At 35.0% G+C, this 144,179-nt stretch overlaps 2 protein-coding genes across 8 annotated transcripts; one reads left to right on the top strand and one right to left on the bottom strand.

Moving 5' to 3' along the window:
• The first annotated feature begins 31,991 nt into the window (after positions 1-31,991).
• Positions 31,992-101,633, top strand: LOC149531459 (uncharacterized). Of its 4 annotated transcripts, XR_016358424.1 has the most exons (3): positions 31,992-33,030; positions 72,172-72,336; positions 72,449-73,429. XR_016358424.1 is itself a non-coding variant. In XM_089808503.1 (2 exons), the coding sequence occupies exon 1, from the start codon at positions 32,034-32,036 to the stop codon at positions 33,021-33,023; it is 990 nt and encodes a 329-aa protein (XP_089664629.1). In that variant the 5' UTR covers positions 31,992-32,033; the 3' UTR covers positions 33,024-33,030; positions 100,639-101,633. The 4 variants fall into 4 exon arrangements, 3 of the variants coding, with proteins under 3 accessions (XP_089664629.1, XP_089664627.1, XP_089664628.1); XM_089808503.1 differs by lacking the exons at positions 72,172-72,336; positions 72,449-73,429 and adding an exon at positions 100,639-101,633; XM_089808501.1 differs by lacking the exons at positions 72,172-72,336; positions 72,449-73,429 and adding an exon at positions 80,780-81,129.
• LOC149531458 (uncharacterized) lies at positions 45,967-114,118 on the bottom strand. 4 transcript variants are annotated; one of them, XM_089808506.1, is made up of 7 exons: positions 113,883-114,118; positions 105,288-105,321; positions 104,126-104,251; positions 91,974-92,072; positions 77,468-77,610; positions 61,212-61,320; positions 45,967-46,477 (listed from the first exon to the last, which is right to left on the bottom strand). In XM_089808506.1, the coding sequence occupies exons 1-7, from the start codon at positions 113,903-113,905 to the stop codon at positions 46,472-46,474; spliced, it is 540 nt and encodes a 179-aa protein (XP_089664632.1). In that variant the 5' UTR covers positions 113,906-114,118; the 3' UTR covers positions 45,967-46,471. The 4 variants fall into 4 exon arrangements, with proteins under 4 accessions (XP_089664632.1, XP_089664633.1, XP_089664631.1 ...); XM_089808507.1 differs by lacking the exon at positions 105,288-105,321 and having other exon boundaries at positions 104,126-104,271; positions 113,883-114,116; XM_089808505.1 differs by lacking the exon at positions 105,288-105,321 and having other exon boundaries at positions 113,883-114,093.
• Between the last annotated feature and the right edge of the window lie 30,061 nt (positions 114,119-144,179).

The raw sequence follows: 144,179 nt of genomic DNA, 5'->3' as shown, positions 1-144,179 counted from the left end.
AATAGTTTTGTGTTAAATCAAAAAATATATAGATTCTTTCCAGGCATCAATTGTAGTGTCCTTTGTATTACCTTATTAGGTATTTGGATTTTTATTTTCTTTTGTTACCCTTGGAAACCCATGACATTTCTGTTGGCTCATCCTCTTCATTTTCAAGGACTACATCAAGCTTAATGGATTTAGGGTTTACCCTTGCTTCTTTACTTTTTGGTTCTTCAAGCATTTGTTCCATGATGTCACTATAATTGTCTACCATTTTCCTCATCTTGTATGGATATGGGACATCTAAGTAAAAAGCCTTAACATTTGCATCTGTCATCTTCAAATCCTTCTCTACCCTTGTGATATCATCAAATTTTCTTAGCTTTTCTATAGTGTTCCCTTGAGCTACAATGGTTTTTATTAGATCTTCAATTGGGAACTCCTTGGTAATAGGTAACACATAGCCCCTAATCTCCTTTAGAATATTTCTCACAAAGTTCTCTAGATCATACTTTTTATAAGGGGTAGTGGATAGATTGTAATGTCTAAGGAAAGCATGGACTTGGTCCAAGGATTCTTTTCCAATTGAAAAGTCCCAATCCTAAAACATCTACACACAAAGGTTCCCTTATGCAATTTTGGCCCTAAATATTCTCTATCAACCATGATTAACTACCACATGATTTTAAAGATGGCAAGTCCAAGAGGGATATATTTTGGTAGTATGTGGGGTGGCTAGGGACATGCAAAAACTCTCATAAGAGAAAAGGTTTGAAACAAGAATATACCACCCCAATTGTGATCTAATCTCTTATGTTTGGATAGGAGTGATTTTCTCAATAATTTTTTTAAAATTTAGGGGCTCTAAAGAAGCTAGGTTCTAACATTCTCATTATTACTAAATGGAAATTATTGAAATAGGAAATGGAATCAGAGTAAGTTAAAATCTATCCCATACCCATATTCTTAGTTGCACTAGTAGATCTCCACTTTCATCAGATGTTAGGTATATGATATATGGACTAATGTATCCCACATTCTTGTACATGATAAGATGCATTAGCAATGAATAATGGTGGATTTTGAAATTCCCCAATTCCCCTCTTTATGTTGATTCAATTTTTCCCAGCATATTCTCAAGGATATAAGCCACGTAGTCATATTCCCCACTATGGTAGGAATCTTGTACATCCTAGACTATGATGTATATTGGCCCATACACCATATCAGAGCCATCACTTCCCACTACTTTGTGGACACCATATATAGTCTTTTGAAACTAATTTTTGAATTTTCCAAAAAGCATCATTTTATCCACTTGGTTAGGATAATCCCCCACCTTCTTGAGGTCCATAGGGATGTTCTTCAGCATAGCCTTCCTAGTGTAGGAATTTGTATTTATCTCAAACTTTCCTTGAATTTTATCTATATCTAGTGGGATGCTCATTTGACCCTCCAATCCAAAAGCTTCAATGAATGAAGCATGCTCTAATATGTACACAAAATGCTCTCTTCGTGCATGTGGAATGATTTTGTTGCCCTATTGTAAGACTTGATTAAGGCTTTTACCAAATCAATATCTACATACACTTCTGGGAATAGTAGCTTTTCCAAATTCTTCCTCCATGGGTTGTAGATAGGGATCTTATCCAACCTATTATTGTAGAAGTATCTAAACAACACATATCCATTAACAATATAGAAAATAGCATTCCTACAAAAAAAGTACATATCTTTGAAATCATGATCATTTGTACAGATGATATCTTATGAATCTAGGACTATCTTTGTCCATTCATTTGCATATTTTGTTGGCTTTCTCTATCAAATCTTTCCTCCTTTAGAGGTTGTTGTTTCTGCAACTTCCATATCTTTATCTTGAATCTTCTCTACTACTTTCATTGACATGTTGACTGCAAAATAAATCTAGTGGCCCTACAAGTAGCACTGGCTAAAATCTTCACATTGAAAACTCTACAACTTCTCAAATCCTTCGTGCTCTACAAACAATATATTGTATCAACTTAGTGAATTTATTTTATGTCCTACATACTTCATCAACCATTTTTTTGCTTTGATTTCCTACATGTACAAGCTTTAATTCTCAATTTTTCTATCACCTCAAGGAGCATCAACTTGATTTTCCATCTTAGCACCTTATTGTACCTTCTCTAATCTCATTGGTTGAATTCTCTCTATCATTTTCCAACTAAGAGAAAAATATGTTTTTTTGTGTTGTATTTAGGGCTTGCAATAATATGTTTTTAGTTTGAAATTCAAACCCTTCATAACCCCATAGATAAGAATTATGACCTTTACGATCTTATGCTCAACCCCTTATTATAGCTAAGAAGAGTCCTTTTATACTTCTTATGGCCTTTCACCTATCAGTTTATCATAAGATTAGAAGCATTATCTGCAATGTTACCTTTAGATTATGAAGTTACACCTATAACTCTATAAACATATTTGTAGTATAGGCAATGTTTATCTGAACATTTATGATCTCACGCTTCACTAATGCCTATAGATTCATGGATTTTTTCCTATTTCTTTATGGTCTCACACAAATAGCTACCTAAACTTCCATCATAACCCCAAGAGTTCTCTTCTAACTATTGTTTTAACATTCTGACCATACACCAATAGTAATCTTTTTTTATGGTAGCCAGAGAGATTCTAACATATGTTTTGTTGTAGTCTTTACAACCATACACTTAACTCTTCATCATAGCATTGGGACCCTTCTTATTTCATCCTCTGATCTTACGCTTTTCCTTGTCTCATAGCTACAAAAGTCTTTGTATCTAGCTTTTAAGATCTTACAATCTTCCATCTTCATATCCTTAGGGAACTCTACTGACATGTGTTGAATTCCTTTACGCTTATGTGCTAGACCCCACTTCATAAGATTGTAGCCCTATATAATCTTAGAAGTTTATATCCTATGATCTCCCACTTTTATTACTCTTGTATGGTTGGGGGTCCATTCAAAATACTTTATGTTTCTACACTACTCCTTCTATCATAAGATCATAACATCTGCTAGCCATCACAAGAACACTTACAATTCAATACATTTTCATTTTGAGCTTAAGATTAAGGAACGATATTTAAACATTGTATGCCTTTATGCTTGCATTAGATATCGTAACATCAAGAGGCCCATCAACTAAGACTTATGATCATGCACTAATCTATGTTTTGTATCATTAGGAGCTTGGAAACCTTAGACCTACAACTCCATGCCAAAGACTTTGATTGTAAGATCATGAAGAGACATTTAAAGCTTAAAAATCAAATGTGAGCTCCCACTAGATACAAAACGTATTGTAAAACCAACCCAATCATGAAATAAGAAAAAAAATTAATTATAAGGTATAGGACACAATTCTTTAGAACACTTGCATAATCCTAGGCTAGGGAAAAAAATTCAAAATGGGCTAGGATATATACATGCTAGGTTAGGGTTTTTATATTGAAAACAATATATGAGAAACCCTAACTACACAATATTCTTAAGGAATTTTCACAAAATATTTTAAAATTTTTTAGAACATTGAAAATATGAGCTATCAAGATGATCTTGCATATATTAAGTAATTTTAATAACAATTCCTAATAGGGTTGAGGCATCTAACAAGGTCTATTCCTCTAACAATGATCATAAAACTATACAGAAGTAACAAAATCCTAACAAGGTCAATATCTTTCACAAGATCCTTTTGATGAGGTGGTCATTTTGTGGGTACAATCCCCACTAGGGTTTTCCCTTGGCCGGGGTTTTGCTAGTTAACAAAATATGGTGTTATGGTTTTCATTAGTTTATTGTTTTGCTTATAGTTAAAATAAATCATTTTATTTTTTTATTCACATTATAAGATTGTGAATGATTTCCAATGTTTGAGAACCATTCTCATTGATTATAAGGGTTTAGCATTGTCTAAACATCAATGAAAAAAAATCCTTTTTTTGTCATCCCTCTCAGACCATCAAAACAAATCTCTTATGGTTATTTTATCCTCTTATAAAATCAAAAGTGTTGTTATGTCTTAACAGACAAAGCACCAATCCTAGATGGATTTCCTATGTTTAGATTTCAAAAGAAGTAGCATATCATTGGAAAAATATATTTCTAATTTTTTTAGGGAGTTTTCTAGTGCCTAGACTCTTTTGAAAGATATTAATTCCACCTTTCTTGTTTAGATCCCTAGAAATCTACATGTTGATTATGTGTATCAATTTAGGCTGGTAAGCCTTTTCAATTATTTCTATAAGATTATTGTTGAAGTACTTACCCATATTCCCATAGCTGATCTCTATCCAACATAATTCTTTTGTCCTTGGAAGGAATATATTAGACTCCATTTTTATGGTGCATGGGAATGTACTTTCATTGTCCAAATCATAGAAGAAAGGTTTTCTTTTGAAGCTATATCTTTCTAGGGCCTATGATAGAGTGGACCAAGACTTCCTATTGAGGTTCCTTAAGAATTTTTGTTTTAGTAGTTGTAGCATCCAATTTTTTTTCTAGTTGATCTACACCCCCTCTTTGGCATTGATTATTAATTTTTCATTGTCCAATTTCTTCCAAACCTCTAGGGGTTTGCACTATTGAGATCCTATTTCCCCAATCCTCTTTTCCATATTTGTTGACTATTTGGGAGGGTTTCTAGCTAAGCTAAGCTTTGAAGGATCTATCCATGGTTTCAAATCCATCTTCTCATCCTCACTCTTGCACCCATGAACAATTTGTAGATGATACCATCCTCATGGGGGAGCCATCAATCCATGGAGCTAACAATATGAAATATTATATAAATAATTAATTCTCTTAGATGGGTCAATTGGTTAATTGGGACAAAATTAAACTTTTTTCCTTAATACTCCTTTTTGCAATAGCAGGGGATTTCAAAAATTCTTTCCTATCCTATCATCCTCCATCAAATCATGAAGCTAAAAATATGAAATATTCTATAAGTACTTGATTCTTTAATATGGATCAATTGGTTAATTGGGACAAAATTACACTTGATTTCCTTAATACCCCTTTTTGCATTAGCAAGGGATTTCCAAAACTCTTTCCTATCCTATCTCCCATCTTCTAGGCTCTTGTTGGGGTTTCCCTCTTTACTATAAGCCCTTGGAGGCCTTTTCAAAAGGTTTGATATACAAATATAATCTCAAGCTAGTTGGTTGGAAAGGGAACCTCTTTAGTCAAGCTAGTAAGACTACCCTTCTTAATAGTTATTTATAAAACCTTCCCTCCTATTAATTAAGCCTATTTAAAATCCAGAGAGAATATTTTGAGATGATTAAACAGGTTCTAAATTTTTTTAATGGTTGGGAGTGGAAGATAGGAAGAGAATTCCTCTTCTTGTGTGGGACCAAATATGTAATCCCGAGAATAGTAGAAGATTTGATATAGGACCAATTAATAGGATAAATATGTTGGAATTATTTAGAATAACTGAGAGGGGGGATGAATCATTTATCCAAGGTCTAGATGTATAAATAAAACTTTTCACAGCTTAGTGAACCCATAAAATATTTATCAGCATGCATCCATCCATAAGATTATACAGTCACTCAAAAATTGTAGGTTACTATCAAATTAATTTGCAGAAATTTAAACATGAAACATAATAGATTTAATAACACACTTGACACAATGATTTACATGGAAACCTGATTTGGAAAAAAACACTAGCAACATGCTACTCTTTCTCCCTCTTATGAAGTGATGCCCTATGAAAGGCCAACCCTATTAAAGGTTACATTGCACATTGTTAAATGTGATCCTATTAAAGGAATTTAATCACCTTGTTAGGAGTGAGACTTGTTAGAGGACTTTAGACCATTCACTTGGAATGTCACCCAATTAAAAGGATTTTAAAATAACTATTAGTTCAACCTTAATCTAAAGGATTTACCCTAGACTAATAAAATTATTAGAGATTAACAATAAGGCTTGATCTAATAACAAATTACAGCTCTATTTGTAGATTACAAATCTTTGTTTTAGTCCTTCATTCTACTTGGCTTTCACACACTTTAGCTTTGATAGCTTGTTCATCCTTCAAGCATCCATACTATTAATCCTTATTTCTTTACTTGCCAATGCAAACTCTTCACTTAGGTCACTTAATGAAGCAATACCCTAGACTGCTTGTCTTCCTTTGGTTCTCTCACATGAAAATGTTTGCTTCTAACCAGTCATCCCTATAAATAGAGAATTAAGATATTTTATCATTTAATCTTCATCATCCAAGTTAGGGTTACAAGAGATTAGGTAGGATTCAATGAATCTATGCCTTATTTCATTTCATTCCCTTGTAGAAACTTCTCCTTCAATCCTCTTTGAATTTTCCTCAAAATGGTTTACCATGAATTTTTTGCCACTAGCTCATCAATCTTATCTTCCACACAATTCACACAATCCAAGAAAATAAACTTGTTTATATAGATCCATCAAATTCACCATCTTTCTAATAATGCTGACACTCGGCATTAACTTGCTTCTAATGCTCGACACATACTATGTTGCTTGGCATCCATTTTAAAATCACTCAGCATGAACTAAAGTTTACTAGTGCTCGACATCAACTAAACTTTACTCAGCATCAATTGATTTTCTAGTCGACTTGTGCTAACTTTTCTCAGCACCTACTCTCCACTCAATCAAGCTTGGTAGAAAAACTTTGTTTAAGAACTTGCTTAGTGAAATGAACCTTTGCAACCTTAAGTAGATTATTAATGCACTATGATATCACTATCTTAGTTGATTCGTGTACTCCTTTTCACTTCATAACCCAAGCTTTCCTCTAGCTTCTATTGTTACATTATTCAACCAAATCCTCTTCATCAATCAAATAAGTGATAGTACTTAAATCATATAAGCAATTGCCTTACCAACAAATAGCAAGTTTAACATCAGTGACAAAACAATGATTAAAACACATTTATCATACTTGTATCAATCCATTTTCAACAATCTCCCTCTTTGGCATTGATGGTAGAAAAAAATGATCAACCAAACTGACTAGGTTTAAACAGTAATACCAACAAAATACAAAAAAATAAAATTCCTTGTATTGCAATCTCTCCTTCTATCAACAACTTTTATCTTCTGAATAGGTTTAAAAAAATTGTTATTTTTTGATCAACAAACAATCAATTCATCCTTATGACTCCCGCTGAATTACTTCTTATATCTCCCTCTACATCATCTTCCTCTTACTAGGTAGATGTAATTAGCAAATAAACTTTCTCTCGTAGTAGTCAAAATTTCTTCCTCATATTATGCATTAGGAGTTTGTTTGTGTGTTGTTCAGTTATATCTCCCTCTTTGACAATAATTTCAAAGACTTTTCATCTTAGTATGCAGATATGAACTTATTCAGTTTCTCCCTTTGTCACCTTTGATTGTGACTAGTTTGTAGTTTTAGTGCTTTGATTACTTTAGGCAGCCCCTAATGTAAGATCCACTACATCAATGTGTAATATATGTAAATCAACTTGTTTGATGTAAGGCATTCCTCTTATTTCTTAAATAGCCTTTGATAAGAGTATCACCCCTAGTTTACCTCTTAGATACTCATGAGCATCTTTAGGCAATGTTTTTGTGAAGATATCAGCAATTCACTCTTTTATGTTAAAATATTCTATCTTTACCTCTTTATCTTAAACTAATTCTCTCAAGTAATGATACTTGATTGCAATGTGCTTAGTCTTTGTGTGCATCATAGGATTCTTTGATATATTTATAGCACTTGTATTATCACAATAAAGTATCGCTAGTTCAATGATCTCTTCCTTCATTCCTATAAGTAGTTGTTTGATCCATACAATGTTTGTACAATTTACTGTAGCAACAACATATTCAACTTTAGTAGTGGATTGACAAGTGCAATTTTGTTTCTTGCTAGTCCATGTAACCAGTCTCTTGCCTAAGAAAAATTCTCCTCCACTGGTGCTCTTTTTGTCATCAATATTTCTAGCCCAATCAACATCAATATAGGCTCTTAATTCAAATTTCTCATTTTTCTTGTAGTATAGACCATATTCCTCTATTCCTTTCAAATATCTCATTATTCTATTTACATTCATCAAATGATTTTCCCTAGGATTAGTAGAGAATCTTGCATCTATCCCTACAAATAATATGATATTAGGTTTGTTGTGTACTACATATTGTAACTGTCTAATCATAGACTGTATAATGTTTGATTCACCTCAGCTGAATCATCATTCTTTGACAATTTATGTCTTGTCACCATAGGTGTACTTCCTAGCTTAGAATCTTCCAATCTAAAAGTTTTCAATATCTCCTTAACATACTTTGATTAAGTAATGTATATACCAAATTTCATCTAGTGTACTTGCACACCCACAAAGAACTTGATCTCTCCAAACATAGACATCTCAAATTCTTGCTTCATTTCATTTGGAAAAGCCTTACGTAACGTATATTGACCTCTAAATATGATATCATCAACACAAATTTTAGATAACAAAGTATCTTTTCCTTTCTCTATCTTTAAATATATATTATTATTATCATCAGTCCTTTCAAATCCAATCTTCACAAGATAATTATGAAGTTTCTAATACCATGCTCTTGGTGCTTGCTTCAAACCATACAAAGCTTTGTGTAATCTACATACTATGTTTTTATTGTTAATATCAACAAATCCTTCTAGTTGTTCTATATAAAATTCTTCCTCTAATATACCATTTAGAAATATAGACATAATATCCATTTGATAAACTTTGAAACCTTTGTATGTAGAATAAGCAAGCAGAGTTCTTACTCCTTCCAATCTAGAAATATGGGCAAATGTTTCTCCATAGTTAATTCCTTCTTCTTGTGCCTATCCTTTGCAAACTAATTTCTCATTGTTCCTTGTAACTTCACCATTTTCATTTTACTTATTTCTATATACCCACTTGGTGCCAACCACAATTTTGTCTTCTGATCTAAGAACTAGAGTCTATGTCTTATTTTTCTCAATTTGTTTAATCTCTTCTTCCATGGCTTTACTATAGTCCACATCTTCTAAGGAACCTTTCACTATTTTGGATTCTTTCATGTTCAATAAACATGTATCATTTCTCAACTTGTTCATAGTCATTGTTCTATCATCTTTATCTCCAATTATTTGTGCAACAGGATGATGTCTCTTAACATATTTAGACAATCTTAATTCAACTTTGGCTTCTACATTTGGTCTCTCAACTTTTGAATCACTATATACCTCTCTATCAGGTAATTTAGCATCTCTCTCATGTACACTAATATCAGAATCAGAATGTGTGTCAACTTCATTCTATAACTTGGCACCAGTATGTAGCTTAGTTCCTGAATGCAACTCAACATTCATAGTATGTGACTTGGTAGTCATTGAAACTTGTTGTTGGTTAATAACTAGATTTGCAATATCTTCTTTAGTTGGCATACCTTCATAAAAGTATACAAATGATTTGTATTATTTTGGTTCCTTCATAGGTTTAGCTTCATATACTTTTGTATATTCATCAAATTTCACATTTTCACTTTCCACAACTTTGTTAGTGTTAGTATTTAAAAACATACAATCTTTCCTTCTTGTGGAATATACCTTCTTTTCTTTTTTCATCTAGTTTACCATTCCTGATATCTTTGAGAATATAGCATTTTCTTCCAAATATGTTAAAATATTTTACATTGGGTGAGTATCCATACCATAGTTCAAAAGGTGTTGAATGAGTACCTTTCTTGACTTGTACATGGTTCAAGGTATAGATAATTGTACATATAGCTTCTCTCTATTATTTCAAAGCAACATTTTTCTCCATCATGAGTGTCCTAGCATAGTCCATTACAAACATGTTCCTCCTTTCAAAAATTGCATTTTGTGGGGGAGTTCTAGGAGTAGATAGCTGTCCTTTCATTCCTTTTTAATTGAAAAATGTCTCAAGTTCATTTGATGTAAATTATCTTCCTGTGTCAAATCTCAAACATTTCAGACTTTTACCTATTTCCTTCTCAACTCTTGCTAAGTACCACTCAAACATTTGGAAAGCATCAAATTTCTCTTTCAAAAACATAATTGTCATCATTCTAGAATAATCATCAACAAGCAACATAATGTACTTATCTCCTTTGTAGCTTTGCACTTCAATTGGTCCACACAAGTTAGTATGAACAATCTCTAGTATTTCTTTACAAGTATGAGTTTTACTCTCAAAACTTGACTTTGTCATTTTGTGTAACTGACATTGTTTGCACATTATATTGTCATTGCAACATACACCACTTCATCATCATGTTCATCAAATTCATCTCTTGATTTTTCTTTAGCAATGTAGAAAAACTTCTTGCCTTGGTCTTTGTAATCTTTGTTGTCTTCATCTCTTCTACTTTTTTACTTGTTACCCCTCCGTAGTTCTTCTTCTCTAGACATCTAGTAGAAAAATGACCAACCTCATTGCAATTGAAACAAATCATAGGTAGTTTACCTTTAAAATTTTATTTACCTCTACGAAATCTCTTTGCCAGTAGTGCTTCAAGTTGATCTACATCCTCCTCATTGGTCTCACTATCACTAGACACATATTTTGTCCTTTTCATCTTCACATTAGGTTCTTTCAATGATAGCTAACTTTGAAGTCAGATTCAATATTTTCATGTTTGTAATAATCAAATTAGATAGCTCAAAGGTAGTGTGCCTACCTACTAGACCTTCAAGACTTAAAGTATTCCTTAGTATATATCCAGTTCTTGTATTATAGAAACTCTAATAGCATATATAGGCAATAGTGTTCTTAATACTTTGCTTAGTATTGTATCATCATCTATTGTACCACTAGCTCCTCTTATTGCATTAACAACATCTTTTATCCTTGAGTAATATTGAGAAATATTTTTACCTTCTTACATTCTCATATCATCAAACTTACCTATGAGACTCTTAGATTTGGCTCTTAGAACATTCTTTTCACCTCCATAGATAGTGTGTAGAGCATCCCACATTTTCTTTGCATTGTCAATACTTTTGATATCATCAAACTCAACATAGCTTAGGGTAGAGGCAATCTCCAACATTGCCCAGTTGTGTTCTTTCTTCTTTTCTAGATCCTTAGTACTTAGGACTCTAGTAGGATCAACGTGCTCAATAGTAATGGTAGATTGTGCATGATCTCCAAGTCCTCTTAGGTGTAGCTTCATTAGACTTTTTCATGTGGGAAAGTTATCTCTATTAAGCTTTGGTACCTCTCTTTTTGACATCTTGATCTTTGTGCTTCTAGTACCTTCAAACTACCTCTTAATTAGATGGCTCTGATACCAATTGTTGGAATTCTTTAGGATAACTAAGAGGGGGGTGAATCAATTATCCAAGGTCCAAATGTAAAAATAAAACTTTTCACAGTTTAGTGAATCAATAAAATATTTATCATCATCCATACATCCATAATATTATGCAATCACTTAAAACTTGTAGGTTACTATCAAATCAATTTGTAAAAATGTAAACATGCAACATTATAGATTCAATAACACACTTGACACAATGATTTATGTGGAAACTTAATTTGGAAAAAATCAAGAGTAACATGCTACTATTTCTTACTCTTTTGAAGTGATGTCGTGTGAAAGGACAACCGTATTAAAAATTACAATGCACACTATTAAATGTGACCTTGTTAAAGGATTTCAATCAACCTGTTAGGAGTGAGGCTTGTTAGAGGACTTTAGATCATTCACTTGGAATGTCACCCAGTTAAAGGATTTACAAATGACTGTTGGTTCAACCTTAATCCAAAGGATTTATCCTAGACTAGTACAATTATTAGAGAGTAACAGTAAGGCTTGGTCTGATAACAAATTACAACTCCATTTATAGATTACAGATCTTTGTTTCAGTCCTCTATTCTGCTTGGCTTTCACACACTTTAGCTCTGATAGCTTGTTTCGCCTTCAAGCATCCATAGCATTAAGCCTTCTTGCTTAACTTGCCAATGTAGACTCTTCACTTAGGTCACTTAATGAAGGACTACACTAGGCTCCTTGTCTTCCTTAGGTTCTTGCACATGACAACCTTTTCTTCTGACCAACCATCCCTATAAATAGAGAATTAAGACATTTTTCCATTTATTCTTCATCATCCAAGTAAGGGTTACAAGAAATTAAATAGGATTCAATGAATCTACCCCTTATTTCATTTCATTCCCTTCTAGAAACTTTTCCTTCAATCTCCTTCTAGAAACTTATTTTCTACTCAACTTGCGCTGACTTTGCTCAGCACCTATCCATTCAATCAAGCTTGGCAAAAAAAATTTGTTTAACTTGTTTTTGTAAACTTTCTTAGTGTAACCAACCTTTTCAACCTTAAGTATATTATTAGTGTGCTATGATATCATTGTCTTAGCTGATTCTTGTACTCCTTTTCACATGATAACTCAACCTTTCCTCTAGGTGACATTGTTACATCATTTGATCAAATCCTCTTCATCAATCAAATAAGTAATAGTACTTAAATCATATAATCAGTTATCTTACCAACAAAAGCTGGTTTGACATCAATGACAAAATAATGATTAAAACACATTTATTATACTTGTATCAATCTATTTTCAACAAAATAAGGCTCTTTTGTGAAACCAGATATGGAGAATGTATTGCTAGGAAAGGGAGTAGAATAAAACTTTGAAGATGAAATAGATTTTTCCCTATCCATACATAGAGGAAATTTTGTGAGATCTTAAGGTCAAAGGTGGATTATACATTTGGATATCTATTAAGGATGATAAAAATGATGCAAACAAGGGAATAAGATGGATGTTGGGAGATGGTAAAAAAATCTAATTTTGGGAGGATAAATGGATATTGGATGGCACCTTGAATGATAAGATTGAATATTTGGAAATCATAGATCAATGTAAAAGTATATATTGCAGTATGGTTTCTAATTACTAGGTGCATGGTGACTGGGTAAATCTTATGTTGAGTAATCCCAACTTATAGTAAAATCAATTAAACCTCAATACCTAGAAAGTCTCTGGTGATATTCTTGACTTCTTGATTTGGGTTTTCCAACCAAGTGGTAAGTACTTTGTACCTATTGAAGTTACAAGTGGGAAGATAGTAAACTGTTGAGAGTGGTGGGGTGGGTGGGGGGGAGTGTGAATCAAGAGTTTAAACTTGGCCCCATAAAACTTTCACCATTCATTCATCACATGCATTAATATATTGATATAACATGTAAAACATTTGCATCTAAATCATGCAAACATGTAATCAATCACACACATAACACTTGATATGATTAAACTGGGGTGGGGATGACACCCACAAATCTTCACTACTATAGTAATAAAGTTTATCTAATGAAGATTACAATGATTTAGCCATGAATCATGGTCTACCCTATGAAAGGCCCACCCTATTAAAGACTTACAAAGACTACTAAGTCCCACCTTGTTAGAGCATTTCAACACCCTGTTAGAAGTGTGCCTGGTTAGATGACTTCAACTTACAATTAAGTAAGCAACTTGTCAAAGGATTTGCATATAGCCTATTAGGACTAATCTATTAAGAGATTTAATTAAAATCACCTATTAAAATGTCTCAACATAGATCTTGTGGTTGGCACTTTCTTAACTAATAATAAATCATTTTTGCACAATCTCTAATTGATCCTTCATGATCTGATGTATCAATGTTGTATCCTTCTATATCCTCTATTCTTCACTAACTAATTCTGCAATTCACTCTTACTTCTAGGTATGATCTGAACCATCTTGTTCTCTCTTCTCATTTGAAAATTCACCCCTTGTTCACTTGTAAAAATTTTAGGGCTTCATCCTCCTTAAGAAGACTCTGGTCACTTAGGGATAGGTATGAATCTACAGTTGAGATTCATCCATTTTTCTGCTTAAACCTTCCCATTTTCTAATTGGCTTCATGTAATGACATAGGGAATCCAAATATAGATTCATCCTTATCTCCAAAAGATTGAAATCTATCCATAAGTTAGCTTAGAAATGGTTTACATAGTTGTTTGTGCCATTTCAAGAAAATATGTTAAAATTGTGTCACTCGACATATGAAGTCACTAGTGCTCAACATGCACTATATTTCTACTTCTGACTCAACACCTACATTACTTGGCATCCATTTTTTACTTAGCATTTAAATCACATGGAATGGTCTATCTGCTTGGCACTTGAGTGACTCGACACATGAGTGACTCAGCACTCATTACAACTTAGCATGGTCTAATATTTACATGTTGTACTCAGCATGTATTACTAGTTAGGCATGAACTAAGTATATAGATTAAGTGTGTTGACACTCACTTGTCAGAACCAACCTGAGATCAATAATCTCCCCTTTGACATGAGTGTTAAAAATACTTAAATATACATAATCAATCTTAATCTTCTTGAGCATAACATATCCATGACTCAGCTTATATAAAAAACTTTGAGATTTCAAAATTTTGCAATAACCTATATACCTCAAAATTGATAACTCCACCTGAGTTAATGTATTTGATTTGTATCTAAAAATCTATGCTCCTTTCTTACTCCAATGTGTTGTATTTGATACTCTTTCATCTGATATGCTCTGTCTTGGCTAATATCTATTTGTATTTCTTTCTATTTTCCTTTCCAAAAATGAATATCCCCATTATTTGTCTTCCTCTACTTCTATCTCCTCTTTATTGTCTCCCATTTATTGTTATATCTCCATGTTTATTTTATTCTTCCCCTGTATTGTATCTCCCCCATGGTATATTTCTACCCTTTCTTTATTCTCCCCCTTTTTGACACTTATTTCAAATCGGCTATACACTTATAGTCTGTTTGTCCAAAAAGGATTTATGGACTTCCATTATGATCTTGAGAGCTACATCCCAATTGTCACATGTAAGATCTAGTGACTTTATCTAGATTGCAAGCTTGGTAGCAAGGTGCACTAGGCCGTCTAAGGTAGAAAGGTTGGGGTCTTTCCTTAGTAGAGTCTTGGCATAACCTAGTTCCTTGTGTAGTATCTCCATCTGTGGGGTAAGGGATGTCTATAGACATGTCAATTTAGCTCTTATACTAGCCTCATCTATTATTAGTATAGCTAATTAACTTTGTATTTGGAGCAATGTTCCAAAGTGCTTCTCACTTTGAGCTAGGTTCTAAGGTAGCTTAGTACCTGATATGTTAAGATTTCTCTCCAGACTCAAAATATGGCTTGTGGTCTCTTGAGTGAAGAGTTTATGATCACATAACTTTGTGTACAATGAGAATATATTCTCAAGTACCTTCTTTACATCTTCAACCTTTGTTGCCAATGCAACTTGAGTCAGTGTTATCTCACTAGATATCTTTTCATTCACTTTTCCTTGAAACTTTTTCTCAGACCATTCTAAAAGTTTTGCAGTAGTATCAAGGTCTTCATTGTTGACCTGTTTGACTATATCTACTAGCTACTCTATTACTAGGTTGGTCTCTTCAGGAGTTGGTAGGCTAAATGCATCTAAAAAGATGTCTTTAATATCTTGAAGAGTTTGTTTCTGCCTATGTTCTCTCCTAAGCATTTCTTGATGATTTTTCTTCTCTAAGGCTTGTTGCAAAATGCCAATTTGTTCCAATGTCATTGTGTCATAGTCAAACTTTGGAATCACTATTTCTTCATCAAGGATAATGTCTCCATAGTGAATTACCTTGTCAACCATTGATGAGCTAGGTCTTGACACTAAGATTTGCAATGGTATGGCTTTCGTGCTTGGCTTCTAAAGAACTTGTGTAGGACTGTTAGATGTTAATAGAATTACCAATGCTTGGATGGCTTCTTGTTCCTTCACCTTGGGTTTTTTCTCATGTTCTTTAGGCTTGCCCTGATCTAACACAATGACTTGAATAACACCTCTTTTCTATGCTTTAGGTATAGATGAGTCTATTTGTCCTATTTTCTGCTTTGGTCATGTGTATCAACCTTAGTAGATGTTTCTATTGATGTTTGAATTGAAGGTTGTACACTAGTAATTGAAGGGATGATAGAAGGTGGTTCTTGTGTGTTCACCTTTTCCCTTATGACCTTAGTTACTACCTTTTGCAATTCTTCTACATTGACCAAAACTGGATTTTCAAACAGTTTTTCTTGGACTGTAGATTGATCTAGAATCGTTTTCAAATCTTTTGTAGTAAGTGGATTGATGTTATGAACTGAAGCATCAAAAACATCCTTTACAATAATGGTCTCAGTAGTTGTACTTATGACATGTGGGGGACTGACACTCAACACTTGTGTGTCTTGCACATTCTATTCATTTTGTTGTTGCTTAGTTGTTGCCTTGTCATTAGTTTTCTTTTCAATTTCCTCCCCAACTGTATCATCTTTCTTATCATCATTCTCCTTGTCATCATCATTGTCATCATCTTTCTCATGAAGTTTACCTTTAGAGGGATCAGCTTCTCCTTGTTTGATAGTGGTCAACCCATAGAACAGTTTCTATATTTGGGTTGTTTTCTTGACCACATCTTCAATATTATTTTGAAGAATATTGAAGGCTCTATATTTAAGTGTAAAATTAATAGCATATCTCTTGATAGCCTTAGCAATCTATCCTTTTGTTAGCTCTAGCATCACTTGAGCTAATTTTGTTACTCTAATCTACTTTTCCAAATTTAAACAGTAATGTCACTTTTGCTCAACAATATTGTATAAAACTTTTGGTATTGTGTTGGAAAATTCTAGTGGGTTATTCTTGAACTTAGACATCATAGCATATAATGCCTCTTCCACTTGATTCTTCTCTTCTTTTCCTAATTTATCAAAATCAATATGTTTTAAACCAAATAAATCCACATTACTTTTGATATTTTCGCACAAATTCTCAAGATTAGACAGGGGATTATGACTTACCACTTTAAATTGGTTATTCTCATCTGATTTTGTTCTTTTCTCATCTAAATCAGGTTGTTCAACATATTTTCTTCTTTGTTTCTTTTGCACTTGGCTAGCTTGCTCTATTTGCTTAGACTTATCCTTGGCCTTCTGTTTTGTTTCTCATGTTTTGGCTCTGGTGGTAGGTGTTGTAGGCTTGGTTGGGTTTGGTTTCACAATTATTTTTGTCTTTTCTACTGGTTGTGCCTTAGCCTTCCTCTTCTTTGTCTTAGCATGAGTAGGTGTTTCATTGGCTTCTTATCCCTTAGCACCTTCTTGTGCTTATTCTTCCTCTTCATCCTTTTCTTCTTCTTCATCTTCTTCCTTTGCACCTTCTCCAAAATTGGCCTTTAGCTTCTTGACCAACTTATCTTTCTTCTTCAGTGTAGAGGCAGTTTTCAACTCCACTGTAATCTTTGATTTTACCATTTCATAATTGGCAAATATCTTCGCACTTTTATCAATTTCTTTTGCTAGAAGCACTGTGATGGTTGTTGAAGCTTCATCAACATTGATTTCTGTCATGTCCCCTTTTCAAATAATTAAAAATAATAATATTTTCTAAGGCAGGCAAGCCCAAAAAGGTGAAGTTTCAGAAAAAGGGGATAATTTTTGGAAGCTAATGGAATAATAAATGAAAATTATTATTAAAATATGTTTTATTAACCCCTCTTGTACGTGAGTTAGGGTTATGCCCTCTTTCAAGGGGTTTGGAGGCATTTTGGGCTCATTCCAAAACTTGATTTTTGCTCATTTCTTTGTTGTTCTTCAGAGGCTGCCAAACCTGTGGAGAAGGAGACCCAAGAATGGGAGTTTTTAGGTTTCTAGGAAGGCTAAGGATGGGAGTTTGAATCCATTCCATGTGCATGCTCATACAGAGTTTGCCTTTGTGCTGAACAGTGCAGATTTGTGGGTTTTCGGGTGTGTTTTTTGTAAGAGTTTGGTTTTTTCGGTTGAGTATTTCATATCAGTTTGGGTTGCTGCTGTATATCAGACATTTAGATGTTAAAATAGAGCTGAATATATGTATTTGGTCATGATTATACTTCTATGATAGATTATCAGTACTTTTGTGGTGTTTTCGGCTATTTTGTGTTATTTTCGGGAGCTCGATAAGCATTGTTTTTGCCCTCCATTTGGGAGCCGTTATGTAAATGTCATACAGATTTGGAAATGTCATACAGATCTGGAAATGTCATATTTTAGGTTGTTATGCTGCTGAAATTTCTATAAAAAATGTCCACTTTCAAATTTATTAATAATATGTGAAGCTGTGAAGTTTTTGGCACTATTTTCGGCATACCCGATTTGGGGCTTATTGATAAATTGGTAGATCTTTGAAATATTGGTTGTTTGATCTTAAAGATCTAATTAGAGGTTTGAAATATCATATAAAATCAGTAAAGGGACATTTCAATGGTATCAGAGCTATGATCTTGCCAGCCTGAGGGTTTGTAGAAGTTTGCGTGTTAGTTTTGACAACTACCCAAATCTTGCATGTCATAATTTATGGTTGCATGCTACTTCTAATCATTTGCATGTTAGTTCTTGGTGAATTTGGTGGTTGCATGTTGCTTCTGATCAGCTGCATGTCAAAATCTATGGTTGCATGCTACTTCTAATCATTTGCATGTTAGTTCTTGGTGAATTTGGTGGTTGCATGTTGCTTCTAATCAACTGCATGTCAAAATCTATGGTTGCATGCTACTTCTAATCATTTACATGTTAATTCTTGGCATTTGAAGAAGTTATAACCTATTGGGGTTACACTCTAATTTATCCAGAATGGACAGGTATAGTACAGAGTCTCAGAGGACACGATCTTGGACAATTGATATCCAGAGTCAAAACAGTAGAAAGGATGGTTATTTAGACATTCGAGATAAACTTAGGAAAATAAGCCATGACATGTCTAAATAGTTGGTTGAGCACCACCGTATGATGAATGACATGTTGTCCGACCCAGCTAAGGTGGATAAGTTGACTGGATTTCTATTTGGCAAATTTTCTCACAGGATAGATGACACAATTACCAAGAACTTGCATGAGGAGTTTGAGAAACTAGCTTATAGCCAGGCAGAGGTCTCAGATTCTACTCTGCCACAGGAGGTAGTGGGTTTAGATGATGATTATGAGGATGTTGTTGTGCATGATGGTGAGATACCTAGTAGAGATGAGCAGACATTGAGCATTCATGACTTTGCTGAGAAAGAGTACCAGGCATAGTTAGATGCTTCATCACATGAGGTTGAGGTAGGTAGTACTTCACATGATTTGTCCAGCCAGTTGAAGGTGAACAAAGATAGTATTGTGACTTCATTATCTCATCATGACAAGATGCGGGATATGATAGAGGATCACATTCGAATGATTCAGTTACAAGGTAGACATAAGGGAGTTCAGGCAAAGTCTTCTTGTGCTGACTTGCAAGTGATTAGGGAAGGAATGGGAACGATGAAGTTGAGTTATTTACATCTTTTATCAGATTGTGACCATCTTCTTAGCCTTGTTGGAGACTATTCAGATGCCTTGAGGAGGAAGGAGGAGGAAGTTGACAGGCTTTCTCACGAGCTGGAGGACACTCGAGCTTCTTTGGTCCATTGGCATTACAAGACTGGGAGAGACATGGGGATAAGCATAGCATGGAATTGAGTTTAGTTTCATCTTGCACTCCTAATACTTAGCTTTCTACGAATGGTAGATCATATGTGGTCATTGATAATGTTGCGAGTTCATCTTGCATTCACATCCAGGATATAGGGACAATATCAGATAGGTATGTGGAATTAGTTGGTATTGGTCATATTACTTAGGTGAGGAGTTTGCTTGAGTTACCAGCTAATTATAGTTTACGGATATGGACTCGAGATTGTTATATTGGCATTTGGGATTTAGTTGACTGGAAATCTTTAACACTTTTTGGTAGCAGTGATTGTTTGGGTGCTATCATGGATTTGATTAGCAGATTGCAACGTGTTGTCTTTTCTTGTGCCAGGAGCTTATCCGATGTTGGTATTAGTTTTTATACATCGGTGTTGGGCTTTGTTCATATATCCAGTTGACCATTTTTGCTAGAATATGTTGATGATCTTTCATATTTGGCAGTGTGTATAGATAAGTCTCAGGATCATATTGGCATTGATGACATCCAGGAGGATGCAATGGGTAGTTTTGAAGACTTAGTTTCCTTGGTGGTTTCTTTTGGTACAGAGGAGTTGGATAGCAATGCTACAATTTTTGATACTCCGTATGTTGATATGAGCATTAGAGTTGATTCGCATGATATGGATGGTAATACTCTAGAGACCAGTAACCTTGAGGATGCTCCTTTAGATAGTGCGTCAAAGGAGGTTTGTAGGATACAGTCTAGCCAGTGCCATCACGTGTCTAGTCAGTTGAGAGTTAGTGAGTGAGACATTGGTATTGCTTGCCAACATTTTGATGTTGTTCATCAATTGTTAGCAGTTTATGGATGGGGTTCTCCTACTAGTGATGAGCAGGGAGGTAGTTATCTTTCCTTGACAGAGTTCCACTCTTTATGGGAGGCTTTCCAAATTCTGAGACAAGATTATATGCAGTTGGTAGCCGATAGAGATTATCTTATGGAGTGGGGCAGTATAGCATATGATGCATTGTTGACCAAGGAAGATGAGGTGAGTGAGCTTACTCAGCAGCTTGAGATGACTCCTGAGATTCTTGAGAGTACACAGTTGGCTTTCAAGGAGTCACAGTTTCATTTGGCTAAGGTGACCATGGAGTTAGAGTAACTACAGTCTTTACCAGATTCTGTACAGTCACAAGCTGTGTGTCTGGTGATCTGAGGATGTCCATGGTTGAGATTTTCAAAGACAATGGAGATGAGGATGCATCCATCCTTGATACTAACATTGGCATATCGGGTTCATCCCCACTAAAGTCAAGTTCAGTTGAGTTGGGTGCTGTAGCAGATTATTATGGTATGCTTGACATGGTGGTGACCTCTAGTACTAATCGCACGAAAATTAGAGATGTATCAAAGACCATGTGTGATGTTGGTGAGCCGACAGTTGGCATGGTTCCTGCTAGTAATACTACTCCCTTGGTGATGTCTTCAGAGGTAGTAGTTAGTCCCAACTTGGTTAGTGATCGATTGCAATTAGTTACATCTGGATTGCAGTCTAAGCCACTGATTGAGATTGGCGCATTCTATCAACATTACATTGTGAGTTTGACGCCTCAGGATGAGAGTTGTGATGGGCACGACATGGCGATAGGTTCTGCAGTTGACATCTTGATAATACATGACTTAGAGCAGGAGTTTTGGAGTGATGCTTCAGCGGGTGTTGTTATTGATTCTACTCCTTTGGCTATGACATCTCCTGACTTAGCTGGTGATCAGTCACAGTGGGTTGTATCAATTGTTCATGGTGAGCTGTTGACTGAGGTTGGTTTTTTTTATCAACATTATATTGCAGGGTATGTACATCAGTTAGCATTTAATCCTTGTATTGAGGAGTTGATGGCAGGAAAATTTGGTTTGGGTTCCATTTCTTGTTTTTTACCTTTTGATGGCTTTTCACCATCAGCAGTGCATGGGAGTTATGGTTATGAGACAATGGCTGGTGAGATCTGCAGAGTTGTGTTGACTGCAGGAGTTGTACGGTGTGTGGATTCTCCATACATGGTATAGTTTCATTCGGGAGCATTCACCATTGTTGCAGAATTGGATTGTACATTCTGTATAGGCCAGTGGGATGCGTTGATGGTATTTACTATGTTGGTAGTTTGATTTGTCCACTTTACTTGGGTTTTGATGTTCTAAGAGTTTGTGTCTCATGGGTTTCTGACTGTGGAAGTTGTGACTTTGGAGTTTGGTTGAGCAGTAATTGTCAGTTTGATTATGGATTTCTCTTGGTTATATTGTAGAGGATATTGCAGAAGCCTGTGTTAATTAACAATAGTATAGTTCATGACTACATTTGGGATCCAGGTGGATTGATTGGTTTATTGTTCAGCCATTTTTTGAGGACAAGCAATATTTGGAAGGGGAGGACTTTTCATGTCCCCTTTTCAAATAATTAAAAACAATAATCTTTTCTAAGGCAGGCAGACTCAAAAAGGTGAAGTTTCAGAAAAAGGGTATAATCTTTGGAAGCTAATGGACTAATAAATGAAAATTATTATTAAAATATGTTTTATTAACCCCTCTTGGACATGAGTTAGGGTTATGCCCTCTTTTAAGGGGGTTTGGAAGCATTTTGGGCTCATTCCAGAACTTGATTTTTGTTCATTTCTTTGTTGTTCTTCAGAGGCTGCCAAACCTGTGGAGAAGGAGACCCAAGAATGGGAGTTTGTAGGTTTTTAGGAAGGCTAAGGATGGGAGTTTTAAGCCATTCTATGTGCATGCTCATACAGAGTTTTCCTTTGTGCTGAATAGTGCAGATTTGTGGGTTTTCGGGTGTGTTTTTTGTAAGAGTTTGGTGTTTTCGGTTGAGTATTTCATATCAGTTTGGGTTGCTGCTGTATATCAGACATTTAGATGTTAAAATAGAGCTGAATATATGTATTTGGTCATGATTATACTTCTATGATAGATTATCAGTGCTTTTGTGGTGTTTTCGGCTATTTTGTGTTATTTTCGGGAGCTCGATGAGCATTGTTTTTGCCCTCCATTTGGGAGTTGTTGTGTAAATGTTATACAGATCTGGAAATGTCATTTTGTAGGCTGTTATGCTGCTGAAATTTCTATAAAAAATGTCCACTTTCAGATTTATTAATAATATGTGAAGTTGTGAAGTTTTTGGCACTATTTTCGGCATACCCGATTTGGGGTTTATTGAGAAATTGGTAGATCTTTGAAATATTGGTTGTTTGATTTTAAAGATCTGATTAGAGGTTTGAAATATCATATAAAATCAGTAAAGGGACATTTCAATTTCATACCGAAGTGGTCTTAACCATCTAACCCTTGGTGTGGCAACTTGCAAAAAATGTAATTAGCATCAACAAGAAAGCATATGTCATTATAATGTTGTTCCACCAAAGAAATTGGTATCCTCATTCTTTGCTTCATTGATTTCTTAAAATCTTCAAAATAACTTGTCATTAATGTTTCAAAATTTTCTCCCGTCTACTAAATATACTCATTGATCTATATTGTAATTGACCTGTTTGTCTTCCATCTTATAGTACCAAAAGAGGGAAATGTATTTTGTACATAAAAGAATATGTAGACTAGGATTGAACCAAATTTACATTGAGCACTCTTGGTTTTCTAGTAGCTCCAAGATATTCCATCAGTTGTTGTAATTGTAGCTCAGCCAGATCATAAGTATGATATTTCTTTACAATCTTGTAGCCAAAATCCACAGCTATGCAGGGTACACTATTCAATCTACTAGATTGATAGAATTTATGAGAGATTACCCTTACAAAAAAGTGTAGCAGTGGATTAGTAATGGTATCTATAGTTGTACCTCTTTTATTCCAAACTACTCCAGTGTTCTTTTCAATTACTCCCTTGGAGTCACTTCTGAGTGTCTTTGGCCAATCTAGGGTTGGATAGCTAGTCACCCTATGAATTATTCTCTTAGTGATCTTGATAGGTCCTCCTTCCATCTATAAGGAACTATCATGAATTCTACTTAGAACAATTTGTATCCACTCAGTTTTGAACATATTTGAAAAATCTAGAGCTCATGCCAAACCCTTCTTTTCAACAATTTTATATTCCTTCTTCAAAACACCATTCTCACACAATCTGTCATATGCATCTCTATTTTTCATATCTCCTATATCTTCTATTTTTTAATTATAACACTTCCTTACATCTTGCACCATAATAATATTTGGTAGGATCATTGACAAAGTGCTAGAAGGGTCTTGTTTATAGGCTATGTTAGGGATATCCTTAAATATTGGTTGTTTAACTTCATTATTGACAATTTGAACATTTGAACTATCTTTTCCTTCTATATTCTTCAAACTAGATGCCATTCTATCAAACTAGGGTTTAAGCAAAAGCAAACTACGTAGCTTAGCTTATGATAAATACCTTGTGAAATCTATATGTTAGTGTGAGATCATTGCCAAATTCTCTACAAATGCTTTGGATAGGTTTTTAAATCGCATTCTACTTGAATTGCTCTTGCTTGAATTCAAAATGATGAATAATGAGCAAACATTAGTCATATACTCTTCAAAAATCTCTCATCTAATGCTTAGTGCTTATACAGATATAAGCTCGGCATCAACCATTTTCAAAATCACTCAGCATCTATTTATATTTGCATCACTCAGTAGTTACTACAAACTTGACATCAACTAGATAGTCTAGCAACTTGGTATCAACTAGCATTCCACTCGACATACATATAAGACTTTTCATGCTCAATAACAACATGAAAAACTTAAGATTTAACTTGAATTTTCAACATCTTGCATCTTTATTTATGCTAATGTAGTCTTTTCAGTACTACCTCCATTGGAACTGATGTATGATATAACACTTGAATATCGGTACCACATAACTCTTGATTGCCTAGTTTGATGAGGTGTGATCACTTGACCCATTGGGTGAAGTGATCCCTTCTCCATTTGATGTGTTGCAACCATCCTTCCTTTTCCATTTCTTATTTATCTCATCTCTGATGCGTTCAACATCTAACTTTCCTTTTCCTTTATCAAATTCATAGCTTCATGCCTTTGACCTAGTTATACAATGCTTGCTAATGCGATCAGTCTTCAAATAGCTAAAACATGTAGTTTGACTCAACCACCTTTTTTAGTTACCACTAAAATATGTCCTAATGCAATTATTAGGAATATGTCCATATTCTTGAAAATAGTGACAACTATATCTTGTATTATAATCCTAATTGTAAAAGTCTCCATTTTTTCTTACCTTTGTTGACTTGTTTGATGACCACATCAATTTGGATCTGCATTCAAAAACTCCATGTCCACACTTCTGACAGTTGTAGCAATAGTCTTCAAATATTTTTTTATGCATGGTCCTGGTTTTGCATTCATATGCCTGATGATCTTGTTGTTGTACTTATGATAATGAGTCATGTTCTTAGGCTTGACATTCTTATTTGTATTCTTGCTCCTGCACACATTAGCAATATTTCCTTTCTTACCACAATTATGACAAGTAGGTTTGGAGTTCTTACCTTTGATGTTCCTTTCCTCAACAACTTTGAATGATTCTCCTTCTTCAATGCTTGTGTAGCCTAGTCTTGATGTATCTTTGTTTGATCTAGGGGATCTCAGTAATTGCTCAAAGTATTTGATGACTTCATTTCTCTTGTTGAGACTTTCAAAAAATTCCTTTTCTCTTTTTAGGTCACTCTTCAATTGTTCATTGTGCAACTTTAATGTAGCTATATCAATGTCCTTGACATTCAATTCATAATTATCATTCATCATTTGACTTAGAGTATCCAATTGCATGTTGGATATTTTGGTTAACTCTATTGACTTCTCTTCCAATCTGTTTGCCAAAATTCTTTTGTCTTCTTCAATCATGGCTTTATCTTCCATGGCTTTCTTCTTCTATTCAGTTACCTCACATAATAATATAACTTGTGATTCTTGCTCTAGCTTGAGATTTTTTATTTCCTCAACTTGGATTCTATTTTTTCCATTAGATCTACAACTATTGCATCAAATTCATTGGAGTTACCATCTACAAAAAGATTTGTGGTGTCTATATCTTTGTATAATGTTCATTCTTTGTAATAGCAATCTCTTTCCTTCTCTTCAAGGATTTCTTTAGTTCCTCTTGTTGGTGTAAATTAGTACTTTACTATTTACACTTACTTAAGTTTACTTAGGTTAAAGCATTAGTTAATTACTTTGCATTATTTTTATTATTTTTATTATGAGACACTTAGGAGTTTGTGCCACCTTGTGATTTGTCATGTTGACAACACAGGAGTCTGCACCTTTATTTGAGCACATGGTGTCTACAACACTGTTTTGCGTGTTCCACTCTTCTAGGCTTATCCTCTCATCACCGCACTTACTTCCGTGCTTAATGGAGGATAATCCATATTTGGTGGACATGTGCTTGGTTGTTTGACACTTCATGGTGCTAACTTCTATGCATTCTAGAAGTTCTCCTGTAGCCTTTATAATCAGGCACTCCTAGTGTACTCTATGTATATCATATTCTGAACAGAGCAATGTATTCGGACATACTCTGATTAATTGATCATATCCTTCTTTGGTCTACTGTGTGCTTGTGTTTGAGTTCTTGGTTCTTGGGTGAATTTTGCCCTTAAGCAAATTCTTACATGGTATCAGAGCTGAGGAGATTTCTCATCACATAGCCGTTCGAGACCTCTTGCATGCTTCATCACCTCAGCCTGAATCCGGAGTGCTGCAGAAATTGGGAGCGTCCAGCATCAGATCTGACCTCTCCATTTCGTTCAGAACGCTGAACCGGTGAAAATCGACTATAAGCAAGCCTACTTTGGCTCAAAGTCGACCGTGAGGCAAAAATTTTTGCAAACCGAAACCCGAAGGCCCGATTTGCGGTATGGGTATGGTCATTTTCGCAGATTTATGAATTAATTTTCGAATCTATTATTTTATTTTCTCTGTCATTTTTCGGCAATTTTATTTGCGAAATTTTTGGCCCTTTAGACACCCGTCAGAGAAATTTTTTTATGTAGTACGGGCTGTCAAATCCCGTACTGCGCATTTTGGAGGGATCTATTTTGTTATTCGCAGGTTATTTGATTACTCTGCGAGTTCACAAATCTGGCGTGAACCTGAATACAGCCCGGCAACATACCCTAGCCGGCCTGCGCATCCCAGTCAGGCGATTACCTACCAGCGGCGCATTACCCACGGGCACCGGCGACAGCTCACTTTGTTTATAAGCCGCAGACTGTCCATTTTATACAGTCCGCAGCCTCTGGCTCTGCCGAATGTGGGATTAAGTTCCCCCCCTCCGGCATCGGCTTCTTGGATCTCCGGCACGCTATCCACACCCCGGTGCTTTGTGACCTGCGCCTGAATCTGTCGGTGCCACGCGTCATCGCAGGCAATTGCAGCGACCTGCAATCAATCTTCGGTGAACACGTGGAGCCCCAGACACGCAAGCTACTCCCACTCAGCTTTGATACGCAGCACTGAACGGACTGCCACGTCACCTGTGGAACCGGCAGTGCCACGTCAGTTGTACAGCTTGCCACCTACGTTTCGTACAGTACGGACTCCACGTCAGTGTGCCACGTCACCTAGGGCACTGATTTTTGCTAACATCATCTTTTAGTGAATTAAATTTGATGCCCAGCTGTACGTCACTTTCAGGCATTTTAGAACTATGTTGACGGCTATTTGACCGTCAAATTTGGGCTCGCAGTTTTTGCTCCAGACCCCTCTCCATATTGCTTTTCGATTTGGCAGCCTATCTTCACGAGGTCATAACTCGGGCATCCGACCTCCGATTCAGGTGCATTTTTTTTTGAAATCAGGTAGAATTTCCTGAATTTTCCAGTGGTGGTATTATTTTCTGTTTTTGGTGCACGGATTGGTTAGAATTTGCGTCTTTTGGCGACTGTACCTGCTTCATCCTGCATTTTGCAACTTGAAACGCTCCGTACAGGCACATCCGGACTCCTTTTCAGGTTCTGTTTTTTTTGAAAGTGCGTATTTTTTCGTCTACTTTCCAGATCTGTCTTCAGATTCTAGGGTTGTGTGGACATATTTGTCACTTTCAGAATTAGGACATCTGAGTCTTTGGCCTCAAGCGGCAGTTGCATCTAGCAAAATCAATAGTCTACTTTGTTCTTCTTTGACTAGTGTACACACCACATTTCACATGCCAAAAACATCTTTTTAGGGGGGGGCACTTTGTTTTTTTGGAGGTTCTTTTGATTGATCCATCATGGAAGAGGATGATTTGATTCAATTGACCACACACAACTATCAAGAATGGAGTCAACTTGCTATCAGATATCTTAGTCAGCACAATGTACTACCCTATGCACCAGATCTTGGGTTTACTTTTGATCAGCATGACATCATTTTGCGTACTCTCTGGTTACATATGGAATATGACGTTATTGACTTTCCCACAGATGAAGTTAAGTCCACTGATCCCTATGATGTTTGGATGTTTCTTTGGGAGACTTATGGAGATCCATCTATTCCTCCCTTCCCAAAGGACCTCATTCCTCCAGTTGCAGCTGACACCTCTTCAGATGAGATCACACCTCCAGCTCCTGTTGCTCCTACTGATCCTGTTCCAGCCACAGATGCTTCGGATTCAGTGCAACAGGATACTTTATGTCTTCCTACTCTACCTTCATGCGAAGACTTCCTTTCAGACATTGCACATTTGTTCGTGGAGTCTCACATTGAAGATGTGGGAGACATTCTTGATGACATCCGTCTACTTTTTGAGGCTGACACTTCATCTTTTGCCGCAGTAATAGATTCGTGCACTTCAGCATTGCAGGGTACACATAGTCTTCCAGGTGCTGATTTCTTGCCAGACATTTCAGCTATGTTCTTGGAGTCACACACAGTTGATATGGGAGATTTTTATGATGATTTCTTGCTTCTCTTTGCTGAGAATGATTCTTCTACAGTTATTGTACATTCTCTACATGATCAATCATTTCAGGTTGGTGTGATTGTGGATACTTATGTCCAACATCTGTAGGTGATCTCTCTCACATTCGAGAAGACTGTTGGTGTTATGACACAGGTTTCAGAGATACCAGTCATCATCGAGATTCCTTCTCCATCCAGGGGACACTTCTCGCCTGTACCCTTGCTGATGTTTCTTCCAAAGGGGAGGAACATTGTTCAGAGGTCGTGGATCAGCTTCTTCATCGGAGCACTTCTCACTACTTGGCACACTACTTTTAAGGGGGGGGGGACTACCTCGTCTCCTTCTTCTCTTTTTTGAGGGGGACTTTTTCCTCATAGGAGGTTTTGTCCTTCTCCATTCTTTTTTGTATATATTGGATGTATGTCGTAATGGGGGGGTCTTGATTACTCCATCCATCGATGCATCCATCTTTATCTCTCTTTTTGGGGGAGGGTTTTTCCCATGAGGTTTTCCCTCTTTCCCCGCTTTATGGGAGATTTGCATTTGCATTTCATTATGTACATGGGTACCTACCATGGCCTAGTAGCCGGGACCCATTCTGCATCTTCATCCTAGCTTGTAAGCTTAAGCGCATTCCCCTAACTTGCACTTAAGGGGGGGTGTTGGTGTAAATTAGTACTTTACTATTTACACTTACTTAAGTTTACTTAGGTTAAAGCATTAGTTAATTACTTTGCATTATTTTTATTATTTTTATTATGAGACACTTAGGAGTTTGTGCCACCTTGTGATTTGTCATGTTGACAACATAGGAGTCTGCACCTTTATTTGAGCACATGGTGTCTACAACACTGTTTTGCGTGTTCCACTCTTCTAGGCTTATCCTCTCATCACCGCACTTACTTCCGTGCTTAATGGAGGATAATCCATATCTGGTGGACATGTGCTTGGTTGTTTGACACTTCATGGTGCTAACTTCTATGCATTCTAGAAGTTCTCCTGTAGCCTTTATAATCAGGCACTCCTAGTGTACTCTATGTATATCATATTTTGAACAGAGCAATGTATTCGGACATACTCTGATTAATTGATCATATCCTTCTTTGGTCTACTGTGTGCTTGTGTTTGAGTTCTTGGTTCTTGGGTGAATTTTGCCCTTAAGCAACTTCTTACACCTCTCTTGCCTCATTCAACTAATGTAGTATGAGATGTATTTCAATCTCCTAGTTCTCAATAGTCTTTCCCAGCTGGTAGACTTCCATTTTAAAATCTCTTCTCAAAGTTGCAAAGCTTCTCTTTAAGAGGACAAGGCTCTGATACCAATTTTTGGAATTAAAAGTGGAAAGAGACTAAACTTCTAGAGGGGGGGGGGGGGGGGGGGGGGGGGGGGGGCGGGGGGTTGTTGGGCAGGTGTTGAATCAGGAGTTTAAACTTGGACCCATAAAACTTTCACCATTCATTCATCACATGCATTAAAATACTAATATAACATGTAAATAATATGTATCCAAATCATGCAAACATGTAATCAATCACAAACATAACACCTGATATGATTATCGAGAAACCCTCCAAGTGAAAAGGTAAAAGTGGGGTGGGGATGACACCCACAAATCTTCACTATTATAGTAATAAAGTGTATCCAATGAAGGTTATAATGATTTGACCATGAATCATGGTCTTCCCTATGAAACACCTATCCTATTAAAGGTTTACAAAGACTGTTAAGTCCCACCTTGTTAGAGGATTTCAAGACCTTGTTAGAAGTGTGCATGCTTATATAGAGGACTTCAACTTACAATTAAGTAAGCACCCTATTAAAGGATTTCATACAAATTGTTAGGACTACTTTGTTAAGAGATTTAATTGAAATCACCTATTAAAATGTCTTAGCAAAGATCTTGTGGTTGACACTTTCTTACCTGATAATATATCACCTCTACACAATCTTTGACTGATCCTTTACAATTTGATGTATCAATGTTGTATCCTTCTCTATCCTCTATTCTTCACTAACTAATTCTACAATTCTCTCTTACTTCTAAGTCACCTTGAATTTTATGCAAACTATCTTATTCTCTCTTCTCATTCGATTATTCACCTCTTTTCTCATTGGCCCACAAAGCATTGTAATTTTTCTATTGGCCCCTAAGATGGTACTTTATTGTAATTGGGCAAGCATTTAATGCTTCTCCACTTTGAATTTGAGCTCCCACACACTACACAAGATCTTTAGGGCCCGTTTGGTTACAGGGGTAGGAATTGAAGATTATATGGGTATGGGAAGGGGGAATGGGAATGGAAAATATGTATTCCAGGAATTTGTTTGAGAATATGTTTATTCCTTGTTTGGTTGTACAAAATTGGAATTGGAATAAGGATAATTTTATATTTTTCAGCCATATTTATAAATCTGAAAACTCTATTTGAAAGTTTTGATTAAGCTAGGAAAAAATTAAATCATTACAGAATAGTGCTAAAATTCACTCACAAGATTTATTTAGTACAGACTCCAGGTACAATTGCCAATAAATATCAATCAAGGGCTGAGTATTTGTAACCCCAAGAGACCTTAAAAACGAAGAATTTCGAGAAAAAAATTGATGAAAAATAAGATCTGAAAATTTTCATAAACATTTAAATTTCTCAATAGTGAATCCCAAACAATAATTTCACTCAAAACCAACAATCATCACTAATGATATCTGATATGCGTACTCTCTTGGCCTGAATAGATTGAAGCATGGCCAATCCCTCATCTCTGGCTTGGAAACAAGACAAACACCATGCTGATCACAAATCCGACCACAACCGGCAAAGCCGTAATATATTGACAAAAGAAGAAATTCCATAGAGAGTTAAGAGCCCCACTGTTAGGAATTTGTGTAGGCGGTCACATTGTCCGTTATTGGGAAAAATGGGGCAGAGCACTTGAAACATTTACATTGTGCCCGTTGGCAGCAGGTTGTTTAAATGAACTGTGAGATTTAGGGCTCGATTTATAGTACAGATTATGCTCACTTCCTCTGAAAATTTTTACATCTTCAAAGCCGAAGAATAACTCATGCTACTGTAGCAAAGCCATTGATCGAGAGTTTTCATCAACAGAGTTGAGTTTTTCCAACCACGGACCCGACAATTTTTTTTTTGTTGCAAAAGTCAGATTGGGAATGGGAGTGGCCCATTCCAATTACAAGTATTTTTTTGAATGGACAAAAGCTCATTTTGGAGCTAAGATAGAAATATGTAAGCCTATTCTCCATTCCTATTCCACTCACCAAACAAAGAATACAAATCATATTCTAATTTTCTATTCCTATTCTAGTTGTATTCCTCTAACCAAACGGGCCCTTAGTTAACGTGGGTTGTAAAGCACACTCCACTCCTGCGCTCCGACTGCTTCTTCAGCTGGGGCGACTGTAGTTGTGGTAACTTGTTGGGTTAAACTAGTAATTGGGTTAGAGTTAGTGGTGTTTAGCCCATGGTTTTGTGCTTGTGGTATTGGTCAATGCTTTTGGATGTATGGAAGTCGATATAAGTAAGGCTAGGCGATTCCGTGGTAAGTGACAAGTTGAGATGTCTTCTGCCTCCTCTGTTTCAGCCCTGTCGGGTGCTCTGAAAGCTCTGGCAGAAAAGCCGTTGGATTTCTTGAAGAAGAACGCGATTTTGTTTTCCCCAGTAAGTGTGCCTCCGGAATACCGTTCGGACGATGGCTCGTCGTTCAGATCTGGACAGGCCGCTGTCAAACTGGTTCAATCTCCGACGGCCACCGTCAATTACAATCTCCAGTTCGTGGCCATAAAAGATCTGCCAACTCACAAAGAAGCCGTAAATGCCTTCGTGCTGGCGTACAAGAACAACAGGGGGAACGACGATGTCCCACATGTGGACATTCCCACGAAACACCATGCGGAGAACACCTTCCTGTTCACTGTGGGTCTTACCGGCTGCTCGGTGATCGTCACTCGCTTGAACAACAACACCTACCGCGTTTTCCACGACCGTCGTATGGACAGCTCCGTCCTCTACAACAGCGTACAAATGCGCGTGGACTTCAACGATTACCAGATCGACGGCCGCTACCTCTCTCACACGGGGAATGCGATCACCTTAATGCTCTTCCAAGGCGGAGCGTGGAAGATGTTTCTGCAACGTCAGCTTCCGCACCCAGATACGAGTAAGCCAAGCTGGGAATTGCACGCTAATGCCGTTACGCAGACGGGCCCTGCGCTTGAGAACGTATTCCATGACCGCCGCACCATCATTCAGAAAAGGGTCAGGACCAATGGAAAGAATTTGAAGGTGGGTGACAGTCTCATTGCCGGTGCTGTTGACGGCGTCGTTGCAGGGGTGGTTTACAACGAGCAGGCGATTAGTGGGTGGAAGGCTCTGCGCAGCGCCATCAAAACCAAGATCGATATTTATCGCAGGGATCCCAACAGGAACCCCGCTCTCCAGGATACGTATGATCGTTTTGATTCCGACAACAATGATTCGGGGGATATAGATGAGACGTGGATCTGGTTGCAGATCAAGAAGAACAAAGCTCGAGCTCAGCAGCACTAGATACGAGGTTTCCGTCCATCTCTTTCTTTCATCTTTGGTTCCTGCCCCTGTACCTGTTAACGTTAGATTAGATTCTCTAAAACCTTATCCTTTGCAAGTCATTTGATTAGAAGTAGTTGAAGTAGTTGATATCGATTGAATGAGCAATGTAAGTCCCTTTGTGATAACCAACATATTACATCATTATAATTAAGTCAAAGTACACAATAAAAGAAGCTTGAGCTTATCTCATTTGATCACACAATTTGTATACATTGTTTAGCATATGAGCATCCATATTCAAGAGAGAGTTGGAGATTTGGTATTTCACATGAAATACTGAGTATTCGATTTTGTATGTTGTAGCGACATAAAACTCACATCAACAGTACTACATGCTAATAAAATAAAAATGAACACGCTTATCCAGCTAGATAGTTGCAACCCCTGACTATTCCTGATAAAAAATGGGAGTTCATCTCTGTGGACTTTATTGTAGGGCTACTAAAATTACATTGTACAGATTATGCATATGTTGTTGTTAATGGACTGCCAAAATTTTCCTACGTCTGCCATTTTCAGGCCCTACTTTTGCCACTTTCCCTCTCTATTTTCTCAGTTTCTGAGACCCCAGGCTATACCCTAGAATCTAATTCCCTTAAGGGGAGGGATGAGGTTGGCTCACCTCTGGGGGGAGCTGAGTTAGGTTGGCTCCCCCCAGGGTTTATCTTCTTTAGATCTCGGGCCCCCTCGTATTTTTCAATTTGTTTTCCCACTTTCTAGTCATCCCTTCTTGATTTCACAGATGAATTCAATATAAATAGAGACTTTCTCTCTTCATTTTGTTCATCACAAGAGCATATAAGTTATCCTTTAGAACTCATGCGATCATTTACAAGCATTCTAAGAGCATTGATAAGCATTTTTAGAGCATTGAAAGAGATCCTTTTGCAACCCTTCAAGATTTCAAGCATTGAAGATCTCTTGTATTCGAGGAGATTTCAAGGAGTTAATTAGAGGCATCTTCATCATTCTTCCATGTTCATGCATCTGCATTTCAAGATTTATCTTCCTTCTTTGGGGATAGTGGAGTTGGCTATCAAGGAAAGGCTTCTTCATTCTTAGTTCTTCATCTTGCATTTCCGATTTGAGTCCATGAGAACATCCACATCCATGATCTATTGAATTGGTAGGGTGGATCTATTTAATTTTATTGAGATATTCTACTATTCTACATGATTCAACTACATTTTATCACTTGTACATCATTGTGGATTACAAATTTGGATCCTCCTCAGGGTTTTCTACAAAAGTAAGGTGAATTCATACTTTTACTTTGCTTTTACATACATACATTCACATTTATATTTAAGTATGAATCCTCAATGGGGGCTTGAATAAGGCAAGCCCCTCATCAACCAAACAAAACCATTTTCCTTGTAGAGTCAGGCTTTCGAGCTTGCAGATCCTCTTTTCAAACTTTTCAAGAGTTTCAAGACAAGTTATAGTCACAAGTTCATATTCAAAAATAAAAATAGTAGAGTGGGTGGAAGTCGATCTCGGCCCCCCTGGGTAGAATTCGATATCATGTTGGCATCCCCCTCCTAAATCAACATTTCCCCGAGAAGAAACAATTTTTAGGTATTGAAGATCTTGCAGTTCTGGTCCTAGATCTCTGCCCATATACATTTCTAAGTTGTTCCAAGTGTTGAAATGCATATCTAAGTTGGATTTTTCTTCTAAAGTTAAGTTCACATTTACATTATTTACTTATAGTATTTGATTTCAGACCTATTACATTTATATTTATCATCTCTCTTACCTTCTTAGTTAATTACGAAACCCTAGGCATAAAGGATTTTGCATCTTCTTTCCTAGATTTTGATTTTTGGATCCTTGTTTTAGATTTTTGCTCCTACATCTTTTTGGTAGTTTCAATCTACTTGGGTCCAATTGTCGGGCTGGCTTGGGAGATCTCTTCCTTTGTGGCCTCCTTCAAAGTATATTGGTGGAAGTAGAAAAGGTCTTTACATTGACATTTTATCTTGATCTCCCCTCTTCCATTTTTAACATATACATTTTGGTGAACCCAACACTTTCATGCTTTATATATTTTGCTTTGGTGTTAGATTCTTTGCGTGCATCTTTCCTTCTTTGTTTCATAGATAGATTACATTGTGTACTTTGTGTATTCATTGTGTCTTCTTTATATTTCATAGTAGGATTTAGATCTATTGTTTATACTTTGTTGTGGTTAGATCTCCTTTTGGTGTTTTAAAACCCTTTTGTGTGATGTCTCTTTAGCTTTTCTTTCCCCTTTGTGTATGAACTTCATTACCTTGAGTCCAACCTATAGCATTCTTGTTAGAAGAACTCTTAGACTCATAGATTCCTTTGACCCCGACTCCTCCTCCTTCCCTATGAACCTTAATGACAACTTGATTTCTCATGATCCTAACCCTTCCATGGAGAATAAATCTTCTCATTCATCCCATGATGAAGATGAATCCTTAAGATTGGTAGTTTTCACATACCTATGAACAATTTAAAATAACTTATTATGAGATTGTAGTTGATTCTCATAGAATGGTTGATCGATTCAGTGATCTAGATCCTTCGAATAGTTTTTTATATGATTTTAGTTTATTCTCATCGAACGATTGATTGTTTTGGTGATAAATTCAGAATGGCTTATTATGTGATTATAGCTGATTATGATTATGAGGTGATCTAGAATCTCAGGATGAACCGTTCAATCTGAGGTATGTTTGATACTTGTTATGCGACTGTAGCTGATTTTCATTAAACGGTTGACCGATTCGGCGATTTGGAACCTTAGAATAGCTTGTTATAACATTGTAGCTGATTCGTATCAAATATTTGACAAATTTGGCAATCTACAACCTTAGAAAAATTTGTTATGCTATTGTAACCGATTCTCATTCAACGGTTAAACAATTCAGTGATTTTGAAACTCGGAATGACTTGTTATATGATTTTAGCTTATTTTCATTAAACATTTGACCAATTCAGAAATCTGGAACCTTAGAATAGCTTGTTATGTGATTAGAGATGATTCTCGTAGAACAATTGAGCAATTCAGCAATTTGGAAACTCATAATGACTTGTTATGCGATTGTAGTTGATTCTCATTGAACGGTTGACCGATTCGGTGATCTAGAACTGAACAATAGCGTGTTATGCGACTTAAGATGATTTTTATTGAACAATTGACTAATTCGGTGATCTAGAACATTTGAATGACTTTTTATGTGATTGTGGATGATTCTCGTTGAACGATTGACAGATTCGGTGATCTAGAAACTCAAAATGACTTGTTATGTGATTGTAGTTGATTCTCATCGAATGGTTGATCGATTCCACAATCTTAAACCTCAGAATCACTTATTTTGTGACTTTAGTTAATTTTTATCAAACGGTTTACCGATTTAGTGATATAGAATATCATAATGGTTTTCTATGTCATTGTAGTTGATTCTTATTAAATAGTTGACCGATTTAGTGATTTAGAACCTCATAATAGCTTGTTATGTGATTTTAGCCAATTCTTATCAAACAGTTGACTGATGTGACGATCTTGAACCTCATAATGATTTTTTATGCTTTTGTAGTTGATTCTCATTGAATAGTTGACCAATTCGGTGGTTTAGAAAATAAGAATAGCTTGTTATGCAATTGTAGCTGATTCTCATCAAATAGTTTACTGATTCAATGATCTGAATATTCATAACAACTTGTTATGTGATTATAGCTAATTCTCATTGAATAGTCGACTTACTCGGTGATTTGAAACTTCAGAGTAGATAATTATGTGATTTTAGAAGATTCTTATCGAATAGTTGACTGATTTGGCAATCTAGAACCTCAGAATGACTTGCTATGTGATTATATCTTGTTCTTCTCAAATGGTTGACCAATTTAGCAATTTGAAAACTCAACAACTTGTTATGCGATTGTAACTGATTCTCATTGAATGAATGACCAATTCAGTGACATGGAACCTCAAAAAAAACTTGTTATGCGATTGAATGTTTGACAATTTCGGTGATCAAGAACCTCAAAATAGCTTGCTATGTGGGTTTTAGAGATTCTTCTCAAACGGATGACCAATTCGGTGATCTAGAACCTCAGAATGGATTGTTATGTGATTTATGTCCTATAACCATAGGTGTTCCAACTGGTTTGCAATCTTCCATGCCAAATCTTTTCAACAAATCATTTAAGTACTTTGTCTGACTAATAAATATACCATCTTTGCTTTGTGTTATCTATAATCTTTTCAACAAATCATTTAAGTACTTTGTCTGACTAATAAATATACCATCTTTGCTTTGTGTTATCTATAATCCCAAAAAGTATATCATTTCTCCAATCATACTCATTTCAAATTCTGTCTTCATTTCATCAGCAAATTGGTCACTAGCTTCATCTTCTCCTCCAAAAATAATGTCATCAACAAAAATAACTATAACCAACAATCCATTCTCAATTTCTTTTATGTAAAGTTACTATCAATTGTTCCTTTTGTAAATCCCAATTTCAACAAATATTTATCCAATCTTGCATACCAAGTTCTAGGTGCTTGCTTTAGTCCATACAATGCTTTCTTTAGTTTACATACCATGTCTCCTTCTTGAGAGAAATGAAAACCTTCAGGCTGCTCAATGTAGACTTCTTCATCCAATTCACCATTCAGAAATGCTGACTTTACATCTATCTGATACACTTTGAATTTCTTAAATGCTGCATAGGCCAAAAACATTCTCACTGCTTCAAGTCTTGCACAGGGGCAAAGGTTTCTTCATAATCAATTCCTTCTTGCTGTGGATATCCTTTACATACCAATCTTGCTTTATTTCCGATTAGTTCTCCTTGCTCATTCATCTTGTTTCTGAATATCTATTTAGTTCCAATCACATTTTTGTTTTTAGGTCTAGGGATCAATTCCCATGTCTTGTTTCTTTCAATCTGATCCAATTCTTCTTTCATAGCTTTAATCCGATGTTCATCTACACAAGCTTCATTAGTAGACTTAGGTTCAATTTGAGAAATCAAACATAAATGTACCTTATTTCAAGTAAGAACTCCTCTGTCCAAGCTTCCAAATAATCTGCTCAACAGGATGATGTCTTGATGTATACCTATTACGTGTCATAGTCTCTAATCTTGTCTCAATTGTAGATTCTTCTTTGTTTTCTTCAACATGACTTTCATTCAACAATTCACTATTAGTCTCAAAAAATTGTTTAGTAGTTTCAATGTTAGGTTGAGGGTTAGTACATTCATTAGATTCATAATCAAGCATTCTCTCCTGAATTTTAAACTTCTCATCAACTTTCACATTTGCACTTTCAACAATAGTCTTGTTATAACATCTATATGCTTTGCTCTTCAAAGAATATCCAAGAAAAATTCCTTCATCACTTCTAGGATCATCATCTCTCTTAATATAATATTTTCTTCCAAAAATTCTAAAATACTTAATTGAGGGTGTATGTCCAAACCACAATTCATAAGGTGTCTTATCTGTATTTGCTCTGATTTGAACTCTATTCATTGTATATACTGTTGTATTCACTGCTTCTCTCCAAAATATCTTTGCCAAATCACTTTCAAATAACATAGCTCTTGCTACTTCAATCACTGACCTGTTTCTCCTTCCTGCAATACCATTTTGTTCAAGTGTTGTAATGCCCTGCCCGGAGATCCTTGGACACAAGGATAAAACATGCACTGAATTTTTTTTTTTTAAGATAAGTTACTCAACAACATCAAAGTAACCGAGTGCAAGGGTAAACTATCATTACCAAGAATAAGGATAGGGAACATGGCCAACTCACATGTTCGCCTACACCAGTGGAAGTCTTAACAAACACTTCCAAAGATCTCCAAGCACCAACGAAAACACAACCAGCACCGAAAGACAACCACGATTCCAAGGAGGGATACATGGAACAACAATCCCATCACAAGATATTTACTTCAGACCCTGACGTCAAGGTTCTAAGCATGGTTAAACACCAAGGTCCATTTCCAGATTAACCACCACATAAGCATGTGTTAGAAGAAGAGATCCTCGAATGATCATGCACATGATGAGGACTCCATATAACGATCTCTTCATTTTAATGGACACCATGCCGAAAGGTCCAAAATTGAAACCTGAAATCTGACTAAGTCTGAAATCCTGACCTCCTAAAATTTGGCTAAGTCTGAATTCCTGAAGCCCTGAAATTTCCTAGAATCTTTATCTTAACTCCGAGAGGGCTGGAACCTAGCTCAAATGAATCGTCGTATATATATATATATATATATATATATATATATATAGAAGGTAAGAACCCCCAGAAAGGTACCCAAAACACCTTCCAAAACATACTCGACAAGCTCGCAAATACCCGTTGTTTGCCAGAGTAGGTCTCACACAAAGTATCGTATGACACTTTCTCAATGTCGTGAGATAGTATCTCTAAGGGCATGCGACACTTTCTCCTCGTGCAACACTTTGCACCAGGTCGTACGATACTTCATCCAAGGCCATGCGACACTTTCCAATATGGCCATGCGATAATTACCAAGGTCGTACAACAACTACTAGTGTCGTACGACATTTACTTCTATAGGTGTGCGACACTTTACCAGTGTCGCCCCATGCTGACACAATGTCGCTTGGGTTTAAAAGGAAAGGCAGCAAGGGTGTTTTTAAGGCCAAAATAAGGCAAATATCTCCTCACCAGGGAGTACCGGAACACCAGAATTGAGGAGCGAGCACTCGACAGCATTAGAGGCATAAAGGAGAATATGATACTCACATAAACAAAGTTCTACGCTAATCCATAGCATCAAAAGCAATATGTGGAAAGAACATCGCAATGTACAACATGTATATAAAGAAGATCATGAATAATTGAAATCCAAACAAACAACTAACATGCTCGTTTCCACCCAACCATAATAGCATCATGAGATCGCACGGGTCCTAGCCATCGCCCGAGGTCAAAGCCTCATATTGCCAACCAGGTAGTTGGAAATGTCTTATGAGGTATTATATCAATAACTACCAATAACATCATAAGAACAATACATCTAACATGCTAAACAACAAATAACAAAGATATTCCAACTAACATATCTGATCATGCTAACTACACATAGCAGAGATAATTCATCTAGCATATCTAATCATGCTAACTACACATAGCAAAGATATTTCAACTAGAGATAAATCACATCATACAACCATATGCTACAACATCATAAAGGAATGCATCAAGTAAAACTAACATCCTCTAAACATGATATCCATGCATCCAATAGAAAAGCTTAAATCACAAGAAAACATACTCCGAAACTCGAAGTACCCAGTGATAATCCAGCAGCGGTCCAACTGGTAAAGGTACCGTCTCTGTACACCGGTCCCTAGCAGTGGTATAGGTAGCTATGCCTCCCAACCACGTGGCACCCATAGGTCCACTCCTGCCGTGCTGATGGAGATCATGAGACAATGCAGTACAACAAGTCTTGGTCAGACACTCTATGGGTCAACTATGTAGGGACTCTAGTGGAGAGTAGTTCACTTGGCATCAAGTAGCCCAAGCTGAACAATGTGTGGATTCAACTCCCTCGGGAGGACAACACACAAGCCCTAGGAAGCCGGGAAACCGTTGCAACCTTATAGGCAATACCAACACGAGGTATCTGCAATACCTTCGGAGCAACCCAAAGGTACCAATATTTTATTATCTTTGTTTTCATATTACATAAGCACATAGTTTTAAGTTTAGTTATCACTTATTTAGAAAACTTCTTCTCGCGTAACCTTGTCGGAACAAGCCGGGGCTGCGAGAGAAGCCCCCTCCACTGCCTACCCTACATACCCATACTCATCCAACGATGAGTGCCCGTAGGCAATGCATATTCCCAACCAAACCCAATGAACATAACTCCAACCGATCGCAATCGAGAGTTTGAGTCTCGCAAGATCCCGACAAACGCATACACACATGCTTGTGGATGGGCGCACCATCAACACGAAGGTCACATGCTCGTGGATGGGCACACCATCAACACGAAGATCATAAACAAGGGTTGGATGAGAACAACAACCAAACAAAATCACAAGAGCACTCAACCTGCCTGTATCTGGGAGTCATTACTATGGAGAATATGGACACATTGGCATGAACTATGTTAAACATCACACAAGGAAGAGAGATACCACCATAAGATGTTTCACTTGTACCGACCTTGGTCATCTAGCCAAGAATTGCATAAATACAGGTAGAATTGAAGATGAAAAGAAAGCGAAAGCAGATAACATTCAAAAGCAGATGAGGCAGCAATGAATTCCTAAATCTACCGAGGAAGCTAGTTCAAGCAATGATGGTCATGTCACTCAGAAGTGGGTGACTCCACCATTTCCAACTAAGTTCTTAAGGAAGAACTAGAACTGCCTTGTCAAGATCACATCCAAATAGTTCCAATTGAAAGGAAGCAAAGATCCAAATCAGTATTCAAGATACAAAAGGATCATCAAGTGAGATCGGTATCAGTTATCACCGAGTTGACTTCTCTATCGAGCAAGGTTGGGTCATGGACTCTACCGAGCAAAGTTGGGAGTAACAAGAACATGTTTGATTACCAAGTTACGAAACCTTCACCAAGTAATCAATTGAATAGTGGATGACAAGCTGTCGCGCATGATGTCATCACAGCTACCTTTATACCGAGCATTAATGGCGAAGTTTTAACAAAAAGCATGAAATCGAATTCATTTTTCATCGAGAATTCTAAGTGTTATTGTGAAGAAGCGAATTGCAGAGCGATCAAGCAACTTCAAGCAAAATTTGCAACTAAGTTCTTCAAAGTTTTTCATAGCTTACCGAGTTACCATGGCATCAAGCAGCAACAACAAAGCAAGGAAAGGGTCAGAGATGGTGGTCCGAGGAGTAGAATGGAAAGCACCTGATTTCAAACTTGTGCTGGTGATTGCTGAAACCTTTGACCCAAACGGAGCGCAGTCGCAAATCCCTCCTAAGGTACTACTCATTAATGACATCCGAACTCATTTCAAGTGTGCAATTCAGGAAATTAGAACCCTAGAAATGGATGATGCCCTAGGAGAATTGTTGTAATGGGATTCTCAAACCCGAACATAAACATTTGAAAGACAATTGTTTAACCCACATTCCCCACCTACCCTGAAGTTTTCAAATAAAATGGATTACATACATCCTTAGCCGAGTTCACAATGGTCAGTTATGGCTTGAGCAACCAGTTTTGATTACCAAGAAAATGATTCATCGTATCACCAGCCTCCCCATGCTCACCAAAGCCAAAACCACCAAAACCCTAGGTCGGGTGGAGTTAGAAAAGAAAACCCTAGCCGAGTGGGATGGTAAAGGCATGAAGATTAGTAGTGTAACTAATGCAGAACTGAAATTCGGCATACATGTGATAGCTCACAAGATTTACAGTTCTAGTTGTCTCAATAGTGTGTCATGTGAAGTTGTTGACTTGGCATACAAGGTTGTGAAGAACAATCTGTCATATGATCTTGCAGATTTGTTGTTGAAGCAATTCAACAAAAACATGGAAAGTATTAGAACCTCCAAGAACAACCCTTGCAAATTCGATTCTTTGTTGACATGTTTATTTTTCTATGTTCATAAGTTTTCCCCTTCAAAAGGCACAGTAGTATGGAGAAAAGATGTGCCTATGCTATATCAGATTAATGAATATATTTTTGAAATGGGAGAGAATTTTGTTAGCATAATGGATAACTATTTTGATGTCTTCAAGGAGAAAATGAACAACAGATTCAAGATACCTAGGAAATTAGTTGAAGATTACAACGATGATGTTTATTTCATGGTAGACTATGACAGAGTCTACATTTAGGCAGTAAAACACAGAGTTGTATGGGTAAAACCTATTTCCTATGAGGTGAATATAGATGAAGCAAAGGACATAATTGAAGCCTTGATTAATGAACTTGTTGATCCAAATGGCACCACACTTTGGAACATATGATGAGGCCAAGGCAAGAATAGAGCTTGAAATCAAGCTTCCACGGGCGGTTAACAAAGGTAAGAGGAGGATAGCCAAACTGAAAACAAGCACACCTCTTATGTTAACGGAGGGCAAAGAAGAAGATGTTGAAGAAGCAGAGGATGAAGAGGAAACAGAAAAAGAAGAACCAGTAAAGAAGAAAGGGAAGGTGATCATCACCAAGCCACCCACTATAGTTTTTACAAGGAGATCCAAAAAGAAAGGCAGTGAAATTGTCTTTAGCAAACCTCCTCCCACCTTCCAAGAAAATTAAACAATTGGAAGAAGGTGCAGGCATAACCAACTTCAAATCCTTGAAGTATGAAAAAAGATTAGAGGCAGAAAAGAAACAAGTTGAAGAACTAGTGTTAACCAAAATGGGAAAATGGAAGTATTTGCCAGATCAGATAGCCTCCCAAATCTCTAATGAATTATTAGAGAAAATAAAGCCAAGATGGGACTTTTCTATGCAAACAGCAAAAGATATCTATGCACAAACCCTAAGGCAATTGCTACCTAGCATGACAGATGTTGAGGTAAAAGAGTCCTTAAAGAAAAATGAAGATAAGATGACTCTTAGATTTAACACTTGTTGATCAAGGATATAGAGCATGTGGTTAAGAATGCCACAAGCATGTGAAAAAATGTTTATCACTTGCATAAACAAACTGACTTCCCAGTAGAGGTTAAGGACGATGACAGTGATGATGAGGAAGAAGAAACTTACATTGAGCCCACACATTTTGACAATGAGGAAGTTGAAGAAGATAAAGAGGAAGAAGCTATCAAGAAAGATAAAGAAGATGAGGAGGAGACTAACCCTATGAAGATAGCAGCCGTAGTCATTGCCTCACTTCCTAACTCTCCAAGCAAACCAGCAGCTACATCAACCTCGGAGACAACTTCAACAAGTTTGATTGTGACCACAATAGATACATCAAATGTCCAATCACTCTTCGCTCCCTCATAGCTCAACACATCACTGATAGAAGTGTCTAGCACTTCATCTATTGAGCTGCAACCTCCCTCTTCTTCAGCAACCGAGTCATCAGGCATGAATATAGTGGCTTCTACAATTTTGAGCTCTTCAACAGTAAGTACTTCAGTTTTGAGTACTACAATTTTGGATTCTACAATTTTGGCTACTATAGTGTCGAATACTTCTGTAGGTACTTCAGTTTTGAAATCAGCAAGCATTCTAGTTAGTATCCCATCTGTTGGTACTATATCAATTTTCACTACTAATCCTACTATCTCTACTATTGTTTCCATACCGGCTTCAAAGGCATTAAGTACAAGGACAGTTGAACCTAAGGCTCAACCGAGTAGAAGATTTTTGAGTAGAGGAAAGGAGATAGGAGAGGATATAGACCTAGATGAGCAAATAGAAATTCCCAAATGGGACTTTGATAATATCACCGTGGATCAAATGCATATAGCTGGTCAAATCCTCCAAAAGAAGGCAAAGCAGAAGAAATTGAGAGAGGAAAGAGATAGGGAATATAAAATTATTGATGATGCCAAGAATATTTTGACTGAGGCGATAGGTGTTGAAGTTGATACTTCTCAACACATTTTGTTGCAATTAGAAGAGGCAATCCAAAAGTTTAATGAGGACTCTAGTGATCAAGACAAGTTAATTGAGAAAGCAGAAAAGAAATTTGATAATAAAGTGCTTGAGCACATTGCTCAGCAAATAGCTATCCAACAAGTGGAGCTTTCCTCAATTCTAACCAATCTTGAAACCTCTTGCACTAATGTATAATCACATTTTGGAAAGTTGTGCGATGTTACCGAGTTTACAAAGGAGATAAAGAGCAAACTGACAAAGATTGATGAAGATCTGAAGGCTAGTGCAAAGCAATTGCAACTTGACTCTAGTTCAAGCTTTGCACATCATATGAAGATCATATTCTTGTCAGATATGCAAGCAGAGTTGTTGAGAAAAGAAGCAAGGATCCGGTCTACACTGATAGATATTCAGAATATGATCCTTCCCATCATGGATAATGTTGGTTCCCAAAACCGCAAATTGGAATCCTGCGAGCCTTGCCTGCTCGATGCTGAGATATCCAACTGGTTGAGGCCAACTTGACGGGATTGATCGATGCAATCTAAATCCCTTGTGCTTCCGGCTCTACAAAACTGAGGCGGGTGTACTTGATCCTGGATGAAACACTTAAATCCAAGATGCTTATAGCAGATTAATTAGAACACGAATATGATGAAAGCTTTCAAAATGGCAAGAATTATAGAAGGCTTTAAGATTGCAAATTACGAATTGAGGATAAAATTAAATAATTGTATGAATGTTCTTTTAAATAAAAGTGATTATTACAAATGATTGCAACAAATGAATATATTATTTCCTCAATGGAAAGAAATGAAGCAATTGCCAGCATATGGATTATGAATCAGGAGTAAAAGACCAGTGCTTAATTAAATGGGCAATCAGAGTCAATATTATAAGTCGAAACGTACAATTTTATAAAGTTTAATATATTTAACTATAAACAATTTTAATAATTCTAACGCGACGGATCAATTATATAAATGCAATTTAAATTAGTCTAAAATGTATTTTAACTCCGACGGAGACAAACTAGACATAAATACGGAAACAATAAAATATTTCACAATATTTATGTTTATCAAATTTAAAATGCAATAATGACCTGGTCTACTTATCCAAATATTAAAATATTTATAGAAAATAATAAAAAAACATTTATAAAGGACACAACATAATAATAATTTAAACTCCAATGCAAATAAAAATAAATACGCTTACAGATTGTGTCAGAAATAAAAATTACACGTAGAGACACTCCTTATGGATGATCCATCTACTGCAAATCCATCCAAACCGCATAAAAATTTGCTCACTAATCCAAAATCCAAAAGCTTCGTTCAATTGCTCATTTCTCCGCCAATAAAAAAATTTAATACATCATAGAGTAGGTAAAATTTAAAAAATAATAATATTGTCATAAGTCTCCCCTTTGGTTTGGCTTTTATTACATATATTTATAAAGAACCTAAGGGTGTCAGTTGTCTTATGAAACATCGCACCCTTTCATAGAAACTAATCAATATTAAACATAATTTTAATAACATCCAATTCAACTGGCACTTTACACTATTGTCCTTTATATCTTCTGGGCGCTACTTATTTCATTTTCCTATAACTATCTTCTACGCAATGATTTTATTGATTAAACTCTAGTTTAAACATAGATTCAAGATCCTAAAGCCTCCATGGTCATGACTTGAAGCAGGTGTTTTGAACTGGCGTCTGAAAAATTATCGTGCCCTCCTTATCGTGATGGGTTCCTTCTCTCCTCTACTCAGTTTGTGAATTCAATATACTGATCGCTTCTTCTCCCGCTATGCAATCTTCAAACCTGTAAAAACACAGAATGTCATCAGATATTTGCATCTGAAAAATGTCAATACATCAGTATCTTTGCAACTCTTTATCAAAGAGTCCTTTGAATGCTCCTTCGTTGTGGTTTCTATGCGCTTTTTTTATGACGGAATGATCTCCCTGAGGCTACGCGTGTCTTTCAACCATTCTAATTAGTTTTTTCATCTCTTCGTACTGGGAATTTCTTCCCACAATATTGCTTAGTGCTGCTCTAAAATTTTCCGCTCAGAGCCTTCTCAACATCAAGGAGACTGCCATACATTTGATGTAATTCATGAAGCTGTATCAAGGTCTTATGAAAAAGCTTTCATTTTAAATCATTATGGCTTGAGGTCCCATTGCTTCCTTCAAAATTTCCACATTAAAATATTCATGGTAACAGGAGCAAAAGAAAAATAAAGAGACTTATGCTTCCACATATCGATACAGAAACTGCCGCTAACTGAAGTAAACAAAAAGATTTGAAATTATCAACCACCTCTGTTATGTCCACTGACTTATTTATTTCAGGCTGTGACTTCATTTCCATGTGATCATTTGCAGACCTGGGTGAAAGATTTTCATCACTCTATAATCTCTCATACATGCCTTTAACAACTCCTTTCATCTTTATTAATCGGTGTCAAATGCCATTCTGCACTGTATTTTGCCCACAACTAAATACAAGTTATCAAACCTCAGATGCCAAAAATAAGATAAGAATGGTTCTGCAACAGTAACTGTAAGTTCACATAAACACCTATCTGCAGAATCTGGACCATACTAGCCACACCTCTTCTTATACATATAGTAAATGAGGCTACATTAGAAAGCAGGTTTTACATATTCTATACTAACTTGTTTCATATTCTGACAGTTACTTCAATTACTGTTCAAATAATACATATTTCTTTGGTATATTCTGGATCTAGCGATCTCCACATCCAGGCATTGTTTTATTGATTTCCTATTTTTATTTCAGCTATACTGCCTCTGGTTCCCATACTACCTATTCTCGCAGCATTGCCAAGACAAATTAGTTAACATTGAATTGCATCTGTAGATCATTCTTTTCATCTATGTACTGCCAGCAGCTGAAACTCTGTACCTGTTGATTGGTGCAATTATTGCAGCTTTTTGTGGAATTGAACCCATAGCTGAGATGGCTTGTTAAAAATCTGCCAAACCTCCAGAATCACTGCTAATAAATGGTCTCATATGCTCCTCGATGCCACATGATTCATCCTGAGAATCATACAAATTCTTTGGGTGTGCATAATTACTTGCACTAACATAGCCGGGGCAGCAACAGATAAACCTTATCGATCAATACACACACGGCTCCCACACTACACATTAGCGATTTCCTGCATGCTGTGACAGGTGCTCTCATAAGTCAAACCACTGTCTGAGAAATCAGATGAAGACTTACAGGAATCAACCCATTTCACCTCACAAGTGGCATCTGCACCATCTTTTGGTTTTCCCTCAGTTTTAGGACCTATGCTGTTTTTTATTGACATCTGATGAGATTTTTTGGTCCAAATTCGGTAGACATTACCTCCCATTTTATTTCCACAGCATAATCACTGTATACAGCTTCATTTGATCCAACATAATTATTTATGTTTGAATTTTTATATTCTAAGCATACTGTGCGATGAAATAGGTATCATTATTTCTGAATATAGACTTCCAGATGTCATCCTGCTGTAATTACTTGTACAGTTCTGATTGAATCCTCATACACTATCAACCTTGAGAGGACTGTTATAGGGTCGTTGGTGTTTGCATTTCTCATCTTCATGCCTTTGACTCACCCTGCTTATATTTTCCTCTTCAATTAGCTATGACAACAGTCATGTCACAACCATGGATATTGTATCCTACTAAATTGCTCATGTGATCTTCAGAGGTCTGCTCAAGAATGCTTTATAAGATTCTTATTAATAGAATTCAAACTCAAGCTTTTGTCAATATGCTGTCATCATTATTGCAGATAACTGTAGCTGTCATATACAGTGCTAACACTTTCTTCTACAGAATAGCACATAATCCCTTTGACAACATGATAATGATTCAACATGTATGGCTGATAAAATTGAGTGAAAACATAGTATACAAATGGAGGCCCTAATTTTGCAAAAAAATTTGAGGTTCCATCAGATACAATGCAAAAGCATATTGTTTATTCAAAAACATTGATCCATGACAACAACTTCTCCATTGCAGATCACATGATAGAACTCTCTGCAAAAGTGCAAATTGCTCTTCATACATGCAAGATTTTGCAAGAGAACTGGGATAAAACTCTAGCACTTATACTTGAGGTACATTCTGATTTTCTTTCTCATTTTGGTGTCTCCATATAAATAAGTTTTGAATAAATCTTTGGCATTATTGTCAAAAAGGGGGAGAGACACTTAGTATGCTATATATGGGGAGAGACACTTATTATGCTATGTATAGTGAGATACTATGTATATTGTATGGGGGAGAATCATGCAAAGGGAGAAAGTGTATATAATAGAGAATTTGTAGATATAGTATACTGTATATACTTACAAAGACAAATTTTGAAAAATCTCAAAAAAAGTATACCATACCGAGGTAGTATCACATTGTGATGTATATAAGTTTTGGTTGATAAGTGTTTTTGTCACTAATACCAAAGGGGGAGATTGTTGACATTTAGTCAAGTTTGTTATCAGTGATAACACTTATTCAGATTTTGTATGGCTACCGAGCTCATTGAACAGTCTATAGTGATTGCCATGTAATTCAGTAGCCACCGAGCACTACAGTTCCTACCGAGCATTTCAGTGGTTATCAAGTGTATTCAGTCAACGTGAAGTCTAGCAATTCAACTCGAGCACTTCAGTGGTTACCAAGCTTTGCAGTTTTCACCGAGCTAGCAGTTCATGTAAAGGGAAGTTAGTGTTAACCGGGTTGTATGATGATTAGTGTTTACCGAGTGCAGTCATGGTAAACAAGTAATTCAGTTTATACTGAGTTACATAGCATCTACCGAGTCCAATGCAAACCGAGTTCAAGACTACTCTAAGGTGATTAGTATGGATCGAGCTTCTACTTCTACCGAGTGCAGGAAGATGCCGAGTAATGACAGTGGATGCCGAGTATCAAAACTTCACCAAGTCAGTCATTAGAACCCGAGTATCTACATATGGGCCGACTTTGTAATATTGGTGTTAACTTGTATGATGGCCGACTTTGTAATTATGTAAATTGGATTGATATATATGTAATGTATTGTTTCATATCCAAGTGTAATAGTAATGTGAAAAAGAAGCATGCAAATGTGAATTAGTAGTAGACAACATGCATTGTAAGGCCATATTAGTAAAGGAGCAGCAGAGTCATATCTATCACATAAAGGTGATCAGTACTTCAAGGAATCTCTATTAGCAATTCAGTTGTAAGTTAGAGATCTATTGCTTCATCCTAATAGGTGAACAAGTCCAAATCCTTTAACAAGGTAGACGTAACAGTCTTTTCTCAAATCTCTTTATTGAGTGCACACTTCATTGTGTGTTTGTAAAACCTCTAACAAGGTGAACCTAGCAGTCCTAATTGCTCCTAACAGGGCAAATCATCAGAAGTGATCAATGTAAGTCTTAACCGGCCAACTTTATATTGTAGTATTGAAGTTTTGTGGGTATCATCCCCACCCCAGTTTTACTTTCTATTTGGAAGGTTTCTGGATTACCAAATTATTGTGTTCACGTGTTATGAATGTTTTATGTTTTTAGTTTCTCATGCATACAGTTAGATATGATTTGATGAACTAAATGGTAATTGGATTATTACAATTAAGATCTGAATTTGGTAAAGTTTTTGAGGTTACTGATTCACCCCTCCCCTCTCAGTAACCTAGCTAGTCTTGAATATTTCCAACAAGTTGCTCCAATGACAGTCCATATGTATCAATCAAGATGATGTCTCTGTATAAACATTTGTCAACCAATGGGAATGAAACATTGGTTATTATTCCCCCTCCCCCCTCAATGTAAAATTCTCACTCATTCCATCAACATTGTTGGGTGATAGTATCTATTTAGTGATACTTAGTTTTCATGAGAGATAATTTTGTTCTATTCAATTTGTCTTGAGGAATGAAGTTTTGCTTCCATGAATGATCCTTGTAGTTTTCTTGTAGAATATTTCTCACCTTTCACTTTGATAGGGTTTTGCCTTGGTTTTAAGGAGATCGTATATGTTAAGTTTTAGAGATCATTAACAAAGGTAAGTGATATCATGTTGAAGTTGTCACTTCCTCATGATGTACACTGGGGGTAGGCCCATTAAAATCACATAGTCACGAGGTATATTCATGAATCACAGTCCTCTTGACTGCTAGAATTTATTGATCTTTGGAGAGTGCATCTCAACATGGCTTACTCCCTTTGAATCAATAGGACCAAGATCATTGAAGGTTGACTAAATCATATCCTCTATTTGCTCCCTCTTTTTAAAAGTTGTCTCAAATGAAATGCTAGGCTCCCTTTGAATCTCAATCTACCTCTTCTTGCAATAATATTTTCGAAGGAAGAAAATCAAGGCAAACAATACTTATAATTCAAATAGGAATGTTAGTAGTTTAACTCATGTTTGTTACTAATAGTAACATAAGTATATTTCTCATGATTCACATTATAATTCTCAATTATATTGACATAGATTCATATTCAATAATCTACAATTGAGAGAAAATAATTTCTCATTTATAAAATGAAAATTCATAATGTTCTAATTATATGTATATTGAATATATTGAATATATGCATAGATTAAATATTGAATATATGTATATTTTAATCTATGCTTTCAGTATATTATTTCTTCATTTTATTATCAAGTATAATCATATCATATTAAAAATGAGTAAATCTTTATACAATTATCAATAAAACATATCTTATGTTTTTTATATACTATTTGCAAGGTTATTATATCACCCCTTATTACATATTAAGAATGCAAAGTACTTAAACAATGAAGTGAAAACTTTTCGTATTACACCATACATACTTCCCTTAGTTACACTTACCTTATAACTTGGTTGCACATAGATTAGGATAGAGTATGACATGTCAATGATATTCCCTTTGCACTTTTATATGTTTCAGACTCTACCCCATCGATCTTTGCTTGGTCTTCGCATTGAGTACCAAATATGGAGTCCATTGGCAGTCCACGTGGATCATTTCTTTATATGTGATGGACTATTCAAGATTCATGATGATGTAAGGAAACCTTTATAATATGTTGTCATCATTTTGTATGATATGGTGGGGTTGTGCTACCTGTACCCCTTTTTTAATTTGCTTTGGTCTTTCCACAATGGTAGAAGTTATGACATCAAGTTTCCAAATAGTCTGATTGCCTTTGCCTTCTGGCCCACCTTTGTTCATCCGCCTGACCGGGAAAATCGTGAATGTAGTTAAATATAGTGCAGTTACCTTCCTCGATTAATGACAACCCATGTGCTTGGTGTCTTGGTTCAACGTAGGACATGTTTAATCTCTTCTACGATAGTCCAAACACATTTCATTCACTATGTTAAGGGTTTTAAGACGATAATCTTTCTCCCCTTTTTAAGACTTTCTCCTTGTAATAGCTTCATTTTGAAAGAGACTTCATATAAAACAAATATAGTTTTAATTCCTTCATAATTTATAATTCTAAAAAATATATATATGTTTCATATTATAAACATATTATAATTATTATTTCAATGACATGCCACTAGATTCTTAACTTAGTTATCTCTAAATGTTTGTCATACTATAATAGCATTAAAAAGTCTAATAAATAAGAAAAATGCCTTCAGAATTTATACCACTAATAATTACAACTATTTCTCAATTTCTTATAGTCTACAAGTTATACTAAGATGACATTAATCATCTTCCCTACTATTTCGGCTTTTATTCCTATTAACATGACTTACCAATTTTCTATTTATTGTTTTTGCATTTGACTTTCTATAAATTGCATTTGACTTGCCTTTCATTCCCTATCTTTTTACATTGTGTTCACATGGATTTATTTGTTAATGGTACAAGGTGATGGTGTCCATGTGAAGTTATTTGTTACTAATGTTTGCAATTGAAATAAGTCAACCCAACCGGTATATTGTCTTCTTTACAATGTGTTTTATTTGTAACTTTTTTTACCATTCAATTTTTTTTCCATTCGATAAGTATTGTTTTATATTCATTTTCATTTAATATATTTTGTTTAGATGTGGCTCCCTTATCGTTTTCCTTATGTGGACATGTTCTCCATTCAAATTTACTTGTTTTCCTGTCCTTATATCTCTCATAGTGCTTCATATGGACATCATTTGCAGGTTCATCAAAACTGCATATATCCCTCATCTCTCAATATTGTTGACCTCTTTCTATTCACTTCTTCAACGATGTCTACCATACCCGATAAACTAAAGGGTTCAATATTATAACCTTCAGTAATTACTGGAAGCACACATCATCCACTTCTCGTGTCGATGAGGTGGAGGTTCTTCCAATGACCATGTCTGTAGATTTCTCTCTCCCACAAAATGTATTGTTAGGCATTGATCTGATAAGCTACCCCTTTCCATATCTATATCGACTGCCACATGTAACTTGTTTACTGCTCCTCTTATTATTATTTCTGCAAGTTCCATGTCTTTGTCGATAGTGGGTCTTGCTTCCACATACGATTTTATCTTTTACCTCTTTTCTTCTCGATTAGCAGTGGGTTTGCTTTCTATTTTAATGGACAATTCATTCCTCTAACGTGAAGTACTACAGGTGTCAGTTCTTCCATCATGGTTTGACCAATGAGAAGTCTTGTTCATATAATAAATTTTGCATGAATGCAAATGGTAGTCATTCAATTCAAAACAAAAGCCGACAACATCATTTACAAGGGATGATATCATTTCTAGTGAATTTAACTAGCCAACAAAGATGTAGAGAATGTGGTCACAATGAGGGCACACAGATACATACAAAAGCCTGTCACCAAGCGCTCAGTTGGCACCGAGAGCAAGCCTCATGTCACAAAAAAAATGACCTTGGAACTCCTCCAAACAAAGTTATGTACGCCCATTATCCCAAAGACCAAGTGATTCCTCTATGTAGGTCCCCCAAATATCAATCATGCCCATCATTCTGCCTCCATAACTGGAAGCTTCCCATCGTGCAGCAAATTTTAATTTATAATCAATTATATATGAGAAATCCTCCATCTCTAATGAATTGTGTACCATTTATTGATTGCTAATTGTAACTACATTTGCAAACCTGGTCTGATACCATGTAAATTTCTAGGATTGTTTCTACAAATGTAGAATCATAGCCACTGTTATTGATGATGTGCAAATGCAGATTTGGATCTCATATAAATATGACAGGAGACATGTCTCTATGGTGTAATCATCATTTAAATAATGTTATATTAACATAAATAATAATATGTATAACAATATATATATCTATATATATATATATATATATATATATTATTAACATGGATAAGTATATATAGGAAATGATGATTACCAATAACAATAATGTATATCAAATCGAATCAATACGACTGAAGCTACAACTTTAACATTTTGGACAGATAACGATCTAAATTTCAGAACTGATAGTGCTAATCAATTTCTTATCAGCCATTTTGCAATTTCATTTGTCTGTTTATAAATAAATTGGAGAGATATTTTAAGTGGAGATATGAGCATTCACAGTATGGTCACTCTTCAAAGCATTCTTAGACAATTAATAGAACACATTTTCAGTTTGGAACTTTCTATGGAGTTGCAGATTAGTTTCTTCAGTTTGTGGCTGTTCTCATTCAGGGAATTTGGTGCAATTTCTTTGGACAAGGAAGTAAAGATTTTCAACTATTAGAGGCATTTTCTAGGCACTTCCGAGTTATTTTTGAACATTCCAATACTTGGAGAATTCATTGGTACTGTTGTTGTCCTCTGTTTAGAGTACTTAAATCAGGTTGTACTTCACAGATTACAGTCCTACAACATTATTCCTTATTTATTTCAGATCTTCCAAACTCATGAAGTTCACCCTAAGAAGCTTTGTGTTGTAAGCTTTAACATTTTACATTTGGAGTTGGTTCAGGACAGCAAACCTCTTTACACTAAGGTTGATATTTCAGAGGCTTGGGGTTGTAATAATGAATTAGCACCATTGTCCACTCTACGATAAGATTACATATGAGTTCAAATTTCAATTTGCAAATGACCAGGGCAGTTTCGTTAGTCCAACAAAGGAGAAATTCTTGGTTGAGGACTAGTGGTAGAGGCGATTACATATGAGTTCAAATTTCAATTTGCAAATGAGCAGGGCAGTTTTGTTAGTCCAACAAAGGAGTAATTATTGGTTGAGGACTAGTGGTAGAGGCGATCTGATCATAGGAGATGGGTTTTTAATTACTCCCATATTTATGAGTTCTATGTATCTAGCGTGGTTTCAAATTGATTACTAATGTCCTAGCTTTTTCACATTGTTTATGTTGACCTCAATCTCGGGGCAATTTGATTTTGAACACTTGCAGATTTCAGTGCAGCCAATTGTGGGAGATCCTCTGGGGATAGTTCAATTGTTCTCCACTTCCACTTGGGAGAGTTTGGGTCATGTCCCCTTCTTCAAAAAGGATTCAATAATAAAGAAAAAGAACTAAATTAAAAATATTAAAGAATAATATTAAAAATAACTAAATATTAGTTAAGTTAAACAAAAGGTTAAAAGCCATGAATAGAAAAGTTGCATCTCCCTCAATGAGAAGTATAAAAGGGAGAGATGAGAACTCCGTTGGACAAAAAATGGAAAGAGGAAGAAAGAGTGGAGTATAAGAATTAAGGAGGTATTAGGGGAAAGAACGACAAGAAATTAAGGAAGAGACTTTCAAAAATGTGGGTTGTGACTCTTTGATAAGGTTTTGACTCTTTAAATGGATGTAATTATGAAGCTTGTGACTCTTCAAAAGGGTTATGATTATGAAGGGTTATGACTCTTTGAAAGACAGTCAACTATGAATGGTCGTGACTCTTGCTAAAAGGCATACATAATGAAGAAGTGTGACCTCTCCATTGCATGGGAAGATACAAAGGAGAAGAAGGACCGAATGAAGTAGCACATATCTAGAGCACATTTAGAACATAAGTGTAAGGAGGGATCTGAGATAAGAATTCAAAAGGAAAGGCAAAAATAAGAAGAGGATATGCAGATCTCAAAAGATGAATTCAGAAGGAAAGAAGAAAATAAAAAAGGAATCTGTGCAGATTTGAAAAGTAGTAAAGACAAACATGATAATTGAGAGATAGGTGAAGATAAAATAAGGAGTGAAAGGGGCAATAGTTGTCGTCAAACATGTGTATCTTTTCATAGCCAAAGGATGTGAACCTTTCATAAGGGCATTAAAAAATGAAAGGGTGTGACTCCGTACACTCAAAGGAGATATTAAGGAGGAGATTTGACAAGCATCAATAAAACGAAAACCATAACATCATATTTGTAAAAAACTAGCAATATGTATTAGTACTCAGTGATATCTGGTATGTTTTGACATCTTAAGCAGGCCCAGTTAAGGCCTCCTTGTTATTTGTCGTTGGTGCATGTTATTGCACCAATTTCGCAATCACATTTTCAGATTACTTGACAAATTGAGGTTTTATTTCATTATCTTTGTACTCGGTGCATACTATATTTACCCATTTCGTAGTCACATTTTCGTACTACCTAGCAAGCAGAAGTTTTTTTTGGCTATTTTTGTGTTTGGTGCACGATGTAGCACTCATTTCGCAATCACTTTTTCAGATTGCCTAGCAAACTGAGATTTTTTTATATAACCCTTGTATATGGTGCCACTATAGCACCCTATTGCAATTGTATGTGAAATGATAATCTATTGATTGAATGAGCAATTACATAGTAGACAAAGTATCCTTAAATAAGGAAATTAAATGACGATGTTTCTAAAAGAAACAATTATTATTTGAGAGGAAAAATGGAAATATACTAAACTCTATAACTAGAGATACCTTATGTGACTTAAAAGACCATTATGAGGTAAATAATACAATATTATTCTAATAGCCTCCCTTAATGGTTAGTCTATTAACTACCCACCCTATTGAATATTAAATATGCAAGCCATTTTACCATGAACGAATGGAAAGTTAACCCTTTCTCATCATAACACTTTGTGATAGAAGCCTACTACTGAGACCCTCCCTGGTGCTACAAAATATTTTAAAATGACCAAGTTTAGCCTAAGAAGCTGGATTTGGGTCCGGATTTGCCCCCAAGTTCGCTGCGGATCCAGGCAGGGTCCTTAGTTTGGACTATGGGTTCGTCTAGGTTCTTGCTGGAGCAAACCCGGACAAACCTGCTGTGAATCTGAGGCCAAAACAAGTTTAAAGAGTGTTTTTTTAATTGTTCTCTCATGTAACTCTAAAAGGAACTTAATAACAAGCATTTCACTCATCTAATCTCTTATGTTGAGGAGGATGATGATATAGCAACATATGGGACTAGTGGAACCAGTTAGGGTTCCAATGATGAGGATCTAGATATAGTTGCAGTTGGGGGTGAAGCTATTGATCCCACATTTTATGATGATCCATTTGACTCTTGAAGGGCATTTGATATTATGATTATTGATAAACTACTAAACACTTGTCATCTATCATCATGTTTCAAACTTTATTATTTGATGAACTAGTCTTTGTTTTGCAATTTAGTAATTCAATGTATTATTTGATGAACTAGTCTATGTTTTGCAATTCAGTAATGCAATATATAATTTTCTTTACAATCATGAAGATAAATTAATGAGCGAGTATTTAATGTTTATCGTTGACATTTGGCATTGATCAATGATCAAGCAACAATTGTTCATATTGTGAAATGACTTTGTTTTGCAACTATGCATGTTTCTCTTATGTGTGTGTGTATAGATATACTCATGAACCCACCCACGAACCCAATAGGGAAGAAAAAATTTTCCCAAACCCACAAACTCGAATCTGTCCCCGAACCCGAATCGGCAACTTAGAGTTTACCATAATCCTTCCAACTTGATGTGTCAGGTAATAAAGCTATTGCTACCTTTGTCCAGAGAGATTGAGATTGCCTTCAAAAAAATTCAAAATTTTGGAAAACAATGATTATGCCCAAAATTGTCAAAAACAACAACACCCACGAACACAAGAAAAATCCAATATATTTTCAAGAACATTCACCCATGAAAAATAGCGTATGACCCTGAGCACTTTGCATGAGAGCGGTTTTTTTCAAAAAAATGACAAAATGTTTTGTCCATGACAGAAAGGCACAATTTTGTGAAAAAAAAATGTCAAAAACCTTCATTTTGTGAAAAAAGAAAAGAAGCCCCATGATTTCAAAAAGATCATCAAAAACCATCAACCCTACAACAAAGAAAACCATGATTTTGGGGGAAAATAAAGCAAACTATATTTACAAAAATCACAATTTCTATGGGAAAACTCAAGATAACCCTTAGGAAAAAACCACAAAACCCTTTTACAAAGAGAGAATCCACTAATTTTTGTGAGAAAAATTTGGTTAAAAATGAAAAAACCCATGTCCACCATTTTTGTTAAAAAATTAATCGACAAAAAACTCTAGAATTTTTTCACAAGAAAAAATCAAAACTCCGTGACATTGCAAACTGGAAACCCTTCTTCACAATTTTTCATTAAAAAGTGTTAAAAAACTTGTAGAATTTAATTCCAAATATAAATACTCCAAATTAAATATTCCTTAAAATCCTATGGGATTTGATTGAATTAGTAGTTACATAGAAGATGAAGGCTCCTTAAATAAGGAAATAAAAAGATGATGTTTGTAAAACAAACAATCATTAACGAAAAGTGTAATTACAAAGATACAAATCTCCTTAAATAAGGAAATACAAAGGCAAAGTTTTTATATGAAACAATCAACTGAAAGTGAAAGTACACAGATACTAAACTATCTTACTAAAGATACATTAGGTGTCCCAAATGACCATTGTAAGGTAAGTAATACAATATTATTCTAATAGTATGTTCAAATTTTTTAACGAACAAATAGTTTTTCTTTATTATTCTAATAGTATGTTCAAATTGTTTAGCGAACAAATATTTTTTCTATGTAATCCTCCTTGGCGTGAGTGAACTAGCATACACACCTTGCTAAACTTGTTTTACTCTCCCTTATTTAACACATATCTGATGAACAAAATTTTACTACCAATGGGGAAGGGGGGAGGGGGCGACAGGTGGAGGGGTTTGAATAAGTAGCAGATACAAACTTTTGAACCTTGATAAAAATTTAAACTTGTTTTACTTTAAACTGAAAGTTAATGAAACTGAAATCAAAAGCAATACAATAACACAAGAAAAATGCACAAGATTACGTGGAAACCTGGGATGGGAAAATCAGAGAGAAATACTGCCACAATCTATTGTCCTAATCTAGCCTCGTGATTGAAGAATTTAAAAGTTTTTAGGGCACCAACCCAAGGAATCGCCAAATTCCTAATAAGAGCACCAACTCTTCCACAACAACAATACAATGAACTGAGCACCAACTCTGAATTTCTTAAAGCACCAACTCTAAGAACATTACAATCGTCTTTTACGGCTTGTTTATAATTTCTGAGATTTATCTGCACAATATAAATAGACAAGTATTTATTTTGAATAGTGGAGGTTAATTCCTGCCCAAGGTTTGAACCACCCAAGCTCTTATACAACACAACACTTTCCCCTCTTTTTTATGTGCGGGCTACATATACAATAAGCAGAAGTCACAGAATGTAGAATCACACATACAGTTCCAGAATTTGAACAAGTGAAAAGCCCTGGGATAATAAAATTGTCACACATGGCCAAAAAAAATGACTGAGTTTTGGAGGGAATGATCTGTAGGCCATCCACATTCAGAATCTGTTGTTTTATCTGACAGAGGCACTAAGTCTAGGGCACCTAGCACACTTGACAAACACTTTCAGCCTTAGATTTCAGTGGCAGGTTCCCCTTCATACCTCATTTCAAGATGTGTACTTAAAAAGTTGATTCTTTTGATTGATTCTATTTGTTTAGGCTTAATATTGATTCTTGACAATTGCGTAGCATTATATGTAGTTCTTGTATCATTTCTTATCATTACCATATCTTATCATATAAAAAAAAAAGAATTACTAATCACCAATTGTCTAAATCTCCTAGAGGATTTAAGTTGGGCCTAATTGATTGTTCTCCAATGAATGTAAGGATTATTCCTAGTTTGGATGTTTAAGCTAATTACACTAATTCCACCACATTTGAGCTAGATACTCCATACTCTCTCTCTTTCTCATCTCCAAGAACCCATGATATAGAATCCAGATGCTAGCTCAAACTTCCTACTCTGTTCCCTACAAAAATTGAGATTATGGATTCTAAGATTATCGAATAAAATTTGCATTTTCACACAAGAAGGTAGTTTTGGGCGGCACCACTTAGGGTGCCACCTCCGCACGGTGAGACGTCTCCTGTGTCGGTGCGGGGGGACGCGATGGAGTCTCCTTTATTGTGGGTGCAGGGAGACTTGTAGTTTTTGTTTGCATTATAATATTATATACTTATTTAGATATCATGATTCATGGCACATGATACTTATTGTAATCATCTTTATGTCATGACTCATATGATCATTGATTACTTTTAGATAGTAGAATCTAGATACCCATACTATTGATTTGAAGATTGATATATAGACTAGTATTTGTTGATGTTCAATGTCAATGTTCATTTTTTGTTTGTCATTTGATCATGAATCATGATGTTTCAGTTCAAAACTTCAATGCAATATTAAATTTTTAATTTTTTTTGTTTAAGTTTACTATTTTTTACATCTTTATATGATTATATCAAGTTATATTGTATAATTGTAGTACATCTTTTCATAACTAGCATTTTAAGTACCAAATGTATAGTATATACACCCCTGCTCCCCTCACCACCCCCCATCACCTGCCGTCGTCCTTCCAACGTTCCCCCCCATCCTCAAATCAAGGCCCCTCTGTCCCCCCGTCTTGTAAACTTGTCCCCCCGTCCCATTGTCCCCTCGTCTCACAGGGCGGTGTAACTATGGTTAAATTTAAATTTATGAATAACATCATCAAAATTGTCTACAATTACAAATGATCCTTGGATATTAATGGAAAGTAACAATTTAGCTTATCACCATATAAAGTTTGTCACCAATCTCAAAAGGCCTAACAATGCACTCGTTACTCTAGTATATCTATTTCATAGATTGTGTCATGTCCATACCTTCCTTGCACCATCACATTTCATTTCCTTTTCCATTTTCTTCAACATTTCCACAGATTCTTGGTCTTTCCTTTAACACCCCCTTTGACTAATATTTGTGTGAATCAAACTGTTAATTTTAAGTGAAATTGTAACTGCTGGCTAGATGTTTACTATTGTTGTATTGTCATGAAAAAGTTGAAGCTTTTCTTCAACATGTATTTGCTCATCCCCCAAAAAATGTGAAAGAAATGGGGCAGTGAATTTTATTAGTCCTTAAAATGCTTAATGTTGTAACTCCTAAATTATTCCTCTACTGTACTGAATCTACTGATAACATGAGAGGACTGCTAATGCAAAACAAAGATAATAACCAAGATAGATTTGTATGTACCTGATTAACTACAAAGTCCACAGAATCTGCAATAAATGGTTCATAAGGTCCAGAGCAAATTCCTATTGGAATGTACCGCTTCAACATAAAGCAAGGAGTCCAACTAACCCTGTTGTAAGGGGGGAAAACCAAAATTATTTACAGTTGCATGAAGTCCTTTGACAAATTATTAATTTCAGTAATTTGCATAAGTATGCTCGAAGCCATAGAATTTCAACAAAAAAAATTAATGTAACTGGGTTCTTGAATGTGTTCGATCATTGAGAACTAAAATAAGTTATGCACTCGAAGGATATTCTAGTGATTACTAGAAATTTCATTAGATAAATCTCAAGTTAATTGGAGAAAAGAATATTTTAGAAATATTTTGTTAAGCATTCTAGAGGGTGAAAAATACTGAGAAGCATTAAAAAAGAATGTTTTAGACATCATAGCTTGATTCAAGAGATTCATTAAGTATATGTTATGTATCATGCTGCTGGGCAAAGGCATTTTAAATTAAAAAGATCAACACTAAGAAGAAGAACTATGCATAAACCTGTTAAGCTACATATTCTTGATATTTAAATTAAAAATGAAGAATCTGGAGCCTCACTCAAAAAATAATAATTTGCACTTTTTCTAAACAAAATAGAACTTATTCTAACTTCTACCACCAAGATACATAGACATACTCAGCTTTTATGCCCATCGATAGGAGTTTTAGATAACGGGAAGTAGGGGTTCAAAACTTATGACCCTTCCATTTGCAAAGACAATGCATGTATCATTTATCATTTCACATAGTTTTTCGAGCATGTGTAGAATCCTCCAAACAGCTGTAACTCCAAAATATCTTTTTGCAATTACACATCTTACAAGGTATGAGGCAATCCAGACTATCAATTATCAGAAGATCATCTAAAGTTTTTTCTCCGACCACTGGAAAACCCTAATCGGAGGAACGAGAGGAGTAATGGCAGTTATCAATGAGATCTGAAAGGGCCTCAATCATCCTAAACTGTCGGGGGCATGTGAGATAGTGTCCAAGCAGCTAATGAATTTGTTTAAAATTGTTGATTCAATATGACTTGAGCTCTTTGCACTACCCCATAGACTGTGACGAGATCAACTATGTAATTAATATTATACACTAATTTTGAAATTATAATTATTATGCACTCTTATAGTTTGCCCTTTAACAGTGAAGCAGTGAACCCCTATAGTTTGTAATTTATATTATAAAGTAGTTTCAAATTTTTAAATAATATTGACTATTAATATATACTAATAGCATAGAAGCAAACAAAAAACAGAAACAATCACGATTATACCTGATTAAATGGGACTCCGCATGTGCAGTGATTTATTCCCCAAAAAATAAAGATCTTTTGATCAATAACTTTGAAAATTCTTTTTGCACTTTATTTGGAAATTAATTGGCAACAAGTAATGGTTAATCAGCAAAAAAAAATTAGGAAACTAGTGGAAACTCTCAAAGAGACACTGACAGGAAAACCCTGCAAAAGCATGTCATGATTTTCTAGAAAATCACTACGCGACACACAAAACACAGCTGGGAAAGTTCAGTCGAAAGTTTTCCAAAGCCCTGAAGTGTTGCAGAATTGAGAAGTAGAATGGGAGATAGGTAATTGCAAACACAATTTTCCTCTCTTTCTATATTTAATATATATTTTTTAAAGAGTGCGGGGTAGACACTTTAACCCAGAGCTATGAACCGGTGAGGCTACAAGTGGGGGAGCTCATCCCCAATGGGATTTGAACCTTCATGGAAAGGACAACAAACACATCAACTCAACCATCATAATATGTCACTGTTTGCAAGATCCACATTTAATATATTGTATAGCTTGATTGACACTATTTATTTTTTACATTGATTTTGTTTGTATAAATTTCAAGTATTTAAATTGTTGCAATATGAAACAAACGAGGACTGTAACAAACCTACCTCATTTATTTGCTGCAATATGATCTAAAAGACCAGGGAAACAAAGTTTTGCATTATCTATTGTGGAGAGAGCAAAGAGCCCTACAATAATCATTATAATTATTTTAGGTTTGTCAATTATGACATATAAATTCTTACAATTAATCAAATTGCTAGATATTTATTACTTTACTCAAAATTCTATTAAATAAGTCATGCAATCCAGTCTCTATGTTCAACATATATAAAGTTGTTTTGGTATAAACATGTGCATATATCACTACACATACATGTACATACCAACTTTATATTTAATTGTTCATTGAGTATATATAATAAAAGGAACCTTGGATAATTCTGAAAAATGAATTCTCCTACTCATCAATTGATGAGATTTAAGGAATTTTCTAATGAATTGTTCATAGTGCACAACACTTGCTGAAGGTTTTGCAAAAGGGGTTGCAAGCAAAGTGGCCTTAACCTTGGAGGAAACTCAATGGTTAAGTGTGCTTTATCTGTAATACTAGGATGTGTGACCTCCCAAGAAGTCCCAGTGCTTCACCTCTATCTGCATCACCTAGATGCAATGAATGGAAAGTGTTTAATTCATTTTCATGAGAAATGAGTTCTTATAAACCATTACTTATGAAACTTGGAAAAATAAGTTCAACTCAAAAACTACATAGATGAATCCTAATAACACTATCACAATTTGAGAGTTTTGTTCCACTCTAAGAAGCAGAATCAAGCACTCAAAGTTTCAAGGTGAAAAACCAAATCTCCAACTCTCTTGAATAAGAATGCTCATCCTAAAAATTGTAGATGATCTATGTGATCAAATGAGACAACCTCAAGATTCCTTCTTTATTGTCAACTTTACGTAGTTTTAATGATGAATTGAATTATCACGCTCCTCCAGTTCCCATTGCAGTGTCCTTTCGGCAAACTGTTGGAGCACTTGTTGCCTTATTCGTTCTCTTTCTGTTTCTGGTCTTTCTTCCTCCACGCGTATCAAGTTTCTTGCCAACAGTCGAGGATTTGTCCAAGTAGATCGTACACCACTAGTGGTACCGAAAGTTCCTCTCATACCGTGCTCTCCAGAACTGCTCTCCCATGGGCCTCCCTTTGCACGTACTGGTCAACAGAAATTTCCCAGGTCGTCACCAGATCACGTGTCAACTAATCTTCTCTAATTATTTCCTCCTCTTCATTGTCACTGTTCGTTACTTGTATATGTGGTAGGAAGGGTCTTCCCATTAATCCATCCTGCCTAGCCGACGACCTCCAAGTTTAGACTTAGGCAATGGCGCCAAAATGTAGAATGGTTATTCTCACAAGATACGCATAGTAATACAACATAGATTCAATAGTACTAACATAACATTTATTATTCGTACCAAAATATCAAATGGCAAGGAAATTTAATTTCTTTCATTGATTATCAAAACATGAGTACATCATTCATAATTCAAAGTAATTATATAATGGTCCGTTGGTTGGGAAAACCAACAGACACATCCCCTCACTTCCTAACTACCCGATCCAACAAAGCTTAAATAATCCTAAGTACCTTATTACATACTACAACCACATCCAATTGTGCCCGGCAAATATCAGAAAATGTAGTTGTCTTGGTTCACACATGAACTGAGTATATTTGTTGCAAAACAATTGTCTAGTCTAGTGTTAAAAAGGTACATTAGAAAGCCAATCATTTATCGATAGAGAGTGGAATCTAATAATTCTAAGATAGTCGTTTCTTTTAATTTATGTAAATTTGTTTCCATGGGAGTAGACATTAGTTTGCAGCCCATTATTTTGAACCTTTTCAAAATGTCAATAGTGTATTTTCCTTGATTTAGGATAATACCATCAGCCCGTTGCCATACTTCTAAACCATGAAAGTAATTTAGATGAACCAAATCTTTCATGTCAAATTTAGATGCTAGATCTTGTTTACACTTGGTGATCAGATGTTCTTCTCCTGTAATCAATAAGTCATCAACATAAAGAATGAGAATCAACATGTCACCATTTATTACCTTGAAATACAAGTTTGCATCTACATTGTTTTAGGAAAACCCTAATCCTAAAAGATAATTGTGGATCCTTTCATACTAGGTTTGAGGAGCTTGTTTAAGACCATATAGAGTCTTCTTTAATTTGCAAACATGGGACTTGTTATCATGGATCACAAATCCTTCAGGTTGCTCTGCATAGACTTCTTCTATTATACCATTAAGAAAAGCAATTTTCACATCCATTTGATAAATCTCTCGTCCCTTTGAAGCAGCGATAGCAATCACAACCCTAACTGAGGTATAATGAGCCACTAGAGAAAAAGTTTCTTCATAATGAATCCCTTCCTTTTGAGAAAAGCCTTTGGCAACAAATCTCGCTTTATATTTTTCAATACTGCCATCTGCATCATGTTTGATTTTGAAGAGCCATTTACACAAAACCACTAATTTATCTTTCAGTCTAGGTACAATGTTCCAAACATTGTACTTAAAGATGGATTGGTATTCTTCTATCATAGCGTCTTTCCAAACTTGATGTTTAAGAGCTTCCTCAACATCAAAGGGTTCTAACTTGATGATTTTACTCATATGGGCAACATAGCTAGAGTATCTATGTGGTCTTTTGCTTTCTTTGGAGGTTCCTTTTGGAGCTGCATAATTTTCAACCTCTTGAATCATCTTTCTTGCCCAAAGAGGTCTTTTTCTATTAACTGCAACATTTCTAGGTTCATCAATGGAGTCCAAGGGTTCATTTTCATTGCTGTTTCCATATGTTCAAGAGTCTCCCTTTGAATCTTAGTAGTATGATGTTCTTCCATGTTTTGAGGAGGTTCTTGATCTTCAATGTCCATTTTGTGAGCCTTTGGATCTTTTAAATGCAACATTTTCTTCAAAGATAACGTTTTTTCTTAGTTCAATTAATTTTTGTCCAAAAATGTAAATCATGTAGGCTTAAGATGTTTCATTGTAGTTGACAAATATTCCCTTTTTCCTTAAGAGTTCTAGTTTGAATCTCTTTTCTTCCAGTAATGAATGTAAATGGGATAACCAAAGATTTTCAAGTGACTTGTATCAGGTTTTGTTTTTGTAAAGGCTACTTCAAGGGTTTTGTTATCCAAATGGGAGTGAGGACATCTATTTTGAATATAGACAGCAGTATTAGCAGCCTTAGCGTAGAGAGAAGTGTTAAATTTTTGACGATGTAGCATGGCTTTGGCTACTTCTACAACTGTCCTATTCTTTCTTTCTGCTACACCGTTTTGTTTAGGATTATAAGGAACGGTAAACTCCCTCTTAATCTCGGCATTATTATAGAAGGTCTTAAGTTATCTAACATGTATTCCCTCCTATTATCTGATCTTAGGATTTTGATTCTTTTGCCTGACATATTTTTCTACTAGAGCCATAGAATTCTTAAATCTCATAAGAACTTTAGCAAAAAATATATCAATGTTTTCCTTGAATAGTCATCTACAAAATAACATAGTACCAAAATCCTTCTAAAGAGTTTACTATCTGTAGGCATACTTTTGGTACACCATTTTCAAACCTTTAAAGTTGACCTCATAAAGAGTTCCCCCAAATGTTTATGGTTTTTCCCTAACCATATTTCTACGAAGTTTCAATGTTCTAAGGTATTTGATGCAGAGGTTCCATGGATTCAGGTTCTGACTATTAGAAAATTCAGTTTCAATGAAAGCACATGTTTTGTGAAGATCTATTGTCTATGAAGATTGAATAAAGGCCGACAAACATAACAGATGAAAGTCCAGAATGTAGATCTAAAATTGGAAGGAAAGCATGTGAAGAGATGAATAGAAGAACAAATCTATGCCAAGAAAAGAGAGAAATGTTTACTAAAATGGAGAAGTCATTTTCAGATTTTTCATTAGAGAAGCAAATGTTTCATTTTGCACCAAAGGGAAAAGCGTAGTGGGAAACTCATTTTCTGCTACGCCGTTCGCAGTCATTATCAAAATTTCCATTGGAGAAGCAAATGTTTCATTTCCCACCAAAGGGAAAAGCGTAAAAGAAAACTCATTTTCCGCTACACCTTTCACAGTCATTTTCAGATTTTCCATTGGAGAAGCAAATGTTTCATTTTCCACCAAAGGGAAAAGCGTAGCGGAAAACTCATTTTCTACTACGCCTTTTGCAGTCAAAGTTCAGTTTTCCACATGAGGAGAGAAAAGACAAATCTCAATCCAAAATGAAGATATATGGGGTCTAGTATCAAGATCACTTCAAAAAGGTAATTATAATTTATGAATCAATCTACATCAAAATTGTGCCCACTACACGAAGGTGGAAAATTGAAGATTGGGTGCGCATTCCACACTCAAAAATGGAATTTTCACTGAGTATCAAATCAACAATAGAGAGATGGAAAATAGCTCTTATTTGATTAAACAAAGAATGATAATTTAATAATGATTTATCTCTTAAAGATTTGGACATCAACATGACATTAAATATGAAGTGGAAAATTCATTTTATGCTACGCCTTTCGTAGTCAGGTTGGAGTTTTCCGCAAAAGGGAGAAGACAAAAGTCAAATTTTCACCAAGAATGAATTGGAATGTTCTATAACTAGTGACCCGATAGCAAAGAAGAAGTATTACTTGTTAATTATTTACAAAGTGTAGCTATTACTAGAATGTGCAAATTTCACCTACAACAAAGAAGCGGAAAATTGAGAACTTGGTATGCTTTTTGACCTCCATTTGGAATTTTCCGCCACAAGCATTCTGGAGACTCACTCCCAAAATTTAGAGAAAAATCAACATGGTAAGCATGGAAGATAACATATTGGCAAATTGAAGACATCTGGGTTACAAAGCCTATGAAAGAAGAGTGGCTGGAAACTCCATTTTATCAATTTTGATTTTGTAACAGTCATATAGACCAGCGTTCAGTAGCTCATATCTTTTGACTCCGTGATTATTTTTCCAATCGCTTCGGTCAAAATTCAGAAAATTAGGTTTGGAAAAACATATCCAAAAATGAGCTCGATCCAAGGGTGGAAGAAAAAGATATGCCCCCTATAATATGATGCATTTTTACTGGCAGCAGTATTTATTTTTTTGTCTGCCCAACAAAGGAAAGATTTTGATTTAACATATTTAAATGTCAATTGGTAAAATATAATTTAAATATGTTAAGATATATCATTATTAACTTTAAAGTTAATAAGAATATCAGTTTTCAAAAGGAAAAAGATGAGAAATCAAAGAGACAAGAGTCAATTACAAAATTGAAAAGTCACCAGAAGAAACCAATCGGAATGTGAAGAGAATCCCCGAGAAGAAACGGTTATAGAACCAAATGGTTATGAAGAAGTCTATTTATTGTAAATCTTTGTGGGTATGGGGGGTTCTTCTTTTCTGCAAAAGTAGGCATTGCTAGAGTAAAGGGGAGGGCATTTAATTTCTATATTTTCATTTATGCATTGGAGATTGATATTTAGTTTTTGTAATAGATTTGGTTGTAGATTGCAAGCAAATATAATGAGAGTGTTGTGTTTGTTGTGTTGAAAACAAGAAAGGTTTTGTTATGAATCAGAGTATTTGAGCATCACTTTTTCTAATTACTTTCAATCGGAATATTGTTACAGTCAGTTTTGAGCACTTTCTTGCATTCTTAGTCAAATAGTGAATGGCGATAGATCGAAGTATTGTCATTCATTCCTGTTGTAAAGATTAGAATGTTTAATCTTCATTTTCATTTTGCAGTGCATTTGCATAATTATCATTTACATTGCATTACCAATGTTGGGGAGTCATAGGATGTGTGAATTCCTGGGTTGGCTAGGTGTAGAACTGAATTCACTACCTGAGTTAGTTCCGTCTAGGGCTGGTTCGGTTTTCCTCTTTCGTTCTCAAGTTAAGAACATACCCAGTTAGTTTAGGAATAAAACAAGATTCATTGAATATCATTGATAAGGGAGTTGTACCTTTTAATTCAGAGGAAATCTATCAGCCTCATGACAGATTATCCAACTGTTGGTATCAAATTGTTTCTCATAGGTTTGGGAATTTAAGTGTTACAATGAAAAGAACAATTTGTTTACCAACACTATCATTGGTCCACATAAATTTGAATGAACAAGTTCTAATACATCTTTAGATCTATTTTCACTCCTATAAAAGCTGCCTTGGGTGTTTTTTCCCTAAGCACACCCTTTGCAAGTTCCTTCATGTTCCTGGTTTAATTTGGGTAAACCTATTACCAATTTCTCAATTGAAGGTAGATCACGATAGTGAAGATGCCCTAATCTATTATGCCAAATCTCACTTGTATTTGAGGATTCATAAATTAGAGCTTGAGAAGGAGAAGTGCAAGGTTTGTATAAACATTCATGTCAAACACCTGTAGTGTGAGCTTTCTTAATGTTTGAGTTTGTGGACCAAGCTAGAACTTTACCATCCATGAAGGTAATTCGATATCCTTTGTCTTTAAGGACTGAAATGGAGACCAAATTATGTTTGATACTTGGTACGAACTATATGCCTATTAGTTGGAGAGAAATGCTCGAGTTTTAGTGTATAGTGCAAGCTCCAAATCCTTTCACTGGATAGTTGGAATCATCCCCAAAGATGACTTCCTCGTCTGAATCTTCAACAAGGTTATCCAGGTGTTCTTTGAATCCTATTATGTGATGGGATGCTCCACTACCTATGACCAAAGTATTTAGGTTGGTGGTTACTTGACTAGAAAGGGCTGAATAAAACACGTCTTTCAAAGTCCCTATCTTAGCTCATTTTATTAACTTCAGCTATGGAAGCTTGAGGTTTAGGCCAGGCTTGCAAGATGACCAAATTTGTCAAATCTAAAGCATTGTACTTTAGATAGGTCCCTCTCTCTCTTGAATGAGCGTTGTCCACTTGAATCCTTTCCTTTCTTCCTATTGAAGTTACATTTCTTCCCTTTTTTGTAAGCATGAGAGTTTAGGACTTGAATATCTTCATTTTGAGGGTTTGACCTAATCCCTCTAGTAATAAGTCTGGATTCCTCTTGAATGCAATTGGTTTTCAAACTATGTTCCCCGGGGACGCGTACCCGGCCTAAAACCCCCTGTTTCGGGGACGGGGGGACGAGTATGAGACGTCCCCCAACCGTCCCCAAATTCCTTTTTTTTGCAAGGGACGTCCTCGAAACTTGGGGACGTGGGGGGGACAAAAGGGGGACGGCCAGCCGTCCTCGGTATGGAAAGGGGACATCTAGCCTTCCCCCGACTGTACCAGGTATGGCCGACCGTCCCCCTTTTTTGCAAGCTCAAAACATTAAAAAAACATTTGTTGTGTCTTTTTTGGTCAGCTAGTGGGCCCCACTCCTCCAAAAACCCTAAAATGTATATAACTCAACACATTTAAATTGTTTTAACCATTCTTTGGTTTTCATTTTATGTTGCAGCCGGCTGAAGTTTTCATTTTGCAAGTAGAGGAGGTAATAGTTTTGCTTCCAAGAGCGTGACTAAGGGTTTGATCTTCTATTTTGTCCACCAACTAAGTATAAAACTCTTTGTGCTTTCATCTATCATTTTTTTAATAAATTTGTAGCTTGCAAAGTCTGATTTTATTTTATTTTTTCATTGTTTCAGCTCATATATCTATTCAATTGCATATTTAAACACAATGAGCAGCAGTGGGAGTACAAGTAGTAGTAGTGAAGAAGAAAATGTAAAGGTTGATGTTGTTAGTAGTGACACTAGGCAAAAACTCAATCCTAAAGCTGATTTGTTTAAATGCCCTTCCGACATTATGAAGAATTTTGCAAAGGGTCTTTTCAATAGGAAAAAACCTCTTCTCCAATATGTCACACCTAGGCCAAAAGATAAAAAGAATTCGAGAGGGACTAGGGTGTGGGATTGTCATGTTTGTCTTGATGATTTTAGGGGCAGCTATACAAGAGTGAAGTCACATTTTTTAGGTGTTACACGCTAAGGAGTCAAAGCTTGTCCTAACCTAACCGATGAACAAAAATTAAAATGTCAAAGATTGCACTTAGAGGCTGAAATGGAGGGGCAAAATTTGACAGTGACATCACCATCCATTCCCTTACAATCATCTAGGCATATTTCATCCGCCATTGGTACTAGTGGCAGCCCTAGTGGGGGGTCTAGAGGGAAGAGAAAGATAAGTAGTAGTGAGAAGGGCTCGGTGGAAAGTGTGTTTAATGCATAGGCAAAGGAGAAGTGTGAGGCATCCATTGGTAGATTCTTTGTTGCTAATGGTATCCCATATAATGCAAACCGTTCCACTTATTATAAACAAATGGTGAAAGATATTATGAACATGAATTCCTCATTTGTGCCCCCCGGTGAGCATAAGCTACGAACCACTATCCTAGATGAAGAGTACTCAAAGGTTGCTTTATTATTTGAAGATATGAGACGCACTTGGGTTATGACAGGCTGCTCTATTATGATGGATGGGTGGACCGATGTTAGACATCGGCCACTCATCAATATCATTGTCACATCCCTTGTTGGCTCTTATTTTTTGAGAGCCATAGATTGCTCAGGAAAGAAGAAGGATGCAGATTTTCAGTTCACCATTTTGCGAGATTCCATAGAGGAGATTGGGCCCTCTAATGTTGTACAGGTTATCACAGATTCTGCACTTGTGTGCAAATCAGCAAGTTTGATGATAGACGGTGCTTATAGGCACATATTTTGGACCCCTTGTTTTCATTCCTTGAACAATGCATTGAAGGACATAGGGAAGATTGAATGGGTGAAGCAAGCGGTGCTAGAAGCTAGAGAAGTGCAAATATTTATTTGCAACCACCACACTTCACTTGCTCTATTCAGGTCCTTCTCTAAGAAGGAGTTCCTCAAACCAGCCGAGACAAGGTATGTCAATTATAATTATAGTTTACTTTTAGTTTGTTTTAACTTTAAGTTATTTAAAAAAATTATTTATAAGTTTACTTACATGTGATGCTTTTTGTTTTAAATTTTAATCATTAATGTTTAAGTTTAAATTTTTAATTTTCAATTGTTGCTATAGGTATTGCACATATTTCATCTTGATGGAGAGGATGATTAAGGTGTATGAGGCCCTTCAATTGATGGTGGTGAATCCAGAGTAGGGACGATGGTCTCATTCTAAGTCCATTGAAGGAAAAGCGGTGAGGCAAAGGATCCTTGATGAGAGTTGGTGGTCCACAATGAAGTAAGTTGTTGGTTTTTAAATTTACTATTAGTCTTTTGCTTGCTGATTTTCCTACTAATAATCTTAAAATTTTAATTCTAATTTTTTTTTTTTTGGCATTTTGATCTTGCAGATACATTTGCTCTGTCATAGCACCCATTGTTGATGTCATTAGATATGTTGATACTAATGCTCCTAGTTTAGGAGAGATCTATGAGACTATTGACAGCATGTTGGGTAAGATGAAGAGAATTGTTGCCGCAAAGGATCCTACATTGGGCTTTTATGAGGAGCATATTAGGCCTATTGTGATGCGGAGGTGGAACATAATGAATACCCCGCTTCATATGGCAGCATTTGCTCTAAATCCCAAATGGTATGCACAGTTGGGTGGAAGGGGCCTCTCATGTGATGATCCTGAGGTTCTGGATGGCTTCACAAAAGCAATTGATAAGATGTATTCAGCTCAAGATGCCTTTACTCTTCGTGCACAGTTCCTTGACTTCACCAACCTTCGTGGCCCAAACTTGGGTAAGCCACAAACAAGGTTGGATAGAGTTGTTTTGGCATAGAGGGATCCTATTGGATGGTGGACTTGGCATGGGAGAGATACACCTGAGTTAAAGATACTTGCTGGTCGCCTCCTTTCACAGGTTGCTAGTTCTTTAGCTGCAGAGAGGAACTGGTCCACATAGTCATATATCCACTCTATTAAGAGGAATAGACTTACCTCTAAAAGAGCGGAGAAGTTAGTGACAGTGCATCATGCTCTTCGACTTGCCGATCGCCAGACTCCAGAGTATAGGCAGACACTAGCTTTGCGATGGGATGTTGAGCCTGAGGATGTGGCCCAGATAGATGAGGATGACATAGCACCAGGACTGGTTGGGGTTCCATTAGATGAGACTACGCTTCCTGTGGAGGATGACAGTGAGGAGGATTCTGATTTTGATGCCATGGATTAGTAGAGGCAGAATAGGAGCAGCAGTCTGCTTCATTTTCTATGTTTTGTTTTTTATGTTGAACATGAGCATGATTATGATACATTGATTATATGATACTTATTACTTTATGGCAGCCTATAGCTTTGGGCATATTTTGATTTTGATTTTCAGATTTATGATTTATCATGCTTATCATTATGAGTCTTATGATATTGACAATGGTTAATAACTTAATGTTCATTGTTCAGTGTTCTCTGATATTGTATTGATATGCATTTTGAGAATTGGATACTAAAATACTAAATAGTAAAATCGGATATTATTTCATAGATGGCATTCAAATGTTGTATGTTATGGTTCTATAATGTTTAAATGACATGCTTTGTGCTTAGTTTCATATGAATGACATGTATATTTACAAATTTCAATGTATATACTGTTACAAGATTCAAGAAGAGTTGGCAGATTAACAGATTTTCGGATGATTGATTGATTAACAGAGGAACAGAGAAACAAATGTGTTCCTTATAAAGAATTACAAGGACTACTAAAGATGGAATTAGAAACAAAACTAGAGACAGGATAGGAAACATTCCTATTTGGACTGAAGAAAAAAGAGACGGGATAGGAAACATTCCTATCTAGACTGAAAGACGGACTACAGACAAGTAGTTGACTATTATAGAAAGTATAAGATATTATCTTAATACCCTCCCTTAATGGTCAACGTACGGATGTTGGAACATTCTGTGATAATTGAGACCCTCCCTAGATCTACAGAATGCTGAAACCAAGAAGCTTTGCCAGAAGAGTGCTATGACTCAAAATAAGTTGCAATTACAAAACTTCGTTTTTGTGGAAAAAAACGGTAAAACCCAGAATCTCACACAACCTTGCGTATTACAGACAACTTGAAATGATTTTTGAGGAGAAAATCAACAAACCCAGAATCTCACGCAACCTTGCGTATTACAAACAACTTGAAATGATTTTTGAAGAGAAAATCAACAAACCCAGAATCTCATCAACCTTGCGTATTACAGACAACTTAAAATGATTTTTGAGGAGAAAATCAACAAACCCATAAAAAACAGAAACAGATACAGAAGGTGAAAAATGCAGCTTCGCCTTGATCAGGACCCGAAGAAGTCGAATGCTGCGTAACACCCATAACAAGTTGATCGGTGTTTCGATATTCAAAGATTGCGATGATGCGCTGCTTCTAGGTTCCATAATTGCGACCATTGAATTTGGAATTATGTTCGAGCAGAATATTTGTTAGAGATACCATGGCACGTTTTTCAATGAAAATTGTGAAAATTTGTGAAGGCACGTTCTTCGAGGCAAAAATACGAAAGACCCAGAAGAATCAGAGAATGACCCAAAAGAGAGCTTGAAAAACCTAGAAGGAATTTGCTGTCATTTTTTGGATCCGCTGGCTCAAAAATCGAGGCACCCAAAAAAAATGGACAACCCAATTGAGCTCTCGAAAAACCCACCAAGAATCTGCAAACAAAATATTTTTTCGACCCCAAAAATTAGGCTTTCGAAAAAAATGGCCCTGGCTGAAAAAAGCTTGAAAAAACTTCAGATTTCTTGATAAAAATGGTCGTTTTTGTTACAGAGCTCTATTAGAGGCAGAGGCCGCACTGAAGATTGGAGTTTTAACTCCACAAATGGTCGAGATTGCAGGTTGTTGCAGATAATCGTCCACGATTTTCACACGTTTTGCAGATGACGGGAGTTGCATAAAAACGTGTTTGGAAGTCACGATTTTTAGGGCAGACTCGTCGAAATCTCAGACACAAAAACCTTAGAAAAAAACCCTAGTTGAAAGCTCAAGGTTTTTAGAAAGCAAGGATCACAAAATAATTTCGAAAATTGGCTCTGATACCATGTTACAAGATTCAAGAAGAGTTGGCAGATTAACGGATTTTCGGATGATTGATTGATTAACAGAGGAACAAATGTGTTCCTTACAGAGAATTACAAGGACGTTGTTTCTAAAAGAAACAACGTAGACTGAAGACGGAAGTAGAAACAAAACTAGAGACAGGCTAGGAAACATTCCTATCTAGATTGAAGAAAAAAGAGACGGGATAGGAAACATTCCTATCTAGACTGAAAGATGGACTATAGACAAGTAGTTGACTATTATAGAAAGTATAAGATATTATCTTAATATATACTATATTTTAAACTTTTCCTATATATATAGCCATCCCCGTCCCCCCCCCCCATCCCCAAAATTGCCAAAAAAATTTGCCATCATGAAAACCCGTCCCGCCATCCCCCACCGTCCCCGTACCGGAAACTTGGGAGAACATAGTTTTCAAACAATCGAACCTAGCGAGTATAGATCGAGCACTTATTCCTTGTACGAAGGATTCCCAAGATGTAGGAAATTTGTTGAGAGCCAGCATTGTTAATTCTTTATTGTCTATTGTGTGGCCAATATTGGATAACTAATCTCTTAACTCTATTATTCTTATGAAGTATGGTGTAACAGCTTCACTTTTGTTCATTTATACACAATGGAGTTATTTTAATGCAAGAGTTCTCATGTTCTTTATCTCATACATGTTCTCTAAGGTTGTGAACATGTTGTATGAAGTGTCTAATTTTGATATAATTGGAACTATATGATCTTTTACTGCATCCACTAATATCTTCATGGCTTGGTTAATTCTATTCATCCATTAATGTGTCTTACTGTCATCACACGATATGGGATTCTCTTTCTCCACGAATGATTCTAACTCATGTTCTTTTAGGGCAAGCATTATTCTAAATTTCCACAATACAAAATTTGATGCTCCTTCAAGTCAATGTTCAAATCTGATGTCATTCACCATTTTATATTATTAAAGAGTTCTAAAGTTAGTTTAGATGAACTTTCTATAAATCTGATACGGATTTTTTTTTCATAACCTGGCTCTAATACCATGTTAATATTTAATCGGATTTATTTTATTTCAAATGTATGTTGATATTGATTCAATAATGGAATAAAGACACAATCTATTTTATTCTTTAGTTACAAAAATACTAATATTGTTTTCGATACAATGTTGCAGAGCTGTAATAATATGCCAGATTTATGTTAGTAAGTAATATAACTTTGTGCCAACTTGAAGAGATCTATTGTACTTTGTAATAGCACTATATATTTTCTGTTTTTCAAAATAAACATCTAAATTATATATATATATATCTGAAGGAACACACCTTATGTAGAAGCATGTCCCTACGTGGATCAGAGCTCACGTAGAGGCATGTCTCTACGTGAGACATGTCTTAAGTGTTGTTTCGTAAATACAATTACGTTGTTGTTTGTGATATTCCATAATGTCAATACTTAATATTATCAACGGCTTAAGTCAATAATCATAATGCGACAATGATAATACTCAAATTGATAGTTTTTATTGATCACATGATCGATGATTCAGTACAATGAATACGTTCAGATTTGATCAAGTTGATACTCAATATCGACACATTACATGATTATTAATTATTAGGTTGAATTATGTGTGTGTGTGTGTGTGTGTGTGTGTGTGTTTAATAATGTAAAAACATATTATATACATATATAAAGAGTATATACATGTGTATATATACATGAAGTTTAACTTAATAGTTATTAATCATGCAATATTTTTGACAATATTCATAACAATTTAATTTGATCATTATATAGAATAATGATAGATATCAATCTCTCAAGATCAATAGATTACATAGGTATTGTTTGAACTAATCCGACCGAAGCTACAAATCATTACCACATAATTCTTTACATGCTCAAACCTTCATTCTATGTCCCTCAGCTGACCTATCTACCTGATGCTGGAAATGATCACAGAAGTTGATCGTAGGACCCTGAAGCTTAAAGTTTTAAACCTTAAAACCATAAACCCAAAAATTAGGAAAGCTTTCATCCTCATGATATCAGTAGTTTGCCCAATAGTTTTGTTCAATGGTTCCTGTTAAGTACCTTAACTTGATTAAAACTTGTGAATCCAGTTAAACCTTATGGCCCTTATCATCCCTGGTGCCTCTCGCACATTTTCCCCACTTAACTCTAAAATAATTATCCTTGAAACTGGATTCCAGTTGTTATCAGGAGTTTAGAAAAGTAACCAGCTATTTCTTTAGAGCTATAGCATGTTCATCTAGAAATAAGTTACTTATGGTAAACTTACAAGGAAGACCAAGGCATTGCATCTCCAAAACAACGAGTTTCCAAAAAGGAATTTGATAGCACTACAGATTTTACTCGTCTTGGACGATACTGAACAAAAAGTTGTGCAAGAAAACTCCCGAGTGAGGTGCCATAAAGATGTACCTGTTAAGAGAATCAAAATTAGGTAGCCTATTACATAAATTCGCTCCTTGCACATATGGATCATGCAAAATGACATCAAAAATAAATAAAAATTGAACTATTATGTAAAAATTAATTAATCATAATTTATGATAACATGCAAAAAAACATGTACATTCAAACCATAAGCATGCATTCAATGAAAAGAGAAAAAAATACTACAAAAGAAAAGAGGCCAAAGCCAGTTATAACAGTTTAGATTTTTACTTGCATAAAGTTCTTGTTGTGCCTTTCTCTTGCATTATATTGAAACTCCTTTGAATCTACAAAAATACTAAAAGGACATGCTGTTTTAATTTCATCTTCTAGAATCTTAAATTTCCTTTAATTGAAATATAACTTCCTCTTTTTGTATGCATGGGAATATATGTATATATGTGTTTTTTGCTTTCATTAGGTCTTTTAAATCAGTAAATGCTCTTTTCCATGTTACCAAGGGAGCTATGAGGCCTCATTTGACCAGAGTTCCATTTTAAAGGTCAATCATCTCTCCTTTAAGCATTTTGTGATTCAAAATTTCAAACCCATCAAGGTTTGAACATGTGTCTTTCACCTAACAACGTGTCATCCAAAATTTATTAGATAGGTGGACCGTGGAATCAATGCTTGACTGCTCATTGCCATGGCATTGAAACAAACACTCTTTAAATGGAGGAGAGGTTTTCAACCATACATGGGTTCATGAACATTAAACAATTAAAAATAGTCAATATAATTGTCCTTTTTTATGTCCAATGTATGTAAAATCTGTATAACTGTTTCTCCACTCCACAGTAGTTTTTGAGATAAAACAGCGATCTTCTAAAAAAAATTGTGGTTATTACATCAAAACTTGGTTGCTAAAACATGTGCACTTGTTTATCTTTACAAATATAATAAATAACTATTGTTCATGAATTTTTTTTTAACTTCATTTTGTGTCATTCCACGGATCATTTTTTAATCATTGTGATGTCAAAACCATCAAAGTTGTTAGGAATGCACCCAATTTCACTAAAGAGCTTGCCAATTCATCCAAAGGTATTTTGTGAAGTAATGAATTTCTTTATATAGAACCTTCACCAAGTGTTGCAGAATTGACAAGTTTTGATAATCTTGTAGATAGTTTGTGTGCTATTCCCTCATTTCTTATTTTGTTGATTATATTTTCTCATTAATTATACTTCATGTGTTGAGTGCAGGCTCATAGCATTCAGTTAGAAGTGATCTAAAACATAATTATTTATCTGTGTCTATGTGTCTATCTACCTGCCTACCTACCTCCCTGCCCACCTGCCTCCCAACCTGCCCACCTTCCCCACCTCACCCACCTACCCAAGTACCGACCTGCTCACACACGTACCAACCCACCCACCTACTGACCGACCATCCATCCATCCATCTAATCTATCTATCAATCCATCTGTACATCCATCCATCTAATCTATCTATTGATCTATCTATCAATCTATCTATTGATCTATCTATCGGTTTATTTTTGCCCTCCTTGTTAGGTCTCTACCTTGGTTTTTAGCCTTTTTTCTATTTCTCTAAATATCAAGATTTACTATGACTTATAGTTATCTCTTTATAAACCCATAATTCTTTTATATTGTGGTATCTATATTTCATAGTATATCTTTATAGTTATAGAGCCTCCCTTTGCTTTGAATTTCATTTAGTCTTATCCGTATCTTGCCCAACCCGCATCTTTGTCATGGTGGTTTTCCCTTCCTTACGTGCTTTTTCCTTCTCCTTTTCCTCTATTTTCTTCTTGTGACTTATGATCCTTATGCATTTCTTTTTACGCTTTTGTTTATGAACATTCGGTAGTCCAGCCCACCCCTTTGTAAAGTACTCATAGATTGATGTTTTATCATTACCTTCTCTCAAATTTTCACAAAGTAATCATTTTGAGAGATAAATTTTTTCATCATGATCTCTCGTCAACTGGAACTATCCAAAAACTATTGTCTTTTATACTCAAGAAGTCACCCATTTGTAGTATCCTCTATGCTCATCACATTTGTTAATGATTAACTAGTATTTGGTCTTTTTGTGAAGTTTTCACACCATCACCCCATTGCAAATGGGGACCCCCTCTTTTGTCTTTTGCTTGGGCTTTTGTGGTAGTTTGGTTTTAGAGATTTGGCATTTGGACATGAGGGTGAGGCGATGATAATGGAGATTTGACTAAGTCTAGGAGATGGAAGAAAATTGGGAGTGATGCTAAAAGAAGAGCTAAATTCAGCTAAGTATAAGACACATTATCCTAAACGTTGGTGCTAAAAAAATTCTCGCATAGTTGAAACCATAAGCAATATTATTATAAAACTCATCCTGAGTTGAGACGTGTTTCACTATCCAAGTAAATGTTGCCATAGCTTGGCTGAAGCGTGTTTCACTACTCAAGTAAAAGTTGTCTCAACTTGGATGAGGCGTGTTTCACTACCCATGTAAATGTTGTTTCATCTTGAGCTAGAACTTGATTTTCTACCTATGTTAATTTTGTCTCATCTTAGAGTAATGATCTTTGAACCTTTTAAATGGAAAGTTAAGCCTAGAAGTTTGTTGCAAATGTGTGTGGCCTCTTTTACATATGGCATTGGGCCCAAAATTTGAGGCAATACAACCTGAGAAAATAATGTATGAGCATGGCGAATTAAAATGCCTTGGATCAAATATTTATAAAGAAATTAAATTCACATTGAGGCAAAACCCATTTTGCTCCAATATCTTTAAACAATAATTAAAAAATTAAAAATTAAAAGAACAAAAAAATGAGGAGAGAGAAAACGACAAAAAATTAAAAATAAAATAAAATGAAAAAAAAGGGTTTTAAATTGAGATGAGATTTATATTTGCCTTGATTTTCCAAAATATGGATTTACTTCAAATGAATTAATTAATTCATCAATTGTTGCATTGAAATTATCCAAATGGCATCAATTTTAATAAATGGACAATTTAAATAATGGAAAATAAATCATACATAGTAATAATTAAACATTTTCCAATCAAATTTCCATTACCCCATTAAATTATTTTTTATTGAAAATTTAAATGGCAAGTTTGTGATAATTTTCTAAGTCTTATGGCAATTATTATTTAAAATTTTATAACTATTTACAAGTGCTTGTTTGCCTTGCAGGCCTAAGGAACACAATTCCCAAAGTGATGAGGTGGCATTGTCTACAATGAACTCTCTTCTCGTTGCTCCATGTGCCATTGATCCTTATCAAGTTGTTATGGATTTGAATTTTGTCATTGGCCCATAAGGTGGTGCTTAATTGTAATTGGATAAGCATTTAATGCTTGTAGTAGGTAGTTATGAAACCTTAAATAGGGCTTATGTGGATTAATCTTGGCCATTGATTTCAAATCAATTTGGGTCATTTGTTGTATTTGAGCTCCCTATATAAGAATTGCTCCCCTCATTTGTAGAGACCTAGAGAGATTGGAGAATTGTTACTAATATAATGCCACATTTGCTCCTCGCAACCATTTTTGATATGATTTGGTTCCTCCATCGCCTGCATGGTTTTGCGGATCTAGTTGGTGAACGTGATCGATACTCCTAGTTGGCATATTGTTCTTTGGTTACTACTGCGAGTTCTAAGTATGGTTCTCAAGCTCGTTGCTAGTGTGCATAGGCTTCTTTGCTAGGTTCGATTGGTATTGATATTGACCACCTCCCCGCTTACCAATTCTTGTTGAACGCCCCTGCTCATCTTCTCCCCTCACGGAAGGAGTTAAATGAGCATATCAAACTTGACATTTATAGACAGTACATTGCCACTACTAGGGTTAACCCGCCTGATGGTTTACGCCCAAGGATGTCCTTTTATGCAAAGCACTTTTTGGAAATCTCTAATGGGATTATTGTTCATCCTAGCTACCTTTCTCAGCGGTGGTCTCACGCCCTATGTATCTCCCTAGCATCTTTTAGAGTTGGTTCTCATCGCCTTCGATCTCAAAACGACCATCATATTGACAGCGGGGAGCAGATCTGTAAGCTGTGTACTTTGGATGAGATTGAGACAGGCACTCACTTTATTTTCCGTTGCCCTATATACTATGAGATCAAAGGGAGATTTTTTTGTCTATTCCGAGAGTGTTCCTCTCTTTATATTTTTTCAATTACTATGATCAGAGGTGTCTTGCACTTTATCTTTAGGAGGCCACTACGCTCCATGATAGTACGCTACAATCACTACTTCTGCACCGACATATGTCTGCTCAGCTCATTATTGCCATTTTCACACCCTTATCTCCTTTGCATGGTGTGAAAAGGTCATCTAGTTCTACCAACTCCTCTAGTCATTCCAGATCTGTTAGATCTCGTACTGGCTATTTGCAACAATGGCACTCCTCTACTAGTTCCCAAAGACAGAGCAGAGCTTCTACCCATCGACAAGCATATCCTTCTGTGCCTGATTTCTTTTTGCCTAACAAGGACTCCTAGTCTTTTCTTGGCCTTTTCTCTCTATTTCTATGCTTTTATTATTTTGTTGTTGCTTTAGTTTTCGAACACCGTTGGGTGCTCCTATTGTTGCCAACCTCATTGTTGTAATCTTCTAGTCCCATACACCTTTTGGTGGTCTTTTGTTAGACATTAATATCATTATCTTATCTTATCTACTTTTCATTGTTGTGCCTTGCACGGTGAATTGTTGCAATCAAGTTTGTATTATTGCATGGTGATCCATATTTCCTTACGTAGTTTAGGATTTTATTTCATGTTGTTTAGAAGTAGTTTAGTTGAATGGAAATTTTCGAGGATGTTTACTTGAGTGACTCGACAAATCCGGGCCACTAGCCTCTTGTTGATGGTAGGAGTGCCCTGTGTGGTAAGTTGGTGATTGAGCACTTAACTTCAATTGATATCCAATCTTTAGTTTGCATCCATTGATGGGATTGGAGAGGGTAGATATTGATGTGAAAACCATTAGGTAGTTCCTTGGAAGCTTGCACTAGGTGGGTAGAGTTGTCGATTAAGCTATATCTAGTAGAGTCCAAGTTCATTCATGATTCCTTGCATTCATAGTAGAAGTAAGAGTAAGAATAGAGGTTAGAAATTTAATTTGAAGTAGAGAATTGGGAAGTTAGAACTTATATTTTCATTGCACATTGTAGAGCCAAATCTTTAGAAATGCAAGAGTTGACATCCATTGAATGAGTAGTATAAGTCCCTTTGTGATAACCAACATATCACACCATAAAACTAAGTGAAGTCCACAATTAAGAAGGAACCTTGAAGCCAATTCATGATCTTATATTGCAAGCTTAGCATGACAGGTGACCTTATATCAAGAGAGGATTGAGTGTTTTGTGTTTCTCCTCAAAACATTAAGTATTTGATTCTACATGTTATAGTGGAACAAAAGTTACATCAACAGAAATTGGTGCTAGGAGGACATGAACAAGGTTCATTCGTGGAATTATCAACAGAAGTTAGCTTTCAAGTTGTATTCGAGATGAGAGATCTCTTCGAAAGACAATTTTTTTTTAAATGAAAATTTTAAAAAAACACCAAAAAATCAAAAATCAAAAAACTCAAAAAGAAGAAAATGTTTCTCAATGGATAGGCACGTGGATGTTCTTCCTATTTGGTTTGGTTTGAAAAAGAGGTTGTATCAGTGTGATTTGACACAACTTGTAGTGACAAGGCAGTGTGGGATACATGGCACCACTGCACATGAGGAGATGCATCATTTAGTGTTCCTTTTGAGGGTGGACTTGGCATTATGAGGCAAAATTTCTTTTTCACAAGTACATGAGCTTGTGGTACTTGTCAATTCAGAAGAAGAGTTTCTTGAGTCCAAAGAAGATATTAATAGGAACCCAAGAAATGGATATGGAGGAAATACTTAGTGTAGTGTGCATAACCTTTCGCATCAGGAATCTACTTGCCCATCTTGTCAAGACACTATTGACTTGATCAAGGTTCAAATGGGTTTGGTATGAGGAAGTATCTATGGGGCTTGGCAAGGATTTATTTCTGCTGCCAAGTTGGATGTCTAATGAAGATGGTAGTCATCACTCAAGTTGGGAACCAAAGGTTGAAGAAAGAAAGCATGGTTGAGTAAATGGCAATGATAATCAAGAGGAAAACTTTCACACATCACTTCACTAGGAGTGGACAAGAAAAGTAAGGAAGCGAAAGATTTTATTCAAGGAATGGGAGACATAGAAGACAAAGATCAACATCTTGAAGAACTAGAAGGTGATCATCACAATTTTGAGTAGGTGATCCTTGATGAACTTTCCCTCATGCTACAAAGGATGAATCATTGAGGATGAATGGCATGGAAATTCACATACCCTTACAAAGGATAGTCAGGTGGACAAGCTGAATGAGGAACTGCAAGTTATCATAGATGATTCAAAGTATGAAGAACAATTTGACAAAATAGTCAAAGATACTACAACCTTTAGGGGGTGCTAAAGGATATCATTCAGGAAGTTGAGTCATTGCCAAAGGTATTTCAAGATAATCAAGTTGCTGCAAGTGACACGATTCACCATCAACTTCGACCTCCAGAGACTTCACCGCTTGAGAATGAAATGATGAGCTCGTGAGGATGTTTGGTGATGAGATTCCTTCCAGTTTTGAAGAGTTTATGCTTGATGAGATTCTACAGGAAGAATTGCAAGATGTTCGTAAAGAGAAATCTACATGCAACTATGTTGGGACTTTGCATTTGATTAGCTTGGGGAGATATTTGAAGGAGACATTATCAAGGAATTTTTTATTTTTGGGGATGCACTTAGCGATCTTCATTGCGATGCATGGTTCATGTCGTACAAGGACAAGCCTCCTAATGCAAAATCTTATGGGTTTGACTACAAGTTTGATCATTCCTTAGCCACCCAAGGGTTTGATGTTGATGCCCATGGGGTTATCCATCACCAACTGCGACCTCCTGAAGCTGTGGATGATCAACAAGGATTACACCATGAATTATCACTAGAGACATGCCAGGTTGTTTCTTTCCTTGCATCTAATGTTGAAAATTTTAGGAAAGAAAACTTGCATTTGGATTGACCATGGACCACACAAATTGCCTCAACTATTGATCTTGCATGATAATTTTCCTGAGTTTGAAAATGGGGTAATAATATTTTTTTCAAAGTACAAGGATAAATTTGCAAAATAGAGAACCATTACACAAGCCTTGTTGCTCTTGAACATTTTGAGAAACCATGTTAGATCAAGTGTATATATCAGTTTGGTTTGTGTCATCCCTCTAGGATTCTGGTACATGGTTAGAGTAGGTTTGTCTTGAACCACTTGGTTCAAGAGGGTTGGTGTAGGTTTTCCTTTTAGTCACTTTAGTTTAGATGAGTAGGTTTTTCTTGAGTCGTTTGACCCAAGTGGTTTGGTAATAGTTGCTTATTTTGCTTTAGTTTAGGAGTCTTCTTTAGGTAGTTTAGTATAGAGGGATTCCAATTTGTAAGAAAGGTGATGTGTTCTTCCCCACACTTTGGTGTTCTCACAGTAGATTTGTTCAGTTGATTTCTTGAATACCTCTTGCGAGAATGCCTCAACTGGAAATTATTTCGAATAGCTAATCCTTTGAAAAGGTTTTGTACTAAATTTGGATTGAATTCTTTCATTGTTTTTAAGGCACCAGATTCTTTCAATTGCAACATTTTACTCACACTTAATTGCATTAAGTTCTTTGAAAGTGTCAAGTGAAGTTACAATAAGTGAAATATCATACACTTGCTTTAGTGCCACTACGGTTGTCCAAACCCTCCACAAGCTTCACTACTTGTAAGCCAAAAATAAAAGATTGAGAGAAAAAGGAAGGCAATATCAAAAGAAAGGAGAAAAGCAAAAAAAAGAGAGACAAGAAAATAAAGCAATTTGGCTTTGGGTGTGCGAACATCTCTATCGATGCTATAAAAAATAATCACTAAAGGTAGAGCAATGTTCATGGTTGACCACAGTGATAACCTTGTCCGGGCTATGGACGCCTAACTAGCAACAAGGCTCTATTCAGGATGCTTTTGAAGTAAGGATATTAAAATAGCCGAGACTGACAGATCTAAGATACTTTCAAGGTTCTTTTTGAGCAAGGAAGAAATCACTTGCAGACACGTGGGTAACTATGGATTAAGGTTCTTAGCTCAATTCATGGTTCCACCCATTTTGAATACAATTTCTATACATTGGGTAGGTAGAAGGGCGGTAGCCAAAGGTTCTTGATTCTAAGTAAGTTATATTCTTGAAATATTTACGAACATCTCTTTGGGTGGGTGCAAGATGTTGTAAGGTTTTCACACCATCGCCCCATTGCAAATGGAGACCCCCTATTTTGTTTTTTGCTTAGGCTTTTGTAGTAGTTTGGTTTTAGAGATTTGGCATTTGGACTTGAGTGTGAAGGAATGAGTTTGCATTTGGAATGAAACAGAGATTTGGCTAAGTCTGGGAGATGAAACAAAATTGGGAGCGATGCTTAAAGAAGAGCTAGATTAGGCTAAGTATAAAACTCATCCTGAGCTCAAATGTGTTTCACTACCCAAGTAAATGTTGTCTCATCTTGGCTTAGGCTAGTTTCAGTACCCAAGTAAATATTGTCTCAGCTTGGCTGAGGTGTGTTTCAGTACTCAAGTAAATGTTGTCTCAGCTTGGTTGTGACGTGTTTCACTACCCAATTAAATGTGGTCTCAACTTGGTTGATGCATGTTTCACTACCCAAGTAAATGTCGTCTCAACTTGGTTGAGGCCTATTTCACTACCCATGTAAGTGTTGTTTCATCTTGTGCTAGAACTTGATTTTCTACCTATGTTAATTTTCTCTCATCTTAGAGTAATGATCTTTGAACCTTTAAATGGAAAGTTGAAACTAGAAGTTTGTTCCAAATGTGTGTGGCCTCTTTTATATAAGGCATTGGGCCCAAAAATTGAGGAAAACAACCTTACAAAATAATGTATGAGCATGGGGATTAAAATGCCTTGGATTAACTATTTATAAAGAAATTAATTTCAAATTAAGGTAAGACCCATTTTGCTCCAATACCTTTTTAAAAAATTGAGAGAAAATGACGAAAAATTAGAAATAAAATAAATAAAAATAAAGTTGATATAATAAAAATGAGTTTTAAATTGAGATGAGATTTAAATTTACCTCAATTTTCCAAAATATGGATTGATTTTAAATAGTGTAACACGAGGACTCACACCCCCCTCCCAAACCTCAAAGTACCCGTCCTCGAGACGTCCCTGCACCAAGTGCTTAAGTACCCAAGTACCCTCACCTCCGCCATTCCATAACCATGCCATCGCTAGGATGGGTACCTGAATTTCTATTTGAATTTTGATTTTTGAATGTTACTATTGAGTATGTAATATCTTACTAGGTTGAATGTTCAATAGTTCTAGCTCATGTTGCAATTTTGCTATGTTCAATTATTTTAATTTGCCATGTTCTACTGAAACATCATTCCATAACTAGCATTTCAAGTTCTATGTGTATACTATACAACACCCCTCCCTATCTCGTCCTCCCCTTGTCGTCCCCCAGCCGTCCCAAAAACTTATCCCAACGTCCCGACATACCCTAGTACTGGGGTAACACTGATTTTAAATGAATTAATTAATTCATCCATTGTTGCATTATTGAAACTATCCAAAATGGCATCGATTTTAATAAATGGAAAACTAAATTAATGGAAAATAAATCGTACATGGTAATAATTAAATATTTTCCAATCAGATTTCCACTACCCCATTAAATTATTTTTTATTGAAAATTAAAATGGCAAGTTTGTGGTTATGAAACCTTAAATAGGGCTTATGTGGATTAATCTTGGCCATTGATTTCAAATCAATCTTGGTCGTTCATTGTATTTGAGCTCCCTATATAAGAACTGCTCCCCACATTTGTAGAGGGAGAGAGATTGGAGAATTGTTGCTAATATAATGCCAAATTTACTTTACTTTTCATTGTTGTACCTTGCATGGTGAATTGTTGTGATCAAGTTTGTATTATTCCATGGTGATCCATATTTCCTCACTTTGTTTATGATTTCATTTCACGTTGTTTAGAAGTAGTTTGGTTGAATGGAAGTTTTGTGGATGTTTACTTGAATGACTCGACAAATCCAGGCCACTACCCTCTTGCTGATGGTAGAAGTGCCTTGTGTGGTAAGTCTATTATTGAGCACTTACTTCAATTGATATCCAATATTTAGTTTGCATCCATTGATGGGATTGGAGAGGGTAGATATTGATGTGAAAACCATTAGTTAGTTCCTTAGAAGCTTGCACTAGGTAGGTGGAGTTGCTGATTAAGAAACATCTAGTAGAGTCCAAGTTCACCCATGATTCCTCGCATTCATAGTAGTAGGAGTAAAAATAGAGGTTAGAGGTTTCTGTTGAAGTGGAGAATTGGGAAGTTAGAACTTAAATTTTCATTGCACATTGTAGAGCCAAACTTTTAGAAGTGCAAGAGTTGACATCTATTGAATGAATAGCTTAAGTCCCTTTGTGATAACCAACATATAACATCATAAAACTAAGTGAATTACACAATTGAGAAGGAGCCTTGAAGTCATTTCATGATCTTACTTTACAAGCATAGCATGAGAGATGACCTTATATCAAGAGAGGATTGAGTGTTTGGTGTTTCTCCTCGAAACATTAAGTATTTGATTTTGCATGTTGTAGCAGAACAAAACTCACATCAACAGGTCTAAGGGTTGTAGTTCCCATGGAAACTAATGTGATGACATTCGACATTAGGGAAACAAAAAAGCTTCTTTTACAAGGCATATTCGTCCAAAAAGATGGAGCAGAACTCTTCAGGATGTGATCAGAAGAGTGGTCGAGTGGTTAATAGCAGACCCTCATTTTGATAGTGAATTCACCTTGAGAGTAAATGGTGAGATTGTAGGATTATTTCTCTCACTACTATCTTTGGCCAATGTTCCAAACGAGGATATAATTAGGGCTACACACCATGTTTTTATGAAAGAAATACTTAAGGGACTGGAGCTGGCAGTATATTGTATTAAAATAAGTTACAAATACCTTTCCTACAGGTATATATGAGGGCAGATTTGGACAACCAGGAAGCTTTGCATGGTTGTGTGTGCGAAGGCCAGTTTTGGTCTTTAAAAAGAGAAGACATTATTCAAGTCTCCTTGGCCAGCCATGGAAAGGAACATTCAGTTTCTTTTGAGAGGAATTAATTCCTTTCTCTGAATATGAAGTGGGTTTTGGGCTATTGGCGGGTAGAGGGATATGAAATTCCCCAATCATATAATGAAGAGGACTTGAATAATCTTAGGATTATTCCCCATCAGTCATTAAAAATAGTTGGGGTATGACGTATGCTGCAAAACAAGATCTACAGGGGCAAAGCAAAGCTAAACGTCAAGGATAGCGAGAACAAGGAGGTCTCTGAGGATAAACCAGTCATCATCCAGAGGAGGTCCCCTTAGATAGCACAAAACTATGACTCAGTAATACTTTACTTTATATGTTCTTATAGTATATACAGAAACCTAGAACTAGCTTTTGAACTATAGACCTCGATATATTATAGACCTTTAATTAGTAACAATTTTTTAGTATTATGGTTCAGCTTAAAATTTATGGTTGTCTGTTCTCTATAGTTTGAATTCATTTATATCCTCTTGTCTTCTTTTTTTGTCTTCTTCCGCTCTAGTTTTTTATCTTTCTATGACATTTGTGGATTCTTTCTTTTTGGGTTTTTATGGTTTTTGGTCCCTATCGTGTGTTAAGTAGGCGCTGTCATTACGTTTATGTTTGGTTTTTTAATTTCCCTTTTGAAATAGATGGGATGCCTTCCTTAGTAATTCATGTTTTATTATCTTGTAGCATCGAGTTTTCAAATCAAGCCATTTAAAGATAGAATTAACTACTGTCAAGATTTTCTTTGAAAGGCATATTCAGAATTAATTGGCAAACAGTGGTAGCAATTACTGTGTTAAATGCATCACTTGAGTATCTATTTTTAAGTTTAAATGACTATTAGAAAGGAAAGTTTATTATATTGATTTGATTATGCAAACTTGATTTTCAAAAAGGGAAGGATATATTTGTCTGGAGGAAAGTCGATTTAAGATTTAAAATTAGGCCTTGGTTCCAATTTAAAAAACTAACCCAATAAGGAAGTATATTTTATAATCTACTACTTGAAGGTGGATTAGTGCTTTGTGGAGTTCTCTTTTATTTTATATGCAGGGAAGCTATACTTCTAGAGGCAGGAACAGCTCCAGTGATGCAAAGATAGAGAAACAGCAGACATATAGATGAATAAAATACTTTATTGATGTAATTAATATCCTAAATTGAAGGATATCTGATGTTATAGAAAGTTGTAACAGTATAAATAATTATCCTGATTCTAGATTTAGGAAATTATTTCAAACTCTTTGTAATAAGGATTAATCCTCAATTATCCCCTTTTTTGTTTATAAAAGGGATTTTGTATTTTGTATATCTGGACTTTGGTCCCGGGCTACACCGGGGGTTTTTCTTGCCTCTGTTCTTTACCTCCGGAGCCCACACAGAACAGAAGGACAAAAATGTTATTATTTTATATCAATAAAACATAACACTTAGGCCGTTTACCAAGCAAAAAAAACAGACTAGTTACCATTGGCATCAACACTTAAATATTTCTAATAAAATTAAGCTCAAAATCAAGGTGCAAGAATTGTTCCCTAGCCTTCCTAGACTACTATTTATCAGTTATTTTTCACCTTGGATTCAAGCCTTAAAAATATTTCATATGTGTGGTGCCCTTTTCTTGATACCCAACATATAATATATTACCACTAATAAAATAATTTTAATTACACTAAGTTCAACCAATAGCTGTTTATTAATCTACATTATTAGATAGTCTAAATGAATGGCTAGTGGTCTGAAAATCTGAAGCATTTCTTAGAAGATTGCATCTGTTTTGTTGTTGCTGTAATTTAATCTGGTGAAACAAAATCTGATCAACATTTTGGAATTCATCTATTAGTGTCAACAAGTTTTCATTTAAGATTCCTACTTTAACTTTCTAAAACCTACTCTTTTTAAAATGAATTTACGTAAGATGAAAAACATCCACTGTTATTGCTAAATCTGATGATATTGAGATTTTAGATCCTAAGATTTTCTGAGAAACCTTGCAGAAACAGAATTCCAGCTTGTTAGTATAAGGTCCCTTGTGATACCAGCAAAATCACATGCATTCACTGAGTTATCTGAAGCACAACCAAGAGCTGCTACCAGAACCTTGGGGTGACAGTATTTGAGTCATCAAATAGGATTTCCTTTCGAGGGAGAATAGAATACTCAGTGTATTTTATTCTGTGTTTAAATGTGCAAAAACACTTGTCAACAAATGCATTCAGGGTCAAAGGGATGGACATAAACACAAGGTATGATAGAAAATAACTAAAAGGGGGCCTAGACTCTTAAGCAAATAAAATAAATTAAGAATTATTTGAAAAAATGAAGAAATAGTGAATGGGGGTAAACATAAATAAGGTAAGCCCAGACAAGTACAAGATATGTGTAAAGGGGGACCCACAAAGTAGTGTAAGTAGATGAAAGCAACCTAGTGGGTAAGAAATATTGACTGTTGAATAGGCCATTTTGGAGGAGCTAACAATATTATCGTCAATCATGTAGGGTCTAAGAATGCCCTTGGGAAAATCTAAGACTAAGGGTGACACTGTAGAAACTATTAGGAGGAGATAATCCAATCCACATAACCCACACACTCCATGCTAGACTATCTTGGGAGGCAATAACTTAATCCTTATAACCATGGAAGCTACACACATTTGTATCTATGTCATGATTATGGAGGTTAAACACATTTGTAAGTATAGCATATATTCATTCTATAGTTCATCCCCATTACATCTTTAATATAGATAAACACTTCCATAGTATTTCTGTATGTGTTTCTCAGGTGCAAATTGAATGTCTGCACATCATGTTGCCTGATAAAAAGAATTGATCTTGCATACCTTCTTTTATGTTACCTCTCTAGCTCAACTCCTTGTTCTTTGTTTCCTAGTTGCATCTAGAGTTTAGTATAATAATTTGTCTTCACAATAATTCATCATTTATATTACCTTCATTTATGCTCCATTTCTTTAATAAATTTGAGGTAAGACTCTTCAAATGATGGTATACATTAGGAACATACAATTAATAAAATCCCAAAATTCCTACAATGAGCTCAACAGTATACTATCCTCCACTTAAAGATTACAAATAGCATTCATCCCTTATTAAATCTTCAGCATTGTCATATCAAAACAAGGATGATACTGCCAAAATAAATCTCAAAGTTACTTACATGGTGAACATCAATATCGTCTAAGAACTTTTCAAATGAATCAACCCATTCTTGATGGCTCCATATAGGTGGTGCATCAGCAGCAATTACTCGATAACCCTTATTCAAGAAAATAAAAACATGAGAGCTATTGTTCATTCATTTTGGAAAATGTAAACTGAGCTATAAATTTCATGTCATAGACCAATGATCTATCAGAGTCTTCACTACCAACATTTAGATAGTCGTCACATACCAAAGTTTTGTTTATTTGGTATAAGCTATGGAAGGAGAGAAATCATATGACCTCTTGCTTTCCACTTGTCCACTTTTAAATAAAGCCAACTCAACAATTAGATTCCACTTTTTGTCTAAACAAACAAAATTATTGAGAATCAAGAAAACACAAAAGTAAGGGGTCCAGTTAACAATGATCAAGACTAGCCACGAAAAAACCTTAAAATTTAAATGATACACATCACATTTATTTAAGTGAATCACCATTATATAAGGAGATCATTATGATGTTATTATAGAAAGTATTATATTCAATTGAGTATGCACCAGTTAATTCTAACACATAAGCTGAGTTTTGTATTAACATTTGTTCTTTTCAAGCATAACAATGTGAACAATACTATTAGCTGGGACATGAGAATACATTTAGCTTTAATGTGAATAAGTCATTATTGAGAAATGGTACAAACCATTGAAAAAAACGTGATGTTGTTGGCATAACTGATGTTGATGAGATGAGGAAGTATATTGTTAGTTTTATTTGAGTTCCATCAGTGATGTTATTGTCATTGATGTCAACTTTGTGTTCTTGGTTGACTACGTTCTTGATGCAATAAGTCATGATAGAAAAGGTGAAGTGAGAGTTATGTTGTGACTTATGGTGGGCAATCATGCAAATAGTTTCTAGAGGTGTCTGTTATGCTATCTCTATGATTGCACATGTTCATCATAAGATTGGTGCAAGTTATAGTCAATTTGGTGAAAACAGGAAATAGATTCTGCAATGCAAAGACAAGGAAGAAGATTTGATTGGTATGCTCTACAGGATAAAATTAGGTGTTGTGGTTGAAGGTATTTGATCTTTATGATGTTATTGGGTTGTTGTTGCAATCACGACAAGATTGGTGATTGGTGGACAGAGTTATTGGAAGAACAGTGAAGAACAATCAGGTAGATACTTGATTGGTAAAGGCAGATTAGTTTGTGTAATTGGTTGAAGACTACAGAATATGCAATGATGTGTCCCCAAGGACATGGAATGATAGTTATGATTTTTATTGGTCGATCTAATCGATGATTCACGAAGAGGTACATGAAACTAGGGAAGTGTAATATGTATTGACTTTCTTATCAAATCGATGTGCAATTGGATCCTAATGTTGATGTGAGCTAGAAAACAATTTCAACTCGTTTGGCAAACTTCTAAGGACAAAATTTTAAATTTGAAAGGCAATGTTGAGGCGGTGGAATGCCCTAATTATTGAAATGTATTAATATCATTTCATGTATGAAAAGAAGGTAGGGGTATACAGAGATCAAGTGTGTGGTGGTGACAGATCATGAATCAAGAAGTGTTGATTCAAAAGAAGAGTTAATCTGCAATTAGGGAAGAAGTGTGATATTCATTGGATTTGTACAAGCAAGGCTAATTGCCATTCTCAAATCATTCCTCTTGGTGTTCCCTAACATTTGCAGCAAACTAAATCCCTTAATTGGGTAAATCCTAATAGATCATTATTGTAAATCCTTTAACAGGGTCACATTTTAGCTAGTGCTTGAGGTCCTCTCACAAGGCTACTCTTAACAACGTAAAGCTTTTAATAGGGCCAGAGGGGAATCCTTTAACAGGGTCACACTTTAGCTAGTCTTGAAGTCATCGAACTTATTGTAAGCTCCTAACAAGGCTAAGCGCTTAACCAGACATACTTCAGAAGAGTGCATTCACACTCATGGGCATCAATCCTGCCATGGTTTTTTGCCGAATCTAGGTTTCCGCGAGAAAAATTCTTGTGTCATGTGCTGAACTTGTGTGGATGATTATTTCTTGTTACATGTTTGATTATAAGTAGAAGTTCTTTGGTGCATGCATGTTGTGTAGGTTTAAAGAAAAGTTCTTGTTGAATATTATTTTGTTTCATATTACTTAAGAAGATGTACAGAATCCTAATGGTGTATCTAATGACAGAAATATAAGATGAAGTATAACCTATTTTGGAATTGATTGTTGAGTTGATGCTCATAGGGAAGGAGTAGATGCCCAGGTGGAAAGAGTTATAGCTCTTAGAGCAGGGGTTGAAGCTCATAAGGGTTGAAGCCCTTAACCAGTGTAATTGATTCAGATTCGAGGCTGGATTAGGACAGTAGATCCTGGCAGCCTTTGTGTTCGTGGCTTTTCCCGAGTTGGGTTTCTTGGTTACATTTTGTGCAATGTCTTGTGATTGTTTTTGTATTTACATTAATAGTTATATTATTATGGGAAGTAATTGGTAAAATACTTGCTTGTTATTAACAGTGATCAATAGATCAATACATATGCAAAAGAATAAACAATGTTTCCTTAGGAACCGATCATCAAGAACAGAAACATTATATTCTACCTAACAGTCAACTAAGAGCTTAACTAGATATTAGAAAGATTCTGAAATTTACAATAGATAACCATTAAATAGAAATAGAAACTATCCATTATCGTAACACCCTCCCTTAATATTTAATCTATCCACTACACCAAGTTGTCCTCTAAATTTGACATACTTCTCTGGACCAAGAGGCTTGGTCGGAATGTCTACAATCTGATCTACTAAAGGACCATACTGCAAGTCTATTGTCCTGTCTTCAACGAGTTGTCGTATGTAGGGAAGGTGAACATCCACATGCTTGGTTCGATCATGGAAGACCGGATTCTGTGCTAACTTGGTAACGTCTTCATTATCAACAAAGTGGGCGGTCCTGCAGGTGATCTGCATATCCCCAAGCATCTGATGAAAACATACAACTTCACAACCTGCCTTAACCTTCCCTTTGTATTCAACCTCTGTAGAGGAGAAAGAAATTGCATGTTGTTTCTTACTGGTCCATGTAACGGCACTGGATTCCAAACTAAACACATATTGAGAAGTTGAATTTTTATCAACAGAACCTACCCAATCAAAATTTGTGAACCCACTGAGTTTAGGATTAGAACTCTGAGAGAAAGAAGTACATAATCTGTAGTGCCTTTCACATAATGAAGCACACACTTTACCCCTGTCCAATGATCGGCCTTAGTTGTCATAAAGTGTGAAATGCAGCTGACTGCAAAACTAATATCAAGTCTAATAGCAAAGAGCTAGATGAGGTTGCCTACTAGTTGCCTGTATGTAGTATCATCAGTTGAAGGAGAATTAGACTTAGCTGATAACTTCAGAACTTTCTCCATGGGTGTAGATGCAGACTTGCGATCTTGCATTCAAAACTTGTCTAACAAAGCCCTAGAATATTTGGACTAAGAAATTAATATACCAAAAGATTGTTGCCAAACCTCAACACCTAGGCAATAATGAATGAGCCCAAGGTTAGTCATATCAAAAGACTGGCATAAACTCTATATGGTTCCCTAAATCGAAGATGTCAAACTGCCAGTGATGATCAAATGATCCACATAAATGACCAGAAGGATGATGTTACGGTCAATAGTCTTGATGTACAAATTTGAGTCTAAAGAACTCCTCTAGAAGCCTTGATCACTAAGGTACTTTTTAATTTTCATGTACCATACCCTAGGGGCCTACTTCAAACCATAGAGAGTTGTCCCCAGTCTAAGAACCTAGTGTTCTTTACCAGCAACCTTGAAACTAGGAGGTTGCATCATGTAGACCTCTTCTTGCAGGTCACCATTCAGGAAAGCACTCTTGACATCCATTTGATGGGCCTTCCAGCGAAACTGTGCTACCATGGCTAGGAATAATCTGATAATGCTCATCTTTGTTGTAGGAGAAAAGGTCTCCCTATAATCAATACCCCGATGCTGAGAAAAGCCCTTTGCAACTAAACAAACTTTGTACTTATCCAAAATACCATCAGACTTGTATTTTATTTGTAGACCAATTTGTAGCCAATGGGTTTCTTCCCTGGTAGAAGATCAGAAAGGATCAAGGTGTGATTCTTCAGCAGGCTCTGGTGTTCAAATGTCATGGCATGTTCCCACTTTGGAATTCCTTTAGTGTCGAAATATGTCCAAGGTTCAAACACACTGTGAATGTTGGCCATGAGAGCAAAATTAATTGTCTCTGTAGCTTTGCTCTTTTTCCAAGGAGTTCTCCCATCGATGAGCTCATCATCTCAAAGATCAACAAGTGTCTTAGCCCACCACTTAGGCCGGATAGGAGGGGCCAACATTAGTATTTGGAAATTCTCTATGATCAAGTTCCTCATCAAAAGAATCTGGATCAAAATCAAGTGAAGCATCTAGAAATCTGGGTGATCCTGCAAGAGAAGCCAGAGGTGTCTATACAGTATAACTGTAGTTGTTGGAGCTACTAGAGCCCTCCTAGCAGGTGGACCTAATGGAAGTTGAACTCCCAAATCATAAGCCTTCATAGGTTGATCTACTAGATCAAGAACTGGAGAAATAGGCATGAAGGGTCCTTGTTGCTCATGAAATGTAAGTTTATCGTTATGATGATATTATATTGTTATCTCGAAAGCTTGGAAAGTTGGTTTTTCATTACAAATTCATGGGAAGTGAAATGGTGGTTAGCTATTATAATTGTTTATGAATAATAATTGTTATAGTAATTGTGATTATATTACGAAATATGATATTATCATGGAGAATTTCCTTTCCTTGAAGGAGCACATCAAAGGGGGGAAGCATTGCCAAAAAGGAATTGGGCACAGGGGCACCCCCTATCACTGGGCAAATAGGTACGAGTCTTGAAGCACCATGGCTAAGGGTAAATGGCTAGGCAAACAAGAGTGTACGTTGGATGACCATGAGCTATCCAGTTAACTTATATCATTAAATAAGCATTAAAAAAAATTGTTACCTTCATAATTTGAGAACCTTTTGTTGTGCAAAGCATGTCTTAATATAACGACACCATAATACCTAAATATATTCATACATGTACCCACATATATATGTATATGTGCGTAAGTCAATTAAGAGGTATACACCTATTTTGAACGTATACATAAAATATGTATGCTTAGGATTTATGCATATACGCATGTATGTGTATATAGTATAAACACCTATGAGTATAGATAAGTACAATGATGTTCTTTTTATTAGAACATTAAGAGATTGGAGTTATTATTATTCTTTCTTCTAGGCAATAGCCTTAATATTTATGCCTTGAGTGGCAACCTTTCCCATATCTCTTTTATGGCATCAGGTTATATGTTACATTTCTTTTTATTCAAATCTGAATTAGAAGGCCCGTGCGAACACTTTACCACCTCAATCATTCTTGTGCTGAGCATGCACACGGGTGTCTCTTTGCTTATCTTGCTTGCCCCATTAAGGAAGCATTATATACATTGCCTCTCACCCCTCTCAAGCGGTTCTTCCATGCATTTTGCTTTCATAGTAATTCATTCTTGTTCATGCTATGTTTTCTCTTCTCTTTCCAAGCAAGAGTGTGATCAAAATTGGCTATTGTCTCTAAATTAGCCGAGCTTGTGAGATATTCCAGCATTCCTTATACTAGACAGAATTGAAAGCTTTGGTAGCGCAAGCAGGTGGCATATACCTGACATCATCACATTCATATTTCCAAATCGCGCTTACCGATCTTAGGTCATGCATTACATTTTATATATTGTTTATCGTGCTTAAATCTTACATTTTCAACTCGTCATCTTGCCTCATAGAGAAGGCTTTTGTATTTAATTTTCCATGGAATCCAAAATCGAGATGTTTCATCTTGAGTATTCTTCTTTCCATAAGAAATGAATATCTGGTTGTTGAAAGACCTTTCCTATGATAGCATTTTGTATGTGAATGCACTTATGTTATTCTGTCAAAGAGTGCTAACTCATACAGAGATGTGGTCAATATATCCCTGAGATGGGCTGCTGCTCCATATGATAAAAAATTAATCAGAATGAAAGCATAACTCATTTATGATGCCATAGGCCAGATTTGGCATGAAAGATGGCAATGTATATGCTCTATAAATCAGATATCACATAACAAACCTCCCTAGAATTCATCCATTAAGGCAAGTATGGTCGAGATCAAGGGAGTGAATGGGAATACTCTTGCACAATGAAGTAAACATAAATCAGTAACAAACAATCATATATAATAACTAATCAGCTCATGGTAGCCAATGTTTAGATCTTGTTGTCTAGTCGAGCGGTGGGTTGATACTCTTATACCGGGATGCTTACTCGCTGGACAGGGTGTCCCATGTCTATTCTTGGGTAGGGAGGGTCTTTCTTAGTTGAGATTGTGTGGGGATACTTAAGGGTCCATGGTTGGGAGGTTAAGCCCCAGGCAATGCTTCTCCTCTGCACTAGGTGCCAAGACTTACACAAGACAGAGTTAAGATTTGCATCCAATATCTCCCAATAACGGGTATTTTACTTTTATGAATTTGGAATTTCAAGTTGAAGGTATGTTAGATGGTTAATATCGTTTAATCAGTCATTCCCTTTAATGCTTAGAAAATGGTTTTCCTTTACAATGTATTAGGAAATCAATTAAATCAGTTGATTTTTCAATTGAACTTGAAATGTAACTACATGCATGAGATGGGCTTGCTTGATGGTTGTTATAACTATCCTTCATTCATGTGAATATAAATATGAACGTATCTTTTATTTACAATTAATTGTCATAATTAGCGACAGGAAAAAGGAGATGTTACAGTGGCTTTGTTGCCCTAAATGGTATTGGTTATTACAATACAGTAGTATAACTTTTTGTGCCCTAAGCAGTACATGAGGACTAACCTAGGTTTTGCAGATGTTACCCTAGGCGGATTCCGGTTTCAAAATTTAGGGTATTGAAACCTTAAAATCCTCAATTTAGTTTTATTTGATTGTGCCTTAATTGTAATCAAGATTATTAATTAGTTATATGGATCGAACTAAATTTTAAACAGCAATGTGTTCATATACATGGCAATGTAATTACATGATGAAGATCTTGTTTACTTAAATTAATTATCAATTTTTAACCACTCGTTCTGATTGAATACTCCTTTAGTTGTTATTTATGATATTTCAATTAAACTGATTGTAACCGTTAATCTCTTTCATATGAACATGTAAAATAACTGTTATAACTGCCTTCTCATGAATATGTAGTAATTGTATTTCAATGATACGACAGTTGTTAGCTAAGGCCCAAGAAAAGGGGACTTTACAATCCTAAACTAGTGTGTGGCATTGGAACTCAAAACGGGACTTATGTCTGAGACATGGGCCTCATTAATGAAATTGGGTCCAAAATTTCAGGAAGACAGCCCGAGCACGTAGTGTATGGGCTTAATTATAAAAACTAGGACCTAAATCTGAGTTATTGCATGTAGCATGTGGCCCATATGGCCCTAAAACAAACCCATATCTGAGCACAAATTTTCATGCAAGGCAGATTCTAATTCAAAAAAGGCCTGCCCAAAATCTGATACTTATTGAAGCATGGACCTAAGTCCTAATTCAAGGGGCCAATTATGTGGTGTGTGGCGTTGAAGTTTAAGATCAAACCCAAATTTATGTGAAAAGTGTTGCCTTATCCAATCAGCAAAATCTATAACATGTGAGATGTGGGCCTTGGTGGGCTCAAACTGCAACAATAAGGACCCAAAATTAAAAGATCGGGCTTAAAAATAATTGAATCAAACCTAAATCTGATTAGGACAGGTCCTATCTAGGTGTGTAGGCTATTATTTAGGCTCCAAAACCTAAGTTCAAATAAGGTTGGGGCCCAAACAAGTTGAAAGCAGGCCCAAAAGACATTCAATTTGATCAATATTTTGAATTGACAAAGCCTTATAGCCCAGCATGTGGTCTATAAGTTATAGATCTGAGTTTAATAAAGATTAAAGGGACCCTCCTAGACATAATGTGTGGCTCATTGTGGCCTCAAATTTAATAATGGGCCCTAAATCTGCCTTCTGAATCAAATTCAACCATTAATTTCTGATTGCATGAATTCAATCCTTGTAGCCAAGTCAGCCTTGGAGAAAATTTCTCTTGGGCATAGGACAACAGGTATAAAGCAGATCTCTGTCTTCATTTTGGACCCCAAAACGAATGAAGTCAGCCCTTAATAACAGAATGAGCTTTCAAGGAAGAGGTAGATAATTCAAGAAAACTTCTAAGTGGCTGGAAGCAATTAACAAAAAGAGCAGGCCTTCTAAATCACAGATTTGAAGTTGCACACTCAGTATTCTAATGTCAAAACAGTAAGGTACAGGCCTTGGTGAGAGAGTTGATGATGCATTCTAATGGATTTATTTTTTCGTTTTTTGCATCTAGCAAGCTCTATTCTAAATCATACTATTTCATTCTAGAAGTACAATCTACAGTAAGGATATAAAAAGTCCATGCCTTTTCATACTTTAAGTCTGATTTTGAGTATCTTAACCTCACTCTTTCGGGTTGAAGATTTGATCTTCTAAAGTTTTAAGGATGAATCCAATTTTTAATGACAGACTCTTTCATATTTTGCAAGGTGAAATACAAGATGGACAAGTTCAAGGACTGCAGGAAATGATGTACCAGATCTGAATTGCTCTACAAGAAGTTCAAGGACAAAGAAGATCAAGACAAGATATCAGTAGAGAATTCGAATTAGGCTTTGATTCTCAGCATTTGTGGAGCGAATTCACATCAGAACTTGGGTTGAAGTTTCCTGATTAAAGGACAAATCAAAAACAGGAGGAGGCAAGATTTGATACAAATCAAGACAATTTCTTCCTTGATTGGAACAAATCCCAAATCTGAATAATTATTGCCAAATCTGAAATAAGAATTCCAGAAGATGAGAATGTGATTTCCAGATTTAGGAAGGGATTGATTTCATCAAATGGAGGAATCAAAAGGTCCAAGTCATGCAAAAAGTGGACAGAGAAAAACTCAAAGTGCAAAATTAATAATCTCTAGAAGATATCAAGGAAAGATATTACAGCATGAAGCATATGGAAGATGATACAACTAAGAATATGAACCATCCCAATTGGAGACTCAACAAAGATTTCTCATCAGCAAGGGGTATTTATCAAGTTTCTAGATGAGTATGCTAAGGTGGCAGCCCTTTGCTTAGCCATCAATGAGAATGCACCAAGTCTGCCCCGCATGGAGATGAGTAATGAGATCGTGATCTGGTTCATTGAATGTGAAAAAGAGCGAGGGTAAGAAGCACAGTTCCCAAGGTGGTGAGGTGGCATATGCCTACATGGCCCTAAATTTTCTCATTGGTTAGAGGCTCACCCCATCATCAACATTGTCTTACATTCTTGGAGTTAGATAGAGTTTCTAAACCCTTTCCTTTGTAAGTTGTTTGGTCGAAAGTAATTGAAGTAAAAGTCAAGTTGATATCCATTGAATGAATAGCGTGAGTCTCTTTGTGATAACCAGCATATCACATCATAGTGAAAGTCCACGATTAAGAAGGAACCTTGAGGTTGTCTCATCTGATCACACAATCCAAATACATTGTTTAGCATATTAGCTTCCTTATTCAAGAGAAAGTTAGAGCTTTGGTATTTCATCTTCAAATACTAAGTATCCAATTTTGTATGTTGTAGTGAAACAAAACTCACAGCAACAAGCAGTAAAGCACATATTCCCTTGCTGGCATGTGTTGCAGACAACATAGTATTTCCTGTGGTCTTTTTTGATCTAAACATGAAGCATTCCAAATAGACACTACACAAATATTACAAATAAATGATCGTCCACTTAGAAGCATTTATTACAAAGATAACATCATAAAAAGGTTTAAATACTAAGCAACAAAATTCTTGGAATAAGACTGGCAATGGGATACTTCATAAAGGATCTAGAAAGAAAACTTTTCGAAAGTAATATGGAGTAAATTGAATAAACCAGATTTAGGTTATCCCAAGTGTGAATGAGGATAAGTCAAATTCAGACAAAACCCACGGTTTAACTATTGTGAAGATTTAAATTACAAAGTAAACTGATTATAGTGGACTTGAGATGACCCTGTTCGTAAATATGTCCATGTCTGTACTCAAGGCAATGAAAGTCAATCCATCATTGTGGCAGACATCCCATTTGATCATGGGTCAGAGGAAAAGACTGAATAATGATCTAGCAAATGAAGGCACATGGGTGCTGCTCTGTTCGCACTCAAAAGAACAGGAGTTGTCCCCAACAGTAAAGAAGGATGGAACTATAGATCTAGCAGAGGAATAAATCCTTCATCTAAATGATTCTATATTAAAAGAGTTTGCAATGAACTTCTCATTTGAAGATGGATGATTATTACGTATTTCCACGTTCCCGAAAAGTCAAGATTCAAAATGAAAATGATTGAGGGATCCAAGATTCGAGTAGGGAGCAAGCACATATGAAGAACCATAGAATATAGATACAGTCTGAGAACAAACATTGGGAACGACATTTTTCTCAAAAAACAAAGTAAAAAAGACATAACATTAATCTTCAAAAAATCACAGCCATCTGTTGGACCATGACACCTTGAATGAGACGAATGATGTCAAATGGGACAGTCCCTGAATTAATTATAGAAGATGCTATCAGCAATGCACCAAAATGTCAAATATGTAGAAATAACATTACAATGTACATTGTAGAAGACAACAGAAAAGCATTTGGGTTTAAAGAATGCCTGCAAAAGATCACTATAAAACAGATTAATTAGATATTGCAATATATTTTTTCTGAGATGTCCTAATTGAAGCATTTATGTTGCAAAGAATGGCAACATAAAGGCCTGAGTATAACTGATAGCCAAGAAGATTGATGTCCTTGTCAATTTTATTTGAGGATGAAGCAGTAGGCAACATCTATTCTAGACAAGACAAATCTCAAAGATGATGCTGATGGAAAATGGGACATTTAGGGAATACTCCTAAAATTTGTTGCCATAATCATGATTTACAAGAATATTCAAAAAAACCTAGCTTCCATCACAAGGATGATATCAAAAAGTGTATTTCTCAATGTATCAAAAAATTCAAGCAATAGTTTCTATCTTGTCTGTGTAAGATCCATGTATGCATGATGCATACCTATTCCATGTCTAAAATGATGTTAAACATATTTTTACAAATTTTGGGCTCTAACATTTAAATGTTTGGGTAGCTTAGAAAATTGTATAGTGATTAAAAAATACCAAAAACTAATGAATAACAAGACAGGACCTCTAAAATATGGAAGATGCACAAAAAAAGAAAAATCAATAAAAATATTACCCTCTAAACCATAGTTCCAAGAATCACGGCGATTCATGCGATTCACGCGATTCGGCGATTCGATTCAAGCCAAACGATTTTTTGTGAATCGGTGAATCGAATCAGCGATAAAGGGTTTATGAAATAAGTTACTCACTAAATTTCAAGGGTTTTTTTAATTTTCCGATTCATGGCCGATTCAATTCCGATTCATGGCCGATTCACGATTTGATTCGGCCTTGCCGATTTCGATCCGATTCCGATTCTTGTTACTTTGCTCTAAACATATAAAATCAGTAATTTCAGAAAGAAATAAATCCAGCTGAATCTCGTATTCATGGATGATATAGATGCATGATAATTGCTTAAGTGGAAAAATTTTCCAACAAATTCAAGAACTTAAAGTAAAAATTAACAATATTGAAGAAGAGAACTGCATAAAAAATAAAGCTTGAAAGACACATTACTTGTTTCCTTCCAAAGATGCATCTATTGCTATAATCAGTAATTACTCTTTGATTTTGAGGCAAGAGCCTACAACACAACGGTAAACTATGAGCCTCTTATCTAGGAGGTCTCGGGTTCGACTCTACTTGAGCTTGACAAATAATAATAATAAATAATTACAAAACATAATAATAGTTAATCTTGACTTCGGCCTCTTACCCATCAAAAAAAAATGCTCTTTGATTTTGTACTCCCAAACAGACAAGCTATGATGATATGACTTTGGGATTAGTTCTAAGTTTTATTGAGCGAAAAATAAAATATATATACCTTCATTGATAAAGACAGTATCAGCTTGTAAAATACATCAGCAGTTCCTGCTATGCCTGAAAGACAAACAAGAGGTGGCATCTCCTTGGGACCATAATCATAGTATCGCCACTGTTTCATCCCAATCTGCTACACATAAAAGCTTGCTGAATTTGAAATTATAAATCAACCCTCAAAATAAATGACTGATGAATAAAAGAGGAAAGCAGAGTTCAACAACAATAAGACTTGAAAAATATTACTTATTGTGATGTGAATATCAGGATTTAACTGTGTGATTTTTGAGTCAAACTCGATGACCCATGTTTCATGAGTAGTGATTCAACATGAATCCATCTCTCATGAGAATAAATGGAACACTTAGCACTCATTGGATCTAGGTGATGCTCACAGGGGTGAAGCACCGGGACTTCCCGGGAGGTCACCCATCCCAGTACTACTCCAGCCTGAGCGCGCTTAACTACAGAGTTTCCTCCACAGTTAAACCCAAAGCTTGCAACCCCATTTGCAAAACCTTCACCAAGTGTTATGCCTTATGAACCATTCATTAGAAAGCCCCTTAAGCTCATCAATTGATAAGTAGGAGATGATTTCCACAGCTGTGGAAATCATCTCCTACTTATCAAATATTACTTAGTGCAGAGTTCAACAAACAGCAGTAAAACACATAGTAAAACACATAATCGAAGAAAGAAAAGAAAAAAGAAGTATCTCTGAAGCTGCAAAATGCTAAACGGGCCATTGAAAAACTGACAAACAATCAACAACTCTATTGTAATATTGCAAATGCAACCTCCACCAACAGAAGAAACAAAAATTTTGTAGCTTAATAGTTATAATTTAATCATGAAGATGTTAAACAAAACACAAGGTTTAGATAAAATTCACAGTTAAAAATATCAGTTTGCTTGTAACTAGACTGTGTCAAAAATGTCTGTGTAAGCCCTTTAAAGAGACAGAAAATAAATAAATAAAGTTGTTCATTAAATTCCAAAGGGCTTGACATTTTGAGGCACCGCAAATAATATACATTTCAATATTACAGAGCACAAACCTCATTTGATTTTACTTAAAGGTTTAAAAATTTGATACAAAGACATAAAAAGTCAAGAATTTAAGGATAGAATAACTTGCTTCGATGCTTTTTTAAGCAGTTGCCCACCTCTAACTTGAAGGAAATTTTAAGTATGTGCAGCCTGATACAATTGTTTTACTTATAGGTTAGCAAACTGGATTCCAATGCCCGATGACATTGAACACTAAGATGCCTCACCCAGATGTAATTTCAAATATCTTATAATGAATGTTCTATGTTATATGCTAAAATATGTGAGCATAAACCTCATTAAAGATTATTCTACCATCTCTCGATTCAGAAAGTCTTTCACAAAAAAAATTATACCATCTCTACAAGTTCATACAAATGAATTTAAGACTTGGCATTTTGTGCTACAGACTTTATTAAAATTTGCAATGAAGGTATTGAACTGTGAACAGAAAGAAGGCAGGAAAAAGATATCGCTGTTTTGCTTAGAACCACCTTCAACCGGTTATTATAGTTGAATTTTTCAGGTAAATCTGAGATTAAACCATTTTCCATCTGCAATGACATAACAGTAAGGCTGCTAATAACAACAACTACCTTTGTCAAACTACAAAACTAAAGGATTGGATGAGCAACTAACTTAAAATGATATTAACCTCTTAAGAATTAATTATATTAGGTGCCAGTAGCCAGCTGAAAATAACAAGTATTTTTGTCAAACTACAGAACTGTATAGGATTGGATGACGAATTAACTTAAAACGGTATTAATCTCCTCAGAACTAATTATATTATGTGTAAAGCAGCATCTAACAGGTAGCTATGGTCAGACTTTAGATAATATGTACAACTTCATTACTTGTCACTCACCATAACATGGCATTCAGGAGCACTAGCAAAATGAATATATCTGATAAGTTGAAAATAAAAATTGTTGTAGAATTTAATCAGGAATCTGATCAAAACAAATATTTCTGCCAAACAACAAAAGAAAAATCAAGGATCGACTACGGATTTAACTTGAAATAAGAGGCTATGATCAGTCACACTAACATGATAAATGTATCTATTAAATTATTTAAAATTTACAGAGAATTAAATAAGGATTTAATATTAGATGTTCACAAATATGGTGAATCAATAGGGTGTTCATGGAAAAAGTTTGAGGATTAAATTTTAGTAATACTGACCTGAGCATACTACATCCTATTCTGCCTACTTCATACCTCAATGTACATCTGAGGGAATTTTATAACCAAAAAGAATTGAAGGGAAAATTTTCAGGAAGGGGGAATGTCAAAGAATTGGCAAAACGTTTGTAACATAAAAACCTCAGAAGGATTCCAATGTTATTAAATGCAAAGGTCCTTACAGAGAGGGACTTTGTAGCATATCCAGTAAAGGAATATTTGCCACCCACCACAATGTACTAGTGAGCTGTTTATAAACCAAACATCTCACAAATTGTTCCATTGCCACTTTTGTCTAAGAATTCTGCTGTCACCGCCATTTTTTGTCGTCGACATAGAACCTTTTGCTAAGATGCTGCGATGTCCTTAACTGTTAGAACATTTTTGTCAGAATTTAATACAGTTGATCGGATTGCCCCTAGAGCCAAATGCCCACCTACCTGCCTAACCCCCATTAACTCGGTAGGTGAGTTTGAAATCCAAATGAGAGGGAAAACATTTTTGGTGAAAGACAAAAATGAATGAATCTGATTCATTCGAAGAGACAGCTAGTTAGAGAGAGAAAGATCAGAGAAGAGCAAAGCAGAGTGCAGAGAAAGGAAGAAGATCAGCAGATCAGAGCAAAAGAAGAATATTCAGAACAAGGATCAGAAGACAAGAAGAAGGTTCACTTTTAGTGTTTGCAGTAGCACATGTTTGAATCTCCTTGTCATTCTGTAAGTTCATATTGTTTTGTCCTAAGAAGTAGTGATTGCTCCAAGCGTCATTGTATGCAGCCCTTAGTGTTGTGAGTTTAAGTTTTAGCATTTTCTGGTTGAAGACTAATGCTCCCAGATTTTGTAATAGTTTAACCTAGTTGAATAGAAAGCAAGCAAGCAAGCATACTTGGCTTATTATTATCTTCCTTTTATTTGATAGTACATGATTTGTACTTGTGATATTTATACTTGCAAGTTTTGAAGTTATCCCCTCTGTGTTTTAATGATGAAAATGCTCAGAGTGTGAGTCTGTTAAACAACTCACTCGGTTTACTCTTTAACCGAGTTCTCTCTCCAGTTGTTCCTACCAAGTCCACTCGGTATCTTAGTTGACAGAGTTCACTTGGTATATGTGTTGGTTGGGTGTCGAGCTTGTCGAGTTCCACCTCCCCTTTGTTGATCGAGATCACTTGACAACCACTGAGCCGAGCTCCACCTTCCTTCAGTGACTGAGCTCACTCGGCATCCTCTTGTGCCGAGTTTCCCTTTGTTGCCGAGCTCACTCGGCTCCTTCGTGTGCCAAGTTCACTCGGCACTTACTGCCTATCACTCGGCACCCTTTTGTGCTAAGCAAAAGGGTCACTCGGTATTTTCTGCTGCCGAGCAAAATTTTATGAGTTTGTGATTTATTTTTCACATGGTATCAAAGCTTTGAGGCCCCACATCCACAGTGAGTTAGGGCATTTGTTTTTTCTAAGAAATTGACATGGCAGGAGATACAGGGAAGATATGGCAGCAGCGACACTATCCTTTAATGGACAGAATTATGATACATGGGCAAAGAAGATGAAAACCATAGTAGTTGCTAATGATTTGTGGGAGTTTGTGATCAATGGATTCAATGATGTTACAGTCCCAACACTGTATGCTTCCCTCAGACACCCACAAAAGACTCAATTGAAAGACTCAAGGAGAAAGGATGCTAAAGCGTTAAGTCTGATTGAGGCAGCAATGACAGAGACAGTCTGCCCCAAGATTGCAGCAGCAAATTATGCAAAGGAAGCATGGGATATCCTTGAGATGAACTTCAAGGGGACTGATAAGGTCAAAGTAGTGAAGCTACAGATGATCACAAGGGAGTTTGAGAACCTTCAGATGAAGGATAATAAACCTATTGCAGAGTTCAACTCACGGATCTCCACTCTGATAAACCAGCTCAAATCAAATGGAGAAGATTACAAAGAGCAGAGGATTCTGGAAAAGATATTGAGGAGTTTACCTCAAAAATATGACAACCTTGTAATGACCATTGAGGAAGCAAAAGACCTCACCACATTGACCATGGATGAGTTGATGGGAACTCTTCAAACCCATGAGCACCGGATTAACCGATCAACAACAACTTCCCAAGAGCAATCTTTTAAGGCTCAAGAGAATTCAAGAGGCAAGGGGAGAGGAAGAAATGGCTCCGACAGAGACTCAAGAAGTAGAAGTCGTAGAAGGAATGGTCAAAGGAATGCTAGTGTAGAAAGCTCAAGACAAGCAAGCAACCAAGAGGCAGCAAGCACCTCTCAAAACAGCTCTAGAGGGGTTAAGAAGAATTACAACTCCAACAAGAGCAATGTTGAATGCTACTACTGTCATAAGTATGGGCATTATGCAAGTGAATGCTAGAAGAAGCAGGGTGATCAGTCAAAGCAGAATACTAATGTGGCTGATTTGAATATGGGAAACCCAAACAATACCACAGCCTTCATCATGTGCAACATTAGTGAAGAAGGCAGCCCTGAGGTATGGTACCTGGGTAGCAGTTGTAGCAACCACATGAGTGGTAATGAAAGTTTATTCTCTTTCATTGATAAGACTTTTAAGTTTGAAATTAAGATGGGAAATAATGGAACCATCCCATAGTAGGCAAAGGATCTATCATGGTCCACACCAAGCAACGTGAGAAGGAGATACAAAATGTATATTTTGCCCTTGGTATGAAGCACAACTTAATAAGTGTTGGACAACTCATTCAAAATGGATATAAGGTGTTGATGGAAAATGACAAGTGTGTCATTCATGAGAAGAATGGAAGTAATAGATTACTTGCAGCAGTCCAAATGACAAAGAACCGGATGCTCCCTTTGAGGATAAAGACATGCTTCTCTTCGCAAGTCAGTTTTGCACCTCCCAAGCATGCATGTACAACAGTACATCAGCAATGAGCGCTAAGAAGTGTGATTGAAGACCCCTCCAAGCTTTGGCATCTCAGGTATAAACATCTTGGCCTTGCTGGTTTAAATTTTTGTCCAAGAAAAGAATGGTAGATGGTTTGTCAAGCATAGTCAATTCATATGACAAGTGTGAGGCTTGCAAATTGGGTAAGCAACATAGGCTTCTCTTTAATTCTAAAAATTCTAGTCGATTTAGAGCACCATTAGAATTGGTGCACTCTGATTTGGTAGGCCCTATGCAAACTACTTCTATTGGGGGGAGTACTTATTTTATGAGATTCATAGATGATTTCAGTCATAGGACATGGGTCTATTTTTTGAAGAACAAATCTAAGGCATTTGACAAATTTGTTGAATTTAAAGCCCTAGCTGGAAAGGAATGTGGACACTATGTAAAAGTCCTTAGATCAGATAAAGGATGATAGAATACCTCCAATTTGTTTGTAAATTTTTGCAAGCAGAATGGCATCAAAAAAGAGCTTACAGCCAATTATACTCCGCAGCCAAATGGAGTGGCTGAGAGAAAGAACAGGACCATTGTTGAAATGGCTAGAAGCATGATGAAAGCAAAAGGGCTTCCAACTGAATATTGGGGAGAGGTTGTAGCAACAGCAATGTACTTGATCAATAGGTGTCCTACAAAGTCAGTTCGTGACAAGATTCCTCTTGAGGCTTGGTCAAGAAATAGATGGACAGTTGAGCACTTGAGAGTGTTCAGATGTGTAGCATATGCACATGTGTCTAAGGAACAAAGGCAGAAGCTAGATGATAAAGGAGTGAAGTGTATCTTCATGGGTTGTAGCTCGGAATTGAAGGCTTATAGATTGTATGATCCTATCAACAAGAAGATCATTATTTCAAGAGATGTGGAGTTTCTTGAAAATCAGTCATGGGATGGCTCGGTTGATGAATCTTACAAGCACTTCAAACCAAGTATCAAGTATTAATGAGGAAGAGGAAGACAATGGTGATGAGCAAGAAGATGGAGCAACAAACATGGATTGCAGACAAAGTCAAAAAGGCAAGTAGCCCTTAACATGCCAAGCAATAGCTCCAAGCACTTCAAGACAACCCCGAGCTAGTATGTAAACCAATAGCAGTAGCAATACCAAGAATTCAAATCCCACTCTCGCCTCCCTATTGCCAAGAAAGACTAAGAGTCTAAGAGAGATATACGAAGATGAAAAGTATGAGGAAGATTATGATGAGAGTGTTAATTTTGCATTATTTTCCCATAGTGATCCAATTTATTTTGAGGACGCTATGAATGAAAAGAAATGGTGTAATGCCATGGATGAGGAAATAAATGCTATTGAAAAAAAATAAGAGATGAGAGTTAACTAGATTGCCTCCCAAGAAGCAAGTAATTGGAGTGAAATGGGTTTACAAGACCAAGTGCAATGCTGAAGGAAAAATAAATAGGCATAAGGTATGTTTAGTGGTCAAGGGGTACAAGCAGCACTATAGCAGAGATTATGATGAGACATATGCCCTGGTTGCAAGAATGGAAACCGTGCGTATTGTCATAGCAATTGCAGCCCAGCACAAATTGAAAGCATATCAAATGGATGTGAAATCCGCTTTCTTGAATGGTGTATTGAAAGAAGAGGCTTATGTGGAGCAGCCACCTGATTATAAAGTTTCGGGTGCAATACACAAAGTGTATAGATTGAAGAGGGTCCTATATGGACTCAAGCAAGCTCCACGGGCATGGTACAACAGGACTGACTTATATTTGATGGGCAATGGCTTTAGCAAAAGCGATGGTGAGCCCCCTCTCTACATCAAGGCAGCAAATGTTAAAGTGTTGATTGTTGTCTTGTATGTTGATGACTTAATCTTCACTGGAAATGACAATTTCCTAATTGGTGAGTTCAAAGAGGCCATGAAAAATGAATTTGAGATGACACATCTAGGTCTCTTGAAGTACTTTCTAGGCATAGAATTAAAACAAATGCATGATGGCATATTCATCTCTCAAGAAAAGTATGCAAGGCAAATCTTGGAGAGATTCAAAATGCAGAACAGTAAGGCAGCCCCAACCCCAACAGCAGTAGGTTTGAAGTTGAGCAAGGAAGATTGCAACAAAAGTGTGAATCCAACACTATACAAAAGTATGGGTGGAAGCTTGATGTATTTGACAACAACTCGGCCTGACTTGATGCATGCAGTAAGTTTGATTTCTAGATTTATCGAAACACTAATGGATTCCCATTGGCAAGCGGGAAAGAGGATTCTAAGGTATGTGAATGGCACCAAGGGATTTGGAATTTTGAATATTGCAAATAATGATTTTAAATTGATTGGTTATACAAATAGTGATTGGGCTGGAAGTTTAGATGATAGGAAGAGCACTTCGGGATACATGTTTCATATGGGATTAGATGCAATTTCATGGGCATCCAAGAAGCAACCTATTGTTGCTCAATCTACAGTAGAGGTTGAATACATAGCAGGGAATGCAGCAGCATGTCAAGCTATTTGGTTAAGGAGGATCTTGACAGATTTGAATGAAAGGCAAGAGGATGGAACCACAATCTTTTGTGACAACATCTTCTCAATTGCACTGTCTAAGAATCCAGTCTTCCATGGAAGAAGCAAGTACATTGAGATCAGATATCACTTCATAAGAGAGTTGTGGAGAATGGAGATATCAAAATAGAATTTTGCAAGTCTGAGTAGCAGCTAGCAGACATTTTTACAAAGCCTTTAGGCATTGGAACTTTTGTACACCTAAGAGAAAGTCTTGGTGTAGTTGAGTTGGATCAAGAGTGATCTTTGTTTTTTGTTTGGCTCGAGACAAAGGGGGAGTGTCAAAATTTAATACGGTTGATTGGATTGCCCCTAGAGCCAAACGCCCACCTACCCGTCTGGCCCTCATGGACTCAGTAGGTGAGTTTGAAATCCAAATGAGAGGGAAAACATTTTTGGAGAAAGACAAAAAGGAATGAATCTAATTCATTCGAAGAGATAGCTAGTTAGAGAGAGAGAGAGAGAGAGAGAGAGAGAGAGAGAGAGAGATCAAAAAAGAGCAGAGCAGAGTGCAGAGAAAGGAAGAAGATCAGCAGATCAGAGCAGAAGAAGAATATTCAAAACAAAGATCAGAGGACAAGAAGAAGGTTCACTTTCAGTGTTTAAAGTAGCACATGTTTGAATCTCCTTGTCATTCTGTAAGTTCTTATTGTTTTGTCCTGCGAAGCAGTGATTGCTCCAGGCGTTATTGTATGCAGCACTTAGTGCTGTAAGTTTAAGTTTTATCAGTTGAAGTTTTAGTGTTTTCTAGTTGAAGCCGGATGCTCCCAGATTTTGTAATAGTTTAACCTAGTTGAATAGAAAGCAAGCATACTTGGCTTATTGTTGTCTCCCCTTTATTTGATATTACATGTTTTGTACTTGTGATATTCATACTTGCAAGTTTTGAAGTTATCCCCTCTGTGTTTTAATGGCGGAAATGCTCAGACTGTGAGTCTATTAAATAATTCACTCAGTTTACTCTTTAACCGAGTTCTCTCTATGGTTGTTCCTACCGAGTCCACTCGGTATCTTAGTTGACCGAGTTCACTTGGTCTATGTGTTGGTTGGATGTCAAGCTTGTCGAATTCCACCTTCCCTTTGTTGACCAAGATCACTCGGCAACCACTAAGCCGAGCTCCACCTTCCTTCGGTGATCGAGCTCACTCAGCATCCTCTTGTGCCGAGTTGCCCTCTATTGCCAAGCTCACTCAGCTCCTTCGTGTGCCGAGTTCACTTGGCACTTACTGCCTGTCACTCGGCACCCTTTTGTGCCGAGCAAAACTGTCACTCAGTATTGTCTGCTGCTGAGTGAAATTTTATGAGTTTGTAATTTATTTTGAATGGAAACCATGTGCAACTGATTGATCAAATGCTCCGCAACACCCAAAATGTACTATTTATTGTAATTATTAATTAATCAAAAATTGAAATGCAAGGAATATAACATTTTATTAATTAATAATTACAATAAATAGTACTTCTTCGATGGTGCATAGACAATGGTATCATAGACACACTTTAAATGATAATTTGACTATTACCATTAACGACCAATTAGATGACATAAAGCCCTTGTCTGTAAGGACCTTTTCAATTGATAACATAAGAATCCTGGCAAGCTTTTGAGCAACCAGAGAAAACTGAGGGTCAAAATCAAATTTTCAATTATGTCTGTAGAATTTTGAAGAGTCCGAGACACTTGACTGGGCTCAATATTCCATTATTGTCAAGTGGAAAGGTGTCACGTAACAGGGGACGAGGCAGAGAACAAATTCCTGGATGAAATGGAAGAATTTGGCAGAATAGATACCTCAAAACCTTGGCTCTATGCAAAAGGGAGGTGCAAAAAGTTCAAAGGAAAAGAAAATTTAGAAAGAAATTGAGCATATCATAGCGAAAAAAAAATCACATACGTTGTGTTTCGTTTTGACTGCTACTCTAATATTGATAGCATTGCAGCGAGAAGCGCTATTGAAACAAATTTCCAACCAGACTACAAAAGTGCGGAGAAAACAACCACAGTGCCCTAGTATTAAAGAATTTGAATCACCATTACGTCAATATGCAAGAGAATAATGCGAAAAAGTACCGATATATGAAGAACAGGCACATTCGCCTTGAAATGCAGATAATCGCCTGGCACAGTCACCATGACCTTCTCCTCTGGGATCACGGTAAAGGCAAAATGGCCTTTTCCTAAACAGTTTTAATGCGAGCCGTCATGCTTTTTGTTGGGAGACTTTTCGGTCGGTTGCGTTTTATTCAGACTTATTTGGCCAGCCAAGCTATGCAAGGCTCGGTCCTGGCTTTTCTGTTCAGAGGACCCCACGCTGTCCCAATCATAAATGTTTTATAAAATGAAGGGTTTCTTTAAGTTTGTTTAAGTTTCAATATGTACGACAAATGACAGGGACTCCAGTTCGAATCTCTCTCCAAGATGGAAGTAACTTTTTGGCATTTTATTACTAAAATTAGTGGAATGATAGGAATGGCTGGAAATTGATGGTTCTAAATTATTTTATTGTAATCGTTAATAAGTGTGACTCATGGCTTACTTGCCTCTAGTTTAAAGGTAAATGAAATTTAAAAATATGGTTATATGTTAATTTAAAATTAATTATCATACAAATTCATAGCTCATGCTCTCTAGGAAACATGTGCTAAGGAAAAACAAAATTCCTAGTGTCTAATGTTGTGTTGTAGAAAACTTATTTAAAAATAGATTTTTTTTTGCTCTAAAAAAACACCAAGAACTTAATAGATAAACAATATTATCTATGCATTATGCACATTGAGTTAGAAATGTATGAATATAAGGGCCCGTTTAGCTACGGGAATAGGAATAGGTATTCTAGAATAGAAAATGGGGCTACGTATTCTTATTATCCGTTTGGTTCAGCCAATATTTAATGGGGGATTTGCGGATCCCAAAATTTATGTTTTCTAAAATAAATAAAAGTGGAATAGGAATAGTATTCCAATAACACCTATTTGGGTGGAATTGCAAAACTCCATTGGAATACGTATTCCTATTTTACTTCATATTCCAATTCTGATTTGGTGCATCCAAATGAAGAATTCAAAATTTTAAGAATTTACATATGCCTATTCCACTTGTATAACTGTTGCCAAATGGGCCCTAAGTGAAAGTTATGAAGTTATGGTAAAAAAAGGCAAGAGCCTACAACACAACAAAAAATTGTGAGCCTCTTATCGGAAAGGTTTTGGGTTCAAATCTACTCACGCTTAATAAATAGTAATAATTAATCACAACACATAATAATTAATCTTGGCTTTGACCTATTATCGATCAAAAATAAATAAAAATAAAGTTATAGTAAAAAGTAACTAAACAAAATAAAAAAAACGTTATAGAAAAAAACATAGAAGCTATATATTATTTTTAAACAATAAAATCTCTATGTATTGATCCATTTCTTTTATTTGTTAAATAATTAAAATAATAATTATTATTACAAAAATAATTAATATTTGAATAAACTTTTTTTCATTTAAATTCTTTTTATTAATAATTTTTATTATATTTTTAATGTTTATTAAATATTTTTTAAATAAGAATAATTATATTCTTCTATTACGTGCAAAAACTAAAAATATAATGAAGTCATACTACCTATAGTATTAGTCAAAAAAAAATGTGCATGAAATTAGGCATTATAAACAAGTTCTATAAAATAATACCGATAAAATAATATAGTTATAAAAAATATATTTGATTCATAAATCAACATATAAGAGGCCAATTCTAACAACCAATGAAAATATAGAAAACTGATATAGAAAAATTTAAAATTTAAAAAATTGTCATTTAGTTTTCAAAAACTTAATATTTATATAAAAGAAACAAGAGAAATAAATTGTAATTGGTGAATTGGAGTTCAATTTAATAACCCGTTAAAGGAAGAAATTCAAAAGATGTCACAATAGTACTTAGCCTACTGACAAGTACTAATAAGAATTAAGAAAAAAAATTATTGAGTTTTTTAAAACATTTATAATGTACAATTCAGGCGTCCGTGTCACTCATAAAAAGTTTTTTAAAATGATAGGACATGTTCTAATAGTCATAATAAGATTACACACATAGTCGATTAAAATGACACTTTTAGACCACCAAGATTAGGAGTTCTATTAGATTGATTTGACAGCACCAGTATCTCACACTAATTTTTTAGGAGATAATGTTGTTGGTTATTACATTTAAACAAATTTTATATTCTAAAATGAAAAGTTATGATATCTAAAATGGTATTATGTTTTTATATATAAAATAGTAGTTTGGAACAAATTAATTTACAAAGTTTTTAGAATTATTAAATAAAATTAGATTTGATACAACCCTACTAATTTAATTATTTAATTTTTTTTTATTTAATATATTTTAAAATTTTGATTATAATTTTAACTACTTGTGCACAAGGTTGTCCCCTATTGCCTACACTATTTGGTATGCATATTGATAAGTTGGAAGAATGGTTAAACATGCAGGATGGGGAGGGTGTCTAATTGGGGGAATTCGTTATTAGGTTGCTCCTTCATGCCAATGACCTTATTTTGATTGCCAAATTTATCCAAAGTTTCCAAGAGCATTTACTTACTCTTGAGTGTGTTTGTACTATGGTGGGAATGCAAGTCAACATCAGCGAAACCAAAATCATGATATTCCCCACTAGTAAAAAGCAAAATCAATGAGTTTTATTTTGATGGCAACACTCTTGAAGAAGTTGTGGATTACAAGTATCTCAGCGCAGATTTTAATAGGAATTTAAGATGGGAAAGTTGCAGGAAAAAAAGAATTCTCAAGATCTGGAAGGCCTTTTATTCTCTTCAAAACAAATGCAGAATGGCAAGGTTTGGGTTTAGTAGACTACTTAAACCCTTTTTAGTCTATTCGTGTTACTAGTGGTTCTCTATGGTTGTGAGGTAAGGGATAGAAGCACTTATATTTACCAATGGAAGCAAACTGAGGGTATTCAAAAGCATTTGATCACTAGCAAGTTCAAAATCAAGTGCATGGTCTTGTATGATACCATGCTAGGTGAAACAATAAGGCTATCACTATGATTTGTCTTCTTTATTATCTTAAAAGAATTCAACACATGGAAAATGGTAGATGGCTTAAGATTGTCTTTAATTATGTTTTGTACAAAAGGAAGAAGATGTGGATGTTGTAAAACATTAATTGGTTGAGTAGATGGGACATTCATTTCAACATGTGTCCTATTAATAGAAAAATAAATTAAGACCTTCATTCTAGATAAATCCTATAAGAGGAATTGGGGTAAAGAGATAGGCAGAAAGAAAAAATATTAGCAAGTTTAGTCCCACGGGTGACAAACTTGAACAACCTTACCTTGGGGCCAATATTACTTGGAAAGCTAAACTTCTTATTGCTCAGTTAAGAACTAATTCACATCAGCTGCATAATGAGACCGGACATTGGAAAGGCCTAAAGGGGCTGGGGAGGAGAGGGTCCATACCTTTTACAATTTTGGAAATGTGGAAATGGGACATCATTTTGTTGTCAGATGTGTTTCTTTTAGAGACATCAAGGTCAAATTCACAGATTTCCTAACTACGTGTTCTTGGCATAACTTATTCGGCAAGGAGAATATTGAAAAGATTGGGGCCCTCATCATCATTTTATATAGGAAAAGCCTTGATAAGTTGAAAGCAACAGGTTGTCCCATAGGTTATGTTTAGTCTCGTGGACATTAAAATTTTCTTTCTTATAGATTATTGTTATATAATTCTACAAACTCTTGTAATTAGGGTTTTGTGAGTGAATCATGTCTTAATATAATAGTTTTAATAAATGTAACTTTAAAAATGTTATTTTTGTCAAAATTCGTACATTGTCAATAATATTGACACAATCATATATTTAAATGTTAAATAATTTTTTATTAGATGTAAACTTAATTTTTTTAATTTTTTTTTTATTTTTTAAGTTTTTATTACAATAATACATTAAATTAATCAAGAAGACATCTATTTAATTTAGAAAGTGTTACTTTCAACTATACCAAGTATAGTCATGGAATCAATTCTATGCTACAAACTTAGATATTCACATTAAATATGATGTCCCTTTCTATGATATTGCCTACATTTCTTTTTTTTGTGAATCAAAGTATCAATAATTTACACACTAAAATTAGAAAAAGATTGTATCTTCTCCATTATAACAAGTGTATGGCAAGTATTTCCTAATAATTTATTAAATCTATAAACAATAATTTTAATTTTAATTTTACTTAAAATATTTTATATAATTTAATTATTAATAATAATATATCAATTTGAAAGCTTAGTGTAACAGTATATCATCTAACAATTTCAAATTAATATGTTATTATTAATAATTATAACAATATCAAATATTGTAACTATAATATAGAATATTATAATTTTGTCACGTCTCGCCCTAGAACCTTTTCTTTTTTTGCTTATGTGGCCATGTTGACTTGGTCAAATGAAGTAGACTTAATTAAAAGATAAATGAAAGTTAATGTTTTAGATTTCTAAACTGAAATTATTTATTTACGATGGATATGTATGAGTTATTACATTCAATGATGATGTTATTTGATGTAATCATGATGTCATGCTTATAGTTCTATTGTAGTTAATGATGATGTAATTAAGTTGTTAATAATGATCGATACTAACTCCTTATTATGGTTGTGAGTGTTGAGTGGATGCAGGGATTGTTACGACGGAAGTGTGGTTGAGGTAGAGAAGGCTAGCCTCCTAGAAGGGGATGTGTCGGATGACCATGCGATCACACACACGTCACTTAGGATTCATATGTTTGTTATTTTTTTATTACGCTGTATTACTAATGTTAACCTTGACATATTGGAATGAATTAGAGGTATCATTTGATTTATAATGATATATTTAGAAATCATGTTTTATATAGAATGTGAAAAAAATGCTAGCTGACAGAAGAGCTTTTGCTTTTATGTTGATGTTGAATATATATATATGGTTTTTTATTTATTTTTATTTTAAAGCCTTACTTACGAAATTGGTCAATAGGACCTTATAAGAGCAATATTTTTTATTATTCCTCATAACCATAAACATACATGCAAATGCTTACCGAACGAATTATCTATTAAAAAAAAAGTGTTTTTGAAAAGAAACTTTGGAAATACACATTAGGCATATGAAATATAATGGGTGGAAGTTAGGTTAGTTACACATTGTTGGAGAGAGTTGTTTTAAAAATAGAGTTTTGGGGGAAACTAGGGACACACAACCGATAGGAAGGAGCAGAAGTAGAGCACAAGGGAGTTATGGCATAAAAGAAGAAAACATCAGTAGTAGTAAGGGTATCATAGCAAGAATCTCTAGGGCGGTATTCCAGGAGAAGGAAGCAGACGCAACAACTGGCATCTTCAAACTCAGGTGCCCCTCTTGTCCATACATTCCCTTTGTTGCGTATCTCACCTTGTGTATTGAAAACAATTGCTTAATGAGTGATATATGTTGAATGTTGTGCTGGAATGATTAGTGTCCTGACTAGAAACATTATTGGAAACAAAATAATTGCTTGGTCTTCGGGTGTAGATAAGAGCGACAAAACCTGTATTTGCTGACTCCTCTCCTAAAAACATTACTGCTACACATTGAAAAATGATTGTTGTCACTGTTATTGTTGTTACCCTATACATTATGCTGATACTGTTGGTGCTAAAAACATTATTGATGTATTCCTAAACATTAATGTTGTTACATTTAAATGTTTCCTGCTGGGGGTTTACTAAAACAAAACAAATCACAAAATTGCAACCTGGTTAAGCTGATCATATCTTAAAAACTTGTTATTCATTTCAAAATTTGAGTCATCGCCAAAGGTTAAAGAAGTCAGAGCATCAAGGTAAAGTATAAACATTGAAAACCATGTAAGGACAACTTTGTTCATTTTATTTTAGTTTCCATGAATGAGTTTGGATCTTGAAAACTTTAAGAGGCAAATTATCAATCGCAGGTTCTAGTCTATAGCAATCCAACCAAATTGAAATTTTTTTTAGTTTTTTTTTGTATTTATCACCTCTTTTCCTTCTTCATTTAGGTCAGTTTTCCCTTATAATAGAGTCTTATTGCAAGAAAAATTCTTTAAAACTTGATGGAATTATATTGTTACGAGTTAAGAAATCTGGAAATTAAATTCGTTTTATTCATTCTTATTTAGATTAGAATCCATCTGTTACCTTTCAGCAGTTTAGGAGGTTAGATAATCTAGATCTAAACTGTTGTATGTTGGGTGAGGGTTTATTTAAAGCTTTAATGTATTAATTTCTGTCTTTTCTAGCATGCTTGTGTACAATTTAAACAAGAAGTTGAAATGAGAAGGGTGGAGTACTCACTCGTGCAAGTACATAGCTTCGACTGTATTTTTATAATTTTTTGTATGGAATCAAAATAGTAACTTATTTAAGAATTTTCTTTACAGTATGAGTGACTAAATCATTGATACAAAAATAGTATTTCTATGATCAACTGAACCACCTGACAATTTAAATCTTTTAGGTTCTAGTGTATATCATTCCAACAGTTCTATGTTTAGTTACAGTATGATTGTTCCAGATTTAAAATAGCTTAATTAATCTTCTGTTGTCGTTAACATTTTAAAGGTGTATATCCCCTCATGTTTGGTGTAATGTAGTGATCAAGGGACAGATAGGTGGATATCTCCATGTTTAGTTTCCCTATTTGCCAGTTCTGTAGAATGGTTACATGTTGTTTTTGTTTCTTCTACAGGTAATTATGGATTTCAAAAGTGCTTGGCCAAGCCATTTTATTTCCAAATATTGCATATGTGTTCATGGTTATGCTTATTTGGTTTTCTTTTACTACATATGTGTAGATGTGTAGTTATTTTATTTCCCAGCTACATTCCGTGTTTAGACTACTAGGCACATGGTTGCAATGTAGAAATGTTACACGGTCGCACCAAATACATCTGATCTATCTTGTTTCGGGAAGCTAGGTTTCTCATGCCAGGGTTGGGGAATTCTTCGTGTCAGGAAGAATCTCGAGGGAATACTTCATTTTGTGGTTGGCGAGGTTAAAGTGCCTGGACCACACTTTCATCTCAAGAAGTAGGTGGGAGACGTCCTATAGCTTTGGAGACTGGATTCACTGAAGAACACATTAGGAAGTCATCTCAATTTGATTGCCTTGCTCGTCATTTGAGATATACTTATTTTACAACATTGTAACTCTGTTATGAACAGTTGGAAAGCTATTGCTCAATTTATAAAAACATGTAAATGATGTAAGTTGATCAGCAAAATTGTAAATTATATGTGACTGTTGAATTGCTACCAGCTAGATCAGCAAATCTGTAATGATGTATGTCATGATAATGGATGTACATGAGATTCAGTAATAATAAATTGTTTAAGAATATTTTGACTTTTCCACTTTAATGTTATTGGTTCTTTTTTGTATTTTTTTAGTTAATGTGATGTGGCACAAGTAGTCTAGATCTGGTTCTTTACAAATTTTAATTTATAATTTTAAATAACTATTAGGCAAATACTTGTCACTACATTTTTTCACTTTTGGATATAAGTAGGTATATGGAAATTTGAAAGTTTATTAGGGGAAAGGATTAGTACTTACAACACATTTAAAATGGTTCAATTTTTTAACAACCTTGCACTAAGAATTTGATGTCATCCTTCCTTGTTATATGTTTTTTGTATGATATGTTATTTTACATTTTATTAAAAAATATTGATTGTCAAAAAAAAAAAAAAAATCAAAAGTGGATAAGAGACTACATTGTATATTAATATCATATATTAGTAATATATGCACCAACAAAAAATTCTCAAATACTTTCTCTAAAAATAAAAAAATCTAAACTAGCAATTGCATGCTTTTGTGCTTGCAATGATGAGCTTACTATAAAATAATGAGAAAATAACTCACGTGTCATGAAAGGGGTGACAATTTTTGTAATAAAAAGTTGTTTTGAGAGACAAAATCCTTGCATAAAGTGTGTCACCTTAATTAATATGAATATTAATAAACAAAATTATGTATTAATATTTTAAAACTTAGGAATATTCCTATCTATTATTTTATAATATATATTTTAATATAGTATATATATTATAAAGTAAAATAGTATATTATATATAATAATTTTTTACGGTTTATTAATACTTTAAAGTGTCATATTTATAGTTTTATTAAAAATAGAGTATGTCAATCTATATAGTTTATTAAAAAAATTAAGTTGTCATATATAGTCCAAAAGTGCAAAAATAGTAATTACAACCATCAAATTCTAGGTCTGATTACACCAATAGTTGTGACTTTAAAGTTGCTAGTATGATGATGACTAGACATAATTGAATCGAATGAACCCTTAGTTGTTGAATCAACCAATGATGTGAAGCTACATCAATTGTGCAAGTATGGATACCCTTTTTGCATGACAATTGGTATCACTTTTTGTTTGGGTTGTTTTGGACAATTAGCAAAGGGCATGTTGATGTGGCATCATAATTGATGATGTGGACTTGAAACTTTAGTTAGAAGTAGACAACTTGCCAAGTAAGTTGTTGTAAAAAAATTGGGAGTGGCTTTATATTTTCACATAGGAATTTGATAAGTGTGAAATTAGGTTGTTTAAGTACTAGGTCCTCTCCACTAATCCTTGCCTGTATAAAGCAGAATTAATATTAATATTTGCTTATGTTTATTATTATTATTTGAATTTTTTTTTGTAGGGCAAGCTTATATATATATATATATATATATATATATATATATATATATATATATATATATATATATATATATATATATATATATATATATATATATATATATATATATATATATATATATATATGAAGTTAGGGTGTTTGAGTACTAGGTCCTCTCCCCTAATTCATGCCTATATAGAGTAGAATTAATATTTATATTTGCTTATGTTTATTAATTTTTTTATTTTAATTTTTTTGCAAAAGTGGGAAAGCCACTATATATATGTTGAAGTTGATGAAAGATCAACCCTACAACTCTCAAGAATCACTACATGCAAACACTTGTTACAGAAAAAGAGGAGCAAAAAGCTATGGAGGTTCAAATTCAAAGATCCACAGAAGATGAGACATTCTTGATGTGTAAAAAAGAATTCCAAATTGTATTGAATGAATGAATTATTACAAAGAGATCAATCCTTATAAAGGAGATCAAACCCTAAAAGGTAACGAACCTAAGTTGCATGATAATAATTAATAAAAAAAAAATTATTATATGCCCAAAGTTTAGCTTAAGTAGACTAGAGATAATAAGTGATTTAATTAATAAGAAAATACTTTATTATTCTAACACCCCCCTTAAGATAAACTTAGAAAGTAGCTAAAAACCTAGAAACTAACATTGAAAGTAAATTTGGGTCCTGGCAAAAAAGTTTGATGAGGTACCCAAGCACAACCAAATCTTTGTAAAGAGGAGAAATAGAGAAAACCAAATAGGGAAAACCCTACTCCAAAAAGAGATGGAAAGAATGCTAAAAGAACTAGTGAAGGACTGAAGAAGCCTCCAAACTAGGGAATGTCCTAGAAGATACGAACAAAAGATGATAATGTAGAACACCACTGAAGCATGTAGAAGCTGCAAAGCTCTATCAAAAATAATTGTTGATATGAAGAACCTCCAATGAAATAGAACCTGACCAAGTAAAGAAGACTGTAATCTACACGAATGCCCTCAGAAAACATTACTTGAATTAGGAGGCACAGAAAGGCAAACAAATAAACTCGAAGATACAAATGGCATAAAACACCAAAGCCTGGAGAGTTTATCAATCAAACATCCAAAGTAGAAATGAAAAGAAGAGTGTCTATATGGTAAATGATCCATCTCACTGAAATGCATAGATATCCAACAACTACATCTGCCTAGCACATATGAACAAATATTAACTACATAGCTCACTCCATCAAACCAAGGAAGTATTAGAACCAATAGAAGAACCAACCCCCCCCCAAGGGTGAGGTGAGAGGAAATTGGAAATGTGGGCCAAAAGAATTGCATGTCAAGGAACCACAATCAATATGCACAAAATAATACATATGTGTGTACTGAGGTGATCAATCTCAAACATGTCATGAGGCTAATGTCATAGAAGGGACACTCACTGGACAAAAAAAGATGGCAAACAAAGGCAAAAAATCAACCCCCATAGCACTTTAATCAAAGTAGTATATGTATAATAAGGCACAAGGTATGGTGAATCCCAAGAATAAAATAATCTACATGAGTGTCCTCAAATGACATTTCTCGAATCATAAGGTAAAACAAAGCAAAAACAACTAAAATAAAAATACAAATGCAATATAGCACTTTATCTCAGTACATTTGCAAGAATTCATACAATAGATGTCTACAAAGACTAGAAGAGACATAAGGATGATGCAATAGATAGTACAACCCATGACAAATCATTTGAAGCAACCAAATTGATCACTAGACCTAAAACTACCAAGATATCCACCAAAATGAAAAAAATAAAAAAATATTCAATAGAATGTGCTTGGAGAAGAATCCAAAAAATTAACTAGCATCACTAGAAAGAGCTCTCAAAGAGTTGCCCAATGATATAAAGAATTCTTGAATCGGAGATCGGATGCTCAAGATATGTCTCCCGGAGTGCAAAATAGAACCCCTGACTTTGACTACATAAACAAACAACCAAATAGCATCAAAATAAAAATAACATGCACCATCATGACAGGCTCAGAAAGAGCTTTCCAACAATATATGATTTATCCAAAAATACCTCTGTATACCCAAGATACAGGGAAAGAACTATTAATAAGTTTGAAGGACAAAACAAATCATACATGACAATGGAAAGACCATCAAATTTTGACTAAATTTTGATGATGTGAGTACTTACATGTGTCAAACCTGTCAGTACTATGTTGATGTCATCATCCTTTTTCCAAAAAGTTTCTTTTTTACTTTGTTTTTGCATGCCTTTTTAACTTTTTGCATGAGCCTTTTAAATTTTTGAAATAAAAAATCTCTGAACATCGCAAAAAAGGTTTCTTTTTTAATAAAAAAAAAATTGCCGCCTCAAGAAGTGTATTAATTATATATTTTCTTTTGAATCAAATAATATTTAATAATTCTCAATATTATATGATTAATCAAAATATTATAAATTAAATCATTTACCAAATAAATCACATAGCGAAATCCACATAAAAGCAACATTACTAAAACAGATCGAAACTCAAAATCAAACAACACAAATAAAGATAAACTCATGGGTTTTAAAAAGGGTGGAAAGTTAGTTACAAGTCCTCCTTGCAAGACAAGTATTTAGGCTATGGCTTGGATTGGACCTGAACATTATCTCCCCATTCTTACCATTGAGTTATTGTGATAGGGCATGCTCATCCTAGCAATTCAGGGAAGTCGATGCTCGGTACCTACATTCTACATAAAAGATGAGCATGTACATGTATATAAATATATCTAAACTAAACAAGCAATGGCAAGGAATGGTACATCATGTAGATCCCGACTAGCAAGTGACTATGATTCTCTCCCTTAACCACATCAAGCACGACAAACAGAAAGATAAAACAAACACATGCACCATACACATGCAAGTATGGGGTAAGTACCATAATAATTATAAGTCAAACATCAAATGCTCAGATAAAATAATGTATCATTAAGAATATGAAGTAATCATGATTAAATCATCATTTGACATTTCTATGAAAGGAATCACATTTATTAACTATGAATCATTAAAGCATCATTAATGCATTATCAACCATAATTATTAAACAACACATAAAATATAGTCAACTAAGTAATCATCATTGATATATCTCTAGTCCAAGTTATGAAATAATATCCTTGAAACTAACACATCCATGAAATAGGCATAAAAGAGTTTAATAAATATAATAAAAAAAAAAACTATGGGTGGGCACCACATCATATCATTTTTTTTTAATTTTATGGTTGGGGACTGAAGCACAATTACTCCTTGTATCTTTTTTTGTGTGTCCGTACATAGTGGTAGTATTCAATCCTACAAAGTGGACTTCCTTTAGCTTGAAAGCCTAAATTTACACAATTATTAGAGCAGTATATTGGAAAAATTTGTCTAGCAAGTCATAAATGTAAGTATTAGTAGTCTATTTACAAGTCTCAACGAGTATTTCAATTTGTTTATTTTTCTTTCTTTCACTCAAAATCCTAGTACTCCCACATATTTGTATTCCCAACAAATGATGGCCACTCTCTACTTCTATGCTTAGATTCTCATAATATTGAGTAGTGCCCAACTATTAATGCATTTGCTCCTATTTTCTAACTCACTCTCCCCTTATGATCAAAACCTTAATTTTGTCTTTCATAAATCTTTTGGGTTGCTTTGTTATTGATTCGACATGACTATCTTTGAGGAAATATTTTCTTCATTTCTTGATCTACTTGTACTCCCTATTAAATAAATAATTTGTTTATATTATTTATATCAAACCCTACCCAAAAAATTAACATAGGCACAAGATAAAATTTATTATTATTTATATCAAACCCTACAATGTATAAATTTCTCATAAATTCATAATTTTTGGGGTTGGGCTCATTGGAAGTCTTAATTGGGAAACAAGATACTGAGAGGGGGGGTGAGTCAGGATCTATAAAACTTTTATACTTTACAACAACTTTATTGTATTCACCAAATTTTCCATCTCATATCTAATTCATGTATAACATAACTTGTAAAATTAAATGTTGTAACATGTATATCTAACTATCAATCACATGCATGAAATGTAAACACATAATACAAAAATTTGGTTACCTAGAAACCCTCCGAGGTGAAGATAAAACTAGGGTGGGGATGATACCCACAAATCTCCACTACTATAGTAATAAAGTTAACCTGTTATGGTTACAATTTTGATCACTTCAAACGATCTACCCTGTGAGGGGTCTATCATATTGAAGGTTGTTAAGACTATTAGGTCTTACCTTGTGAGAGGATTTTACACTTACAATAAAGTAAGGACTAGGTTAAGAGATTTATAAAAGGTCTGTTAAAACCACTTTGTTAAGAGATTATCCCTAAATAAAATATGATTCAGTACCTAATCCTTCGGTTTGCACTCTAATCATTAATTACAGATCTCCTCTCTTCAATTCTAATATGATATTCAATTTGATATATCTTCATTCTATCCTTCACTACTTGATAAGGTCACTATCTCTGTTTTGCAATACCAAAACCTTAACACTTTTGCCTTACTTTGCAATGTTTGCACTTTCACACTTTGATCTTCTCTATGATTGCACACATACCTTGCTTGCTCAATCCCAACACATGAAAATAGGGTTTAGATTGATCTATTTATATACCTCTAAAGAGTTTTCTAGATATTTCCCTTTTGCCTCCTCATCTGATTGGTTGTTCATTCTTCATAGGGAATCTGTGATCTACATCATAAACGTGTAATAGCCTCCGTAAAAACCTCTACAAATTTTAAATGTAGTGTCTATGCCATCTTGAAATGGTTTACCTTAAATTTTGTATTATTTCTAACTTGAATTTCAATTCTGTGTTGCTTGACACATACCGTCTTTGATGCTCATTCATCACTATTCTTGTTGTTGTAGCTTACTCTCAACTTTACTTAGTACCTTCTGCATAACTCAACATCAAATGTGCTCTATCTTCTTAGCATTCACTAGGCTCATCTTATACTAAAAATACTCGATGTCCAAAGACTTTCTCAGCTCCTATAGAGCTTGTCATATACATGTTCATTTACAAGTCTTCATATGACTTAGCCTATATAGAGTAGCTCGGTCATAGTGATGACTAACTAACTCTACCTTATATATGACTAAGTGTTTGATGCTAATAGACAACAAGATTTAGAGATACCAATAATCTCCCCCTTTGACATTAATGGAAAAAACACTTTGTCATGATTACATCATTATAATAAAAATATGAATAAGGGTACTCCCTCTAAGCCTATGACTCAATTCTTATAGAACTTCAAAAACTTTGTTGATTGAACAAAATAATAATACATATATTTACATGACTCTAAGTAGTCTCAATTTGTCTTTGACATACTATACATATCTTCTAAACTCTAAAGTCCTATGTACTCCCTAATCTCATCATTGTCTCATTCAATATGTAATCATTTGTATAAAATTCCTTCTTATTTTTGTCACTCATGGCTTTTTTTGAGGTTGAGTGGGTGGAATAAAACCATGTTTTTCAATAAATGGGTTATGTGTCTGGTTGATCATGGAAAGAGCATGATTCCATGTGGTTCTAGTTGATTCCAATACACAAATTTGCAATTCCAATCTTGTTGCCAAGTCAATTAAACTGTCAACAATCAAAAGATTATGTTCTGCCTGAATTAGATCCTTTGTTTATTTAATTTCACATTGCATAACCTCTAGATGAGGTATTGACATTGACTGGATTGAGTTCAATTTGTCCTACATGTTTTTGTTAGCTATTTATAATTTATCCAATTTACCTTGCACAAATAATAGCTTATTGTAACACATCGTACTAGATTTTGCTAATTGTGAAATGGAACTACTTGTTTGCTTCATTTTAGCCCGAATCCATTGATTGTTTGCTTGAAGATAATTTGTGAGTCTGTGCACATCACATAAAATATTATAAAAATGTTGTATCTTATGTACAAGCTCTTCAATGTTATGTACATGTGCTTGCAATTCAACCTTTCGCTTGACAATGGTTGTAGAGATTTTCTCTATAACATTATTTTCAAATTTCTTCGCTGATCATGCCATTAATATCTCATTAGCTTTAATATCTCCAACATTTATTTTTTCAACAATATGTACAAGCTAGGAAATAATTGGGGCTTTCCCATCAAAATTATGTACATCAAATGCATCAACAAATATATCCTTTATGTCATGCAACACTTGTTTTTGTTGTTGTTCTCTTCTCATTTCTTCCCATCTCTTGCTCTTTGCCAAAAGATCTTGCAACATGATAATTTGTTCCAAAGTGATATTTTCTAGATCCCATTTTTTCATCTCAATAATTTCATCTAGACTAACATAAATATTTGGAGAACTATCCTTAATTTCTTTTCTTTTTCTTGCCGACGGAGTGTTAATGCTCAACAATGCCTTTGTAGGAGTAGGTGATGGGGTGTCACCACTTGGTCTTGTTTGAAATTTAGTGCTTGAGACAACAACTATAGCACTCGATACTATATTTTCTTCTCTTTGTCATATTTCCTTGCTTCCCTCAATTTGAGGTATTGAAACATTTGGTCCTTCTTGACTTGTGGTAGAAGTGTCTACACTAGTTTCTTTGATGATTTCTCTACATCTTGCTCTTCTCCTTTAGCATCTAACAACTTTTGTTTCTCACCAGCTTGTGTGTTAGGTGTGGTGGCATAAATAGGTGAAATGTTTCCTTGTGGACTTGACACACATGAACTCTCTTTATCACTTTCTATATTGCTTTTTTCTCTTCCACTCCTTTAGTGGTTAGACCACAAATACTTTTCCATGATAACTCATTTTGTTGTACTAAGATCGAACCTTATTCTGAAGAATCATAAAAATTCCAAACTAAGGAATGAATTGGTTCTTATACTTGTCCAAAAGTTTTGACATGTAATTTGTTGACAACTCAAGCATGATTTTGGCATAGTCACCAACCTCTCCAATATTACACATATAACAACGTCATACATCATGGATCATAATGACTTTAGGTGGTATCGATGATAATGCACCCATTAAATCACCTTTCATAACAATATTAGGAATAGTAGAAAATTTTGGTGGAGGACAAGGGTCATTCCTTATGAATTGAACATTACTTACCTTTACTCCTTGATTATTTCCTACAAATGATGAAGTTGCCATATTTCCTCATTAGGATTTAGAAATTTTGTCCTCTGAACAACTCGACACAACTTAAATCTTCACTTAGTCAATCTTTCGCCTTGAAATTGCCTTTTTGAAAATCACTCAAATCACTCTATCGCTAAAATTGCTCTGTCCTCTTGAAATTTGAATGTAAGGTGAGAAAAGTGTCCTCAAATAATTAATATATACTTCCTTTTGCTCAAACTAGGGTCTTCATTAATGATGTGTTTAGTGTTATGTGGAATCCATATGTCTTGGTTGATATCGTAGCTTTGAACTCGGTCTTCATTATACATCTTGGTCTATTCCATCTAACTCGACCTATACATAAGTTTGACATTGAAGTACTCGGTCCATATTGTAATGCTCGGTCAATATAGACAATTTTATTGATGTTTGACACTCATTGTGTAAATAATTCTTTTGCACCATTATTTTCATAGATCTATTCTCATTCATCTTTACTTATGGAGATATGAACTTCAACATATTTTATGTTAGGAACTGGTGTGAGATATATCATTAAATATATAGTTACTTACATACCTTTCTTGATCAGTTTAAGGTGGTGTGATCACCTTCTCCATTGGATAGGGTGACCTCAACTTCATGTGTTCTACTGCCTCCAACTTCTACCCTTTTCTTTCAAGTTTGATTCATCTCCTTCTTTGTTTGTTCAGAATTCACTTTGCTTTTACCCTTGTTGTGTTCATCATTTTGTATTGGTGTTTGAGTCTTGCAATTTTTATTTACATGTCCAACCTTGTGACAATTAGAACAAACTTTCTTAGGTATATGCATGTTTGTCTAGTAGGGTTTTTCCTATGATATACATTCATGTGCTCTATGTCTAAGATTTTGACAATTCAAACAATAAGCTTCAATTCTAGGTGCAATAGATGTATTCTTCATTCTTGATCTAAATTCATGTATTTGATGTCCTTGCTTCTTGCAGTAAAAATGATAACCAATAAACTTAGGTTTGGGGTTTTTCTTACCATATTTGTTTTTGTAGATGTTGGCACTGTGTCCAAGTTTACCACAATAATATAATGTAGGCTTTCCTTTTGACTTTTCATTCCTCAACTCTCTCTTTGCTGATTCACCTTCTTTACTAGATGGATGTTGCTTTATGTGTTCTTGTTCATAAATGTTGCTAGATGACTTAGGTGATTTCATTAGTTCTTCAAGGTACTTTATTGATTCATTAGGCTTGTTCAACCTTTTGACAAGTTCTTTCTCAATTTTTGATTTACTTTTTAATAAGTTGATTTGTGATCTCAGATTCGCTATTTCCATGTCCTTCCTATTTAATTCTCGATTTGCAAGCATCTGTTGAAAACTTACAATTGGAACAATTGTTTTTTTGTCATTGATGTAAAATCTATGGATGAGACATATTGCTACCTGATCTAAATGTCATATTGATTTGATTGACAAAGAGGTTTTGAGAGTTACTCATAACTATTACACCTAGAGGAAAGGTTGAAGTTATGAAAAGGAAGTTATAATGGATATTTGATTAGATAGACATTGATAAGACAAAGTAATTTCTTATGTCAAGAAAGCTAAGCCAAGACGAGCAAAAGAGTAAATACTAAGGAATGTTGAGTAATGCTAGTGTCAACCAAGCCATGGTTAGTGCCAAGAAAATCTAGTGTTGACCAAACATTAGCATCGACCAAGAAAGTTAGTTGATGCTGAGCCAAAAAGCTTAAATAATGAACAAGTGTCATAATTTAGTGACTGCTGAGTGACAGTAAAAGATCAAATTCAAAGGAATTGTAAGATCAAGCCAACTTGGTTGATTTCTTGGGAGATGTAAAATATGTTGAAGATTAGATTGATGAGTTAGATCATTAAATTCAAGGTGGTGATTAGGTAAAGACCCAACAAAAATATTATAGAGAAGTTTAGAGGATGATCAAGAAGTTGTACAAATACATTGAATCGAGTTGAATCTAATAGTAAACCCTAAGATCTACGGTGGATGTAGAAAATGGTAAAGCATAGATTTCCTACTTAAGGTGATATAGAACTAAACATTTGGTGCCTAGTCCATCCCCAACTAGTATGTGTGCGAGTTTGTATACAAAGGAAGTCATACAGAGCAAGGTTGACCAGAAAAACATAAGTGAGTGGATGCAAAGCTCAAGAGAAAGCTTACAGATGATGTTGTTGATAAGTGAATTTGAGTAGAAGGCTTAAGTGTTGATGAGAAGAGTAGACTAATTTATTGAAGGGTGTCCAAGCAGATAAAGATTAGAGATGACAATGAAAGGCTTATCAGTGAACCAACATAAGCACTGATCAAAGTTCTTTTACAAGGCCACTCATAATAGGGTGATTAAATCCTCTAACTAGGTCACATTTAACAGTGTGTATTATAACCTTTAATAGGGTTGGTTCCTAATAGAGCTCACTTCAAAAGAGTGAAAAAGAGCGACATGTTGTTGGTGGCTTTTCCCAAATTGGATTTTTGCATAAAATTCTAGTGTCAAACTGTGATGAATGTTTTACATGTGATGATGTTTTTATCATGCAATGTAAGTTAAGTTTATGACAACTTTACAGTAGTAACCAAGCAACAATAGGATAAGAAGGATCAACAAAAAATTGATGTGTTTAATGTTTAATTGTTCAAGTGGTACATATAGACCTTGACTAATTGATTCCCCTCCACCCTCTTAGTTATTCTAAACATTTCTAAAACACAAGTTGATTCACTATGTCTAGTTGAGTGTTTGTAAGATTTTGCACATCAGATGACTTTTCTTCAAGTTTGATAGCCATTTTTCTTTTGTCTTCCTTAGCCACAACCTTTTCTTCTTTGGCTTTATTCTTTTGTTTAGTCACTTCACATAGCATTACTGACTAAATTTCATGTTCTCTTTTTAATCCTCTGACTTCTTCATGTAGGATATTGTTCTTCTCAAGTAGATATGCAATTGTTACATCACTCTCACTTAAATTTTTACTGTTAAATAGTCCCTGGGTATCAAATTCTTCATAATTTATGTCATTTAGATGAATGGCCATATCCTTTCTCTTTTTCAGAGATTTCCTCGGTTCCTATCCTACTACCTCAAGTTGTTGCAGTATGGGTTGGATGTCAATCACTTGATTGTCATTAACCTTTCCCAATTTGTAATCCTCCATCTTCAAGATCTAAACTCCCAAGCTATTAGACTTTCTCAAGAGAACCAATGCTTTGAAACCAATTTTTGGAAGTCTTAATTGGGAAACAAGATACTAACGAGGGTGGGGGGTGTGTGAATCAAGATCTATAAAACTTTTATCCCTTACAACAACTTTACTATATTCACCACATTTTCCATCTGATATCTAATTCATTCATCATAACTTGTAAAATTAAATTTTGTAACATATATATCTAACTATCAATCACATGCATGAAATGTAAACACATAACACAAAAATTTGGTTACCTAGAAACCCTCCAAGGTGAAGGTAAATCTAGGGTGGGTATGACACCCACAAATCTCCACTGTTGTAGTAATAAAGTTAACCTTTTAGGGTTACAATTTTGATCAATTTTTATGATCTACCCTATGAGGAGCCTATCATGTTAAAGGCTATTAAGATAGTTAGGTCTTACCTTGTGAGAAGATTCTACACTTACAATAAAGTAAGAACTCAATTAAGAGATTTACAAAAGGTCTGTTAAAATCACTTTGTTAAGAGATAATCCTTGACTTAGTTATGATTTATTATTTGATTCTTCAATATACACTCTAATTGATGATTATTTATCTCCTCTCTTTAATTATAATTTGATCTTCTAATGCAGGAGCATCCTGGGTTGCCTGTAATCTTGCACTTTTGTTTATTCTGACAATTTCGACTAAGTTCTTTTCAGATCTTGCTGAGCTCTTTAGTATGAACTGAGTTGTTCCTTTGGTGACTAAGTTCCATCAGTATGAATTGAGTTGTTCTTGTGTTGACCAAGTTTTTCTTCATTCACTGAGTAAACCTATCTTGTTGATGCTTAGGTCCTTCTTTGACCAATTTGTCTATTATTTTGGTCCTTAGTTGGAGCCGACTCTTGTATTTAATTTAAATTGTGAAATTAATGATAGGATCTTGTTAAGGGATGAGTGTTGACCATTTTGAGGTTGGCCTTTCTTTAATGTAATGTTTTAGAATCTTTTGTAAGCCATTTTGGCAAGTATAAGTAGAGGTATTTGATTTTGTTTTAGAAGGGAGAAATTCGAGGACTGGAAAGCCAGAGTAGATGTTAAGAGTTTGAAGCTAAATATAAAACTTAGGGATATGTATTTTGTATTTGGACGTAAGCCAAAAGGCCTTACAACTGGGCATGTATGCTGAACATTTGACAAATCAATAAAAGTATTTATTCTCTTTCTCTCTTTAGTGTTGTTTTCTATGTTTTTCTTCCATTGTGTTTACTCAAAGAGATGGTTAGATAGTTGTGTGTGCATTTGGCCCTAGCTATTCATTCCTCCTTGTACTAGGTGGTATTAGAGCTTGAGGTTCATCCTTGTGGAGATTGGATTGTGTAGAACCCTGAGTGAATTTGGTTGTAGAGTAGCAGATATGAGGATTTGACCTATAATGTGCAGAGGGTTATGATCTGGCAAGAACCTAATTATAAAGATGGTTCAAGGTAGAGATTTTAACAATGCCATATTGGATACATGAAGACAAATTGAAGCTAGATTAGATGTTGTGGAGATAGCATAGAGGAGAGGAGCACATCTTGATGACATGAGTGATGATGAAGCTATGACACCAAACCCTAATCTAGAGCCTGACGAAGATCAAGATACGAAAAGATTGTTGAGAGTATTGTCTAAGGCACATTCAAAGCCTATTGTAGAAGTTGTTCCTTATAAAAAAAAATTGGATGCCAATGTTATATTAGATTGGATCTCTAATATGGAGAAGTTCTTTGAGTTTGAAAAAACTCTTGATAATAGGAAGGTGAAAATTGCAATTACTAGGCTAAAAGGTCATGCCTCACTATGGTGGGAGCATTTACAAACTGATAGAAAAAGAAGAGGAAATGAGAAGATCAAGACTTAGATGAAAATGGTGAACAAGGTAAAGACAAAGTTTCTTCCTGTTGATTACCAAGTTAGTGTTAGGAATAAGGTGTCTCAACCTTGTATAATTCCTATTCTTATTATTTGTTTTGTAAAATGTATTTCTTGCAAATAATGTTGATGTGTCGACATCTTGAATTGTGTGTAAGGAGATCATGGCTAAAATGGCTATGACGAATTCCTATGACACGTAAGAGTTATGTTAGGAAGATTAAATGACAGGTGAAGACATGTGGCAACCGATAAATTGGAGTACTGTACACTCTCGGAGAATGGTAAAACCCTAATATGGTTTATCTTTGGGAGTAGCCCTAAAGTGAAGCGCATGTTATAAGCACTTTGGGTTATGAAGAGAAGTGATGTGTGAGGGTGTATTATTGGTACTGTGAGTTGCTATTGGAGTCTTCTGTTGTCGCTGTTGAGCTTGCACTACAACTGTATTGTAACCTTTTGTTGAAGATAATACATTGTGCAGGTTCTGGAGGGGTGGCGTTGTTTTACTGAAAGGTTTTTCCCCACTGGCAAATCATTGTGTTATGTGTTTCTTTCTCTATCTATTTTCTTTATGCTTGCTTGGCTGAAATATTGTTGTTTACATGATATTGAATCTGTAAGTGCAAAATATTTTAATAGAATTTGTACCATACTTCTCTTAAGAGATTAGTGTAGGAATCTGTTTCCGCACCTGAGTTTCCTTACAGTTAGCTTGTTGAGAAAAATCCAAAATTTGAGACAAAGGGACATGATTGTAAAGGAGTATACTAAGAAATTCTATAGATTGGACATTAGATCTGGACATGTGGATGATGATGTTGAGAAAATTGCAAGGTACCTAAATGGATTGAGAACAAGAATTCAAGATGAAATAAGTTTTGTGAAATTGGAAAGTATGGAGGAAGCATATCAATATGTTTGAAGTATAGAAATGAGGATGATTGATGAAACCTTTCATGGAACAATCATTATTTTGTCACTGATGTCAAATCTGCTACTTTTTGGTGAGAAAATTGCTAATTGAATGCTATCATTTGATTGATTGATGAAGAGGATTTAAAAATAAAGGATAACAAGACTAACTAGAGAAAAGTTGAGTTATATGGTCTATAAAAGAAGCACTAAGACCAAGTAAGACATTGATGATATAGTGTATTATTTATCTACTTAAGGCTATAATGAAAGGATACCTAAATAATGACTAGAAGAAGACTATGCAAAGAAATGTATCTGCCAAGCCTGACTAAGAAAATAGTGGAAGTTGAGCAAGTTAGTAAAGGCCGAGCATAAAGTTAGTTGAAGCCAAGCAAAGTAAGCTCAATATGTGCTGAACAAAGAGAAATCTAGTAGGTGTCGAGTGAAGAAAGTTTAATGCGAGTTGAGAACTAGTTAAACTTAGTATATGCCGAGTAACCTACTGTTGACCAAGCATTAGAAGATAGTGATTAATGAGCAAACATCATGTTATTGCTAAGTGCCAGTAAAATGAGTTTGATCAAAGATTTGACAAATCTTAGCCAAAAAAGTTAATTTCTTGAATTGTGTGAAGCATGTGGAAGATAAGTATGATGAGTTGGTGGTTCAAAATTCAACATAAACTATTTGAAGAAGAATTTTAAGAGGATTGTAAAGGAAGTTTCTAGAGGGAACTAAAATGGAAAAGAGGGTAGCTTCAATGAATTTGACCTAATCCTAAGATGGATGATTGTGGTTAAGAAACAAAAGACCTAAATTCTCTATATAAGGAGATAACATGCTAGAAGCAAAGTGTCATAGTGTGAACCAGAGAGAGACAAGGAGTCTTGAGGTATTGCTTCATTTGGTGGCCAAAGGGATGAATCTATAGTTGGCATACTATGCAAGAAGAGTTAAGGAGGTGAAGGCTTGAAGGGTGAACAAGTTGTCAGAGACAAAGGGGATCGATGCCAAGCATAATGGAGGACTAAACAAGTGATTTGTAATCTACAAGTGAGTTGTATTGTTATCAAATCAAGTCCTATTGTTACTTTCTAACAACTATATCAGTTTGGATAAATCCTTTGAATTAAGGTTGACCTAACAGTCATAAGTAAATCCTTTAATATGGTGACATTCTAATGGAATGTTCTAAAGTCCTCTAACAAGGCACACTCCTAACATCATGATTGAAAGCCTTTAATCAAGGTCATATTTAACTATGTGCATTGCAACTTGTAACAGGGTTGGCTCCTCACAGAGCTCACTTCAGAAGAGTGAAAATTGGTGACATGTTACTAGTGGTTTTTTCCAAATTTGGTTTCCATGCAAAGTCTTTGTGTCAAATTGTGTGAATAATTTTGTAGTATTTCATGTTTACATTTCTAAAAAGTTCATTTGACCTAGGACAGAAATATACTATGGTTTGAGATATTAGATGATCAATGCATGCACAAGTATTTGTTAAATACTAAAAAGTTTTATCTATACATTTGGACCTTAGATAACTAATTCACCCCCCTCTTAGTTATTCTAAAGCATTCCAACAATTGGTATCAGAGTGTTTGGTGCTTGTGAAGGAGAAAGTTTGAAGGTGTTGTTGTCACAAAAGCTTGCACCCTTGTCCAAAGCTTTTACCTAAGGACAACCTTGTGAAACATGGAAACAACCTCCAAGCTATGGGACTTGAATTATGAGGTTGAGTCTCCAGAGAAGGTTGACTTCCTCTACTATTAGGATGCAGTTAAACTATTCTTGAAGAGAAAAGGGAGAAGAAATACATGAAAGTAACTACCTAACCTATTCTAAAGAGGTGATGCACCAAAATAGGGTGTTTAGACCAATCTCTACCCATACATGCACAATACCATTATCATGACACTCCAAAGATATACAAATTTAGAATTTCTTTAATATATTAACCACATATAGATTAGACAACCACATGAGTAACACAAGGAAAAAATGCTTCACTTCTTATCATTCATGGGCCAACAAAGATACAGAAATGTAGATTATAGATATCCACAGTACATTGAAGAGAGGCAAATAAAGCTTACACAGTACATTGGTGGCTGAAGGAGATAAGACAAGATGCCATATAATTTAGAGGCAAAGAGGGAATTTACAGTAGCATGCAAGGTAATACTAGAGAAACAAAGAAGATATGACCCTAAGAAAAAGTACAACATCTGCTTTTATAGTGTAAGCATAACTTAGATAGCTTCTACCCTAAGATAGAATTCAACCACTACAATCAACTTTATAGAGAATAATTACTGCAAAATTGGAAAAGATCTAATTAGAGCACAAATAAATATGCAAGAAGATCACTTATCCACCAAAAAATCTCTGAGAGGGCAAGAACGGTGGCCATTAACCATCTGACTAAGTAGATGGATCAATTGGCAATGATGAAGTGTTCTATTGCATTTATCAGGCTTGGAAATGATGAAAGTGGTTATAGGAGATCCAAAGGATTGAATCTATAATCAAAGAGTTGTTTTCCATGTTATCAACCTACCAAATTAGGTGGAAAGAAAAGGTCAACCATATTCAACTGTCACTCTGTACCTTTCCTGCTATCTGATTGGTTGGGAGTTCCTCTTTATCCAGCTTTCTGAGTGAAACTCTATATGTTTTCGTCAACACTAAACTCACATCCTACAAGTGTCAACTATGGTCAAAACCCTTTATATCACCTTTTATTCATAACCCTGACTTCTATGATCTTATGATTGACAATACTTCATAGCACTAAGCCCATCCTTCATTCTCTTTACGATCCTTCGATAACAACAAGATCATACAATCTCACGACAGAATGTTTTCCCTTAATAGCCCTAGTGTAAGGTCATGGTACCATTATCTTTTCCTTGCAATTTCATGGCATGGTTTATTTGACCTTTATGATCTTACAATCACAGTCCATTGTGATATTGGGGGTCGTGGCAATAACCCTTGCAATCCTACAATTGTGGTTTGACTCTCCCTTTTTGTGACCTTGGGAGGTGTCCTCACTCATTCCTGTGACCTTACAACTTTATGATCATATGATCCACCTTCCCTTTCATAGCATTGGTGACCTAAGAAGTCAACTCTGGGATCATATGATCAGTGACCCTCGTGGCATTAGAACATATCCTTGTGGCACTTACGATCTTACAATTGCTTATTGTCATAATATCGAGCAAGACCCTTCTTTGGCTTACAATCTCTTGACTATCTGTGATATTATGAAAACCAGACCACTTAACCAATGGGAGCCTCATAACATCTTATCATTGCTTGATTCACTCAACAATCCTCTGATACATGAGCTATCATAAGATTGGGGCCATACCATCTTGTCGCAGCTCCAACATTTAAAATATAGAATTGAATCTTGTGACCGTTGGGTTTGTTCAAATATTTGAAATTAATCCTTAATGGGAAGGCATTTTTGGCCAACAGCTACTTAAAGCTAAAGATCAAGATGTACAAAAAGGAGGTGCCCAAGTTAAACAAGGAAAACTTTCATGCATGGAAATGTTTGATGAAGTTGCATCTAGGAGGACTTGGAGATTATGCACATGTAACCACCATCATTGAATATGTTATAATTCCTGGAGCCCCAATTGCTGAGCAATTGAAATAGAAGAATGAACATAATCAGGCAATGTTGGAGATTTCATCTATCCTAAACTATTTAGAATTTGAAGAAATTAAAACATGTACCACTTCTAAAAGAATGTGGACTGCTGTACAAAAGATTTATGGAGGAGACAAGATTGTGCTGAGAGCCAAAGTAGAAAGTCTAAGAGGAAAACTTGATGAAATGAGAATGTAAGAAGGTGAGACTATAGTCCAGTATTGTGCAAGAATCAAAGATATTGTAAATGCAATCAAAGGATCAAATGGAGTTACTGAAGATGAGACTATGATCAACAAAGTGTTAAGAACCGTACTACCTATCTATGCTATTAGAATCTCTGCTATACAAGAACTGAGGTGTACTCCTCGTAGTGATCAAACACTTGAAGGACTAGTTGGTAAACTCATTGCTTTTGAACTTTCAAATAAATATTTTTGATTTATTTTCATGTGGTTCAGTCATTTGAGTTTTATCGTATATGTACTTAGTGAAATGAATTTGTTAAGATTAATTATGATATAGGAATAATTAAATCTTATGAATATTAGGGTATTCAATATTAAAATAATTAAGTATTATGAATTAATTAAATATCTTCATTTAATTACAAATACTTAAATAAGAGTCTAATTATGAAATTAAAGATATATTTTTTCTGAAATCACTTGGTTTCTTGTAGATCTCGCAAGGATTGGGGTTTCTTCACTAGATTCTTCCCCCATGGGCTTGTGAATCAAGTTTTGGTCAATAATAACATTTTAAGTGATTCACCACTTTACCAAAAAAAATCAAAACCCAAATTAAAAGTTGCACAAATAATATGAATTGATTTTAAAAACTCAAGTTGCATATTGTATTGTGCTAAATTGATTAATTATATTTTTTTCTTAAATTAGTGTGTTAAAAATATTAATTGTCAATTAAATATTAATATATAATTACAATTGCACATTCAGTTTAGTAAACTTAAATTATGATTTAAATTAAACATTTAAAAATTTATGTAAAGTGATTATTAGTTACGTTGCATATTTTAAATTAATTAAATTAAATAATGCAACTTAAAAAATAATTTTATTATAAATTTGAACATAAACTTTTAAAATAAAATTGAGCTAAGCCACTTAACTAAAGTAATTAATTATTAAATTATTATTCTTACTTTTTTGTATAATTAAGTCCCTTATTTTAGAAAATCTATCAAGTTTGCTATATTAGAGAGTTTTGGGATTATTATTGAGTGGTGGGGGTGAGAGGGGGGGGGGGGGGTGAGGGGGGGGAGGTGTTGTTTATTAGGTTTTGGAGTTTGTCTCAATTTTGGGAGCTCAAAGAATTTATTCAAAGCTTAGAGTCTTTTTAAGGGTTTTGAAATTATTCTTTGTAGTTGTAAGTCATTTTGGTAGATTAAGGTAGGGTCTTAAAATCATTTTGAGATATTTTTCAAAAAGATTGTTTGCATTGTGCTTGCTAGATTGTTTAAGATTTTTAGTTTTATTATTTGAGGGTCTGAATTGAAAAGACTTTTAGGGTTTTAACTCTTATTTATGTGAGTAATTACTAAACCCTAGATTTATAATTGAGAGTATATTCATTTGCAAAAAAATCAATTTTAAAAATATATATTAATAATAAAATAAAACAAAATAGGCAAGAGCATATAACACAACAATAACTTGTGAGCCTCTAATTGGAGAGGTCTTGGGTTCAAATCTAATTGAATTAACACATAATAATAATTAATCTAAGCTTCAGCCCATTACCTATCAAAAATAAAATATTTTAATATTACTATGCATATGAGAATAATCTTTTTATAGAAATTTAAAAAAAGAGATTAAATAATATATATGTATATATAGAGAAAATAATATTAAATTGTGAATTAAAAAATCAAAAGAAATATAGATGTATATATTTTTGGAACTTTTGAAATCTATTTTTAATTTTCATATTTATATAAAAAATCTTTAAATTTAAATTTAAAATTTATTATTATTAGATTCTAAAATTTGAATTAAAAAAAAGATATGTTATCAATAATTTCAAAAAATATTTAGAGAATCTTGCTATTTATTTATTTCAAAAAATAAATGAATAAATATTACTTATTTTTCTTATAAGTAAGTTTTAATAATACTTTTATTTATATAAGTGTTAGCCTTAGTTTTGAGTCGCGATATTTTAAACTTTTTTCAATTCCTTTTGAAACATGAAATCCTACATTAGGCAAGCCCTTCTCAGTTTCTTATTTTCAAAACATCATCACGCCTTGCATATAGAAGACAGTCCTATGATGTCTTTCATAGTTCTTGTTTTTAAACTGCTTTGAACCTCTTTGAACCTTGAATAAAGTAGTTCAAAGCAGTTCAACCAAAGGATTTTGACACTAATATTTTTCTATAGGTGGGACCCACTAAGTATACCAGAGATGTTTTTCTTGAACCTCTTCAAACCTCTTTGAACCTCAGTTCGAAGTAGTTCAAAGCAGTTCTATTATTGAAGGTTTTTCTCATGGACATTAATGATTCCCAAAGGACAAGCAATTTTTGAGAAATTAAATGAGATGTTAGAAGTAATGATTGAAGGTCTTATTCAATTTATTTTTGTTTGAGACAAAATATCAGTTGTCATTATGATTAAAGAAGGAAAATCTTTCATTTGGGAGTCAGATTAATTATCAGAAATTTATGGTTATTGCAAGGACATTTGCAAAGGATGATCATTTAATGAAGGTGTCTTGTCACAGTTTCAAGAATACAAATCAAGCCGCAACAAAATTGTCATGAATACCTCATTATGAGGTGGTACTTTTGCCAGTATGTCCCCTTTCCTTTTAAAGCATAAGTTTCCCATTAATTATTTTATCATGCAAAAGGTGAATCAAAGGAGGAGCAACAATAAGCAAAGAAAAGAGGTCTGATTTCCTTTCAGTGGATTACAAGTGAGGATACGCGAAATCCCTTGTTCTTTCTTTTGTGTGTTTCTTTGAAGAACAAAAGTAGTGTTGGGATTTGATTTCCTTTGCTTAGAATGAGGTTTGTTCTACATTTCTTTTGAAATATTTCTAGTCTAGAGTGTAAGAGGCCTACCATTTTTTACACTAATTTGGAAGGTGTCAAGATTGAGAAGCTACAAGAAAATTTTCTTGAGCAAGCTGATGAAGTTAATGGTTGTTTAGAGGTCCTAACAAGTGGTTTAATCAAAGTTGTTGCTTTTTCCCATTCCCTTTTGAGTCCTGAGCTACCTCTGTTGTGCATTGATCATTATGATGTGAGAACCAAGAGTATTGTGAATAAGGATGGAGAACCAGTGTTGTCCATCTCAAGGGAGACTATCTCATTAGTATTAGGTCTACCTGAGTGTACCTTTGCTACTTTTAGCCCTACTTAGTCTTTAGTTGAATATCAGGAAAAACTAGAAAAGTACCATAACATGTTGGCTAGGAAATGGATAGAGACTAATTATAAAGGTTGCTCAAGACTACCCAAAATAATTACCAAGGATCATATGAAGCCTCATGTTCATGACCTCATGGTTTTGTTGCACTGGGTAAAAGGGTTTGTAGATGTTTTCCTCCTTGAAGATTGGATGTACTATTACATAGAGATTATCCTGAAAGGAGAACAACTTCTAGATTGGACAAAACTGATAGCTAGTTCACTGAGGAATTAGCTCAAACACTTTAAGATGTCTAGAGAAGATTTCCATATGTTCGCCAACCTAACCTATTGCATTGCATGTGTCAGAAATATTACTTCCCTTCCTCATGAAACTTGGAATGAAGATGTAATTGTCTATCAGTATTGTCCCTTGCTCCAAAAGGATAGAGTGTTGGAAGAGTTCAAGAAAACACATGATGTTCTGATAGAAAGTGTGCATTTGAATCTTAGAAAAGTACTGATGTCGAGGATATCCTCAAAGGCCCAAAATTTGATTCAAATGTACGTGATATATTTTATTCAATTTCCTAATTTTACATACTTATGAATAAGAGTATTTGAAGAAGAATGGATGAAGTTACCCCAGTATTCTTTAGATTGTTTTATCATAGCTGAGATATGTAGGCAGTTGTTCTCCATGATTAAGGATAATCTACCCTAGGAGGAATGGGAGTCCATTTTCCTTGCTGAGTTTGGTTATTTAACTTGTAGTAATATGCTCAATGCCTCTGTGATTGGAAGCAACTTGCTTAGTTTCAATTTTGGACCCTACTAGGGAAGGAGGAATTTTGATAGCAAAGGGCTCACAGCAAAGGTACTCGACTTGAAGGGTTAATCACCAGAGGTTCCTCATTTAGAAGATCTATTGAAAGATTTCAATAATGAGAAAGAGGTGGTAAAGAGGGACCATTCAAGATTAACACTTCCATAAATTAATTCCCTCAAATTGAAATTTTAATTATGTTGCCCCACTTTTCATCCTCTAACCGATTAGCAAAAGTGAATGCCCATGTTATAGTGAGGGGAGTAAGTTCTTAGTTGTGGTTGAGTCTAGCTCTAATCCCTCTTAGGTTGAATGAGTCTCCATCAAATTTCTCCTTTCCCCCTTCTCCTCATTTCATAGTTAGGTGGTTTTCATTTTTTTGAAGTGATCTTACGGGTAGGTTAGGTCCTGGTTCAATGGAGATTCATGTTATCATGTAGTGATCAATTACAAGTTACATTTTATTTCAGTCTATTATGTTTTCAATAGAAATTGATGCTAGCAAAAATTCATAAATCAACTTCTCCTCGGCAGG

This window comes from Cupressus sempervirens, chromosome 11, assembly GCF_028749045.1.
Source record: "Cupressus sempervirens isolate cs-2001-9-10 chromosome 11, ASM2874904v1, whole genome shotgun sequence".
In the NCBI taxonomy this organism is placed as follows: Eukaryota; Viridiplantae; Streptophyta; class Pinopsida; order Cupressales; family Cupressaceae; genus Cupressus; species Cupressus sempervirens.
This window is presented reverse-complemented; position numbering and strand designations above follow the sequence as displayed.

Excerpts from the sequence above, each read along its gene's own strand:
- LOC149531458 (XM_089808505.1), bottom strand. The coding sequence starts at position 113,945 with ATGGTGACTGTGCCAGGCGATTATCTGCATTTCAAGGCGAATGTGCCT. Across the intron at positions 104,252-113,882 it reads TGCCTGTTCTTCATATATCG|ATTGGGATGAAACAGTGGCG; the intron begins GTACTTTTTCGC and ends TATGTGTAGCAG. Across the intron at positions 61,321-77,467 it reads GCAATGCCTTGGTCTTCCTT|GGTTAGTTGGACTCCTTGCT; the intron begins GTAAGTTTACCA and ends CCCTTACAACAG.
- LOC149531459 (XM_089808503.1), top strand. The coding sequence starts at position 32,034 with ATGTCTTCTGCCTCCTCTGTTTCAGCCCTGTCGGGTGCTCTGAAAGCT.